The sequence below is a fragment of the Emydura macquarii genome, unplaced genomic scaffold (assembly GCF_026122565.2).
Source record: "Emydura macquarii macquarii isolate MOO-44397 ecotype Brisbane River unplaced genomic scaffold, CSIRO-AGI_Emac_v2 contig_587, whole genome shotgun sequence".
Taxonomy (NCBI): Eukaryota; Metazoa; Chordata; order Testudines; family Chelidae; genus Emydura; species Emydura macquarii.
Genome location: NW_027130724.1, coordinates 444,464 through 565,297, shown reverse-complemented (window position 1 = coordinate 565,297; position 120,834 = coordinate 444,464). Strand labels below are relative to the sequence as shown.

Here is a 120,834-nt window from a genome sequence, read left to right as displayed (position 1 = left end):
GTGGCTTGCAGAGAGCAGAATATTAAACATTCAAAGTACAAATTTTAACTACAGCTGTTGTTACTGTTTTGGTTTTTTTTGTTGGACCCCTAAACACCTTTATAAGTTTCATTCGTCTTTGTTCCAAGCATGATCACAGCCTGCAGCCAAAAGCATTTCATTCCTGGCCTTGTGTTCCCAAATGGAGCCAATGCTATGGGAAAGGGGTTTGCAACACACACATTTTAAGGCCAGCAGGGACCATGCTGAGCATTTTGTCTGACCGCCTGTATCACGCAGGCCAGGGAAGCTCATCCAGTGGTTTAACTCGGTGGTTGGACTACAACATAGCTCGTAAAAAGCCAGCCAGTAACGGTGCAGTCTGAGTGCTAGCCCAATAGCACACAGCAGTCTGTACCAGAGCCAGGTTAAAGCCCCCTTCTCCCGTCTCATGCCAGTGCCTTAATCATAAGACCATCCTTTCCCTGCTTTGATCATAGAGGGAATTACAACTGGGCCACCAGGCCATATTAATAAAAAGGCTTCTAACCCTTGCCTGAACGGAGTATATTACACCTGTGCCAAAGCCCACTGAAGTCAGCCAACAACGTTCAACCCCCACTAGCAATTTACCCTAAAGATTTGTGACTCACATTCCAGGGCAGGAGGAAGGAGTTTCGCACACGGCCAAGCCCAGAACCCAGTGCTAAGGAACAGGGGACGCCTCCCCTGTGCCCTTTGGAGGAACCTGCTGGAGCTGGGAAGTGGGTCAAGCTCATGTTCCTACTGCTGCAGTTGTTGGAGTTCCCCGCCATATGATTCAGGCATTCGCCAAGGGTGATTCCCACTGAAAACCAGCATGTTTCTCTAAAAAATGGGATGCTGCCTTTGCACCCAGTAATGGCTGAACTGACTGGCCAAGTCCGCCATGTTCCAGAAGGTTTGCAGTTAGGCACAGAAGAATTTGCCCAGATTGCACATATTTTGTTTTAGCTACGCAACCTCTGTGCCACACACCTAGCGTGGCTGTGTGACTATCTTCGCACCCACCAACCAGCTCCAGCAGGATTTAACTGGGGTAAATCTGGCGCTGTGCCAATGTTTGCAGTGGAATTACCCTAGATTTAAGGCAGCATGACAGAGCAGAGTTTGCTCCTCAAGACGTGAAGTCATGTAAATTAGTGTTACTATGAGGTGTACAGTAATGATGGGCCTAAACCACAACATCTGGATCCAGGGTCAGGTCTGGATTTTAATTGCCAGGTTTGGAGTGGCTTTGGGTTCGGTCAGGATCAGCCTGAGCCCACCCCCCAAAGCTCAGTGTGAGCATTCTGGTTTACCCCATTACACAGCTGGGTGTTAACATACCTTCAGGTTCAGACCCAGTGCATTTTTGGGGCGGGGGGGGGGTGTTTGGCACCATCTGTGTCAATTAACATTCTGAACAGGTGCAATTTTACATCCACAGTGCTACTGCTGGGGCAACGTGGCTTACATGCTTTTTCCAGTGCAGGTTCTCACGCAGCACCACAGCCTCACCCAGCGCAGAGGTAAATCATAAGGGTAGACTGACTACAGCTGTACAAACACCTTCTTCATGCAGTGACATAGCGCTGGTTCTCACTCATGATGGGTTGCTTGTAAAAAAAAAAAAAGGCCTCACAGCTAAAAGCGCTGCAGCTCTTACAATTCATGGCTTGTTTACAGTTTGTGGGTCTTCAGAAAATGGCCGGGCTGGTGGCAAAGCTGGCACGCATTACAAATTTTAGCATGAGTGATGATTTGCCTGGAAATTCAGACCCAAAAAGTGCATTATTCACTATCCATTATCCTTCTGTCCTCCAACCAGGGAGCAATGCCACTGCAATGTGACTGAGGATGGCCAGCCACACACCAGGAGTAGCAAATACAGTGAGGCATTCATGAGCCAGTCACAGCTGGAAAATGATTTGTGCAAACAACTTGGTCGCTAGATAGATCACCAGGGCCAGGGCAGCTCCCACAATTCCCTAATCCAAGGAAGCAATGTTCCTAAGGAATCTCACCATCCCTAAGTCTGATACCTGGCCCCGCTTTGCAGTCTGCTGGAAAGGACCCTCTGCTCCAAAGAGGAAGCCTGAGCATGTGCTCCATGCCCTGTTCCTTGCTACACCTTTGCTCTCAGGGGTTGTACTTTACTACTGCCCCTTGCCTGGCCAGTGCTCTGGGTGGAAGGAGACTGTGGAGCCAAGGTACCCCCCCCCCCCACTTGCCACCCTCCTAGCCCACCTGCTTGGGGAAGTGGCACTAGGCACGCAACATGTGCTCGCCCACTGCCTGGACGACAGGAAGCATGTGGCTTGCCTTCAAGCCGGTGGCTGCTGCTGCATTAGAACTAAGCAGCCCTGCTGAGCATGTTAGCTGAGTCCACAGCCTTGGCTGGATCCATACACTGCCTTGCTCCTACCCAAGTAAGATGAGGGGAAATGGGGGCTCCCCTCAGCGCACACAACTATTTGGGCCTCCCCTCCCCTGCCCTAAGCACTGAGCGTGCTCCAGGCCCGGCGGCTAATGGTGCATTCTGGAGCAAGGACAGCTCTGCTAATAGCTTCATCCCTGCCTTGGCAGCACCCAGCACAGCAGATCTGCAGCCTGAGAGCTACGCCTCCTGTCCTGGCTGAAGCCTCAGTGACTACAAGTCATCAAGGAAACTACGTACCATTCCGTTGATCACCTCTCCCTCAACTAGCTTGGGGACCCCCTCCTCAGGTGAGTACAGACCCCTTTCTCATGCTAGCAACCCGACCAACACTGCTTTAAAGAAACCATCCCTGGTCTGTGCCTGCTTCTGATGGTGCTGCCCAGATGCTGAAGCCAACCTGCCATGCCATTTGGTTGGACGGAGGTAGAATTAAACAGTGGACTGGTTTTACTTCCCCTCTCTTATGTCATCTCTTCTTTCATTTCATGGAAAGCCCATCAGAGCAGAGCACTGATTTCAGAACCCCCTCATCCTTTAGGCCTCAATGAAGCACCAAATTTTGGCTCCTGCTGGCTTCTCAAAGTTTAAAGCGGGCAGGAAATGCCTCCTGTACCGGGCTTGCATTCCGCCGCCACAGCTTTCAGGGGCAGCTGCTTCTTCTAGAAGGTCTCACACAGTTTCTACACTGCCCTGAAACAAACAAACACCTATTGTCCCCACTGGCACTGCTGCCAACCCCTAAATTCAAAACAGAGTTGGGCACCCTCTCCACAATCACAAGATTGGCTGAAAACTCATGATATTTTATACACATAATAAATTGGGGGTTCTTTATATTTGCCTTCTGGCGTTTGAGCCCTTAGTGTTCATGTTTCCTAGCTTTTCTCCATTACCACTAGGGCTAGAAACTTAAGTTTGTTTGTTTGTTTTTAAAGCAAGATTAGCAAGTAACAACATGACTGGGGCTTTACAGAAAACACCAAAATAAAGTTGTGACAGCTGGAAACCCTGTGAGAGCTTTACCTAAAGGTTTATCTTGACTAAGGCGAGTGGCTGATTTTAGTCTGGGATTAACTGGCAGGTGCTAAACTTGACCTCAATTCAATCTTCAGGTGGGACTAGTAAAAACTGAGGCCTACACTGTTGGGTGCCCAAGATGAGACCCTGCGGGCCTGGCTTCCAGAGTTGCTGAGTACCCACAATCCCAGCTGAAGCTCTGCAGGAGCTCTGGAAATTGGCACCACTGTCTCTCAAGTTGGGCACCAGAATTGGCCAAAAAACAGGACGGGGAAAAAAGAAATACATTATTTTGGTGTGTGGATGTTTTCCCAACTTCTATGGTTGGCATTTGAAATTCAAAACATTTCATGGAAAATGGTGGTTTCATTGAAATGGTAAAGTGCAGTATAAACACTTCCTAAAGGAACTCTCTTTTAGGTTCATATTTGAATTGGGAATTTTATTTTATTTTTTTTAAAAGAGGCTGCTCCTTTATTCAAAATGACAAAATTTTCATTCCTCTGCTCAGAATTTAGCTCTGAAGGTCCAGTAATCGGAAGGGGAAGACAAGCACTCACTATTTATGGAGATACTCACTCTGCCTGAACTCAAGACTTTTAATGGGGAGCAATGCAGGAGGAACAAAAGGACCCCTTTTGGAGTGGGCTGTAGTGCCAGGGAAGCAATGTATTAAAAACCTAAATTTCTCTTTGGACCCTGCACTGAAAATGCCCCATGGTTAAATTCTAGCCTGGCCACTATGTAGATGAAAATCCATATGGCTAAACTCCCCCTGGGCACCATATTGAAAATCCATAAGACTAAGCCCACCTTGGATGCGAGATCACAAATTTACCCCAACCCTCTTAAGTCAGTGGACAGATCATGCTCTTCTTTGTAACGTTCCCTGGAAAATAAAATCACAAATGATTTGGGATGCTGGGGCTCCCAAGCCGGTGTCACTGAAAAGGTGGTGCTAGTGTTTGTCCAAAAGCTACTTCTGCACATTGCTTCTTCTCTCAGGTTTTAGGCCACTGATGCTTTCTCAAGGACCTGATTCAATGATTTCTGCTGCTGCTGCTCCTTCTTATTAAACGGAACTTGTGAAGAACACTTGGGAAAATAGTTTATGTCCCAAGTGCCACTGTCCATTTGCCAAGAACATTTGCTTATGGGAAGAGTCTAGGCACCATGCAAGATACTCGCAGAGTGTAACTGTGCCTTTAGTTTCGTCGAACCGGGTGCCACATGGACACCGGCTTCCTTAAGGTGGCCAACATCTGGTTCCAGTGTGTGAAGCCCAGGCCGTTGGCCGATGGGCCAATGATGACATGGCCAATGTTTTCAGCTCTCCCATCTTCGCAACACTCTGCCACCGTCACCCGGAGAGACAGATCCTGGAAGGGCACAGGAAACATTACCAATGTACCATTGTATTGTTTATTTGTAATGAGGTAGCACCTGGGGAGCCCCAGTCATGGACCAGGACCTATTGTGCTAAGCACTGTGCAAACAGAGAACAAAAATAGAGTCCCTGCCCCTAAGAGCCTGCTATTATCTAAGTACAGCCACCCATATACAGGAAAAGACCAGTAAATACTGGAGAAAGGCCAACAAGTTTGAATAAAATTAGAACAGCCTCGAGCTTTCCCTCAGAACTTCAACAGTTTTAGGGTTTGGGTCATTTAAAAAAAAATCATTTTCATGTACAATTTGGTGCCAGACGGCACTGCAAGGCAAGGAACAAATATCATGAAAGAGGTGGAGCTTGAGGTATCCCTGAAATAACAGAGTATCCAAAATCTCCTGAGAGCAGGTTCTTATGAGATGTCCAACCCACATTTGGAAACTCAAGGGTCCAAACTCTGAGAAAAGTCTACTGGATTCTAGGGGAGTCTAGAGGAATCCAAGCTGGGGAAATTTGCACTAGCACAGAGTGTCTATGACATCAAATTAGATTCACACTCCCTTCCCACTTCAGCCCAGGCCTGAAGCAGAGCTCTGTGTAAGCTCGAAAGCTTGTTTCTCTCACCAACAGAATTTGGTCCAATAAAGGATATTACCTCTCCCCCCTTGTCTTTGGAATATAGTAAATAATCCTGCCAACACCACACAGGATAGAATAGTCTCCCAAGGGAGTGCTGGCTCTGTGTAAAAAGCAATAAAGCCTTATTTTTGTCACTCAAGTCAGCAGATGTGAGTCTGCACACACAGAGGGAGCTGATCTGCTGAGGGCCTGGGAACCATGTATACACAGACACTCTGCAGAGTAAAATCCCACTTTAACACTAACAGATAGGATAGCTTTGGTTACTGCCTAAAGGGTCAGCATCATGAATAATAGCACTGGAGAGCGTAACTCAGACCTCAGCCCAAGGAATATTTTCATTGTGTATTGAGTACATAGCAGCCCCGTTCTCGCATGAGCTGAACATTGCAACCGGCTCCATGTGAGCCTGCATACGAAGTGCAGATTACATTGGTTAGTTTAGCAACCTAGCCCTGCTTTTCATTATGTCCCATACTACTTCCAAAGCAATAACTAATTAAAAATGAATCACAGAGATGCGTCCACAGCATGTTATCTCACATCCCAGCCAGCTTCCGGGAACAGATAGGGGACCTGCTCACTGGACACCGGATGTCAACAGGAGTCTTCCCACAGACTCCAACGGGCTTCTGCTCAGGTCCTTGCTGAGAGGGGCTGGGAGAGCAATGACCCTCCCTTTAAACTCAAGATGGACACCGCAAGCCCAACATTTCTTCTTCCTATTTAGGGAGCTCCAGCATGAAGCCAGTGCAGTTCAGTTCATTAGGTGGCTGGGTGGAGGAGCGTAGCAGAATAATATCGGTCAGCACTATGAGAGCCAGTTCACTCCAGAGTGAGATTGATCTGACTGTCTATTAAATTCTCCTTTGTAACATGCCTCCTCTAGAACTACGACTGCTTTTCAACCAGGCCAAACCCTGAGAGCAGCCACTGCGGCTGATATGTCACAGGGTAGCAGGCACTCACAGCACCCTTCAGGATATGGCCTAGAGACTTTCACGCATAAGGAGCCTGATTCTGCTGGGAGGTGTCGAGCATCTTCAACTCTCGTTGACTTTAGGGCCCTTGAAATGAACTCAGCAGTTTCCCTCTTTGAAAGCCTTGTAATTAGAGATGTGGCTGAATGAAACAGCACAGATTTTGAGCTCTGGGGCAGTTTAGATATGGCACTAAGGTTTATGGCATGGGCCTGTCCCTACTTACCATGCAAAGTTATTCACTGTCCGTCAGCTCTATACAGAATGGGTCAGAAAATGACTGTGTGTATTACATGAAAAAATTCAAAAGAACAAACATCTTTCATTTTGCTTGAAACTTTCTTTTAATTGGTTTTTATTTCCCCCTGGTTTTGAAATTTTAAATAATACGTCATTTTGACAGGAAAAACACAACTTCCTTTTACTTTTTAAAAAATCTTTTACCCATTGGAAAAAAAGGGGAGGAAAAAGCAGGAGCCAAGTGGGTTCCTGCCCCACTGAAATGAAACTTTTTGGAAATTTCTGGGAAAAAATGTTGAGTCAATAACAAAAACTTTCGATCAAAATGGAAGTTTTTCATTAAAACTTCCACTTTGGTTGAAAAAAAGCATTTTCCACTGAGAAAAAGGTTTGGTGGGAAATCACCAACCACTTCTCAAACAACACATTTCTGATTCATTCCTTGGCATTTATCAAATTTCCTTACGTTGCACTAGCGCGTTTGCATTACTGAACCTCAGAGAGATGGCATTCCCTTTGTCTGCCAAGGCTTCTACTTGCTGCCTATACTCCAAGGCCATAGCCCACTGAAGACAATTACCGGATCTGGCCCCATCAGTCACTGAGCTGTAGACCCAGCTATTCCATTTGTTTAGCATGATCAAAAAGCTCCTCTCTCTCTCAAATGTTCATCCACAAAGTCCCTCGTTCTAGGCTGGAATAGTTTATACGGGATTGATGTCAGACAAAAAAGTGTTGCTTGCATTTTCCTCCCTACACAAAGCTCCAGTCCCATATTTGCTTCTTCTCTGTCATCAGGGACTGAATCTCTACCTGTCTATCTTAAGTACTTACATAGTCCCATCACTGCAATACCTCACAATCTTTAATATGCTTATCCTTACAGCATCACTGGGCAGTGGGGAAGTGCTATTATCACCATTTTACAGAGGGGGTACTGAGATGGCACAGAGAGACTAAGCAACATGCCCAAGATCACATAGAAAGTCAGTGGTGGAGGAAGGAATTGCATCTGGGTTTCCTGAGCCCCAGGCTAGCCCCCTAACCACTGAACACACTTCCTCTCCTCTGAATCCTTGGACTTATGGAAACTGATTTTTTGAGATTTCCTCTCCGGTTGCTTTGAAAAGTCTCAAGTATGTTTCATCGGCACCTGCAGATTTATATGCTACAGATCTAGCTTTCAGTCACTGCCTCGCTAGCCATTATCACTGACACATTCCTTTCCCTTCTCTTTGTCCAATTCTCCCTGATCTCAGCGCTAACCCCCTCAAGGTGGGAGGAACAGGAGCAGACCCCTGCTGATGTTGTTATGGCAACCACCCCTTAATAGGCTCTTTCTTGTTTCCATGCCATTGAAGAAAGCTTCCGCCTTATTATCTGTCCTTTGAAGGTGTCTCCTTCAGACATGTTTATTTCCCGCTAACACCAGAGTCTCTGACTTGCTAAATGAAATTTACTTTCTGCTTCCAGACTGCGCGGTGATCCTGGCAAGATCTCAGCCATGGGCCCTCCCGTTTCAGCTGCAGGATTTAATTTTAATGTCTCTGATTTGCACATGTAGGAAACTCACAGCCAGAATCTCTTCCCTGATATAAGAAGAACTCAAACGCAGGGAGATTCAGAAAAGCTGTAAATATCAGTGAGACTAAGGATGAGTGACAACTGACAGCTCAGTCTGCAGTTCTACAGTTCCACATCCAGGCTGTACTGTAAGTTCCTTAATGGAGGGGCCGGGGGTGCAGTCATTGAAAGTGAGTCTTGAATGCACCCTGCTGGGTAGACCCAAGAGCCGGGTTTGAGTGGATCTCATGAACTGTGTCAAGTTTTCTGGCTTAAAAATAAAAAAAATTAAGTGACAACTTTTCTGTCCTCCTTTGTCTGGGAAGTTCTCACCTGCAGGACAATTGCTGGCACTGAGAAAATCATGGCCTCATTAAACACCGGGTTTGTGTCATCTCTCTTCACAGCTGTCTTCTTCTTGCTGATCTTCCTTCCATCCTGTAGCAAGTACACTTTGACGAAAGGATCTGTGTGGACAATGGGAAGCAAAGGACCATCATTAGCCACCTGTCCTCCACCCATAAGCAGAACCATGGCTGAGTGAGACAGGAAACATGGGGTCTTAGAGAAAAGGGGTATATACACATTAGCTCTTTGGGGCAGAGACCATATTTTTGTTGTTTCGTTCTGTACAGCACCTAACACAATGGGGCCTTGGGCCACATGAGGGACTACCAGGCACTATCACAATAATAAATAATACCACTAGATAATGTAACCTATCAGCATGCCTGAGGATAACCTGAATACATTCCCCATTCACCAGTGGCAAAACAGGCCTGTCCCATTTAACGGTGGGACCCTCTGTGACTATAATGAGGTAACTGAAAAACTGTGCCTGTGAGTGACGCTGCCTCCTAGTGGCTGAGCAGCACAGAGATTAAGTGCCGTGCCTGGCACAATGGGGCCCTGTCTCTGTTTGGGACTACTGATGCTATCACTGCTGTTGCTAGCAGCCATATGTGATCCCCTTTGGCTCAAGCGTACAAGGCCTGGGGCTTTGGAGCTAAAGTACTGAGGCTCTAGTCTGAGCTGCATCTGATTTAACCGTGTGTGCAGTGCCTGGACTCATTACAGTGCTTCAAGCACTAACGCTGCTGAGATGCATCCTGGGCAGCTGTTCTGGGAGCGGCAGCTGCACCCAGCTGGCCTCTGACGGAAGTGGCTCTTCCACAGCAACGCACTTACCTGCTGTCATTTTGCTGTTGGTCCACACGAGGTTTTTGGCTTTAACCACAACCACCGTCAGCCTCTCCGCTGTGGGTAGGTAACTGAGAGACAGCAGGATCTCTCCCACAGAATCAACTGCCTGCAGGGCACATAACACACCATCCATCACCCAGCAGCAAACGTCACCACAAACGACTCACTCACTGACAAGAGGGGAAGGAGAAATAAGTATTTGGCGGGGAAAGCTTTTCCCTTAATGAAGATAGTAGCCCGGTAGGGCACCTAGAGCCTACAGAAGATGGCCTTTTGGTTAGGGGCCAGCACTGGGACTCAGGGAAACCTGGGTTCAATTCTCTGCTCTCCCACACACTTCCTGTGTGAGCTTGGGTGTTTCACAGAGGGTTTTGCCTGTACTATGGGCACTCCTATGTCACTATAGCCCCCTAGTGTAGCTGTGCATGACAGCAATGGGGGAAAAAGCTCCAGTAACTTCACCTCCCAGCGCTGGTAGCTAGACTGACAGAAGCAGTCTTCTCTCGACCTAGCCACGTCTATACTGGGGCTTAGGTTGGCAGAGCCACAGTGCTCACGGGGGTGGATTTTACACATCCCGGAGCACTTTAGCTATGTCAACCTTAGTTCTAAGTGGAAACTAGGCCTGCGTCTCCATGTCTCAATTTGTGCAGATGGGGATAATAGCACTTCTTTACTGCACCAGAGTGTCATAAGGATAACTACATGGAAGAGTATGAGGGGCTCAGATGCTATGCTGTGGAGACCACAGAAATACCTCAGCAAGATAGGTATAACCTTTGTGTGTGAACCCCACTGTCATCGATGGTGGCAGAAGCAGAGGGAAACCCTGATCACTTCCCCCTGATCTCCTTTCTACCCCGCCCCATACTGGGAGAAACAGGGGTCACTTGAAACCAAAAGGCTGGATTGTGACTAGTGTAAATGCTGAATCGCACCAGCAGAGGATCTGCTAGTGAATTTAGAGGATAGTATTTTACACCTCAGCCTGTGGAGGTCAATGAGACAAATACTGTCACTGCCTTTAAGAAGGCAAGGGTTCTTAATGAATTGAGCTGGGCCTGAGCCAACCCCAGAACCAAAGTCCCTGAATGCTTGGAAGATTTGGGTCTGGATCTGAACTTTAGTGTTCAGGCTCATCCCCGTGAATCACAATTTGAACTCTGCAAGCTGAGTCATGATCCCCATGCTTTGGGGTGTCAGCTGATGGACTGCAGAAAGAAGGAGGAAGGATCATTGTGCAATTGGTGAGGTGTATTATAAGGGCAGCAGGGTGGTTTCACCTCCCTCTACAGCCGGAAATGTTGGCCATGGCCATGGCCATGCCACTGCACAGGATGAGCAGATCTGGGTGGATGACAAATCCCGTGTTTCCTGCTGAGCTTCCACATCTTGTGCCTCTGGGTTCCAAACCCAGCAGTAAAGATGAAATTCTCTCACACTTCATGCACTGGATGGCTCCAGCTGGGGCGGTAACCTAATTCAGCACTGCCTGCGGCTGGCCCCGTCAGTACAGAGAACACATTGCTTATCTTTCATGTCCTACTACCTCTTATTTTCAGGGAGCCCAGCTGGCACCAGCCTGCAGACAACGAGCACTCACCTTGTTCATATCCTGCAGATATAGCCAAGCACTGAATGGGCGGCTGGCCAGATCTAAGTCCAACAGCTTCAGCTCTGCTACCCCCGTGCTGATGTTCCTCTCATCCTCATCAATGCCAAAGACGGAAAATCTCAAGCCATTTTCCTCTAGCGCAGACTGGTCCAAGGGGATTGAAAACTTCTCATCAAAGAAGACAGAAAAGGCACTCCTTTGAATCTGCCAATAGAAACAGATGGGAAAGAAAAGGTTCAAAGTTATGGCTACAGGAGATGGATGTAATACTATGGGGAGTTCTTGGGGGGAGGGCCACCTGGAAAGCTTTGAAAAACATTCCTTTCAAAGGCAATAAATTAGCAATTTAGTAGATCTAAGTGGCCGGAACCATGGGTTTGAATCCCACCAGAATTGACCCAGTCCTTTGTGCTTCCAGGGAAGAGGCAGACACAGCTTCATGCAATTTACTGGGTAGGAGGAGCTGCTCACAGAAGACCTTAAGAACCAAGGTTCTCCCAGCTGTTGGTAGAAAGTCAGGGAAAAGTTTTCAAACGGGCTGTCCACTGATGCTTGTTCTGCTGGTCTCACAGCTACCGCCCCACAACTTGTTAGTTATGTGCTTACATTGCCAGTGGTGCACCCAGATACCAGACATATACACATCCTACTTCACAGGGAGCTGTGAGGCTTAGATAGTTCTTGTGTGTAAAGTGTTGTGATGAAAGGGGCTATCAAAGGTATGAAAGTCCTTGGGTAAGGAGCAAAATTAAAGCAGGTTACTGCACCTACAGGAGAGCGCCTTGCTCTAGATGGAGAATGGGTGACGTCCTGGAGAAGGGCAAACATAATACCCGTCTTTAAAAAGTGGAACAAAGAAGATCCAGGGAATTGTAGACCAGCCAGTTGAACTTTGTTACATGGAAAGATGCTGGAACAAATTATTATAGAGTCAATCTGAAAGCACCTCAAGGATAATAGGGTGATAAGTAATAACCAACATGGATTTGTCAAGAATAAATCCTGCCAACCTAGTTTCCTTCTTTGATAGTTCACTGGCCTAGTGGATAGGGGGAAAGCAGTAGACACGATTTATCTGGAGAAATGTGGGCTAGATGAAATTACTATAAAGTGGGTGCACAACTGGTTGGAAAACCATACTCAGAGTGGTTATCAATGGTTTGCTGTCAGACTGGGAGGATGTATCTCGCTAGGTCATACAGGGGTATATTCTGGATCCAGTACTATTCAATATTTTCATTAATGAGTTGGATAATAGAGGGAAGTCTATGCTTATAAAATGTGCAGGTGACACCAAGCTGGCAGGGGGTATTAGCACTTTGGAGAACAGGATTAGAACTCAAAATAATCTTGATAAGTTGGAGAATTGGTCTGAACTCAACAAGATGAAATTCAATAAAGACAAGTGCAAAGTACTACACTTAGGAAGGAAAAATCAAATTCACAACTACAAAATGAGGAATAACTGGCTAGATGATAGTCCTACAGAAAAGGATCATGGGGTCACAGTGGCTCACAAATTGAATGAGAGTCAACAATGTGATGCAGTTGCAAAAAAGGCTAGCATCATTTTGGGGTGTATTAAGATGAGTGTCATATGTAAGACATGGGAGATAACTGTCCTGGTCTATTCAGGTTTTGGGCACTACACTTTGTTGACAAATTGGAAAGGGTCCAGAGGCGAGCAACAAAAATGATAAAAGATTTAGAAATTTTTATCTGTGAGGAAAGGTTAAAAAAACTGAGCAAGTTTAGTCCTGAGAAAAGACGACTGAGGGGGGGACCTAAATAACAGACTTCAAATACGTTAAGGCCTGTTTTAAAGACACTAGCGCTCAGTTGTTCCCCATGTCCTCTGCAGGTAGGACAAGAAGTAATGGGCTTAATGTGCAGCAAGGGAAAGTTAGGTTAGATATTAGGAAAAACTTTCTAACTATAAGGACACTTATGTACTGGAACAGATTTCCGAGGAGGTTGTGGAATCCCCATGAGTGGAAATTTTTAAGAACAGGTTAGACAAACACCTTTCAGGGACAATCTAGGTTTATTTGGTACCTCCTCAGCATGGGAGACAGACTACATGACCTCTCCAGATCCTTTCCAGCCATATACTTCTATGATTCAATGGGAAAATTGAACTGGATTCGTAAGGCAGCTAAATGAGTAAATCAAGGTACATTAGGGCAAAGAGGAGATGGCTGACATTCTTGGGAAACAGCTTTTTTCTCCTGCGGGGCTGCGTGGAGTTGGTTACCTTAATGAGCACTGTGTCATTTCTGAATTCCTCATGTTATCATGCTATGATTCCAGCAGGCGACAGCAAAATCACAAGCCTCTTCCACGGCAATAGCTATCTCCACATTAGTGCAGACATTTCAAAATAGGGCCGAAGAAAGCACTCCAGGGGACAGCTGCTGATGTGCGGGTTAGGGGTTGCTGAGCAATCACTATTAGACGTCTCCTGAAATGAGGTAGGGCAGGAGGGGGGGGAAGGGTGGAAATGCAGTGTGTGGAGAACAAACAAGCTCTGCACCAGCCTTCTCCCTCCATGCATGTGTGTGTTATGTAGAAGCTCTAGAGACACAGAGGCTCAAAGGACAGGCAGTGAGAGGTATTAACAAGTGACGCCCTCCCAAGTACCAGGGCGTATGGTGCATATGGGGAGGGACAGGAGCGTTCGATCCCTCATATCCTCCCATTGCTGGCTCCCTCTCCATGTGACACCTCACACCAGCCAAAAAACTCCATGAAGCCAGCCAGGGTGGAGGAGAGGGGTTTGCTGACTTACCAGGACATCATCTTGAGAGGGGCTGAACATTCTTCTGCTGACATCTGGCTGAGTTGTGAGTGCTCAGAACCCTGCAGGAACGGTGCGTGTGCAAGGGAATGTAGGGGCAGGAGGGAGGCCAAATGTAGGGAATGAGTGTGCAGGAGAAGGGGAGAGGAGAAATGAGCCCTTTCCCACTGAAGTGCCATAACAGGGGTTGATGCAGCAGTCCGGGATCCTTCTGGAAAAAATTTGCTATAGAAACAGATGATCTATGATGAATCTTGATGTATAAAGTTATTTCTCGCGAAAAGGTGAGTTGCACCCAGTGCTGTATTCTGTAGCTTTAGTATCTGCATGGCTAATGGATTTTAATATCCCGTTTAACTGAAAAGAAAAGTAATTAAAAGAGGAGAAAACCAGCAGCCAGTTCTTCAGCTGGTGCAAGCCAGCCTCTCTCTGTTAAAGTCAATGGGGTTATGCTGATTTGCAGCAGCTAAAGAGCTGGCCCCTGAAAACAGGTGTCTCTGTGGGCTTCTCCCGTGCCTTTCTCTGGAGATGCCTCAGGGTCTCCTGTCTCTCCTTGTGCTGTTTATTTTCTGACTGCCTGGCTATTGCTCCTCAGATCTGCATTGCCACGGGAGGGCTACCCAGCTGCAGCCTGCATGCCAGTGCACCAGGACACCTCTCTGATTCCCTGCCACGGGCTCCCTTGGCCTCTTGCCAGCAGCTGGGTTCATGCAGAGGCAGGGCAGATTTACAGGGAACTCCCAGCCATCACCCACCCTCTGGGTAAAATCCATACAACTGGCTACTCCCTTCTGAATAATGCGCTGGGCACAGTTAGCTAAACTGCAGTGCTCTCTGCACATTTACTCCCCCGGCCTCTGCGCTGACTCACTTACAACCTGGCTACTGAAGCAGTAACAGCCTTTCAATTGCTAATGGCCTGCAGGAGTTGATGGCCAGAGGTAAAGTAGTATTACCTTCAACAGAAGCCTGGCCCAGAGGTCATTACAACTCTCATACACTAAAGATGGGTCTGACCAAGTTCTTGGGGTCTAACCTCCCTGCCCCCAGCTTTGTGGACATTCACACCCAGATCAATACCCACTCAGAACTTTATGACTTCTCCCTTTCTGTGTAATGGGCCAATCTGCAGTGCTAAAGGCCTGATTCTGGTCTCACATTAGGTTTACACTCCACTGAGTTAAATGAAACCATCTCTGATTTTCCAATGCTGTATGTAAATAAGATCAGAATCAGGCCTTAGCCCTGACTACCTGCAGGCTGGGGAAGGTTCAGCTCAGATTCCCCTCCATCACAGCAATTAATGACCAGTCTGCTATCCAGCAGGAAAGCAGGGCTTCACTCCCACTAGGACAGGCTGCTTCTAACTGATCAGGAGAGAAGCACTGCAGGACAATTAGAGCTTTCTCTGAGCACATGAAGCCATAATGCAATCTCTTTCTCCTCCATCCCTGCCTGCTTTCCCTCGGTCCCAGTGCGCGTGGGAGGTGTGCAGCACAGAGGAGAAAGCCTGCAGTGCTAAGTCAGGGACTGATGCACTGTGCCTGAGAGGCAACCTTGTCCACTACAGGAAATCCCCTCCCCCACTCCTCTTCCCCTGCTGGGGATGAACTCAGCTGAGCGGGATTTCTCTTTCATTGGCTTCTACTCAACAGAGGCAAAAGACGCAGTTTCAGGTAAAAAAAAAAAATCAACTGAAAAGTATTTGTGTAACCAGCAGCAAGGTCGTCGGTGCGCCAGTGTCGTTTGTAAGCAGCAGAGTTCTCGCGTGCATGGGATTTTGCCGGATGTTCTGCATTTCGGCTGACTCTGGCGGCCTATTCCACGTGTCACAGACGAGAGAGAGTGCTCCGTTAACAGCCTGTCGGCTAGGGGAAAGCGCGCTAAGCAGGGAGCCTAGAAACAGAGGCCGTGTCTCTGCTACGGTGGCACAGCTGTGCTGCTGTAACGCAGCGGCCTAGATGCTTCCTACATCGACATAAGGCGTTCCACTGCTGTATTTAATCCATCTTTCTAAGAGGTGGCAGCGAGGTCGACGGAAGTATTTTTCTATTGATCCAGCCACATCTACGCTGGGGGTGATGGTACTCGGGGCACGAAATTTTACACAGCCCTGAGCAATGTAGCTACGTCGGATTCATTTTTAAGCACAGCCCAGGCCTGTGAGTTCCGGTCTCACCTCAACCTGCTGTTTACACTTCACTCATTATAAAGCAAGGCCTCATTACTTGCAGAAGGCCTCCCAGTAGCATCCTTGCATCTTACAAATCAGTTAAATGAGAGGCTGCATCAGATCACAACAGGCAAAGCTGGGAACAGAAGCTAGGTCTGCAATACGGCTGAGGCTTATAGCACCAAAGATCCCGGTGCCAGCCCCATCCCTGATGATCCATCCCAGGGAGTTGTGTCACACTCATTTCTGGAAATGGGGTCATTTTCCTCCTGAGGTTTCACTTAGACTTGTCAACAGTTAGCCGGTCTGTTTTTCCCAAACCTGGTAGCTTAGATGTATGTTGCTGTATTCATTATGAGGTAAGAACTGGAATGGAACAGCTGGTTCAAACACAGGAATCTTTGCCTGTTAGGATCCCTGTTCTGCAGAGAGTTGATACAGCACAAGGGGGGGGGGGGGGAGGCTTATTTGCAATCTCTCTCCCTGTCCCATATTCTCCCATTGAGCCCAATCCAAAGGAGGGAAAGGAAGTCCTGAGGGAAGTGGGGGATGAAAGGAGCTCTCTTAACAAACACTGACAAGTTTCAAGCCATCCAACCCCGGTTGCTGATGTGATGTGCATGTTTCTTGGACAGCTGCAGGGGCCAGAATGCTGGGTTCACACGCTCTGCGCAGACATGCAGCTAGGAAAGTTGGGGTGCTCCTACCAGCAGCTGCAGACTTTAACTTCCAGTAGCTCCTGTGGTCTCTGGTGTTGTAATGCAAAGAAACTACATTGAACAGACAGGTGAGCCTGAAGTGATCTGGCTAAGCTCCCGCAAGCTGAGCTGGGAAAACACCTTGGATCTGAAAAATGGATCTGGAAATCCAGAGAAAACAGACTCACTCAGTCACAGGCCTTTTGTATCCACTCAGGGCCAGAGGCTCGGCTGCTCTCACTTCCTACCCCAAAAGCACCAACAGGCACAAAACCCAGAGATTCATTTTTTTTTAAAAAGTGAACCAAGCTTTTTTGACCCCTCAGTAAGGTTCAATTCTGGGTTCAGCCAAAGCCCGAGAGGCCCTTTGTCCTGTCTGCCCCAGTCGCCATCAGTAATGGAAGGGGTTGGTGCCAATAACAGTGAACCTCTGTGCGAGATCCTGAGTCCCTTTCTATATTCAGCAGCAAAGCAAGGTCCTCCCCACGGGAGTGCTCTCTAGCGCCTCCTCTGGCAGACCCCAGACACAGCAATTCCACCGTGGCAAGCCCCAGAAACAATTTTATGTCATAAGTGCTGCATCTGCCAGTTCGTGAACATGACGGGCCGTCATGTCTTTCTACAGGACATTTGAGAGCTAGATCCTCCCTCTTCACTCTCCTATCACAGCCTGAGCATAGGGGCCTGCAAGAGTTGTTAACAATGTACGCAGCTGCAGCCGTACAGGGAAATGCTCCCTGCTCTGCCTTTGGCCTTTGTGATGTCCTCACCAATAGCGGCATTAACTTTCCCCAGCTGCCTCCTTATTTACTCAGCCCGTTAGAAAAGAAGTAGGAGCCAAGCCCACTGGGCTGTTCTTGTGTCAGCTTCAAGCACAGCCTGGTGTGCTCAGCACTAGATGAGAGAGCTGAACGAATGCCCCATCATGGTGTCAAAGCCTGCACGCTATAGGAATGCAATGTCCAGGTTGTTAAAGAAACCCTGGCCTTTTTCACAACCAGTGCATCAACCCAGGTGTCCTGGTCACAGGGTAACCACCCTGAGGTTAATCCCGTACGCATTCTGCCTGCAGAACTGCAGTTACTAGGCCTTGAATGGTCACCCAATTCTGAGTGACCCCCTGCTGTTAATTTACTGAAATGGGCTCATGGTACCAGGGTAAAAATAGCAGTGTAAACTTTTGGGCTCCCCTCACTGGGTTTCACACCCTGGACTCCAGCCTTGGTGGGAACATCTGCATTGCTATTTTTAGCTCTCTAGCATAGGTCCTGCGAGCCCAAAGTCAGTTGACCCGAGCTCTAGGACTTGCTGTCATGGGTTTTTTTATTGCAGCATAGACATGCTCTAAGTGATTTGTCCAGGGTCACACAGGGAATCTGTGGCAGGAACTGAATCAGCTTTTCTGAATCCCATTGCAAAGCCTTAGCCACAAAGACCTCCTTCCACTTGATTCAGGGAGAGTGTGCAGTGAACTGGGGAATGGGACAGCAAAGCCCAATAGCTTGTAAATGAACTGGTGCTTCAAAAGGAACCCTTTTCCTCCCCAAACTGCAAGGGACCAATGGGCCAGCTACTCCCCAAGATTTGCAATCTCCCGGCTCCCTGCCGTGCTCACGCTCAGCACTCTCGCTCTGATGCTCCCGAGACAGAGACGCCTCCTTCCTACTGCTTTCCTCCAAGGAGTGCCTCTCTAATGAGGGCTCTAGGGCTCAAGCTGTCATTCAAAATATTATCACATCTCTCCCTCTTCCAGCTCCTCTGATGATGTGACACAAACCCCCCTGGGCACTCCAAAAAGACAGAATTAGCCCCGAGAACATGGCAACAGTCTGAACTGAAGTGGGCATTAAAAATTCATCTCAGCAGCAGGCTGCGTTTGGAAGGACACAGAGAGCATTTGTGTAGTGCCAGCAGTGCCAAGGTGGTGGAGTAGGGGCAGTCGGTTCAGTGAGGAGCACAACGGATGCAAACCTTCACCTAGCCCTCAAGTTGATTTTGAACCTGTCTGGAGGGGCAGAAAGTATTTAAATTAACTTCCTCCCGTCTGCCTGCTGTTTTGTATCTCTTCATTCAGGACACACTGAGAGCACGAGAATTCCAAGATTGCTCTCATGGGATCAACAGCTCACCCAGAGAGAGGCCGGATGAGAGCAGGGGTATGAAAAGTGGGGCAAACCGGAGAACACACGAGTCCCACAGCTCAAAAGTCAGAGATCAATGGAGGGAACTTCCCTCTCAACCCCCGGATAGCCAATTCTACGCACCCAACGGTTTTCCAACATCAGTCAGAAGTGCGCAGAGAGGCTGAGTTATAGTACCACTGTCTAGGCTACATACAGAGTTAATGATTCTCTCCCTGATGGTCTTTATGGAGCTGCCGGGTCCCATCTGCACTGGGGCTGGCACTATGTCACATGGACGGGCTGACTATGTGTGAAATGATATGTTTACTTGACGTGCACTTCGAGTTCAGCCACTAAAAGTCTCTGTTTGCTTTCTAGAGTTCCAAACAAGGAATGGTCCCTGGGAAACAAGAGAGACAAAGCTGTAACACAGGCACAAAGTGCACAGGGCTGCCAGAGAGACAGGCTGCATCACAGTAGCTGACTTGGGAGATCAGTAAGGCTGTGGGAGCTGACAAAACAGCCCGGCACTGAAGTACTGGATGCCAATGAAGTGCCATGGCAGACACTGCCATTGAGATTTGGGGAGATCACCTCCCAGCCCAGTGATAAGCCCTCCACGTAGATTATGTCCTTGCCCAGAGACAAGTGGCCAAAGGCTTATCAATGACCCTGCTTCCCTTTGTCCTTTTGGGAGCGGGAAAGGTCAGTGACAAATGGCATTTTGCTGGCACACTGATTGCGTGGACAGAGGGGAATGGCACCAGAAGCATGGGTGACAAACCAGCCGATTGTCTGCGGCAGTCAGGTGAAGGGCAGAACCACAGAGGCTAAGCGTACCAAGTATCAGATGATAGGAGCGCCAGGATACAGCTGTACACTGTAAAAAAAAAAAAATCCCCCACTGCAGTGAGTCTCAGAGCTTTGGTCAACCGACTCGGACTCACAGGGCTGGCGCACCGGAGCTAAAAACAGCAGTGTAGACCTTCCTGCTCAGGCTGGAGCCCAGGCTCTGAAACCTGGCAAGGAGAGCGAGTCCTCAGGTATGTCCAGACTGTGATAAAAGATGCGCGGCATGATCGCAGCTAGCCCAGGTCAGCTGAGTCAGGCTCATGGGGCTATTAAGCTGCAGGGCAGACTTCCAGGCTGGAGCCCAGGCTATGAGCCCCCACGTGTTTTTTATCTCAGTGTAGATGTACCCTCAGAGCCCCAGGCTCCAGCCCAAGCAGGAATGTCTACACAGTTGCTTTTAGCCCCATAGCGTGCGCAAGCCAGAGTCAGTAGAGCTGGCCCCTGAGACTCACTGCCGCAGGGGGGGTTTTGCAGTGAAGATGCAGCCCCCTTAAGCCCTGAACGTTCCTAGAGTTCTGCCATTTGGAAGCTTTGTGTTTGGGTGGTGATAAGCTGCCTTTGTCTGTATTTCTTCTCTCTCGGCACCCTGCCACTTCCTATCGTCAGCCTGGGAAGTGGAGATCCTGCAGACCATGATTCCTATCCCCAGACATCTGGCTCTCCTAAAATGCTCCCTGTTGCTTCACTTAGCTGATGTACAGCATACTCCACTTATGGTCCTGTAGCATCACAGTGCGCTGCTGGGCTCTGAGCCCCTACGCCTGGGGAGAGTCGGGGGGTATGTCTACCCTGCAGTTAAAAGCCTGTAGTTGGCCCATGCCAGACCCGTGCCAGCTGACTTGGACTAAGGAGCTGTTTAATTGCGGGGTAGATGTTTGGGGTCAGGCTGCAGCCCAGGCTCTGGGATCTCCCACCTTGCAGGATCCTAGAACCTGGGCTTCAGCCCAAGCCTAAACATCTACACTGCAATTAAACAGCCCCTTAGCCCAAGCCCCATGAGCCTGAGTCAGCTGGCACGGGCCAGCAGAGGGTGTCAAATTGCAGTGTAGACACACCCTTGCACCCAAAGATCACATTAATTTCAATGGGGTTCTGTGCAGGTGTAGGGGTCTGTGGTGTTGCCAACCCAAAGCATTGAAAACTCCTGATATCATGAAACATAATTAATTTGAGATGAGGTGCTTTTTCTTTGTCTAGTTTCTGAGCCTTTAGGATGCTCTGGACTCACATTTTCCAGCTTTTCTCTGCAATCGCGAGGGCTAGAAACTTACTGTTTCTTTAAATGAAAGCTCAGATTCTCCTCTAACCGCATGAATCCAGGAACTGGAGCTTATAGAAAAACACCAGATATTGAGAGACTTATCATGAGTTGAGAACACTGGGTCTGCTTATGTAAAGCCAATTGCAGCATCTGGATCTTAGATAGCTGCTGCCTGCCTGCCACCAATGGCCCTGTGCTCCCCTGTGGGTTATGAGCAACTTCAATGGGAGATCTGGGTATCCTCTAGCGGAAGAATGGACTTTCAGAAGTGGCTGCCCTACATCAGTGTTGGGGTGATCTCTATAAATACCGATGGTTGCTGCAGCTCTTTGGGATCTATGAATGGAAAGATGCTATATAAATGTTAGTTATTATTATTACTATTATTTCAGTAGACTACAGCGCACTACAGGAAAGAGACTTACGTGTCTTCATAACTTGTCTCAGGCCAGTATGAGACTAGAAATAGTGTTAGTGGATTATAAATAGAGTCAATAAATAACAATTACGGAGCATAAATTCAGAGAGTCAGGTCTTTGTGCTGAAAATTATTCTTAAAAGGCCACTGTCAAAATATTTTAAAGATAATGTTTTATACTTGCTGAAGTATTTTATACAGATCTCTTTGGAAGCCAAAATTTGCTACCTACTAAGATGATTTTTTCCCTTCTTCTTTTGCACTTGTTCATTGAATTTCCAGATAAACAAATGGGTGAGGCCAGTCTTAGAGTTGTAAATATGCAGCAACGTTATATTTATACTACTGTAAGATGAAGAAAGTGAGTTCCAGAGAGGACACGTGTCTCTCCTGACGCTAGAGAATAAGTCGTCAGAGTGGGAATGGAACTCAGGAGTGCGGACACCCCACTCTGTTTCTTTAGCCAGTAGACAGCACCTCCCAGATCCTTTGCATACTGCTTACAGACCTGCTTCCCAAGAGCTGGAAGTGCACGTCTGCAGCTCATTAACTAGGGGAGGAATTTAAACAAAACTCTCTCAGAAGTCCTTTCCATCTCACAGAACAGACTTAATTGCTCCCATTACAGTTAGTAAATTGACAGATGGTATCACAAGCAGCTTCCAAGGAAGAAGCTTCCGAGTTATAACTGGGTCTGCCCGGAACTTCCCATGCGCCAGCCAGCGGAGGTTTCTTTTGGGATTAACCCATCACTCACAACAGATGCAGCTGGGGAGGAATGGAAAGACTACTGCTGTGCAGTGGTGGTGGAGATAGCCCACTGGATCCCAGCCAGCAGCTCACATCCCAGCTCACTGTGGTGTGTCGGGGGCCTTATCCATCTGCCTGTTTAAATCAATGGCAGTCTTTCCAGTGACTTCAGTGGGCCTTGGCTCAGGCCCTGAGTCAGCAACAAAGGACCGAGGAGTATCCCGTCCATTCACTCCCCTCAAATAATGCTGCTGACATTGTCTTTGAAGACACGGGGCCAAACCCTCTGCTGACAGAAGCAAGGGTGATGCTCCCGACTTGACTGGTATTTTGCCCGCTTAGGCCAGGGCTGAATATGGGCCCTGGATGTAGCTGGGCTGCATCGCCGCAGCCTGAACGCTCACCCCCACACTGCACGAGCGCCCCAAGCTGTGCGTGACCTGGCAGGAGCAAACATCCATGAAAATGCTCAGCGGGGGCACCCAGCAATAGCAGCTCTTCTTCCAGCCGCTGCTCAGCACTTCAGGATTGGAATCGAAATACGTAGCCACAGACACGCCTTCAGACGCACGCTGGGGATGGCAGGAGCTGGACTGATCAGTTCAGCACAGAAGCATCAGCAATACGTGATCCCATCTGCATACTAAGCGCCCTGGCCTTCGGCAGGCTTTTGAGTTATAACCCTCGAAAGGTTTCCTCCCTCTTCTGCCACTTCACAGCCATTTTACCGCGCTCAGCTGATAGATCATCACAGGTAACTCCCACCCCTCATTCCTGTTGGGGTTTCTTGGCCATCTCAGCCGACAGCACAGGGTTGCTCCCTAAAGATGACGACTATTGTTTGGGTTATGGTAACCTCTAGAGGTCCAGCTGGGACCACAGCCCCATTGTGCTGGGCATGGTGGACACACATGGTAAAAGATAGTCCCTGCCCTGCCAAGTTGATAGTCTAAACAGACAGGACAAGCAAAGAACGGACTATTAACCCCATGTTACAGACAAAGAACTAGGCACAGGGATTAAGCCACTTGCCAGGGTCATGCAAGAAGTCTGTGGCAGTACCAGGAACTGAACATAGATTTTCTTTGTCCCAGGTCAGCTCCTCAAGCCACAGGACCATCCTTCCTCTCTCAATAGCAATAACACACTTTTCTTACAAACACGGTTTCATGCCTCAGAATCATAAACAAGTGTGACGTGAATTATGAATGGTCTACAACAGCCCTGGAGTAAACAGACCGTACATCTGACCAGTTGGCTAGAAAAACACTAGTACAAGTGTCCTGGGACCTGATCAATGTATAATGCTTGCCTGTATCTAAATAGGAAGGAAGGAAGCCCATGTTAGAGGAATCAGGCGGAGTGTGCCCAGCGTTTGCTGTATTGAAGTTATTCCCCAGAACAAACAGCTTGTGTTGTCAGTTCCCAGAGAAGTGCAGTCTAATTTTGGGGCATTCACCCTACCCTAGAAGTGGCCAAGCTGTAGCAGAAATGAATGTTGATTTGTCACAAGTAAGCAGGAGACCTGGAAACCGTGGCTGTCAGTTTCAGCATCAGTGCCTGGATCTGCAAGGACCGTGGCATTTCTGTCTCTACTTGTTTGGAGAGATGGCTGGACAGCAGCAGAGACTGTGTAATTTATTATAGGAACAGGAGCATTGGGGGTTGTTCTCTTGAGTCAGGCACACCAAGTCCACATACCTTGGGCCCAAGTTCAGAGGTCTGAGTCCAATAAGGACTAGAGAGCTTCATTTCACTTAACCACGTGTCAGCTTTCTGCTAGAGATGGGTCGGACAAGTTACTTCAGGGGCACTGATTTGGATCCCTGCAAGACAGATGGGCCTTTGGCTGCCCCCTTGCAGAAGGCCACTCATTTAGCTCACCACACCCACACAGTGACAACCTCCACTACGTTTTCTGCATCTTCCTTGGAAGTGACATCCCCATGAAAATATTGGCTGCTAACCCTGGATGATGTTCCTGGAGCACTGACTTTCTGAAGTCATGGAGACATGACCTCCAGGCTTGTTCGTATCCAGCAGGACATGGAAACGTTCATGTGATGAGTTAGTTGTGCTCAGGGATACACTGAAAAACGTGGGGTGACCTTTGAAGAGCAGGTATTTGGAGTCTCCTGTAACATGCTACGAAGTGTAAATCCATTGCTGCACTAGCAGGGGAGACACGTATAATGTCACAGAATGTCCCACCTGGGGCAAACGTGTCCTTACTGGCAAGTTTTGAAATAAAGTGTCTTTCTACAGTGCTCGACCAATGAAGGTCAGCAATGCAGAACTGCAGAATTTGCCAGCTGGAGAAAGCTGCCCCTTGTCCAGCTCAAAATGTACATTTCTTCATATTCATTCAAACTAGATCCATTCAGGTTCCATTGTGGGCAGTTAGGACTGGGACAAGAGTGTAGTTCTGCATTTGCAAACTCCTTTGCCTGTAGGTTTTATGGAAGGAGTGACCATGCATTGAGAAACTACCCCAATTCATTCAAAAACTGAGATGACATTGCATTATGGCGTCATCACTGCCTGCCCCACCCCTCCCTTCTCCCCATCTATAGGGTTGCAGGAGTGCTCTGGCATGCCAACACCTTCTAGATAATCTGGTACCATGCGCTTGGAGGCAATGTTGTAACCATTCCAAGGACCAGGTCCTAAGTTGCAGTGGGTGGATATAATCACTCTGTCAATTTTTACCAGCTACCATACTCCTCCCAGAGCTCCCGGACACCCTGCCTATGTGATCCACTCTTCACAAATCATCCTCCATCCACCCTGAGCCTACTGACTCTTGCTGCCTGAAAACTCTCCTGTTAGGAAAGAAGAGCAGCAGGAGATGCACCCTCAGATTTGACCTCTGAATGCTCAGCCGATTCGTGACAAGGAGATTGAGCATCTAGCTCTTCAGAAGTCTGCATAGCGGGAACAATGACTTAGCCCTACACACACTTCACTTAACATGCACACCTCCAAACACACTGCAAGAGAAGGTGACTAACTTACCCTGGAAATGCCAATGATTTGTTCATCTGGGAGCAAGCTGATGCGCACAAAGCAAGATTCAAAGTGGATGTCCTCCTTCTCCATGAGGTCCTTCCCTTGCAGCAGAGTGACGTGCAGAGTGCTGGAGTACATGTCGTATTCCATGTTGACTTCCACCTGGCCCACAATGAAGTCCTGGCCAAAGCTATTCCCGATGGAGGAGATGGAGCTGAGGGAGTCAGTGGACATGGATTTCTTCAGTGGACCAAGATCAAGGTCTTTGCTCATCAGCTCTAAGGTACCCAGCTCATTGATGTTCTCAAAGGTGTCATCCATCTTCAGGCTGGGCTTGCGGGCAGGGGATGTCCTGCCTGGGTCCTTTTGGAAGTTTGAGGCTCCCCCTCTCTGCAGACAAAAGAAAGGATAGAAGAGGCACTCAAATTGGATTAACCCCTTCTCCTCTGAACTACTTCTTACTACGTGACACTTAACGTATGGGGCTCTTATGTGCTAAGGGGTCTAAATATGTAACTGCCATTGGATAAAAAGGTAATTCCTTAACAAGAAGATCTACAGCATGAGGCTTTGGGATAGTCTTCCAGGACAAGTGGTTGAAGCCACATTGCTTATACCGTTTCAGAGAGATTAGAAACAGCACTAGAACATATGCTGTATACAATACGATGCACGGAACTGGAAAAAGAGGGTCAGGTTTCAGAGGGAACCTAGACTGATGGGGGAGCAGAGGGCCAGAGCCAGACAACCTCAGACAAACTAGAGGGGATCATCATGTAACACTGACCTCTCAGCATATTTAATAAAATTCTGCATCCTTCTACTCCCCCTGCAAGCCACATCACTCATTCCTAGTGAAATACTGCAGGCACCACTCTACAACTAAACCGAGGCTGCGTGGACTAGAGCAGTATTTCTCAACAACTGGTCCATGGACTGGCACCGGTCCCTGAAATCTCCCTGACACAGTATAGGAAACTGGTCCCTGGTATCAAAAAGGTTGAGAAACACTGGACTAGAGGACCCAATGGATGTTTTTGCAGGTCTGGTTTCTATGATTAGTTGGATTTTTTAAGAGAAACTGTCAGACAGTTTGCTTAGCTTCTTGAAAATCCAAGAGGCAGTATGTAAAGTTGTTTTCAGAACTGAGGTATCAATGCTGCTTCAAACCAGCTGCGAGCTGTTCAAAGAGCATTCTGGGTTACGATGTGCTACGAATCACCTTGCTTAAGCATTCCTAGAGCCCCAGCACAGGATCTCAGTTAGGGGGAAAGGTGAAAAATGAAAGCCCCTTCCCATCCCTAATTTTTCCATTTCTTGTTTTGCTGCAGGGTAACTTTTCATTAGTCAACTAAGTGGTAACTTAGTTATTTTTCAATATAAATGTTAAAGACAAATCATTTTTGAAAATTTTCTATTTTAGAAGAAAAACAAAAATTTGATGAAAGGTTCAGAAAATGAAAAATCGTTAATTTAAAAAAATCAATCAACAATATGAAATTTTTCCACAAATCCCTCTCTCTGATTTTTGGCCACCTCTAATACATGACATGTACCACTGCCCCCTGCTGGATGAATGACACTTGCTCAAGTGTCTGATCATGTTACCCAGTAGCTTTTAGCCCATAAATAAGAGAGAGGGTAAAATTTCCTTAGGCTCCAAAGCTGCTTAGGCACTTAAGTTCGATTTTCAAAGTGATTGAAGTCCTTCGAAGCATAAATCCCATTGCCTTTCAATGAGACTTTGACTCCTAAGTCACTCAGGCGCTACTGAAAAAGTTGTCAGTAATATTAAGACCTATAGGTAACAAAGAGAGATTCTCATCTGAAACAGTGTGTACAATTCTGATCACCCATGTTCAAGAAAGACCAATTCACTCTGGAACAGGTGCAGAGAAAAGCTACTAGGATGATCAGGGGAATATGGAGCCTATCTTAACGAGAGAAGATTAAAAAGTTGGCTTGTTTAGTCTAGCAAAGTGAAGGTTGAGAAGGGATATGATTGCTCTCTATAAATGTATCCAGGGGGATAAGCAGCAGGGAGAGAGAAGAGCTATTTAAGCTAAAGGAAGATGTTGGCACAAGAACAAATGGGTATGAACTGGCTATGAATAAACAGAGGCTAGAAAGTAGAAGGTTTCTAACCATCAAAGAAGTGAAGTTCTGGGGCAATCTCCCAATAGGAGTAGTAGGGGCAAACAACCTAACTGGTTTTACCGTGAAGCTTGGTAAGTTCATTAACAGAATTACATGACAGGGTTGCCTGCAATATCAGGGGAATGGACTTCAGGACTGGAAAGGACCTACTGGGCCATATGTTCCTTTAGCTCAGGTCTGGGAAAAGTACCTCCCCAACACTGTATGTATGAAAGGCAAAGCAATCAGTTCCCTGTACCCCCTCATGGTCCAGCTGCGCCCCCACCCCAACCCCTCCAATTCTCTTCCAGGTTTCCTACTTCCAACAGATGTAAAGAATGTTGTGTGATTTATTGTTATAGCTTTATCTATTAACTCTTTGGATTTCTACATCATCTTCCTAATTTCCTTCCTGAATTTTTCTGCTGTGGTTTATGCTGCTTTCTAGTGACTTCACTGAGGTTGGATTTCCATTTTCTGAAGGAAGCCTGTTAAACTCAGAGGCCCAATCCAATTCCCATTGAAGTCAGTGGGTATCTTTCCATTTATTTCAGTGGAGCCGGATCAGCTCCATGCCTTCCTGCACCCTGCCATCGGATCATCCTGGCATTTTTCCTGCCTCCCACTCCCTTGTTTATTTAGGGCTATGCCTATCTTCTCCTTTAGTTTACAAACACCACACCTCTAGTGCCTTCTAGAGGAGCCAGGAAAACAATACCAAAGAATGGTGGTACCGAGGACGGGACAGTGAAAGTGTCAGTATGCTCCTCCAAAGGCAGACATTCTACTGCCTTGCAGCGAAGATCAATGTTCACCTGTGCATCCTGGCTGCCCGTAACAACAGAATGCTAGGCTTCAGACCCAATGGGCCAGATTCACTGCTGGGGTAAGTGAACGGAGCCATGCCAACTTATACTTATGTTGGGCTTGGTCCTGCTTTGAGCAGGGGGCTGGACTAGATGACCTCCTGAGGTCCCTTCCAACCCTAATATTCTAGGATTCTATACCAGCTGAGGATCTGACTGAATATCTTTAGCCAAGGTTTTGATCAAGGTTTTTTTGTTCCTCCACAAACATGTATTCCTAAAATTTAAATTGCCCCCATAGAACGCTTGATGCTTCCTCCTCTATTTGAGACTTGGCTGAGGAAATCAAAGGCTTGAGCTGATTATGTTCTCCACACTGAAATGTCTTTATAAAAGCTTGTTGGCAGGTGGGTTTGTTTAGTGACCTGGTCACAATGAACAGGAAGGACATTTACCTTGTATTTGATGTCCGAATATGTAGTCCCGTACTTTTGTTCCAGGTATCGGTAATCGTAGTTGGGAAATGGAGACGGTGCTGGATAATTCCCAGATTTCCATAGTTTCCATAGGTTTAGTGCAGCTATTCCCAGCAGAACAAGTGCGCCCGTCACATAGATGCCTATTTCCCACCCGCGTGGACTCCTTATGACTAGAAGAGAGGGGAATTATTGTCATGAGTGGGGCCCGGAAGCAGAGATATTAAACCTCATGTTTCAGAGCTTAATCCAATTTCTAGCTATTAGTGATGAGGATAAGAACTAGTGTGTGGCAGACTATCCCACATCTGCCTGCTGCAGGGGTTCTGACATGTTCCTCTGTAGCAGCTGGTGCTGGCTACGGTCCCAGACCGGATATTGGACCAGAAGGACCTTGGGTCTGATCCAGTCTGGCAATTCCTGGACAAGATGTCTAGTGATAGCATTTCACTTCAGAGCAATGGTGCCAAGCTTTTATTGGGGATCACAGCTCAGTAAGCTCATAGAGAAGATTAGGTACCATCGCTAAATGAATCAGACGGGTATCTGAAGTTACACTAGCCAAGGGCTCTCAATCCTCATGCTTCACAGCCTAAACTGATCACCAGCTGGGTCAGGAAGGAATGCCCACCCCCCCAAATTATGGGAAGAAAGGGAGACTGAGTTCAGCCTTCTTCTGAAGTATGTGGCATTGGCCCAGATGGATCATTCAACTGTTCCTGTAAAATGGAAGCTCCTATGTTCCTGTTACCCACCAAAAACCTGTGATGCAAATCGTAATCATAATTTCACTCACTTATGAACTAAGCTGTGTGTGGTCTCTTTCATATATTTCAGCCCCCATGCATATACACAAAGCGAGCCAGATTCTCAGCTGGTATAAAGTGTCATAGCTCCCTCAAAGTCAATGGAGCTATAACAATTTACCCCAGTTGATAATCTGCCCTAACTTTATTTATTTTATATAAAGTGTATAAAACATAGGACAATGTATTTCATACACCCAGAGACTTTCTACAAGGCCAATTCCCAATGGGTTGGTAATGCCAAATGAATTTGAGAGAAAGCTTCTTATGCCTATCTTGCTATACAGAGAAAAATCTGCGTTCTTCACGGTCAACCTGAGAGAACGCTGGAAATCCAGCATGGTACATTTCACATGTTGCTGCAGTGTGCCAGCATCCATCACATAAAATGATTAAATATACATCCATCATTTCAACATGCAACAAGAAATGAAATCCTTCTCGCAAACCACCACCATGAGATCCGTGCCTAAAGCAGTGAAAATAGAAGTCTGGCTTTTTAGCTAATAGGAGACTCTCTTCTTATGACAACATTCTGGTCCATTGGCATAATCTCTTGAACAGTCTTAAAAAATATACAACCTAAACTTCATCTTAGAGTGTGAATACCATATTTGAAAAGAACCATGGTCTGCTTCCATCCACGCTCCGTCTCTGACAATGGTCACTGAGGGGTGTGTTAGAGGAAGCCATAATATGTATATAATGGATCTAATTTTGGTAGAGTGGGGAGAGAAGGGGAGTTTTTCCTGATCATAGCTGGTGACCTGCATTGGCTGTGAAACATGAGTATTGAACATGAACAGTATTGTCTCATCATTACCTTGCACTCCCCTTTCTTTCCATTTGTCTCTTCATTTGTACTTCAACTGTAAGGTCTTTGGGACAGGGACCATCTTTTTGTTGTGTGTGTACAGTAATGAGACACTGATCCAAGTCTGGGGTGCCTAGATTGTACAGCAATACAAAGATAGATAGACGGACGGACGGACGAGGATTGAGCACCCTTTTGATTTTTATACTAGTGGATGTTTTATTATTATTTATTATTACTTGTGTAGCACCTGGGAACCCCAATCACAGACCAGTATGCCATTGTGATCGGTACTGTACAAACACAGAACAAAGACAGTCCATGCCCCAAATGCAATCTAAGAAGTATTGTAAGTTTTCTTCTGTATATGGCCCCCATCAAAATAGATTCAGAGCACCTCAAAGTATCAATGAATTATTCTCAACATCCCTCTGTTGTGAGGACATGACAGGAGTTAACCCTTAATTCTCCAATTCCTGGCTTGCTAAACATTGGAGGCTCTATTAAAACTCTAACAGTCCAAAGCACTGGTCTGTACTGACAGCCTTAACTTCACTTTAATGTGGAGAAATAATCCCAATTTATACAGGTTTCCAAGTTAGTATCCTCAGCAATGCCCTGCAAAAGTGAGTTCCACAGGTGAATACACTGTGTTAACAGTACTTCCACACAGACTGCTCAGAACTGGGTCACTGCATCAGTCCCATATGACACCCAGAGGGGCAGCTGTTCTCTGTTCTCCAGCTGCGAGAATTACAGCTCAAATCAATCCCAAACAATGTCCCATACTGCTTGTTTAGAGGTACTCACCACTGATGCGGTATTCAGCTATATTACTGTCCATGTCCAGCTAGATGACTCTCAGCCAAAGAGATTGCCTGAAACATACAAACAAAAGTAGTCAGGTGATGAAAGGGAGACTTGTTACTTTACTCAGCACACAGAGAGGAGAGAGATATTTGATCTTTCCCACAAGAGCATTTCCAACCAGTCAGTCACTGGGTTGAAATTCTGCCCCATGACACCTCCGTGTGATGATCACAGTGAAAAACCAGGACTTCTGCTGCAGGGCATGCACAAGGAAGGGCATTGCTGGGCACCACGGAGATGTGCTTGGAAGGGTTAGCAAAAATGGTTGTCCATTTCTCCCTCTCCTCAGCCATGCAGACCCGTCCCTGTCCTGCTGCCCTCTATGTGAGGGGCTGGTTCAAAGACTGAGTGAAGGAGCATGAGGGACTGAAAGTGGCTTGACAAATCCCTGGCTGGGATGATTTAGTTGGGGATTGGTCCTGCTTTGAGCAGGGGGTTGGACTAGATGACCTCCTGAGGTCCCTTCCAACCCTAATCATCTATGATTCTATGACCGGAAATCCGTCCTGAGAGGAAAGCAGAGTGCAATGACAGACCTGGAGGAGGAGGTATCTGCCACCACATGCATTCAGCCAGCCTACTGTTAGTTTCACAGCTCGGCTGGCTGGCACTTTCTTCAGATGTTCAGCACACAGGGGGCTTTACCAAAATTAGGACTGATCCCTGCAACACAGGGACTGGTCCTGACAACAAGGACACTACCTGATTTCAGGTGCACATGGCATCCTATATGTGACCAACATAGGGATGGGCTCAAACCAAACCCTGGAGTCAGACACCCCCCAAACTTTCCGGGAGGCTAGAATCGAAACCCAGACTTCGAACTGAACACTGGGTTAAATCAAACTCTGTATATGAAATCCAATCTTCAGGTGCTCCAGTCCCAGATCTGGATTTCTCTCTAATGCAGAAAGGGGGTGACAGAGAACTGCAGTCAGCTTGGTGCTGTTGCTCTTAACTCAGAGCCTGCTCAATCTCAGCTGTGGCTGCTGCTGGACTACCAGGCTAGGTTTGACTTTCTGTCATATTAGATAAATGCAGCCCCGAGAGGGACTGGATGCTGTTCTGGATGATCTGGAGAGAGCTGGTTTTCACTTAACATTTTAAGGGATGCACAGTAGATACATGGGAATATGCCTGTGACTATTTAAAGACCTGATCCACCACTTCTGCACTACCCCCCAAAAGCTTTTTTTCCCAATCAAAAATGTTACTTCAACCATAACGACACATGTCATTTTGGTCAACATGTTTTGCTTTTCAATTGAAACAGTTGTAAGCTTTTGTTCTGGCAGGGAGGGAAAAAAAAACAAAACACTTTGATTCCTCTCCCCCCCCATAGTTTCCCCCTTTTCTACACCGGAAAAAAAAAGAGTGTGGGGATGATGGGGAAAAAGTAATAAACAGAGAAGGTGGGTTTTTTCCCCACCAAAACAAAATAAAGATAATAATAAACATTTGATTGAAATAAAACAATTGTTTCTTTCAATTTTTCCTATGAAATATATTGCACCTTTTTTCAACCACCTCTGATTATCTATATAGAGCCAATACCATCCAGAGCCCCTCACGGCTCCTATTTTACCCCTTTTACTTCTACCTCATATGCACGCAACTCCAGGTCACCCCATACATCTCTGGGGCAACAGGCCTTCTCATTCGGACCAGCAGGCTCTATTCCCCTCCTCCTGCTGAGGGTCCACATGCAGGGCTGCACGGTGCTATTTGCTGCAGCTCATCATAAGGGCCAAGGGGTAGGCACTCACCCTAGGGGCATCCGGCCATAAAGAGAGAGACTTCCTTCTCAGGCTCCCCCGTTTCACTAGGGAGAGTCATTTGGGTCACCGCTTTTTGGGGAGCAGCATTAACCCTTCTCCCATGCCCAGCCAGCTCCACTGGTGAATGCATAGTGGGGGCAGAGTGTCTGCCTACGCTATATCTCTCCCCCGCCATCTGGCATGCACTCTGCACTGCTCCAAGCACCTGGAGCTGGTGGTGTGAGGACTAACACCTTAAGGATATGACATTTCTCGGGTACTACGGTAACAGGAGCCATATAAATAACCAAGATAGCTAGGATTGGGTTGGAAACTTCATGAGCACAGGGCATCCACCCCTTATCCTAGGTTTTAGTCTGGTGGGAAATTCCATGAAACTAGCTTCCCATGGGATATTTCAGACCATTCCCTTCCACAGTGCTATATAAAATGCAGGTGGTCTCCTGGGGAAAGTCTTGATCAAAACCTGCCTCGTGTCTGGGTCAAAGTCCAGCAATAGAGGTCATGATTGCTTCAGATCTTGCTCCACTGCTGCGCTATAAACTGCCAGCTCGACTCTGATTTGTCAGTCATTGCTGAGGTCTCCTTTCTGTGTGGAAGAAGAATTACAGCCACTTTCCAACTGATGGATGTTTCTGCAGGATTTGGCCCATTTCTCTAGGATTTGGCCTCCATCTGTCCCTTTGACAGGGCAATGGTTCTGCTGCCTTCCACAGGGGAATCTCCACTCTCCATCATCTTCACTGTTTTCCCCATCTCCCGGGATGATGGAAAGGTGATGTGTACATCCTGTCGGCTGGTGCTAGGAGCGCTTGTCACATTTCCCTGACCGTGGGGAGACCTAAAATTTAGATCAAATTTTGATCACTCTTCCACAGACAGACAAGGAGGAAGGACTTGTGCTTGAGTCACTGGCCTGGGATTCAGGAGCTCAGCCCTTTCGCAGACTCCCAGTGTGACCTCAGACGAGTGACAATCTCTTGTTTCAGTTCCTCAGCTGTAACGTGGGGATAATAATATTTCTGTTGTCTGTGTCTATTTAGATTGTAAGCTCTTCAGAGCAGGGGCTGTCTCTTACTAGCTATATGTACAGCACCTAGCACAGTGAAGCTTTCATCTTTGCTGTGGCCTGTAAGCACCACCATCATTCTACTAACAAATAGCCATTGGACTGTTTTCACCGTGTGAAGAAAGAGCAATCGTTTGTGCTTGTGGAACCCAACTGGTGAAGTGCCCCCTAGTCCTTTTAAATCTCTCTTTGGATAGACTCCACCAGGTCAGAGCCCACAGGGGGCTTATTTTCCCACACTTTTCACCTCCTCCCATCCCTTTTCCACTCTGTTTTTAAGCATACGTGGCTGTTGTACTGTCCAGCGTCCTCTCTCACTGTATCTCATCTTTCACCATTGTCTGGCGCGTTGCTATGTTTAGATGGCTCTGTTTTGGAGACTAGACAGTTTGCCAATTCAATTGGGGACCAGCCTTATTCCTAACTCATTCCAACATATAGATTATGCCGTACCCAGTCAATAGATTCTTGCAGCAAGGGGCTGTTTATTACCTCTCTGGCCTGGAGGAATTTTCCCACATGGCGCACAGCTAATTTACTAGACCCATTCTAAATTCAGAAACTCTGCTACATTTAGGCAGAACCTTTGCAGGGCCATATATTTGTAAGTGCTTTATCCATCACAGCTGTGCAAAAAGGCCCTTGCCAATACACTCCCAGTACAAGGTCTAGTGCAGATCATTAGAAGATGCCAATAGACAAAGCCCCAAACTTTTTAGTTGGTGCGCAGGGAGAACATTTCCTTAAAACCTCTGCTTAAGGCGGCCAACTCCATGACCTTCCTCAGGGCAGACTGTGGGCTCCCGAGGTAGCTAGCAGGGATGGATTTGGCCTCGAGTGTTCACTCTGCCATTGCACAATGCCATTCTACTTGACAGAGGTAAGTCTCTCTTGCAATGAAGTTGCTAGTTAATCATTATTTTCCATGGGTGCTTGGTTGCTTAGTCTTTCCATTGCCAGTGTTGAGCTACGGCACTCAGGAAAGGCTTGTGGCTTCCAGCAGTGGTGTTCTGTTGTATTATTAGTCTCACTGCATCAGAAAAGATTAAACTAGACAATGGGAAACTTTTGCAGAATGATTAACCTGTCCCAGGGTGGTCTGCGTAGTCATCCTCCTACCGCTGGGCCGGGGGCCTTTGCAGAGTCACATACGCACATTAAACTCTTTCAAACAGAGATGTCAGTGCTAGGAAGCAGCACTGGAATAGTCAAGTGGATGGAATTACGTCTCCTGTTAAACTGGGGTTTCAGTAAAATCTTGTCTGGCGTCCCCAGAGGATCATGTCTATAGGTGGTCTGTAAATTGCAAAGCTACTATGAAGAATAAGCAGCTCTGAAAGGAAAAGCATACATGAAGAGCTGGGAAAAAACTGCTGTCACTTGAGCTATGCTCATCCAGAGGAAATCAAATTTCCCTTCCATCAGTGCCAAATCACAACACGACACACCTTGGATCCAGGGGATGAACAGCAATCAAACTTTGCCCTCATGTAGCACTTTACACACAATACAATGTGCCCATGTAGTAATTAAAACAGACACCGACTCCTTCTGTGGACAGGGTCAAATTACTCTGCCTCAGTTTTCCCATCTGTAAAATGGGGATTTAGCTAAGTACCGTAACCCCTGGTTTTATGAAGGGTAAATTTGCAGCAGGGAGAGGGGTAACTGATTTGCCCAAAGCCAGGAAGAGTTTGTGTCAGAGCAGGGAGTAGAACTCAGGAGTTCACAGCTCCCAGTGCTGTGCTCAGACCAAGAGAGATCATTCTCTCTCAAAAATCAATGCTTTGGGGTGTGGCCTATCCTCACCTATCCCCTGATTGGGGATGATCAGAGGCAACACAGCATCCCAGCCACACGATACTATCTCTACGTCCCCTAGGGCTGAGGATGAAAGGAGGAGAGCCCAAAAGCTGAGGCTATGTTCAGACTGACAGTGGCAAAATTGCCGCCACCAGATCGATCTTTCTTGATCAATTAAGTGGTCAGTGAGACCCGCTCAATCGATCAGGAAGTCGACTGAGTAAGTCCATCCCCTCAAGCAGCGTAGCGCTGAGCCGACGGGAACAGCTCAGCGCAGTGTGAACAGCATGCAGAAGGGAAGCAGAGCAGTCGACGTCAGTTACGCAAACTATTCTCCGTAGTTTGTGTAACTCCCGTCGACTGCCACCGAATCGCGCGGTCAGTGTGAACCAGCCCTGAGTCACGCAGCTTACTCCTAAAACTAGTGACAACGGGGAGAGACCCAGGAGGATTCATGCTCCGAGGGCCTGATCCAAAGCCTATTGAAGTCAATGGAAGGACTACCAGTGACATTTTCGTCTTTCCAATTCACATTGCAGTTTTTGGCAATCAGCTTCCAACGCACCGACTGGCACCAAAGCACCTACAATGGCAAACTGCCATGGGAAAAGATTCCCTTTGGTAAAACTCCAGATGAGGCAGGATCTTTTCCACCCTGGTCCTATAACTGTGGCAGGTCGTTAAATTGGAACAGAATCACAAGTGCTAAATAGAGACAGGAGTGAGGCAAGTCCGGCTGTCACACACCTGAAAGTGAGAGGGGTAGCACTGTTCCAACACCCCGCCCTAGAGCTCGTCCAGTAGAACTTGGCCAGCTGCTGTCCCGGGCAAAGCAGGCAGATGTGTGTGCAATGGACAGACACGCACTGGAGACTTAGGTGAGATGTGCCAAACTCATTTCACCTGTGAGCTGAGCCAGATTTGAAACTCAGTCTACAGTGAATGGAGCGTAGCATCAGGCTAGGATGCTTAGTAGAGCCATTCACTATAATTCAGAGGGAACATTTTAATGCTACAAGCAACACAGATGAAACATTTTCCATTACACATTGTTTTTTTGCTGAAAAATGGCCTTTTCCCATAAACTAGATTTTTGTGTTCTTCAACATTTTCCAGGTTTTTAAAGAAAAATTACGGAGTGCTCAGTGAAAAAATTCATTGAAAAACTTGGACATTCCTGCAACATTTTTTGAAAAACTCCAAAAGTGTTTCCTCTCTTTCAACCATGTTGACTGAAATTCTCACCCAACCAGATGTCAGCCTAAGGCTAGAAGTTTAGCAGGTTTCAAATGCATCTCCAGAGAGAAAGATGGATTCATTTTGGCGTTTCGTGTAGGAACTGAATTATTTTGGATGGTCCTTGCTACATAAATGGGCATGAGCAAAAGATGCTGGAGGGGGGAGGGGGAAGGAATTTGTGGGAACTCGAGCATTTAGTATTAATCAAGCCCCTTTTCTCTAAGCACTTTACTGAGCCACTTCATGGCTGTCCAGCTCTCCTCTTCAAGTCCCATCCTTGGAGTCCGAGGGATTATTGAGAAGAGGAGCCTACAGTCCAGGTACTTCTCCATGCCCTGCAGTGTAAACAGGATTGTCCTTACTGAACAGATGGCCTGGAGATTTAAGGGCCAAACCCCCCAGCTAGTGTAAATAGCTCCATCCACTCTGGCTACATTGATTTACTGCAGCTACAGACCCAGCCCCCAGGATTTGACTAGCTCAGACTCTCCCTTGGGCATTTCAATTAAGTGCACATTTGGGGGTCCTCAAACCTGTGTGAGAATCTCTGCTTTACTTTGGGGCAGCAGGTTGTGGTGGCAGACCTCCTTCGTGGCTTTGCTGCGGGGGGAAGGCGTTATTGTCATATCTTTCCATCCCTCTCAACGAGCCCCATTATTTCATCCTGACAGTAAGTGTCACCAGCAATTTCAATAAAGTGCCAGCAGAGCCTGATGACAATCTAATGAAGACAAGGTGGTTGGAGCCAGATCCTTGTTCATTTTCTTTATGAGCAGCTGTAGACTGGGAGAGCGGAGCCAGGGAAATCACATTCCACTTGCAACGAAAAAATAAACAGCTTATGATTTGTAGGAGGAGGAAAACAGCCCCATGGGAGACATCTTGGCACTAAGGGGCAGATAAATGTCCCTTCGAATGGACAGCACTGCCCCCATCAATGTGCTTTAGCCAGACCAGCTTCCTGTGAAGGGTTTTAACCTCAGCACTGTCCCCCCCTGTTAGATGGGGTTTAAACTTAACATAATCATAACACAATATCCCTCTAGAGTATTTGTATTGAATTGTGGTAGCACCAAGAAGCCAGTCACAGACCAGACCCCACTGTGCTAGGTGCTGTATAAACACAAAACAGAAAGACAGCCCCTGCCCCACATGCCAAGATTCTGTGTAGTGGGCCCTCACCAAATATTCATTCCATTCCCTACCCCATATATCAACCCCATCAATACACCGAGCATCTGAGGTGCTACCTTGCCAACAGGCCACCAAAACAGTCCTCTGGATCTACCTCCCCTTTGTGAGATCCCTTTGTAACTCTTCACAGTCTGCTTTGGACTTAAACTTAACTATCTTGAATAGTTTTGTATCATCTGCAAATTTTGCCATCTCACTGTTTCCCCCTTTTTTTAGATCATTTCTGAATACGTTGAACAGTACTGGTCCCAGTACAGGCCCTTGGGGGACACCACTGTTTACCTCTCTCCGTTCTGAAACTGATAATTTATTCCTACCCTTTGTTTCCTATCTTTTAACCAGTTACTGATCCATGAGAGGACCTACCCTCCTATTCCACGATATCTTACTTTGCTAAAAAGCCTTTGGTGAGGGACCTTGCCAAAGGCTTTCTGAAAATTTAAGTACACTATATCCACTGGATCACCCTTGTCCACATGCTTGTTGACCCCCTCAAAGAATTGTAGTAGATTGGTGAGGCATGATTTCCCTTTACAAAAAACATGTTGATTCTTTCCCAGCAAATCATGTTCTTCTATGTGTCTGATAATTCTGTTCTTTGCTATAGTTTCAACCAATTTGCCTGGTACTGAAGTTAGGCATACCAGCCAGTAATTGCCAAGAGTCCCTCTGGAGCCTTTTTAAAAAATTGGCATCATATTAGCTATCCTCCAGTCATCTGGTACAGAAGCTGATGTAAATGATAGGTTACATACCACAGTTAGAAGTTCTGCAATTTCACACCTGAGTTACTTCAGAACTTTTGTATGAATACCATTTGGTTCTGGTGATTTATTCTGTTTCTCAATTCATTCCAAAAGCTCCTCTAATGACACCTCAATCTGGGTCAGTTCCTCGGATCTGTCATCTAAAAAGAATGGATCAGGTTTGGGGACTTCCCTCACATCCTCAGCTGTGAAGATTGATGAAAAGAATTCACTTAGTTTCTCCGCAATGGCCTTATTTTCCTTGAGTGCTCCTTTAGCATCTCAATTATCTACTGGCTCCACTGGTTTTTTAGCAGGCTTCCTGCTTCTGATGTACTTAAAAAAAAAATTTGCTGTTATTTTTTGAGTCTCTGGCTAGTTGTTCTTCAAATTCTTTATTGGCCTTTCTAATTATATTTTTACACTTCACTTGCCAGAGTTTATGCTCCTTTCTATTTTCATCAATAGATTTAACTTCCACTTTTTAAAAGGATGCCTTTTTATCTCTAAGTGCATCTTTTACCTTGTTGTTTATCCACAGTGGCACTTTTTTGGTCCTCTTACTATGTTTTTTAATTTAGGGTACACATTTAAATTGAGCCTCTATTATGGTGTCTTTAAAAAGTTTCCATGCAGCTTGCAGGAATTTCACTTTTGGCACTGTATCTTTTAATTTCTATTTAACTAACTCTCTCATTTTTGTGTGGTCCCCCTTTCTGAAATTAAATGCTACCATGATGGGTTGCTTTGGTGCCCCCCCCCCCCACCCCCAACAATGCAGGGATATTAAATTTGATTATGTTATGGTTGCTATTACCAAGTGGTTCAGCTATATTCACCTCTTGGACCAGATCCTGTGCTCCACTTAGGACTAATCAAGAATTGCCTCTCCTCTTGTGGGGTCCAGGACTAGCTGCTCCAAGAAGCAGTCATTTAAGGTGCCAAGAAACTCTCTGCATCACATCCTGAGGTGACATGTACCCAGTCAACACGAGGATAGTTGAAATCCCCCAATATTACTGAGGTTTTTATTTTTATAGCCTCTCTAATCTCCCTGACCATTTCACAGTCACTATCACCATCCTGGTCAGGTGGTCTGTAGTATATCCATGATGCTATATTCTTATTAGTCAAGCATGGAATTACTATCCATAGAGATTCTGTGGCACAGTTTGGTTCATTTAAGATTTTTACTTCATTTGACTCTACACTTTCTTTCACTTATAGTGCCTCTCCCCCACCAGTATGACCTATTTTGTCCTGCCGATATATTTTGTAAGCTGATATTACTGTGTCCCATTGATTATCCTCATTCCACCAAGTTTCTGTGATGCCTATTATATAAATATTCTCATTAAATATGAGACAGACACTCAAGTTTGCCCATCTTAGTATTTAGACTTCTAGCATTTGTAAATAAGTACTTTAAAAAACTGTCACTTTTTAGCTTTCTGCCATTACGTGATGTAATTGAATGGGACTCTTTTTCATTTGACTGTTTCTCATCAGATCTTACCTGTATTTTATTATCTTCCATCTTCTCCTCCTTACTAGGATATAGAGAATCTCCATTAATAGATCCTCCCCTAAAGGATGTCTCTGTCTGAATCACATGCTCCTCCGCCTGTGGGCTTTCCCCCAGCCTTTGGTTTAAAAACTGCTCTAAATTTTTAATTTCACATGCCAGCAACCCAATTCCATTTTGGTTTAGGTGGAGCCCATCCTTCCTGTGTAGGCTTCCCCTTTCCCAAACGGTTCCCCAGTTCCTAATAAATCTAAACCTCTCCTCCCTACACCTTCATCTCATCCACACATTGAGACCCTGCAGTTCTGCCTGTCTAACAGGCTGTGTGTGTGGAACTGGAAGCATTTCAGGGAATACTCCCATGGAGGTTCTGGACTTCAATCTCTTACCTAGCACCCTAAATTTGACCTCCAGGACCTCTCTCCTATCCTTCCCTATGTCACTGGTACCTACATATACCATGACCACCAGCTCCTCCCCAGCACTACACATAAGTCTGTCTAGATGTCTCGAGAGATCCGCAACCTTCGTACCCAGCAGGCAAGTCACCATGAGGTTCTCCCGGTTATCACAAAACCAGCTATCAAATTCCCCATTACTATTACCTGTGTCTTCCTAATAACTGGAGTTCTCCCCACCAGAGAGGTATCCTCAGTGTGAGAGGATACCATGACCTCATCTGGAAGGAAGGTCATAACTATAGGATTATTTCCCTCTGCTCCAGTTTGATGTTCTACTTTCCTGAGACTTTCATCCCCTTCAACAGCACAGATGTTGTCAGTCTGGAGGTGGGACTGTTCTACTGTGTCCCGGAAAAGCTCATCTACGTACCTCTCTGCCTTCCTTAACTCCTCCATCTTTGCCATAGGTTCTCTCTGCAGACTTAGGTGAGTCACTTTACTGCTCTTCCTCAGTTTCCCCATCTGTAAAATGGGGATAATGGCACGGCCCTACCTCACAGGCACGTTGTGAGGATAAATATATTAAACATTGTGAGGTGCTCAGATACTATGGTGATGGGCACCAGATAAATACCATAGACAGAGACAAAATGCAGGAAATTGCCAGACTGGACTAAAATAACGGTCACCCTAGTCCACTGACCTGTCTCCAGCAATGGCCAAGGTCACCAGGTGTGTACAAACCCCATCATTGTGCCTGGCTATAGGGGAGATATCGGCCCCGGCTTCTGTGGGGAGTCCCAGCTTTTAGTTAACTTGTGCCTTAATGGAAAAGCTCTCTCCTTCCCAATTCACCTCCTCCTCCGCTGCTGCCTGATTCATTCAGTCACGCATTCATCTAGTGTTTGTGACCTCGGGAAGCTTCAGCGGCAGTGAGCTGCAGGCATGAAATCCATGGCACTGAGTGAGTCATAGCAGAATAGGAAAGCATCTGGAGAGAAGAGAGCTTCTGTTGACACCAGGTAGCTGAGTACACAGCAGCGAGGTGAAAGCTAGTGGCAAGGCACTGGAAACCAGGGCTGTGTGTGCTACTTGTTGAAGTCTACTGGAGGGATTCTTTAAATACAAGGGGCCAGATTCTACCTTCACTTGTAGGGATGTAAATCCAGGGTAATTCCACTGATTTCCCCAGCAGGTATTGACTCCCAGTATTTGCATTCGCTAAAGCCACGAATGTGGGTGGATACCCCTTACTGACTGAACGATTCCCTGGCCCACCCTGCTCCATTATGCTCAGGCCAGAAAGAAGCTGGCAGCAATCACTGAGCTGATTCCCACCTGTGTTTACGCCTTTAAGAAGTAACTGAACCCCCAAGCATCTTGTCCATGAGTACTCTGGGATTTCCTGCTACTCCACATACCCAATGAATGATGTAAATAAATAATAGGCTCGATAAAATTCTCATCCAAAAAGGAATCAACAATCAATGCCTATTGACTGTTCAGTAGGGAGAGGCCTGTTTCTGACTCTCAAAAACCATGGCTATTATTCAAGTGTGGTACAAACTCCTAATAAAGGCTCTGAGAACATCAGCACTGGAAAGAGAGGATCAGATTCTCAACTGGTGTAAATCAAGGCAATGGAGCTGTGATATTTTCGACAGGAGAAGAGCTGGCCCACCCTAATAGCTGTGGTTGTATTTGAACCGTGTGCGTATATAAACATTTGATTAAGGAAAGAAATCCACAGAGCTCCACATAGCACAGCAGGGCAGCTTAGCACTGCCGGCTAGCTTCCTGAGAAGAAGTGTACTTGTTTGTTATAGGATGGTGCATTTGTCCCCTGAATGATCATTCTGGCAGGCCACACCCACAGTGACATCCAAGATAACAAAGAAGGAAAGAAGCAGGCGTTTCAGCCTGTGGATGAGTGGCTAGGCAAAGGACAATTCAGTGCTAGGCAATGCACTGGCCTGTTAGTTCTCAGTTGATTGAAGCTTCCTACTGATTTCAGATTTCGTGGGGATGGCTCCTGGACTAAAATGGCATGAGAGAGCAAGGGATCAGATAAAGCCAGGTGGAGATGCAACGTAACAGCTGAACTGCAGGAAATGTAGAGCTGGAGAAGAAACTATGAAGGTAGTTCCCTCCCGCCGACATAGCTACCACCACTTGTGGGGGGGTGGAGTAATGAAGCTGACAAGAGAGCTCTCTCCCATCATCTTAGAGTGGACTCAGTAGTGATCTTGCAGCTGCACGGCTGTCGTCTCTCTAGGGTAGCCATAGCCTTGATCAGCCTTAATATTTCTGTTCCTAATGGGATTCTCCTTCAGCTGAGGTGGTGGGGGCCTGTGCTTTTGGAGCGGGAGGGTCTAGATTCTAGCCCAGCAGATGACAGTGACTTCTCTGAGGACCTGGGGTTGTTACAAAGCCTTGGGATGGAACAGGAGGGAGAGTCACAGGCCAGAAGTGAGGGTCAATGAGGGCTGGGTGTGGGACCTTGGGCTGGACTAGCAGAGGGACTGTAAATCAGGACAGTAGTGCATTGGCAGAATGGGGTGGTGCGCATTACCCCATGCCCAGCACTACTTACCCATTACTTTCATGTACACTACATCCACACCCAAATTATCAGAGAAACAGTACTACTTGCAGGCAACTTTGCCTGGAACAGCACATACCCCAAATCCCTGCATTTCAGAGCAATGGAGTAGTGCACACACTGTCCCCCGTGTATGGATTTCAGCTCATACAGATGCAGATTCTTGGTGTATCACCCCAACTCTCTGTGTCAGAGCTAGTCCCAGAGATTAACCAGTGAGAGCGGCATCGTTCCAGCGCACTCTACGGGAACAGCCAAACACCCACTGGATAATGACACTGAGTGGTAATAACTCACAGTGAAAGATATCGTTTTAGGGTTGCTCTGGAAAGTGTTCTACAGTCTATTACATTACTGCCTCACTAGCATAGGGCAGCCAGAAAGGCAGCTGAGATATTAACAAACACTCTAAAGAAAATGGAAATTAAAAGTATGCCCCCGTTGTGCTAGGTGCTGTACAAAAACACACAGAGAGAGAAAGTCCCTGTGCCAAAGGACTCACAGTAATATAGCTCTGATGTTACTAAACCACCAGAAATACCTGGCACCCTCACTGCCTGGCACCTATGGAGTCCAGAGGACAGGTGGCACTGAGCTAAGGGTTGGCTGGTCCAAGGGCATTCAGCCCCTATCTGAACCTTCAGCCACCAGAGGAATGGAACCTTCCTGAGTGGCATTCCAGTTTTAGAAACACTGGTTCAGTCCCACACACCAGGGAGCTCCTGGCCTCCAGGCAGGGACTGAAGGGCTGAGTTACCACAGCCAAGGCTTCCCCGGGGGCTCTGGCCCAGCTGGAAGCACTGGAGGGAATCTCACAAGACAGTCCCTGCTCAGGAGCTTTCCAGCCTGGATTTGAGGACCCATGGGACTTGAATATGCAGCTGCTAAAAGCAGAGGGGAGCTCCCACCTCATTCTACTCCTGGGTCTTGCAGTGCTCCCCCACTGCTACTCCCTCCTCTCCCTGTGAAGCAACTAGACGCATCTGTATGCCCCAGTAAAGGGGGTTGAGCCTGCCTCAGGGGGAGGGGACCACTTGTCTCTCCACTCTCCTTAAAGGGTCCTGCAGTGGGTTGCAGATACAGATCAGCAATAACCTCATCTCATCCCTTCCCGCTGTCTCCCCCCATCAACGCTGCATGCTCCCCTCATGGCCCACCCCTACCCTCCTATTCTGGGCCGGCCATTCAGCTCCCAAACACCACCCCCCCACACACACACACACACACCCGCCCTGGCCTTGCACTCATAGTTCCAGCAGCTGCCCAGCTGCCCACCTCCCTCAGCCAGTGTCACTGATTGGGACCCGCACTCCAGATCTTAGCATAATGTTCTACATACAGGTGCTTTCCCTGTGGCACAGCCCTGTTTCCCCCCCCCTATTTCATCACACACCTCAATTGCTGTTAAAGGATAAGAGAGCAGATAAAAGCATCAGAACCGGTAAGGAAGGATTTCAAACTGGCAAGCATTTCGTGACTGTTACCCTACATTTGTGTACCACTTTCCTCAAAGCACTTCCCACATGATTCCTTGAGGCGGCCTTCCTGCAACCTGGCTCCTCAGTATTCCCATTTTACTGAGGGGGAAACTGAGGCACAGAGCAGTCACATGACCTGTCCAAGGTCACTGCCTTGTGGATCAGTGTCAGAGCCAAGTATCCTAATGGCCTAGTCTTCTGATATAACCACTAGGCAACCATCCCCTTATACAACAGGGATTTTCTCTGGCCAGCTGCAGAGGTCACTGTTTCCCGTCTTCCTCTGATATTAGTTCAGCCCTTCTGGTGTTCTCCCTTCCCAGCTCAGCTCAGCTCCCCTCCCTGCACATTCAGAGGGCCAAATCTCAGCCCTGATACAGCCCCTTCATGCTGCTTTAGCAACTTAAAGGGGGCATAAAGCTTGTTTGCCTGTCCTCCTGGGGATTTCCCCAGCACAGGGGACAGACATCTTGGGCAGCGGAGATCTGACTTATCACCACCCCCTTTGTGGTGGTGACCCAGCCTCTCGAAAGCCACTGTCGCCAGAGACAATTTACTGCAGCCTCAAGGCTACTCTAAATTGTGACAGGGACTGAGCCTTGCCCCCTGCCAGCCCCAGAGGATGGGGATAAACGTGGCTAAACCTTTGTTCCCAACTCCCCCGAGCTGAGGAACAAACTAGGATTTTCATTATGTTTCTGAGCAGCGCATTGGGTCCTCTCTCCTAGCAGCAGCCTTTCTACAGCCCTCACCACCAAGGACCCTGGCCTGGGGTCCCTCCCACGAGAGATGTGGTCATTCATTAGCCAAGCACAGCAGTGCACACATCCCATCCCAAGCTCACACCTCGGTCCCCGGCGGCTGGGGCACCGGGGTTTCTCACCATGAAACCGGAGCACTCCAGCTCTCCTCGGGGAAAGCAGCAGCAGCTGTGTGGTATCGTTTCAGCCCTAATCAAAACTAAGCGTCGGTCGGTGTCCAAAGCCCTGATGCCGGCCGTTGCTGGAGCACGCCCCACACGAGAGAGCCAGACCAGTGTCTCCCAGCAAACCCCTTCCACCTACACCCTGCCCAGGCGGCTCCGTCCCCGAGCCCCGGAACACAGAACCGGCTGACCGCGATCGCTGCCGCTTTGAGCTGAAACTTCCCAGCAGGCTGGACCCCAGGGAGAAGCGGCGGCTCCGGCTACTCACGCCCGGCACTCAGGGCAGGGAGCCCTGGGGACTGCGCTGCAGGGAAAGCCCCCCCCCGCGGGGCAAGCAGCGGCTGCTGGGCCAGGGGCTGTACCTGCCCCGGGGCGGTGCTCACAGGGCGCCGGAGCCGAAGACGCCTGCACCGGCTGTGCGGCCCGGGGACACCTCGCTCTCTCCAACAGCCCCGGAGCTTCTTTCCCCCGCCGCCGCCGCGAATCGCCCTCCGCCCCGGCCGGGCAGCAGCTCCCTGCAGGCGGCGTCCCGGCCGGGGCACCTGCCCGGGGCCCTGCTTGGTCCGGGGGAGGATAAGCCAAGCAAGCGGCGGGGAAGTTCGGCCACACGGGCTAACCCCCCCCCCAACCCGCCAACCGGAGCAGGAAACCCCACCGGGAGCTCCCGGCCGGCCGGGGGGAGAAGCCAACGCGCAGCGCCGCACACCGCGGGCGAGCAGCAGCCCGGCAGGAGACGCTGCCTACCGTGCGCGCCCCTTACCTCGCTCGCCCGGACTTTGGTGCAGCGCCGCTGGGCTGCAAACTCTGCAGCGGGGCCCCCTCCGGCGCCTCACAGAGCCAGGGCAGCCGCCCCCCCGCGGGCCCCGGGCAGCCGCCAGCCCCGCCTCCAAAGCGGCATCCTCAGCTCAGCCGCCCCCTGCCCGAGGCAGCTGGGTTCGTCCGAGAGCTCGGCTCGGGGCTGGACGAGCGGCGAGCCCCGGCTCCATCCACACACGCGCCGAGCCGCCGCTCCGTGTGGCCCTGGCCCAGCCCGGCCGGCGATGTGGGCAGCCGGCACTGCGCTCGCTCCCCCCACCCGCGACTGCAGGAGTCCCCACCCCCGCAACGCCGCCCCGGGCGGGATCCCGGCTCCCCCTCCAGGGCGCACAGCGCAGCAAGCGCCTTCCCGTTGCTTGCCGCGAGTCACCCCCCGACTCCAGACTCGGCAGAGGCAGCCAGAGAGACTCAGCTGCGAGCGGGGGCCGGGGCGGGCTGCACCACACACGTGCTGCCCACACTCACTGCAGCGAGAGCCGGGGGCTTGTCATTACAGCGACGAGGCCAGCCCCTGCTCTGGGTCTGACAGGGGGATACCCCTCGCTAAGGTGAACAGGGCCGCCTGGGATGGTTCCCTCCACCCCTGTAAGTCCGCCTGGGAACCCAGAGCAGGACTGGCAGCCCTGACTCACAGAGCAGGCTTAACCCCCGGCAGGCTGCCTACCCCAGCCCAGCTCACCCTTGCCCTGGGGCTGACAAGATACTTCAGCTGCCATGACTTGGCCTTTCTGAGATGCCAACTGAGGCACCAAATGATGTTGCTGGGTCCTTGCAGTACAGGGACACTGTGACTAGGAATGGGCCTGAGACCCCCAACACCACAGTGCAGCTCAGTGGTGCAGGCAGGCCAGCAAACACGACTTTCACTCACTACTGATCTGTGCCCACTTTGAGCCCCTGGCCTAACCCTGGGAGGCTCCGTAACCCAGACCCCATCACTCTCCAGCCTCGCTGAATAGCAGGACACTTTACTCAGGCAGAACCCTCTAGCCCATGCCACCATCTGTGGACTATAAGGTCAAAATACATAATGGCTATACTGGGTCAGACCAAGGGTCCATCTAGCCTCGTATCCCGTCTTCCAACAGAGGCCAGTGCCAGATGCTCCAGAGGGAAGGAGCAGAACAGGGCAATTATCAAGTGATCCATCCCCTGTTGTCCAGGGCCAACTTTGTCTGTCAGAGATTTAGGGACACTCAAAGCATGGGGTTGTCCTCCTGACCATCATGGCTAATAAACACTGACAGACCTATCCTCTATGCACGTATCTAATTCTTTTTTTGAATCCCATTATAGTTTCAGCCTTCGCAACATCCCTTGGCAACTAGTTCCCCAGACTGACTATGCACTGTGTGGAGTGGGATTTCCTTGGGTTAGCTTTAAACCTGCTGCCTATTAATTTCATTGGGTGATCCCTGGTTCTTGTGTTATGTGAAGAGGTAAATAACATTTCCTTATTCATTTCAACTCACCAGTCTTGATTTTATAGATCTCTATCATATCCCCCTTCATCATCTCTTTTCCAGGCTGAATAGTCCCAGTCATTGGTCTCTCTCTCTCTCTCTCTCTCTCTCTAACTGAAAGGGGGGGGGGGGGGAATTCACCGATAAGTGTTGGTAACATTTTAGAGTTCTGTAACAACATGCAGCTATAGCACCTGACATTTTCCCTCCTAGGCCCTCAAAGAACTTTATTATTAGCATCCCTACTTAGTAGAAGGAAAAACTGAGGTACAGAAAACTTAACCAACTCACTGAAGGCCACAGAGAAAGTCAGGAAAATAGCCTTCAGCAAGGAGAAGAGTCTGTGTGTTGTAGCCAATGTTGATATGGTTCCCCATGGGCCACGAGGAGCTGAAAAATCATAGCTCATGCATGGTGCGTAACTTGGGAAAAGGGTCGATCTTGAGCCAAACCCTACTAGAATCAATAGGAGTTTCAACATCGCTCGTAGCCTCAGCAGCTCTTTCGGTACTCACAGCCCACCCTGTGTGGCACAGAGCATTCAAGGGGGCTCTAGGCCAATATTTCAGGATTATGGAATTTGTGTTTCCTATTTTTTCAAAAACCTAGGAAGTTCCATCCAAAAGCTACTTGACAGGAAGATTAGAGGTTGCCCTGCTAATGTCCCAAAAGCCAGGAAATGACAATGTTCAGGTTGCTTACCCGAGTAAAAGTTGCTTTTGGCTACTATTGGTCCCTATAATCATAGTATGGCCATGAGACCCAGGCACGTGCAAAGTGCAAGTATCTTGCTAAATGCAGAGACCAAAGAAGGGCTTAGATGGTTGTGCTGCTTATAGCAGGACTCTGCATAGTGAAGAGTATTACTGCTACTGGTATTCATACAATACAGACCTGCAGTGACATTGAGATAGCAAATCTGTGTCACTGTGTATAATCCCCTTCCATGCCCAGCTTCCTCCTGCTCTTGGAATTTGGCTTCTGTTTTCCTGACTAATCAAACAGCCCAGGATGAGAAGCTCTCTCTCTCTCCTACCAATTCTTTGTAAAGCAGCCCAAGAAAACCCAACCAACTGATCATCTAATTGCAGAGGCAGCACTCCATGCACAAAGCCTGTGCTAGTGCTTCCAGCATTGGCTTTAATTTTGGGCCTCACTCAGCCCAGAAGAAATCATTACATTTCAGGGCAATGTTCCTCCGGGCATGAGAGCTCTATGGAAATAGCATGCAGGCTCTCACTTTGACAGCATTTTCAAATCCTCTCCAGAGCAGAACAGAACTGGAATGGCAAATTGAAGAGCATGAGTCATTGGATGCCTCACCCATGGGCAAACTCTAATCCCAGTGCAGCATTCAGGTTCTTCCAGTCAGAAGGCACCCTCTCCGAGTTCCTCCCGCTCCCGGTCAGCTTGGAGATAACTCTCACTGCTCCCCCATAGACTCCTCTGGCCCATCCAGCTCCCGCCTGCCTCTTGGCTCTAGTAGCTTCTTCCGATTCCCTCAGCTCTGCTGTTCTGTAACCAACCTTTATCCCACTGCTTTTCCCTTTGGCTCGCTCTCTCTCCTTCCCCTGTCAGCTGACGGGCACAGTGTGGCCTAGTGGACAGAGCACTGGACTGTGATTTAGGAAACCTGGCTTCTATTGTCTGCTCTGCTGCTGGGGGAAATCTTGGATAAGTCACCGCTCTGTGCCTGTTTCCCCATCTGGAAAATGTGAAGCGCTATGAGATCCTCTGATGAATAGTGCTATGTAAGAATTAGGTATTGTTATTTTTCCTCCATCCACACTGCTCATCTTCCCTCCTGCTGGGTGGATATGAGTAACAATCCCCATTGTCCCCTCACTCAGCTGTCACTGACAGCACAATAGCTTTGCTTTGTTGATCATTTAATACAAGGCTGGTCCATACACAGATGCGCCCATTTCACTAAAGATGTGATTTAAAATGGCTTTAGTTAAACAAGTGCAAAAGGCTGTGTGGATCCTCTTAAACTGCTGCAAACCTGGTTACTATCAACTTAGCTTAATTTGATTCAACTGCTGGAAGCTGGGTCTGGACGACAGGGGGTGGATCACTTTAAGTTGCCCTATTCTGTTCATTCCCTCTGAAACCTCTGGCACTGGCCACTGTCAGAAGACAGGATGCTGGGCTAGATGGACCATTGGTCTGACACAGTATGGCTGTTCTTATGATTAGACACAGGTTGAAGTGAAGCTGCAATAAGCCACTCTCACTCTGTTCTCAGTTTCACTGGGGGTTGATTAAAGTATGGGAATTGTTTCCCACAAAAATCTCCAAGTGACACAAAACATTTGAATTTCATGTGAATTTTTTCTTGCAGCATTTTCCTATTTTTCAACAAAATCAATCAAAAAAATAATTCCAAACACATTAAAACAGAAACCATTTCATTTCACTCAAATCAAAAGGAACAGAATTGATCATTGTTCTTGTTTCCCCCAGAAAGGCGAGTCACCTCAAAGGAGTGCTGGAGAAGCTTTAATGCTGCCCCGCTATGAGCTCACTATGCGACACACATACAATGCTGTAGGGAGTTCAAAACACTTAATGGCATGACCTGGTCAATCAATTTTTGGCCTCCTGAAGAACCACCCAGCTTGCTGAGATCTACGATTCCCAGCAAAGCCTTCTGCCAGCTTCCCCTGCCAGGCATGTTTCTGTGTTCAGTTAACCAGAGCAGGGGAGAGAGAGTCCAGAACCGCTGTGCCTGTCTGCAAAGGGAGTTAAGGAAATGGGGGATAGATGATTCCTCCTGAACAGCAGCAGGCGGTGGATTCTGCTATAGGCACCAACCAGGGCTGCCTCCTACAGTCACTAATAAAGGAGGATCACTGGAGTAACAGCCAGGTATTTGGGGGGGAGGGTAGGGGGAAGAGGAGAGACACTGATTCCCCAGGGGACCCAAGTTATTATTCCCACCAGGCGCTCAGGTCATATGAGCCACCCCATATGACAAGCCCCCTATGGAACAGGAGCAGTAAACATCACCCTGCTGATTGACTGTGCAGGATAGCTAGAGGTGGGGACCTCCTGCAAGCACAGGTTTAGAAGCACTGGTGGTTTATTGGTCTTATTTTTCCCATACCCTTCTGCCTGTTCAGCCAGCTTGCCTCTGTACCACACACCCAGCTGTACTGTCCTAGCAAGGAAGGCAACTCCCTCCTAAGCACTCAGAACTGTGGGTGCAGGAACTGTCTCTCAGCCCATCTGGTCTGGGCATTTCAAACTGTTGTGTGTTCGACTGTCAAACTCCCCAGGTCGGGGTGGGCTCAGACTCATCTGCAGCACAAAGCACCCTGGAACAGAATGTCTCTATGTCTCTGGTAGACGCTTGCCTCTGTCCTTCATAAATCACCCAGCCTCACCTCCCATCTCAGCTGCAATTGCATAACATCCCTGCAGCAGACACCGCAGCTGGCAGTGCAGCACCCAGACTGACCCGTGGGCTGGTGTTAGGATTTTTGGCCAGGTTTGCAAGATATTCTACCCCTCAATTTCTTCCACCCACCCACCACCACTGCCCACACAATGCCAAAACCCTACCAGGCACTCAGCAGGTACCACAGCAGACTCTAGAGATCAGAGGGCACAACTGCAGCCTGTCCTGAGCCAGATGGGCAAGGGTGCAACTGAAATGCAAGCAGGTGCGACAGGGCTGTGAAGTGTATGATCCTTGGCAGCCATATTTTTGGGGTGGGGTGAAGGGATATATGCCAACTCCATTCCTGAAGACTGTGTGTGTGGCAGAAGAAGTGTGGAGGGTGCCTGCTCCATTAGGTACTCTAGCAGCTGGAGTGTAAGTAGTGGGGGCAGGGGGCTGCTGTTCTCTTTGGTAGGGGGTGGGGAGAGAAGAGACTCTGCTGCTGCCCACCTCCACCTCTCTGGGATAGGAGGAGGCCCCCTGTCACCACCACTCCAAGTGAGGGAGCAGGGACAGACTGCAGAGGCAGGGCTACAGGAACCTTTGTATCTTGGTGTGCCCAGGCCTTAATCAAGTTTTGGGCATGATGGCTACAGAGAAAGGGCCTGTGTGACCAGAAAGAGAAGTTTAAGGATTTCAAGGATTCCCTAACACTATTTCTCTGCTCCTTTCCCCCATCTCTCCTCATTCCCTGAGAGATTCAGAGGTAGGCCCAGAGAGAATTCTTCAATCCATCCTCCCCATGGTAGGTGTTACAGGGGTACAGAAAGGATACTATGTGATCAATCACAACCAAACCGCCCCACGCCCCGATCAAATTTAGCTTCACATAGTCACAGCAAACAGTTTGCAACCAATCCATGTTGCCTCCCCCCACCCTGAAGTGTATCTAATAAACTGAAGGGAATCACACAATGCTCAGGGACATTGCACAGGCAATAGAAGTGGCTAAATTCACCTAATAAATTATTTGTAGCAATGTATCCTCTCTTCTCCTAATGGAGCCTGGCTTCAGGGCAGATTTTAGGCACTGGACTGCAGCAGAACCCAAGCTGTCCCCTAAATGAGCTACTTAGGAACTACAAGCTAACTCATGAGCCAGACTGTGCAGCATCTAGACCTGGTCTCATTATGTATAACTGATTCTAAACCTAATTTGTGTAATGGGCAGATCTTACACTAGTGCTTTTTAATTTACACTTAATTACTTAAAAGGGTCCTTTACTGTGGTACCCAGGGCCTCCTAAATCTGTTATGCTAGCACCCTCTTGTGGTTAAGACAAGCACTTGTCTACAGAAACAGCTGGACAGATTTTCATGTTTGAAGTTGAACTGCTTTAAGATGGTTTTAGAGCTTCTATGCAAAGTAGTTTAGTAGCCTCTAAGAAAACAGTTATTCTTAAAATCATCATTTCTAGCTACCACTCCTCTTCTGATACCGTCATGTATTTGTATCATCGTAATGCCAAGGAGCCTTAGATGTTTATTTGGATTATTGTATTGCCTAGAAGCCCTCATCATAGACCAGGATCCCACCGTGCTAGGTGCTGTACAGACAGAATTCTGCAGATTGTTTCTAAAGAGAAAATGACCAAAGTTGCCTAAATATGGGGAAGAGGTGTTCCTTAGTTAGGCTTGGACTCCACACAAAGTCGCACTGGTTTAACTAAAGAGGTTACTTTAAATGGATTTGGTTAAATTGGAGCACTGTACAGACATTGCTAGAGGGTTTGAATGTGGCTTCTGGCAGTTTATCTTGTGCTAGTACATTCACAGATACAAGCTACACTAATAGAAACAGATTTAAACTGAAAGTTTGCTTTAGTTTAACTAAATCCGTTAAGGGAGGCAGTGTTTCCTAATGGATAGAGCATTGGACTGGACTTCAGGAGAGCAAAATTCTATTCTTGGCTTGGCCGCTTCCCTGGTGGGTGACCTTGGGCAAATACTTCCCTCCCTTTACCTCAGTTTCCCCATCTGTAAGATGGGGATAATGATGCTGACTTCCTTTGAAAATCACTGATATCTATTGATGAAGAGGACTATGAAATCTAAGGATTCTAACAGACTGTTTAGGCAAGGCCTGAGATAACCATGACGATGAAGATTCTGGTTGATACAAGAACTAAGCAAAATATTTAGTGGAAAAATTAACATGAGCACAGGAGATCTGACACCATCTGAAAAGAGGTTCAGCTGCTGCCAAAGAAGGCCCGATTACTAATGCTACCACTGAGCTCTGACACAGCGCTTCTCACCCATAGCTCCCAAAGCACTGACAAAGGGGAGCAGGCAGCATGCCTTATTTGAATGGATACTTGCTGCCATCCCATTCCCACAGCATTTTAGAAAGAAATCTAAACCCTCAGTAGCATGTACAACACTAAAAAAACTTCAACCCAGACAGAACTTCAGACAGCCCATCCAAACATCAGCTAATGTTTGATTTTTGTGGTTTTAATTACACGTGGGCAGCACGGCACCAGAGTTGACTTTTAGGTCACTTATTGTCTCACAGAAGGCCCTGCTTGAAGGAAATATCAACAATGATATTCAGCCTGGAACATAATTACAAGTGAGAGGATTTCTGGGCAGATTGGCAATCCATCCAGAGGATGTCACTAGTTAATTAAACTAAATCAGCCGCTAATGGCATCCTGCTAGATCTCACGCTACAGAGGCCACATGGAGAGAATTAGCTAGGTGGTCACTGTAGCATGACACAGAAACACAGGGCTGGGGCCCAATGAGAGGGAAAAGTTTGCATGGATGGTTCCTGTGGTGCAACCATGCTTTCGCTACTTAGGCAACTTCCATCTCCTATGCTGTCAGGTCAGCACCTTACCCTGACACTCTGATCACAGGGGAAACAAACAAGAAAGGAAACCAGATCATGAATCGGGGTGTGTTCGTTTAAAGGGCAGGAGGTGGAGCTTGTAGGAGCCTAGAGCCCGTTCTCAATATACAATGAGAACTGCTGAATGCTGAGTAGTTTTGAAGATCTGGACCAATTAGAGGTGTACAGCACTTTAAAAAATTGGCTCAAAGCCTGACCTAATCAGAGGCAGACGATGTAGAATTTAGCCACCACACATGCGCACCAAAATATAGGCCTTCGTCCTGCTACTTCAGAGGAATGCTTTGGCTCGCACAGGGAAAAGTAAGCCTGTTATTCAATGACAGATCACAGGATGCTGCTGTTGCAGTGTGAATGACAAGTCTTATACAAGGCAGATAGGACTCTATCTTAGGATACAAGGGAGGGATTTGTGTGTTTGGGGCTAGGGAACCACAGCAATGCCTGGGGACAGGAAGGGGAAGAATCACAGCTGGACTGGATGTAGGTAGCATAGTTGCACTCTGGGCCTGATGACTTAGAGCCCTCTATGATCCTGCATGTTCCAGCTGCCATATGACAGCCAGCAGCCTCCTTGCACTCATCTTTGCTCTTTAAATGGACCAAAGGGATAACCGTTGAGTGACTGAATGCATTCCTTCCTGCCCCCCTTATCATCATCCTATTCTCACCAATCAAGCAGGCAGGGGTGGGAGACGGAGTGGAAATAGAGCACAGCTCTCCCCCAGGCAACCCTCTCTCTGTTAGGAGGGGGAAGAGGAAATTTCTTACCAGAATTAATCCTCGTATACTCACCTCCTCTATGGTCCTGGAGGCAAGAATGTATGGCAGAGGTAGAACACTTCCAAGATCTTCATTTGGCATCCACCCTGTCCCTCCAGAAGCTTATTCCTAGCCCCATTGTTTCTCCTTGACCTATTAAGTAAAGATCAGATTTGAAAGCTCAAACAGGATCTGAGTCAGACTGGATTGCCCCTTGGAAGAGGTGCATGGAGGCTAAACTGAAATGGGTAGGGTGAGTATAAGGCCTTCTGTAAAGTGCACTCTTGTAGGAGTTGCCTTCCCTCTTCCTGGATGTCCTCAGCATCTTACAAGATACAATGTTCTAGGACCACCTTAATGGCTGAGAGCAAAAATAAGCCTTAGACACTAATGTCTAAATGGCAACCCTTCAGCATTCTGCCGTTAGTAGTTAGAGCTAAGATGGCATCTGTTCCCAGTGGCAACTCACTTCATCTATCTATCCCTTACTTAACTTCACCATTAAGGGCATGGGGGAGTGAATTACTTACCAAGACTCTGTGAGGAAGGAAAGATGAGATCTTTGAATAAAACATACTGCAAGTGCAAGCTATTTCCTTCAGTCCCTCCCAACTGCATAGAAGTGGGATTGCTGATGCCTTCTCACATGACATTTTCCAGATATGTGGTGACAGGCAGTTTTTTTTTCTTTTTTATATCTTCCCTCAATACATAGCTAGGCTGATCACTCATCTGGATGCAGCGTGACACACTGTAGATAGGCTTAGGGAATAAACCAAGAGCTTCAGACGCAAGCAGTCCTCCAGGGCTGAAATTTACCAGAACGGAAGTGCCACTACAGCAGATAGGTTTAAATTAAAAGAACAATGACTCAAAGATAAGGGAAAGCCTTAGTTCATTTTATACATGCGTAAGTAGCCCTGGGGTCATAATGTGCAAATGAGACAGATGAGGCACACTATGAAACCTCTTACCAGGTAAATTCATTAATGGCCCAGGAATCTTGGTGTCATTTCAATCCTCCTGCCCCATTATCTCCACGTCTATCTAGATTGCAAGCTCTATAGGGCACAGACCTGTTTTCCTGCATGCCCGTTGCTGGGCACTAAGATACAAATACAGCTTTCAGCATGGAGCACAAACTACAATTCATTTTTCAGTGAGTCTTTTAATGAGAGCAACACTAGAGCAGGAATTCAGGGTCAAACAGCTTCCATTTGTTGTTACTACATATTACCTTGTAGTAACATCAGCGTCCTGGGATAGTTAGGAATCTCGAAAAGATTAAAGTAGCAGCATGCCCATGGAAACTCAAGGATGGGCTGGGGGAGTAGGAGACAGAGTGGCACTATATTTAGCAATACGTTCATTAGTCAAGTTTAATAATAAATCTTAAATCAGAGAAGGGAACTGGAGAAAAAGTTACAAAAAAGATTCCATTATAGGTTTCTGGTGATCAGGCCTTAACTACACATTGACAGAGAGGTGATGCACACCAACAGATCTCTCAACTGATGCCCAATAAGCAGAGAGTTACAAGGACACAATTTATAAAGTGTCTAGATTAAAGCTGGAGCCTGCTTAGAATTTAATAGTTACTTAAGAGTGAAAAATGGCATCCCAGCAAGGAAGATTACCACCCAGGGAATTACCTTGCTGGCATCAGTTCCAAGGCAAGAGGGACGGACAGACAGTGAAAGATAAACTGTTTCTTGGTGGTAATGATGTGGCAGACATAGATTAAGTACGTCCTCCTTTGGCCACCAGCAAAAGAAATGGGGCGCTGCAGCTTGCTGAGAATAAGGAGCAGGTTCAAATAGTAGATTGTAAGGCCAGAAGGGACCATTTAGATCTAGTCTGACCTCCTCTATAACACAGGCCACAGAACTTCCCCTAGTTACTCTGGTATTGCTTGAGTAATTTGTTTGACTAAAGCATATCTTCCAGAAAGGCATCCAAGTCTTGATTTGAAGGCTTTGAGAAACGGAGGATCCACCACTGTTCCATGGTTAAGCACGTTCCCTGTTAAAAAGTGTCATATCTAATGTGATGGTGTCTCCCAGCTTTCTGACACAGGCTGCTGCCAAGCTTGAATTCAGTGGCTGAAACATTGGGAAAGAGGGAGATATTGGGCATTGGAGCACTGAGGGGAAATCACAGTAACAATGAGGCCTCAAAGATCTTTAAGAGCTGTGGAGCTCCAACAGCACCACGTTGAGGAGCCAATAGCCAGCAGAGAGAACTCTGGCAGATGGTACTTCTAGAGGAAGCTGTCTGGCTATTTGTGCCACATGTCACAATCGTGCAGAGTCCTACAGGTACTCTCATTAGCCCACATAGATGTGGTCTGGGGGGAGGGGAAGAAGCCCCCAAACCTCTAATTTTCTAGTTGTGACTGGGAAAGTCTTGGCGGTACTGCTAGGTAGTCACCACCTCCCAGCTTGCACATCACTCAATAACTCTAACATGGGCTAAAAATGTTCTTCACATCCACCGAACCTTGCTGTTATTCATCCTGTATTCTTTCCCTTCTGGGAACAGCAGCTTATCTTATCGACTCTAGTGACAACATCACAGATCCTAAATCACATCAGCCACACCATCAGGAGCTCATTCACCTGCATATCTACTAATGTAATATATGCCATCATGTGCCAGCAATGCCCCTCTGCCATGCACATTGGCCAAATCGGACTGTCACTATGCAAAAGAATAAATGGACACAAATTAGACATAAAAAATGATAACATCCATAAACCAGTCGGAGAACACTTCAATCTCTCAGAACACTCTGTAGCTGACTTGAAAGTTGCCATTCTTCAACAAAAAAACTTCAGAAACAGACTTCAGCGAGAAACTGCAGAGCTGGAACTCATATGCAAACTGAACACAATCAGACTGGGTCTGAATAGGGACTTGGAATGGTTCTCTCATTACAAGAAATAATTGCCACTGTTCACACATTCTCACCTTCTAATTAATGGTTGTGAATAGGCCTCATCTACCCTAACTGAACTGACTTTGTTAGCACTTGCCCTCCCCATTGTTATGTTTCTTACCCTTCGCACAAATGCACGCATAATTCCCCCCTCCCCTTCCCCATCTGTGATTTCCACTTCATGCATCTGATGAAGTGGGTTGCAGCCCATGAAAGCTTATGCCCTCAGAATTTTGTTAGTCTTTAAGGTGCTACAGGACTCTCGTTGTTTCAGCTTATCCTAGATACCTAATTTCCTGGGCAAATCTCAGTGCATTATTAGACAAGGAAAAACACATACCTAGGTTCTCAGAAGTTTAACAGAATTGTACAAGGGGCTATCAGATTAAGGTGAAGAGATATGGGATAAGACAGGGATGTGCAAGGCAGAGGAGGTAGATACTTTCCCTTCATATCTCCATAGGGGCAAGCAGCCTTCCTTATTTCATGCCCCACTTACCTTTAGTGGACTTCTCAGTAGGGCCTAGCAGCTCTCCTCTCCACATACAAGCTCCTTTGAAATCTTGCATGCTTCTAGGGCATAGCCCTTAGACAGTGGTGCCCAGAGGCACACTTTATACGGGGATTCCTAAAAACAAGATAGACTTCAATGGCCAGAGCAATGCCAGATATCCCCACCAGGGAAGCAATGAGAACATGAAATAATTGTCGTAAGTTTAAAATAACCCAAGTTGTTTGTGATTAAGATCTTTTAATTCAGAGCCATTTCATTTGAAGTTAGTTGCCGTTCAGGGAAGATAAGTGGACTGCCACATGGCCATGAAAATCTGGACACATTTGTTATGCTAAGGTCATCTGTCCAAAATCCCCTTGTATGCAATGGCAATCTAAGGGTGTTTTCTGCTCATAGGAATGCACAAGATGTCCTATTAGCCATGCAACTCCACACCTAGTGTGAAAGTAAACCATGCAGACAGGTTGTACCCAAGAATACACCAGCAAACATTTTATTTGTTCAGTTATCCAGACTGTAACTTTAAAAGCTCCATGTTCAAGTGACCGTAGATAGACACAAATTAGAGTTTTGTCTAGTACATCAGCTTCAGCATTAGGAAGTGGGCATTTTCCATAATTCCTTCAAAAATTTACACAACAGAGTCCTCAAGGAAAAGAGTAAAATGCCAAATTCTCCCCATTGCACCTGCCCGAATCACGAAGCAGAAATGGGAATGTTCACCCACCCAAAGACAAGTCAGAGAAGAGACAACGGTGTGAACTAGCACACACTGTGAACGGAAAGATACGCATCCGAGCCTGGCTCAGCTGGGACCACACTAGCACATGTACACTAGTACTGACAGTCAGTCAACAGTTCAAAAGACTGGTATGAATAAATTTAAAAATATTACTTGGGGTGGATAAAGGCTCAAAAATAAAATGATTCATTCAACTCAGCATCTGCCCATTTAAGGGTTTGTTAACATCTAGTTACACAGCCATAGCATTCATCACCACATTACAGCAGATAAATCCTAAAGCTTAACAGCAGCCGTTCAATGACTCACAATAGTACATTATGCACAATCAAGGAAGAAACCTCATATAATCCCTCATACTGATCAACCTCCCCTCAATTTACTGATTCCTATCATGAAGGGCAGCTGCCATACTCCATTGATCCTGCCTCCTTTGCCCTGAAATTCTGCTTCGTTTGTTGAGCTTTTTAGGTGCATACATATGGTAGAATTTTTTAATTGAATTCTACTCTGTGGCACATTCTTTAAAAGTATTTGTGTCACTATCAGCATAGGAGAGAGACAGATTTTGCTTACCCTTCAAGTATGAGCCTTAAATGGGTCAAAGATTTGTGCTTTGCTGCAGCCAGCAGCTTTGGCTTGTGAGTTTCCTGATTCTATTGAAAGTTTGGGGTAAAGCTGTTTAAATCCTTAGCTTTTACTCTGTTTTTGTATTTCTATTATTTTCTTCTGGTTAAATCAGCCTCTCTCAAAAGTAGTGTCTAACATGATTAATAGCCAGATAAGTGTTGTATTTTTAGAACAAAAAGTTAAGTTGGTTAAAGTTCTCAGTTTATTACATTACAGAGGCCTGCATCTATGACAATATGGAACAAGTTGATGTTCTACTGCAGCCATTACGTTTTAGGAACAGTGACATTAGAATTTTGTTTGTTTGTTCATTGGCAAGAATGCTAGCTAGCTTGGACAGCAGGTTCTCTCTCATGCTGCACCATCACTCACAGAAGGGCCACAAGTGATTAAGTCAGCTCTATTATTTCATCAGCTACAACAGCGAAGTCTTAAGCATCTGTTTATTGTGCAAGTGGCCTGAAGAAAGCATATCTTCCAGTTTGCTTATGGTTGCTAAAACTCAGAGCTAGCACTGGGAGGAATAGGACAATTCTGAAGGATGGCAGAACCCGACATCTGTCTTCACAGGGGAAGCCAATAATGCAGCTACCTTGGCAAGCAAAATAATGCTGTAAGAATAAGGCAAAAAACTTAAGATCCTGCTGGCAATAACTATCAATTTTCTGTTTGTAAATACATTTACTCCCTTAGGCAATGAAGAGAGGTTAACTTTCTGATCTAAACTTCCATTACATGCGAGATGACCAGGGTAACAATTGAGCCAAAAGGAGAGCTGTGATGCAGTATGAAACCAGTCATAGGTTGCACCATGATATTGCAAGTCGGCTTTGAGAAAGGCAGCAAACCCCAGCATTGAGGGGGACGTAACAATTGTGTATTGTATTATATCCTGTGCAAGTTACGCAGCTTGTTCACACGCTCCAGTCACTTCACTAAGTTCATCTTGCTGCAGTTCTGTCCCTGAACTGCTGCTAATAGGTGGATGAAACCAACATTACATACACTACTCCACAGCTCAAGGTAGTTTCAGCAGAAATATAGTGTTCAGTGCCATGTATATTTATTCCGTAAAATGAGTGTCCCTAATGCCCCATCAAATAGTGTCAAAACTGAAATATCTTGGCTCATTGGAAATAGGATCACTGGATTCCCTTTGCATTTAGTTTAAAAGCCTCCTAAATCCTTGACTTTGCAAAGAAGAGACATACATTTATAAAACAGGTGTGAAGATCTCTTCTTTTTCAATAGTGCAGGTTCTGACTTCTGTCTATTGTAGTCTCTCCCCAACTTTGACTAGAAGGACAAGAGGAAAAAGGGGGTCAAGGTTGCATGTCAAGTCAAACAAGCTGACTTCTACAGGTTGCTCTCTTAGCCCTTAGTCTGTTGCTTCAGTTCAAAGTTTTGTTTCCCTCAGTTTGTTCCCATTCTGTTCATCTAGTACTGGAGATTGTCCATCACCATTGCTTAAACATTTGTCCTTTTCGTATCTATGCTCTTGCTGTTGTCGTCTTATCTCCTTATAGCGCAAGGTGATGTCACTAAGAACAAAAAAAAGATGGTTAGTGTTGATTAAAATAAGCATTTTAGATTTACAATAAAAACAATGGGGCAAATTTATCCTGGTGTAATTATGACAGATAATTTGGCCCATTTTGATTAACACTACAGCACCAAGTTTCTATGGACTTCTTTTATTCTGTAAGCAAGGATATGGATTCAGTTGATGAAAAGTTTATTTACATTTAGTGCTAGTCCTTTCAAATTATTACCACCATGCCCAGAAGTACAATGAACATAAGCTGCATTCTGAAAAAGTGAAGAGTGAAAGCTGCCCGTAGGACTTGATCCACAGGCTGGTCTCATTCCTTTGATCACACCTATTGACTTCTATTTCTTGACATAGAGGTGCTGTCACACTAGAGTAATGACCTAATTGAGTATGCACATTTAGATTACATGTCAGGAAATCTGGTCCTCTCACTCTTGGTTTGTATTGCACTCTTTGACCTTTGTTACCATCTTCATTTCCCCTGACAGGGCACTACACCAGGAGGGCAGCTGGAGTCACGCTCCTTCAGCAGTTTATTTCTCAAGTGACAATACTCAAGTGAGTTCCATAGACCATAGATGCCATGCGTTTGTCCACAGATGACCCGCAAGAAAACTGTTTGCCAGGCACACACACAGTCTGTCTGTCTATTTAGCTGCCGGAAGAGTTCATGAATCGAGTCTGTCTCTCTTCTGCAATAAGATATTTTAGCAGGAACATATGGGAGAAGAGAATTCCTGCCATTCCGGGGGGTGGTCAGGAAATTGCACATCATGCTCACAAGCAGTTCAGCTTGGGTTACCTTCTGCACCCTAGTGAGAATGATATAACCTTTTGAAAGTGGCCTTGCCATCTAGGCACATGGCCAAGAGCATATCAATAAATAGATTATGTGTATGCACCTGCTGATACATTCATCAGCCTGAAAATGTTAGGTCTCCCATCCACCATCTATGCAAAATATATTATATATAGCATATGTTGTTACGTATATATACACACACAGTCTGGGTAAATGTCTTGGATATTAACTACTGGAGATTTTCGTTCAGGTTGAGAATGTACTTTTAAATTAACCCCTTAATTCAGGAGCTTACTCAACAATTTTCTCAAATTATTTTTGGGTTGAAATTTCCAACAGTTGATCACCATACAGAATTATTGTTTTTAAGTTGCATAAAAATCATTTGAGCCATTTTTGTATTTTGACTGCGAGGGTCTTATCACTTAAGAGACTTCAGACAATATTTGCACTCTGATCATTCAAATAAAGCTTTGAAAATAATTCCATCTTGGCATGTATGTAGCCTTAAAAGACATTAGTGTCAGACGTAGATTTTGAAATAGAGCTAGATGGTCTAAAAATAAAATGCCAGTATTTTCAGAAATCACCAGTGAATTTGGGTGCCCAACTTGAGAAGTCTTAAAGAGGCCTGATTTTCAGAGCAAGGTGCTCAGCACTGTCTGAAAATTGGGCCTCTTTAAAGGTGTCTCAAATGGGAACTCAAAATCCCTAATGACTTGTGAAAGTTGTGGCCATAGCACACTGAGCATCTGATGGATACAGTTGGCCTTTACTTCAGAAGAATACACCAATGTGTGATGGTCACATAGACTAGCGTTCATGATTCTGGTTAAATTCTTTAAAACAAATAGCTGTAAAGTTAATGGTCAAGATTTTGGTTACATTTATAATTAAATTATACTAGAGTCAAGCATTGTGGATATTATGCATCAAAGACTACCTAATCAAGTCTCACAAACAGACTTTATACTGTACATATTCAATAAGTTGTTGGTGAGATGTGTTCCCCCTGAAAACCCAAAATTATATAGTTTTAAAAGATACACTTTGAAAGTCTTTTTTGTTCTACAGTAAGCTGCTATTCATGTGGTCTGGCTAAGTCTGGAGCTGGCACATTGGTGCTCATTGGGACTGAGCTCTATCACCTTTGCTTACCGAATGAAAAAGCGCCATATTGTCCAGGTGAGTACAAGTACGATTCCAAGGATCCAGCACTGGGTAATGTAGAAAGGAAGTGACAGCATTAAGGTGTAGGGGTCATACTTCACAACAATCAGAAACTCTGTGACTGTGATAGCAGCAACTAGCCATGCCTGTTGACCCAACTTCTTATGGAACTTCCTGAAAGAGAGAGATTAAGTGATTAGTATTTTACTAGCAAATATGCAATGGAATATACCTTTATAAAAATAAAAGGGAGAATAGGAATATATATTTCACCTTTACCCAACTTGTGTGACTGTCTACTTTTAACCATTGCTATGGATGTATAACATACGACGTATGGCCATACTACAGACTGGCATGCCAAAGTATTTTCCCCTCTACCATTGAACATTTTGTTTCCCCCTACATCCCATTTCAGAGGTTCTGAGAACATTTTACATGAGTTAATCCTCAATATCTCCATAAGGTAGAGAAGTATCCCCATTTCAACAGATCTGTGAACAGACACAAAGCAATTATGTGACCAGCTCAAGATCATAGACAGTTGATGGTGAAAGTGGGGTTAGAACATAGCAACTCTGACCCCTATTTTATCTGCTATGAACACTATGCCACACTCCACACTGTTACATACAATACTTCATGCCTGTAAGGAACGATGTGATTAAACTATATTCTGAGCCTTGTTCTCTTCCAAACACAAGCTACCCAATTCATCCTAGCTGACCATCTCTTAAGGGATATAAAAGCAAAATGCTTGACAACAGAAAAGAAGATATCGGATGAGGCAAGGAAGCTAGAATGCTTTTGGTGGCATACCTATTTTCAAGCATAAACATTCTCAGTATGTAATTTCCCCTGGAGTTAGTTACCAGGAAAGCAAGAAAGGAATTGTAATACTGTGTAAGTTTGAATTGCTAGTAAACCCTGAATTGATCACTGACACTCAAACTAAACCCTACCAAACCTCAAGCATGTAAGCAGAGCCTCTGAATACTTACAAGGAAAAGCTAAGGCAGTCAGTCTGCTAGGGTATGTCTACACTGCAATTAAAAACCTGCGGTTGGCCTGTGCCAGCTGATTCAGGCTCCAGGAGCTCGTGTTAAGGGGCTGTAACTATTTTGTAGACATTTGGGTTCCAGCTGCAGCCTGAGTTCTGGGACCCTCCCACCCCCTAGGGTGCTAGGGCCTGGGCTCCAGGCCAAGCCTGAACATCTACACCGCAATTAAACATCCTTTGGGCGCATGCTAAGTTAGCTGGTGTCTAATTGCTGTGTAGACATACCCCTCTTGGTCTTTCTTCTCCTTCAGGGATGAGAGCTTCTTTAGAGTGTTTTTGTTTGTTTGTTTGTTTTTTAATTTTACAAGAAGCCTTTCAGGAAACAGCTCACTGGTGCTGCAGCTGTGCAGCTTATTCTACCATTAAAAAGAACCTTCTTCTAAATAATCTGGGAATCTTCATTTTTGTCCCAATCTCCTCATCTCCTTTTCTTGTGGACCTGACACTGTCTTTAAGGGCATTAACCCCATACATTAGACAATTCCTGCCCTAGTCGGTAGCTTTCCCTAACATTAAGTTTTATCAAACCAGTTCTGCAATATCCTTTGCACCTCTTGCATTGAATGTGGAACTCTGGTCACCTTTCTCACTGCACCAATTTCACGTGTACAAGAAGTATTTAACAGCATGGAGTGAAATCAATTATTGCATGCTGTGGGTGGGGACATTTTGCACAAGAAGACTGGCTGTTTTAGTCTACAATCTAAATACCCTGAAGCAAGAATGTGACTTTATGCCCATTTGTGGAGAGGGTTGAGAGAGATACTAGAAGTTACATGCCTGTGAGGAACACATTTCAGGAAATGTTTAAAAATTAGATGTCCAACACTAAGAAGGCATTTGACTCAAACTAAACTATGCCAAGTACCATGCTTTGGAAGGGAGATGCTCACACTTCAGCTAGTTCAGCCACCAATTCTCTGTATTTATTTTCTACTGCACACATCCTTTCAATACAACTGTGGTATTACTGTCTGTATTACCACAGAGTCTAGGAAGCCCTAGTCAAGGACCCTCCCCCCCGTCCCATTGTGCTAGGCACTGGACAAACGGAACAAAAAGATTGTAGCTGTCATATAAGACAGGAGCAGACACTGGCATTACACTTTTCTAGGCACCCTCCTCTTACAGTTAGTGGTAGAAAGCTTGAGAGCTATCTCCTACCTCTAAATTAAAGTTTGTGTCCCATAACACAAAATCAGAACAAAAATTTCACTGAGCCCTAATACAGATGACTGAATTTTACCTTTGATATCTTCTCACTCTAGCTCTTTGGTAAAAAGCAGAGGCAAACCATAGAAAGAATCTAGCATTTTTCTTCAGTAATCATAAACATAGCTGTTTCCTCTGATTGCCTCTCCCACTTTTGAATTCTCCCTCATTCTATGTTGCACTCCCTAACAGAATGTTGGGAATCATCAGGAAAGGGATAGATAATAAAATGTAAAATTGCCTATATAAATCCATGGTACACCCACATCTTGAATACTGCATGCAGATCTGGTCACCCCATCTCAAAAAAGATCTATTGGAATTGGAAAAGATACAGACAATGGCAACTAAAATGACTAGGGGTATGGAACAGCTTCCACATGAGGAGAGATGAATCAGACTGGGACTTTTCAGCTTAGAAAAGAGACGACTAATGGGGGGATATGACAGAGGTCTATAAAATCATGACTTGTGTGGAGAAAGTAAGGAAGTGTTATTTACTCCTTCTCATAACACAAGAACTAGGGGTCACCAAATGAAATTAGCTGTCAGTAGGTTTAAAATGAACAAAAGGAAGTATTTCTTCACAAAATGCACAGTCAATCTGTGGAACTCTTTGCCAGAGGATGTTGTGAAGGCCTAAAGAGACTATAACAGGATTAAAAAAATAGATATGTTCATGGAGGACATGTCTATCACTGGCTATTAGCCAGGATAGGCAGAGATGCAAAACCATGCTCTGAAGTGTCCCTAGCCACTTGTTTGCCAGAAGCTGGGACCGGGAGATGGGATGGATCACTTGATAATTGCCTGTTCTGTTCATTCCCTCTGAAGCACTTGGCACTGGCCATTGTCAGAAGACAGGACACTGGGCTAGATGGACCATTGGTCTGACCCAGTATGGCTGTTCTCATTTTCCCCTAAATACTCCCTTCCTTTGCCCAGCTCTCCCACGTTCTTGCATTCCGAGTGCATCACAAGCTGCTGAGTGAAACCCTAGGGAGCACAGCACAGAGAGTGGTAGAGCTATTGGGGCAAAGTGAAGGGGGGGGCAGCATGGTAGAGAACAGGAACTAGAAAGCTACATGAGGTTGGGGGAATGAACAGGTCAGGATGAATATGATGCACAGATGTACCTGCCTTGGGATACCTCCCCAGTAAGAATTTCTAGCTTGCTCATGACATCTGTGCCAGTCTCTAACTCACTGTGGCTCAGCCAAAGCACCGAACATGTGTCAAAAAGGTCGAAGTTCAGAAGCCACACATGATACTTTGAGACAATCTCTGCCTTGTTCTGCCAGGCAATGTAAAAGGAGCGGAAGTCACCCATAAATCCCTGACGGGGGCCTCTTCCAGCTCAGCAGGTGTAGGGCTGATATAGTGGGCTCCTTTGTCTTCCTCCTGCAGCTCCTGGAACAGGTGGTGTGTGATGGGTGGAGAGTGGTTGGAGCACACAGTACTCTTGCTATCTGCTGCTGGTGTAGGGTCCCCAGCTACTGCAAGTCAGAATACCTCTAGGCTGTTTTAACCTGTGCTGGAGCAGAGAATTAGGGAGCCATCATTGGACGTTTCTTCTCAGCTTGCCTTTTCCCCCTCTCTTGGGTTGCAGTTAGTGGCTGTATAGGGGAGGGGAAATCCATCCTTTAACTGATTATCTCCTTGGTTCAGGTAAATATACTCAAAACTATTGTGTTGCCTTGGTTCCCATTGCTTGGCAGGGAAGCAAGCAATGAAACAACCAGAGCTACTCACTTCGCTCCCTGACGATGCAACAGATGACCAACCAGGAAGCTGCTGAACAGCTGAAGCAGGGAATTGACAGAAGACCCCCAATGTTACCAGCCCACAACAGAGCTGCTTCTGGGGCTGCTGCAGAAGCAGGGGGGAGACTGTGCCTGCTACTGGCTCCCTGTAACACAACTGCATGACACAGCCCAGGAGTCCATTCATAACAAATGCACATTTTTCTTAATCACATGGACCCTTCTGTCTAACCTGAGATAGGGCTAAGTATACTGGGGAAAACAAAATAGGGTAAATGAAGCATAAATTACTGTCTGACACAGTTAGGGTCAGAGAAACGTACTCCAATTTAATAAAGCCTCCTGGCTCTAAAATAACCTCAGACCAAGGGAACTTTGGAGCCACAGTACAAGGTTATTGTCTGGTGTGACTAGGATTAAATAGGCAAAGAGGAAAATAGCCGGACAAATGGAGAGATAAAAACCATAAGTATTTCAAAAACCTTGTTGTGACCTAAACCTATTCAGGAGAGTAGACCAGCAAAACAGAAAGCTGGCTTTTCCATGTGCCTTGACTATAAAGCCATTCTTTAGGAACTGTGCTTACGACAGAACAAAGGAGGAGAACTAAACCCCAGGTGATCACTGATGAAAGGGCCATACACAAACTGAGAACGTTGAAGGAACAGAAGCTGGTTATGGATTCTTCATTTGAGGAAGAATTTTAAAAGGGAAGTCAGTCTTCTGCTTGAGGACCAAGTCAAAAATCCATGGCCTTATTCCAGGCTTTCTGAAAATGGCCTCACACCTATACCAAAAAGATAAAGAGAGCGTAACTCCAGATGCCATGCACCTAGCAATTGAGTCCAATGCTTCAGAGGATTCTTTTAGGAAGCAACCACCTGGATTCCTGCTGTTAACTGTGGCAACACACCAATTTCGATGGAAGACGTGGGATATCAGAATGACAAAAGCCTCACAGCACCAGAACGGTAAGTCTCATGGCCCATTAATGTAAACTTTAGATGCTCTAACAAGAGGATCAGAAAGTTCTATCCACTTTGTCTCTAAAATTGTTGAAAAGCCCACAAATGACCCTGAATCAGGAGAGAAGATGAACGTCTTAGTTTAGAGCTTCAGTGTTTCCTATGCTGAATATTTTAGGGTTATAGAAGTTGGTTAGATCTTTGGTTGGCTCTGCAACAGTTTTGTCACCCATGAGTAAGGCATCCTAACCCTGATTCTGGCACCAGGGGGCCAATGGACTATCCTATGCTTTATCCCTTTCTAAAGAGTTGAGAGGCCACAGCCATTTTCAAAGAGAACTGTGTTTAGAGTGTATCCTAGGAAATAAGTATCCAGAACAGCTGCTCTTCCCAACAGCAGCTCCTTACAATTCAAAACTGGAAGAGTCCATTTATAGGTCCTTGACTCGAGGTGATTTGGAATGGTACAAACACCAAGACAGGCAGTGAAAAAAAGGAGTAGAATGTCATCTCTGGTGTAATGGCATGGGAAGCACGAAGGAATCACAGTCAAACTGCGCAGACAGAGGATACTGACGCGATACTAGTTGCATTAGATTCATTCCTCAGACCATCCATAAAGAACCTATGGAGATTAGGTCTGCTGATGAATCAGAACAACTCAAGCTGAAAGGTGCTGATGGCAATCACCTTACCTACCAAGAGAAACAAAAAGGTAGGTAGTGACGGCAGTGATGATATGGTACTCAGAATCAGTTGGTCTGCTCACTAGATGAATTCTTCCTCAGTTTATGAGACACAATTCACTGAAAGAATGGCATCATGCTGAATCAGCAATGAGACACTGATGATTCTCCTAAATCTCAATGTTACGCCATGTGGTTGAACAGAGGGAAAGGGATTTGTTTTTTCAACCCAAGCACAGGGACCAGAAGATGCTGCTAAGGAGAGGGGCTCACCAATAAGAGGTAGAGACCTAGTCTTACCTTTGAGTTGGAAGCATGTCCCAAACCAGTGAGTCCAGCATTAGGGGCAGAGGACCACTTGCCAAAGACGAATGTCCTTAAATCCAACTAAATAATCTGGTTGACCGTTCTTTCCAGTTTTACAAATCAAAACATTGCAAGTGAAACTGATCTTCGGAGTGTTGAAACCCTAAATTCTGAACACAGACACTTTTTGTGTTGGTCGGTGACAGACAATGAAGCCAGAACTAGCGGTGTGGTCAGCCAATTTGTGACATTACCAATGTACGTTAACAGAAAAACTAAATTTGAGAACTAAGCATTCTCAGATCTTACAGTCTGCAGAAACAATAAAAGCAGCAAGGACAAATATGATGCTTAAATAGGAACAATCTGACAGGTGCCTAACTACATGCATTGTTGTGGGGAAAGGCATTCTTTGCCCTAAAATGCATCACTAGAGGGTCCTCTGATCTGCAAGATGGTGCCACAGAAGCTCCAGAGGACCAGAGAAGTGTTGGAAGACAGCTCAAGAAAGAAGCACCTTTAAGAAAAAGAGTATGAGGGCTGGACTATGCAGTCCTTAGAAGGTAAGTCTAAGGACTGTAGCACCAGGCTTGTAAATGTGAAAGTGGAGTTCAGTGCTGCTTTGCATAAAAAACCAATACTGTTCCAGGTAATTTAAATGTTTATAGGACATTCTCAGAGAACATGGTAACTTTTTGTTCAAGAAAAACTGAAATTTAATACTGCATACATAAAATGGTCTATACGGACATCTGTTATCTACTACAAGAGGGGATATGTTTTACATTAGAGGTAAACAACTGAAAACAAGGCGTTTAGGGCTGCTGGCTTCTTTGCCTCCATAGGCTGATCCACTTCTACTGTACTTGCACCAACAAGCTGCTACAAGTCTAAATACAAAGCAATTGAAGCTTGACACTGCATATGCAGAAGGACTGGCTTACGGGTCATCCATGAAGTCGTAGATCTCCCTCATGCCCACACCTCCCACATTGACAAAGAAGACAAGTCGTAACAGGACCAAGTAGTGTTCAGGTGGCATCCACAGGACAAACTTCAAGTAAAACGTGTTCAGCTCTGCTAATAAAAACTGAGAAAAAAAGGACATTTTAATAATTCAAAAGGTTCAGTAAGTAAAGCCTGGACTTCCCCCACATTTATTCCTAACACAGTTATTCCTAACACGGAAAAGTGTACTTAGACTCGTACAAAGAGGGCTCACAAGGTAACAATGCGAAAGTATGCTTAATCTGCTTTGCATTATGCAAAGCTACTTTCCGGTCACATCTTGAAGTACTATTGACAATGCCAAGCAATGACAATTATACTTAATCTCCAGATTAGGGGAGTGATGCTCTGTTGAGGTCTATGGCAAAACTACCATTGACTTCAACAGAACCAGGACTTCACTCTAGGATTCAGAAGCCTATTAAATCTAATGGGGGTTGTTGGCCCAGATGAGCATCCCAAGATTAATTAAAAAAAGGAGCAGGGGAACAAGTCTTCTCTTCCTGGAGTTCCTACACATGGCTCATGTGGGGAACAGGGGAGGAGGGTTTGCCAGAAGCAGAGGGATCAAGACATTCATTCAAGAGGAAGAATTAGCACTTCCTGCCCTCTTCACTCAACTAACTTCCTGTGGTTCATCATAAGGAAGTGTAGTGATTTCTCTATCACTTTCTTCTGCACAGTTGAACTGTGTCCTTTTTTCAATGAGCGCAACATGGAACTTGAGAGCAAAAGGAAGCTGAGGAAGTGTCTCCCCCCCTCTTCCTGTTAGCTCTGATGCTCCTGGCAGGCCTCTATAGTCTCAATCCCCATGACTGAAGTAACGCCCTACCTGAACCCCTCCAATCTCAGCAGCCCTGACCCAGTTACCAGGTTTCTAGAGAGGGACTATAGAAAGCCACCAGGAGCAGAGGAGTTAAAAGGAAAGTGGGGGGACACACTTCCTCAGCTTCCTTCGCTCTCCAGTTCCATGTTGCGTCCACTGAAAAAAATGGAGATTTGGACAAAAGATTTGGTTAAAGCTTGGGCTAAAGCAGTGGTTCTTAACCTTTCCAAACTACTGTACCCCTGAAGCCTGAGTCCCACCCCCACGGGGCTGAGGCATGTAACTTAGTTTCATGGCGCCCCTGTGGCTCCAGGCAATTACCTTTCTTGCCACCCCCAATACCAGCTCTGCACTTGCGACCCCTCTAAAACTCCAGGTTAAGAAACACTGGGCTAAAGTTATTGCCAGATTTCACTGGTTCCACAGCATTCTTCTGTGTTCAAGCTCTCATGCTCCATCAAGATAGGAACACCTGTCATGTGCCCTAAGATCATTAAAGGGGGGTTTTATGGGGGGCAGTGTGGAAGCAATTAGAATATTTTTTTAAATTAACGTTCTTGTAAGGCATATGGTGAGGTGCCAATGAAGTGTGGCAGCAACTTTAACTCTAGTTTTAACCAAGTTTATCTGGTGACATAAATCATTTCAGAACTACCACTATTGAATCCCAAAAGCATAAATGTTGTCCTTTCAATGGTCACTGAAGAGGCCAGTTACAGATACACACAAAATACCAGGAAATGTAAGCAACAGATCCAGTTTTGGGCACTACACAAGTGTCACTGACAAGACCTCACTGAGCAGCAGTAATTAAGTATTTATTTAAGAGTGAGAGTTTGTAGATGAACTGAAGTTTAAAGTGACAGAAAGACCTCTACAGAGGGAGCTACTTCAGTTATGATGATTATTGTAGGTAACTGGGTTGAAGGATGTTTCTTGTTCCAAAGATTATATATAATGAAAAATATTGGCAAGTAAGGATTAAATCTGAGGTAAAATGCTATATGAAGCTAGTTTAACAATCACAAATCAGCTGCAAGATGTTTTTGCCAAGAGAATCACTGCAACTGTAGTTTACACCCCAGGCTAACGTGAATTTGACAGCTCCTTCAAATATGGCAATAGGCACTGCCAACTAATGGTTTGTTCTTCTTATGGTGCATGAAAGTTACTTTTATACTGGGTGCAAGGACCTATTTAAAGACTTGCAGAATGCTTTATTAATATTGCTGTTTACTGCACCGCCCATAAAAATTGCATCAATCTCAGCAAATCCATTGTGGCATATGAATCTAACATACAAGACAAATTTTATATTACAGAAAGTTTGGTGGTCTGAATTTTTAATGAAGTTGACTGTCATCTATGTGTTTGCAAAGTGGCTAACATGTTGTGGGTGCTCCCACAAATTGTTAATCACATATAATACATTATTTGCTCCAAAAGTACAGTTTCATGAACCTGCAATTTGTCTTCTACCATAATAATGAATTTAGAATACATGCTAATCTAAGATACCCCACAAAGCAAACTGGATTAGAAAAATTTGCTAAGCAACCATTAAAATAAAATGTCATCAGATTTTCATAGCAATCATTCATCCTCTGCTAATTTAGAGAGTGATTAAACAGCTGTTAGAACAGTATGTTTATCAAGTATACAGATTATATATAGTAACATGTAAATAATACAGTCCAATATCTCCAGAAAGTATCAAAAGCATTTCTCTCTGCTTCGTTTTTGCATTTCTCCACTTACTCTGGACATATGGCTGTTCTGGGATAGCTATGTAAATACATTTAAGTTACCCTGGAGAACAGAGCCAAGCAAAACTGGGTGTCCAATACAAATATCAAATTGTTTGGCTACATTATCTCTTCTTTGATATTTTAGTTAGATAGGTCTGAGCCAAAACATTGTGCTCTAGACCCATACTGCCCAGAGCTTGAAGTGCTGAGCTCTAAGATTCTGGTTTAGAGCTATATCCAATTTTAATTATATAATACTTCCATGGAAGTGGGGAACAAAAAGAATATTTTCATATAAAGTCTGCATTTTGGATAACAGAATTTATTAATTTAATTAAGCTTAGCATGCATGTTAAACTACTCAGAATTGAGGCATAGCACTCAGAAATCAAGATTAAAAATATTTTTGAAAATTAATTTAGAGATGAAGACAGAGTGTTCCAATACTAGGGTACCACATATACTATGGCTAGCATTGGTAGAAATCAGAATGAAAATGACCATTAACACGTTCATGAGTGTTGCAAACAAGAGAGATTGACAAATAGTCATTTTATCAGTTAAGTTTAAAGAGAGAAGTTTCCTTACTACAAAGATGATGCCACAAACTGCTAGCCATCTGCGCAGGCTGGATGCTGGTTTCCACTCAAATTTGACCCAGCTGTAGGGTGTGAACTGGAAGGCAATTCTCTTTATTTTACCTCTGGAAAAAAAGCCACCACATATCACTCTCACACCAGTTTTAAGGAATGGAAAATATCCAATATTTACAAACACGTTTTAAAGATTTTTAAATCAGGCATCAGTTCAAGCCACCAAAAACTTTTCTGAACTGAGCTAGGGTGCCTCTATTCACCTTGTATTAAACCCACCTTTAAATGAAAGCTGCAGTGAATCAATCTTCTCTTATGAAAAAGCCTATTAAATAGCATCTCAATTTAATTTTTACAAATCTAAATTTACGGAGACATTGCACTAAATAGATGACACCTAGGATAGGAGCTATCAAGTAAGGGCAGTCTCCACAAACCCAATTCAGTACCAGCAGCTCAAGACACTAGTGCATAACTATCATCAAAGGACATTTTTAAAACTTAGGAGTTGAAGAAATAACGGTATAACTTTACTGAAGCTTTGAATGTTCTTGAGCTGGTCGCTCATAAGTGGGTTAGAGTACACCCTTGCTGCACAAAAGATTTGCTATCCTGACCTGAGTTCCTCACCTATAGTTCCTACCTGTATTTACTTCATGTTAATCTATAAATCTGTCTGGTTTCCACACAACTCTGCCATTTCTAGATTTCTCAATCAATGTGGAAGATGCCATTATAGGAGATATTTTCAGAAATTAAATCACTACATGAAACAAAGTTCACATTAATATTTAACTCCGCATCAGTTGTCACAAAACAATCCACTAGTTATTGCATATGCTTCAGTCCTCACCAAATACACTTGTTTTGGTTACACAACCACAATATCCTTTAACTGTCTAAATTACGCAATCATGTGCACAGATTTTAATGAAATACGAATCTCAAAACAAGCAGCATTATCTTCCACCCTTATTTCAAGTCTGGAACTCTTGGTATTGTAGGCATTTAAACTTGCTTCTACAGCAGATGGTTAGATAGCCAAAAAGGCCAGTTTTATTACAAAGTTCTGACTGCTGATGGAAAAAAGGTACTGGATACATATGGTCAGAAAAACTGGAAACAAAAAGGATGTCAATATGGTTTCTATTATTTTTTTGCATTTAATAAGTCAGACTTCCTAGATTATCTGGTCCCCACCTCGTGTCTTTTCTGTACACCATAAACTACAGCTGTTCATTTACAGATATGATAATGAGAATAACTTCATTGAAGACACAAGGGCAATGATGAAATGTCTGAATGACATACAGCTCTCTTTTATCTGTTACTATAGGCTGAAGCTCTGAGTTGTCACAGCTTTGTGAAGCACACCTGTGGGATGTGCAATTCAACTTGCCCTAAACATGGCTTAAAAAGTACTAAACGTCAACCTAATTCAGACAACTGAAAACAATCAAGAGCAGAGCAGAGCAGCTCCCACCAGCAAGTTTCAACAATGATGGCATCAGAGCCCAAGTTAGAGGCAGACAGAGGCTTACGATAAAAAGTTGCCATATAGCTTTTATTGCTGTCTCATGATGAAGCTGGTTCTTAATATGAGACAGAATCGGATAATATTTTAACCCGCTGCCTACTCAGGAAAGTCAAATTAAGGAACTGTTGCTCCATTATAAAACCCAAAAGAACAAGCAGGCTCTTTCATGATATAGGTCTGTTTCATTACCCTGACCCCTTACACATTTCCACATAAACTTCCATAATGCTAATAAGGCAAACAAAACAAAAGCCACCTCCCCCTTGTGAGCAAGTGTCCTTAAGATGTCCCTCCCTTAAAACCCAGAGTAAGTTAGTTGGATAAAGTCATACAAAATTCCCCATATAAGTTTTATTTGCAAAATTAGTTTACAGATTCTTGTTTTAAACATATAAATTAAATCCTTATATCAAACAAAGCTCCACATGATTCAGTATTTTGGTATATTTTAAGTAAAATCCCAAAACTCAGTTGAGTTCTGCTACTTTTGGTTATGGAAAATTTTTCTAAAGTAGCATACTTATATGTAGGAATGTTCCAAAGTCCTTGCCATTTATATGTTTTCAAAGAAAGCCATCCCAAAGTCTTCATTCCACAATAAATCCCAAATCCATTGCATATGATTACATCCATTATCCACTGAAAGGAAAAAAAGTATATAAGCAGCAGAACCACATCACTGAAGCGTAATGATCTAGTGAAGGCAGTAAAATGGAAATGCTATACACTTATGTGCAGGTACATGTTTTCATTCAAAAGGAAGGAGTTTTTCCAGAATAGCTAGTTCACGCAATATTAAGATTCTTAGGACATATGCCTCATACCTCGCCAAAGTCTAGCTGCCTAGATATGCATTTGATGGGCACCAGATTTTTCAGGAATGGGAAGAATAAACCTCTCTTCTTGATGTGTCAATTCTATTGTGGTAAACTGACCTCCCACTGCTTGATACGGGTGTGGCTCTACACCCCTCTATCCTCTGGTGGGAATGTCTTAAAGCACACCAAATAAAGAGTATTACTATGTTGTGTTGCCCTGGATTTTGCTGTGCCTGATATTTAAGGTTTTTCTTGATCTTAAACCTGTCATTTCCTATATGCAGCTGGATTATTTGTCTCCAGGTCCAGGATGTGAAGTTTTTGGGAGAGCGAATTTCTCCCATGCTCTATATTTACTATTGAGCATTAATTCCTGAGAGGGGACTCAGAGCTGGGAATACTGGCTGCTTTTTAAATTCAAAACTTGACTGCATCTCTCAAAATTGTTTACTTTGTTAGTCTTCTGATACGGCTATTGATCTATTAATCAAACAGATTTTTTTCTGTTTTCTTTAGGATAGTGTTTAAAAAGATAAAACAAACATTAAAAATGTTAAAGCTTTAACAATAAAAGTACTTTTTTCTAAAGGGTTTATGCTACAGAAAAAATGAATTTATGCACAAAAACTGTAGATGAAATAGTATCCCAGTTAGGGAAGTATGTTATGAACTTGGAACACTCAAGTAGCTGGTGGCATATATATCTCATGCAGAAGATGAGGTCACACTTGTTGTGAAGATGATTAGACTAGATTATAGTAGTGCCATCTGATCTTAAAATCTAAGTGTTAAGTATCCTAAGGAATCTATGGCTACAATATGTAGACAAAACCAAAATGTTGGGTTTAGTGTAATTGAGATATTACATGTTCTCATCTATACTGCAAGACCAACCTATTTAAATAGCATTGGGGATGACTTTCTAATTTGAGCCCCCAATACAACAGAAGGGACCTGGATAATGTAGACTGTATTGTAGCAAAGTCTTTAAAAAAGCACCTATGTTTGTTGTAGATGAACTGAGAAAAATAGGTTTTTGAAAAAGATTAAAAATACATTGAAAAAGAGACAAGTTAAACACAAACTGTACTGAGCCCACATTTGTAATTGATAGAAAAAAAAATACACACAAGCCTATCATTTTCTCTCTGGTTTCCTCAACCTTTAAATATTGTGGTTTATGCTACCATCAGAAAGACATAGCCAAACAGTCTACAATGAACATAGATTAATGTGGAAAGTACAATGTATGCTGGAACAGAGAAATATGGACGGACTTCTAATTGTGTACAATAAGGCTATCATTCCACTGAAGAGTTAAGCTGACAGTTGTTTGTCAGTAAAAGGTATTATACATCCACTGATACTGGGGCAATCCTAAAACAAGGGAAGAGAAAGGAAAAGGGATTTGGTACTAAAATACACCTTTTAAATCTGTTCAGAAATGGGGAAGTAGGCATGGAGTTAAAACTAAAAAAGCCACCTCCATGTGCGTCTATAACTGAATAAAATTACATTTGATAGATAGCACATGAATGCTCTCTGGCTACGTCAGTCCTGTGCCTTAGCACAGTACCACTACAGCTACATGTCTATTTGGGCCAGAGGTAGATCAGATAATCAAGTTGTTTTCAGCATTTAAGATATACAGAATGCAGTACATACATGGTCCCACCAACATTCACTGAAGTTTGGAAGCTGATGTTCCAGACTATACTCCAGGAATTCAAACATTACACTGATGATCATACACATCCACCAGTCCCGAATCATTAGCGTCTGAAGAAAGAAAGGGAAGGATATTTATCTTGAAGAATACTTTGCAAAGAATAAAAGCAGACAAGCAGGACACAGTAACAGAAGAAAACACAAATCAAATGAAGGAGTCTTACTGTGTGCATCTGCTACCTGGTGAAGGTGGCAGCAGCCAGGAGTGTTTTGGGGCTGCTCAGGAAAGCTCTCCCAGCTTGCTTAATGCAATTCTCACAGCAGCCAACTGTTCTCAAATCAGCAATAGGGCTTACTCTCCCTTACTCGCCTCACACCTCCAAGCGACCTGGCTTAGGAGGCATTAAGAGGAAATTTCCTACAAGATCCGGGTACATGTTTTAGGCTAAGCCTCTCAGTGACACACTTAACTCACAGGATACTGCTCTGATTTTGCTCCACATATCGGAATAGCATTCCCACTCCTCACCTATCAGGAGGGGCTGGAAGAGGCAACTGCAGTTTTAGATTTTTCATTTGCAAAAGACAAACTGTTCCAATCACGAATTTACTCAAAAGGAGCCAACACTACTGAATGTAGCTGGGAGGGGGCAGACACTTGAATGATCTCTGCCCAAAGAGTTCCTTTCAGGACTGAAGATGACCGACACTTTCTTACAAGGTGTAGTGATAAAAATGCATCAAGTTTGAAAACACCCATCTTTAGAGCATTAGAAATGGCAAGGTTAGGAGCATGAACATGGACAGATGAACTGTGCTGTTATAGTTCTTGGAGAGGAATATTCATATGGATGGGTGGACATATATGTATCATTATTTAGATACAGGGAGGAGTGTAGCGCAAGGCCCACCCTCCCAGCAGTAAGAAGGTGAGGGTATAGATGCCCCCCTCCCCAGCCTACATGCAGCAGCCAGGAAAGGAGAAATAAATGCCCCCCCTTTACTCCCAGTAGCTAGAGGGGGGCTGATTGAGCTTCTCACATGGCTGGGGTACCCACAGTCTTCTTCCTACTTTTGACTAGTACAGCACCTGCCCAGCAACAGACTAGTGTCAGATATGGGACACACAGTTTTACTATAGGGGAACAAAGGAGTATATGCAACTGCACAGTCCTGAGGTAGAAGAGTAGGGGCAATTACAGCCAGCCACATTTCTCCCCCACTCCCTCTATTTAAAAAATTGCTTTCCCCAAACCTGCTACATATGGAAGATTATGAACTATATCCCCTAAATAGACACATACCTTGTTAGCTAACAGCATGCAAAGCTACACTGACATATCGTCTCATGCAGATATGTTGTGCTGTAATTCTATACTTCATGTGCTCAGCTACACTGACTGAACCCTGTCAGAGCCAATAAGAAGCAGACACCTTTTAAAGATGTTTATGGTAATGTGCAACCGACATGTGTCCTGGGATCACACAGATGATAAAATAGAAGATCCACATAAAGTACTGACAAGACCCTTAATTTTTCTGTTTTTCATTGGGAATTAGGGTGCAGAACTAGTTGAGTTTGTTGTAATTATTCAAGTCATAAGCAAAAAGAAAATAGAAAGTGCTCACTTTTGCATTCAAGTAGTACAAAAACAGATGCAACAAATTAACAAAGTGGCATAGGAAACGTTTTATTGACCAGGGAGGAATTTAAGAGGCATATTCATTTTGCTATACAGTATAGCAATCACTGCATTGTGGAGCACATAAATGATCAAAACAGATGAGCAAGACTCAAGAGATGGGACTACAAACAGTTGGACAGGAAGCACATTATCAAATAAACATCTCTGTAGAGGACCTTCTCCCACATGATTCTGACACAGACTATATTCTTCTTGGCCTGGAGTAAGTCTAACTGCTTGATTAAAGATCAGAGTTCTGTATCCTACCCTCAATTCCCTTTAGTTCCTACAAAAGCCTTGTCTAGGCAATCACATTCTGCTTAAATTTTGGTCATATTTGTTTTTATAGAGAAAATATTACATGAATGCAACTGGATTCTCATTTTGAGAATTTATTTTCTATATCCAAGAGTATCAGACTAACAAGTATTCCTCTGATACCCACATAAACATTCAAAAAAGTGCAGTTCTGTTTCTGTGCTTCAAAACAAAGTCTCATATAGGTTAGCAAGCTCTTTTCTATTCATGGCAAATTAATACAGCTGTGTCAACCCTTGCATTTTTGAAAATGGAAGAGAAGTAAAATGAAAACAGTGATTTATCTTATAATTAAAGTTCAACCTTCTCTGAATATTGTTGTTCAGGAGGGGACATGGAATAAGATCAACAAGGGCTGCAGGGTAAAGTAAAACTTGTTAGTCAATTCACTTGAACAGAGGAGAGTCACATTTAGACCTAAATGTTCAGTATTCAATGTGCTGCCCGTGCTCTGCTAGAGACAAATTCAGCTGGCATTTCTTCCATGTTTGGTACATGCATGCTGACAGTTGCAATGACTAAGACGTTTCCCCTTCATAGTATTTTTAAATTATGAACTAGAAGCTATTTGGAAAGTGTGAAGTGCTTAACATGTGGAATAATATTGGTATATCATGTATCTGGGTGAATGGTAACTTCACCACAGCCTACACTGCACATAAAACTTTTCCATAGTCTATGTTAAGATTACTCAAGCATTTAGGCTGTTGGGAAAATAAAGGACTTTGCTTTTGCATATTCTTTGTTTTACCCATCTGACCTTAATATGAATCATCTCTGTGGAAGCAGAAGCTTATTAATGGAATGTTATTTAGGAAAGAAATTAAATGACCTAGTATGATCAGAAAAAAAATAAGTCTTGTATTATTATGCAAAACACTTATTTAAACTAGTTCATGGATGATTGCCTAATATAATTGATTCTGAACACTGGTAACATTGAAACAGAAGCAGTCAAGCTTTAAAAGCAGAACAGCCCTACTGAAAATATCTAAATATAGAAGGGACTGATTCTTACTTTTAGGTACCAGCCAAGGAAGTGAGCAGGAACAAATCCATCCAGTTTGTCCTATAAACCAAGCAGAGAAGTTAGGTTATTTTGTTACACAGAAGATGAATATTTATCTTCAGGTAATATATGAGTGGAACTTAAAACTTTTCAATTGCCTTAGCTGTTACTTGAAGTATATGCAAATTCCATAGGCTTCTCTGTACCCAGGAAGTACTGCAAACACTCAGGTAATGTGATCTAAAGCAAAGTTGGAAAGTTCAAGCAGGGCCAGAAGGGGGGAAACGTGACAGACAGATTGGAGGGATTGAGGCAGAAGGGTGTGGGGAAACCACCATGAGAGCATGCACGCTCCCCTCTGGAGCCTGAAACAAAAACCCAAGTTTCCCAAGCTCACCATTTCTCTGCTGTCTGCAAACAGATATGAAATCCACTGGGAAAAAGTGTCTCATTCTCTTCTATTGTTGGTGCACTAAAGTATAACTTACTATTGCTATCAGTTACTCCATGAGCTCAAATGGCAGAGGAACAGGCAGTGGATCTAAAGGTTCCAACCTTGTTGCAGAGCCACTGCAACAGCTTGGAGACCAGTGTACATAACTGACACTAATTCCTATGCTTCTAGATGTTGTGCCTCTGGCTTGTGGACCTGGGACCAAAATTCTTCTTGAATCTCAGGTGAAGGACAAAAGTGTGCAATTTATGGATCACTGAGTAGCATGTAACCAGCATTTAAACTTTTAGCCAAAAGGAGCTAAAGATGCTACCGTTAAGCACAAACTGTAGGTACAGAGGAATGGATATAGATTTACATCAATACTTTGAACAAACACCAGCTAAATAATTTACCGCTTTTCCAAAAATAGATAATTTGGTTACAAAGAGATGCATATCTTGACCTGATCAATACTAAATGTCAAGAGAGAAAAAGAAAAAGGTGGGTAAGAGTCTAACACTAAAGAAAAGGCATAAATGGATTATGGATTCAGCAATAAAATATACATGGAAGACTGCACATCAGAGTGATCAAATAAGGCAACATGTCACAAAAAATATAAGAATAATTAGCCAAGAGCTTTCTCATTTCAATTTCTTACCCAGACATTGTGAAATGGATCAGTCTCATTGCCTGGATCATAAATAAGGCAGTTCCCACCATAATCTCTTTCTGGCAAGGCAACTCCTAAATTTGGATCGATGTATTTCATGAACTGTCTGCCATCATGTACAGTCTGCGGAATTAACACATCTGTCTGTTAGCACTTGATAGTTAATAGGCAGGAAAAACTGAAGAAGGGAGGTTTACTAGTGATTCCCTATCTTCAATCATTTTTACATTTACATTGCAGAATCCCTCAGACATGTATTCAAGCCTCTTTAAATGAAGGTTGAATGTTATTTATACTCCTGGCTCTCATGACCTCCCATGCCAGGTGCTGAACCAGATTCAAATGACTAGTCAAGACTGTATTAAGGTACAATCCTATAGTCTGGACTAGGAAAACCAGAGACAGATTTGACTGAATTTACCAAAGAGCTTCAATGCCCCAGTTTGAAAAAAGCCTAGAAGGCTCATAACTGAAGAGTTGAGGCATAACCCACCTTCTTTCCTTTCCCAATCACCTCAGTGGGGCAACCAACAGCCACCAAAACATGTGCCAGCTCATTCTTCAGGGGCTACAATGTCTACTGTCCTCCTATCAACTGTAAACTTTGTTTTTGGTTTCCTAGGACAGGAAACATCCAGCAGCATTTCAATCTAACTACTGCCCATATGTCTGCCAACTAAATACATGTTAAAAAAATCAGAAAATTTAAAGTACAGATTAAACATGAAAAGAACAGTTGTCATGCACAAACGCTTTACTTCAGTTATAGAAAGAGCAGAATCAAACTAAATTCTATGGTGACAGAATTTACTTTAAGTCCTCAACAAAAAATACAGTTTTGTTTTCAAATTAAGCTCAGACTAGTATCATGAAATATAGGACTTCAAGGAAACTGAAGGAAAGTCATTAGCAGAAAGATTAATTCATGTACCTTCCAACAAACCCCATCACATGTAACTAATTTGCTAAAGGACAAATATTTCCTAATGGAATCACAAACAATGTCATAGCCAATGCTTTACACTAACAGCAACATGATAAATGGAGTAGTGTTTGTTATGACAGTGAACGATTGGACAAGTAGGAATCAAACCAGCAAAAAGTAATGGGGTGAAAGAAAATCAAATCTGTGTAACCAAAGTCAGTAACGTAGCAAAACAAAGTTCTCAGGTTGGACTAATTTCTCATTAACCACAACAGAAATGTTTGTTACACAAATGAGCTTGTATTGACTTTTAGGAGAGTCAATAATATTGATCTATCAAGAATAGACTAAGTCCAAGAAAAATGTATGCTGGTTTATAATTGAAGAATTGGTCAATAGCTAGTAAACATGTCCTTTGCAATTAGTGGCTGAGCAGACCTAGAAGGTTACAGGACACACAACCAGAGGAAAGAAAAGCAATTAGAAACAAACAAAACCAAAAAAGAAATACTACAGCAGTATAGCTCAGCATATAAAATCAAACAAAGAAGCAACTGATTTTTACAGCAAATATTGACAGCAAGTTGCAACACTGCTATCTGGGAAAATGTAAGATAATGAATCATGGAGGGGACATGAGAATGAATGGGGACTCAACACTGAAGAATACAAACTACTTAAAACGGAACAAAAGGAGAAAGGTAAATCTGTCTATCATGTAAAAGGCTCAAGACACCAAGGCAAAGGGGCAGACAACTTGTAAGAGACCAGAAAGAATGAATTTACTTAAGATCTAATATTCAAGGGTCATGTCATCACAGGGAGAAACATTAAGCCTGACCCAGTGGACTGGTTCAGTGGGTAACTAGTACAAATCAGTTTGGACAAGCCAGTAGAGGTAAGAATTACTGACAGCTCTCTTGCTCTTAAGGCTTCTGCCACTGACTTTTAGTAAGGTAATGGGAAATACAGTCAGGTTTTTGAATAGAGGGAGTGCTATTTTTGAAGCAGTATGGACCCACAGCAAACTTCAGATTAACTGCAAACGTTTTGCTAAACATTTAGAACTTGTTTGCAAAGCAGGGATCATGGTTTAATGGAAAGAAAAAATGGGAGCCAAAAACTCCTGAATTCTAATCCCAGTTTTGTCAATAATTCACTATGTCACCATGAGCAAATCCTTTTAACTTTGCCTGATTTTCCCATCTGTCTCAGAAGCTTGTGAAATAGAGTTGTTTATTTACCTCAGAGTGGCATTAATAATTAAAGTTTTTATATTTTCAGAGAGCTGTACTTGAGATAAACATTCCTAGATTTCATTCAGGGTGAGAAAAGTCTCTGGTTATTTGAAATGCAATTAATTCTGCATTTAATACTCTAATCATAACCTGCAAAATAAGAGCTGTAGACTATCAGAATATAATCACAACTAACAGAAATACTGACAAGCGTTATCTATTCTGATCACTCTAACATTCCACTCTGGGCTGAACTATCACATGCATTCCAGACAAAAAGTGTATTGTGTTTTGTTTGTTTGTTTGTTTGGGATGGAGGGGGAGGAACGGGAGGAGAGTGGAAGGGAATGCAAATTGAGCAAGACCGAAAATATATATCCATGATTCAACAGCAAATTAGTTATATGCGATGGAGATTGTTAGATGGCACATGAATTCATCTCGCTGCTAATGACTTTCCTTTAGTCTCCTTCAGACTTAAGTACTCAGATCTAGTTTTGCAGTTGTTTCATACAACTGTGGAGTACACATTAGGGTTTTTATTTTTAATGGAACAAACACTTCCGGAACAACTTTCAACCAAGGTTCACAATGTACTTCACAAATATTAAGCTTTGTGAGGCAATTCATTTTACAGAGGAGTGGACTGAGATGTAAAGAGACTTGCTCAAACAGGTCTGTAATAGAGCAAAAAACAGAAAGCAAGATTATGTCTACACTGTATACTAAGCCCAGGCTCCAACTCAGGTTTTAGCCCAATCCCCACTTGCTTCCATACGCAAATGAGTCTGACTCAGGTGAGCAAGCATTAAAGACCCAGGGTCCTAGAACTCTGTTAGGATGTGATGTCAGAGCCCAAGACCAAATGGGAATCAGCTCCAAGACCTGTCATACTGCAGTGTGGATGGAGCTCAAGTTTCAGACCTGAGTCAGAAGGTCTGTGCAGTGCAGCACGGCTGCATTAGCACAGCTGAGAGACCTGGGTCCACAAATTGTAAACACATTTACAATGCAGCATGCACAAGCAAGGGCTTGGAAACACTGAGTCCGAAGGCCCAGGTCCCACAGACCCAGACTTAGCATGCAGTGTAGACATACCCCAAGAGTACGTACTCCCAATCATCTGATGCAGCCACCAAAGAACACTGTCTCCCCACCATCTCTGGCTTAAGGAAGCAGCATCTTGATGAGGCTTTCAACCAGCCTAGGCTTTGAACTACATGGCATGGAGAAATGGGAAAGTAGTATATTTAAGTAGTTTTACCACCTTTCCTCCATACCAACCAAGTTGTGCAACAAAGAACTTTTATATCCAGAGCAAGACCTGGTTGTTATTAAGAGCCAATTCTTAAATTACTTACCTGAAAGAGTATAAAGATGAGGAAGAGTTCATACACAACGCTGACACAGAGCCAAAACCTCCAGTAAGCTACAGAAACAAACAGGATATTAGCATGGCTTCCGGCAAACTATCAATTAGTAGTTAATTTATCAGTAGCATGATTATAAAACACTTTAGCACAGACCGTCTGCCCCCACTAAGAAATACTAATGCACAACAGTGAAGTAAGGAGCTTCAGCAATAAGCTTCCCAAAGGCTGCAAGTGGGAAGTCTACTGAGGCAATGTTCAAAAAGCCGATTAAATTAATCCACTTGCAGAACTTGTGCGATTCCTACTGATCTCCTAGAGCCATTGATATGCAAGATAATGCTCTTCTACATCTTTTCATAGGGGTCCACAGGAATGCATCAGGCCTCAGCAAACTTTTAACATGCATGTTTAAGAGATAAGCCAAAAAAGCTGAATTACATGTCTCTTGCATGACTTTCCCTATGAAAGATTGCTCAAGTTCCCCACTACATTTTACAAGGACTTCTTAAAGCAAATACGTTGCTTACTGAACTAATCCCATCTCCTCCTCCACCGCCTTATGTTACCCGACTCTTCAATTTTACTTTTTACCTTATGTCTAGTATACCTTGGAAGACCTCTTTTTGGACACCACTGAAATTGGCATCCCATTGTGGTCCCAATTCTTTAAGATCACTAAGCAGGCTTCTAAAAATGAAAGTGGCAATCCTATCTTCCTCTATGTGGAATATTACATTCTTTTAAAGGTGGGCAGATGATATTTTTCAAAGTTCACTATTAAAAAGGTATTACAAGGAAATTAAGAAAAAGAAAAAAAGCAAAAGGTTTAATAGTAACTACATGATATAATCTATGGAGACTATGCAAACTACTAGACTAGCTAAGAATTCAACTAGCTGTTTGAGAATTACCTTCAGACATGTTTTTATAAAATACTGTTCCTTTGTGTTCCACCCCCTTGTGTCCCCTCCACCAACAGTCACCTTCCCACAACCAGTATGAGGCTGGAGTCCCATCCAACCAAGAAAGAACAGTTGTTAGAGTATCTTTGGTACTTCTTGCTCCCTGCTCTGCCAATCCCACCTCCTCCTTTGAGTCCCCAACACTCCAACAATAGGTCCTTCTGTCTCCTGGGGATTCAAACCTCTCCAGACCTCGATCCTACCCTAATTTATCCCTCTTTTCCCAACATCTATGCAAGTGAAATTTAGGAGACAGAGAGGTGGCCAGGGCCCCCAGCCTGTTTTTATTACATGTTTGTACAGTACTTAGCACAATGGGGTCCATGACTAGGGCTCCTAGGTGCCGCTGCAATACAAATAAATAATAAAATCAAAACCCTGAATCTGAACATCAATTCCCACCAATGAGCTGAGCCAAACACCTTGAACCTAAACACTTGGGAGTTTGCAATCTGTATGTGAACTCTCTCTTATGTCAAGAGATTTGGTTTTGGGACATTAGAAAGTTCCAAGCTGTGAAATGTGATCCGAAGTTTTGGCTCAGCCCACCTCCATGGCGAGGAATCCATTAGAGGATATAAACACCTCAGGGTTTGCTCCAAGTAGTATGTGGGCAATTCATCCTAGCAATGTCTGGCTAACCATATCCACTGGTTTACATAATGGAGAAGAATCCAAAGAACTTTTGATTTGGGATCAGATAACAACCAGGTCTTTCAACCAGTAATCATTCCTGGGAGACTTTCTTGATGATAGTTCTGTTTACATAATGTGCTAGCTCTCTCAGGAAGCCTTCCTTTACAGGGCTACACCTGGATATTTGGTGTCACTGGTTCTGGGTAAACAGGACTCTCTACAAGAGAATCAGCATTCAAATGGTCAAGTGGAGAGAATTAGCTGTTCCATGTCTGGGACATCATTTTCTCAACTTAATGAAAAAACAAGTAGTTTAGTCCTTATCTCTAGTGAGGGACAGGTAAACAATTCTAATATTACAAATTAGATATTAAAAACCCTACGTAAAAAGGAAACCAGGAGGAATTCTAACACGAGTACACACTTGTTTTGTATCAGAGTTGCTCATTAGTGCTTCTACAGTGGACAATGACTGGATTTTTAGTAGAACACTCACTAATTACATTAAACAGGATTAGAATGCACTTTGCAAACAAATAAGGAAAAAAATCAAATATTAGTCCTACCAACCTTGACAATGTTCCCTTAAGGAATAAATGCCTACTTTTTTTGTGCGCGCGCTGTTTTTCAAAACTGAATTGAGCAAAGAAAACTTAATACAGGGCTAAAAAAGTTTCCTTTCTAGCAGACTGCTCCTGACACCACCTTAAAAATAGCTTCAGACGTGAAAGGTTGTGATCATTTTCAGCAAAACTGCCACATAAATCTTATTAGGATGACCTACTTTGCATGTTAGGGACAAATTGCAGCTGACTTGGCAACTGGATGTTCAGAGCTTCTACTTTGTAACTTCCAAACAATTCAGACTGAAGTTTAACTTCAATGATTTTATTTTCAAGTTTACTTATTGAGAAAAAATGTGTTCTAACCAGGTAAGAGGAAATCATGTCACAAAGTAGTGCACACAGATCACCAAACTAGTATTTTCCAAAATTATTCATGTTACCCTTTTTCTCAGCCACTCAGCATTACGGGAACAACCTTAACAGAGCATCTTCCCTCCAGGGAAAAACACTAACATGCAATGTAGTTGTGCAGTGCAAGTTGCTTTGTTCTTGCTTACTATTGCTAGCTCCCCTTCAACAACTGTTGGGGCCTCCTCATTAGTCTGACATTACCAAGCCTGATAGCCCTTTGAAAAGAAATAGAGTACCAGATATTTATCACATTTCAGTTTCTGTGCATTAGTAAGCAAGATGAGTTCCAGGCCAGTTATTGTGAGGGTTATATCAAGAGTTGGTGCCCTTCAATGAATGATTTCAAATGCTTCTAAATTAGAAGATCTCAGATTGAAAGATACCAATTGCAAGTTTTATTCAAAGCATGAAGGCTTCTTGCCTTAAGCATCTAGACTATAAATACCACCCAACCCAATATGGAGTCAATGCTTTGTCAAAAGCATGATTTGGATTTTCCTAAATTGGGAGTCTAGGGGAGGGAGAAGTCTGTCAGACTGCTGTTTTTAAGCTATTTGATAGATGTGTGAAGTAGAGATGTAAAAGGTTAACTGTTTAAATGGTAATCAGCTGTTTAAACATTTAAACTGGGGAGTGGACGGGAGGGGCAGCTGGACTGGCTGAGCTGGGCTGGGCTCAGCTCCCAGCAAGTGGGGGGGAGGCGCAGAGTCCAGCAGAGGTGGGGGGAGGGGGGAGCGGCAACTGTGACTACCTCATGCGCTGGATTCCACGCTCCCCCCAACAAGAACTGCCCAGCTGTGGCTACCTGCTCCCCCCCCCCCCCCGCGTTAACCGTTTAATATTTAGAACGTTTAAATGGGTTTTTGATTAAACTAATTTTTACATCCCTAGTGTAAAGTACTAAAAAGGAAGCCTCCTACCTTTTTTTCCCCCTTCAATTAATCTACACACTTAGTGAAGATCAGCACAATCCCCTCATACCCAAGTCAGAAAGAGGGAAATGTCTTGACTGATGAGTAAGTATGGTTTTCCTTAAGGAATGTCTGCTTCAAGTCCTCACCACACCAATTACAGCTTGACAGCTCTTTATAAGGTAGGTGCACGACTAACAGAAAGACCATACTCAGTAGGTATCAACAGTTCACCCTCAAACTGGGAGGATATATTTAGTGAGATTCTGCAGAGGTCTAATCTGGGTCCAGTACTATTCAATATTTTCATTAATGGCTTGGATAATGGAGGAAAGAGTATGCTTATAACATTTGCTCAAGACACCAAGCAGGGAGAACTACCACTTTGGAAGACACGATTAGAATTAAAAATGACCTTGACAAATTGGAGAATGGGTCTGAAATCAAATACACAGCTACCAAATGGGGAATAACTGGGTAGGTGGTAGTACTGCTGAAAAAGATTTGGGGGTTATCGCGGATCACAAATTGAATATGAGTGAACAATGTGATGCAGTTGCAAGAAAAGCAATATTTTGGGGTGTTTAACAGGAGTGTCATATGTAAGACATGAAAGGCAACCTCTTGCTCTACTCAGCATGGTGAGGCCTCAGCTGGAGTACTGTGTCCAATTCTGGGCACTTTAAGAAAGATATGGATAAAAGTACAGAGAGTCCAGAGGAGAACACCAAAAAAATGATAAAAGGTTTAGAAAACCAAACCTGTGAGGAAAGATTAACAAAAACTGGGCATGTTTAGTCTTGAGAAAAGACAACGGGTCGGGAGGAGAGCGGAGAGGAGGTGTTTTTGAGCTACACAGAGTTCTTTTTCAGGTCTGGGAAAGAACGTCACAGCTATTTACCTTTCCCAGACTTGAAGGAGAGCTCTGTGTAGCTCAAAAGCTTGTCTCTCTCACCAACAGAAGTTGCTTTAATAAAATATATTACTTCACACACCTTGTCGCTAATATCCTGGGACCGACATGGCTACAACACCACTGCATACAGAATACTGAACATCTTCATCAATGAGACACTGAGCTGCAAGATAGATCACTTTCCCCAAATTTGATTAGCAGCAAGATTTAAAACAAAACCTTTAAAGGAAGTGATACATACCAGCAGGCCATGCTGTACGTCATCTGTGGGACACTTCTCCAGGGATAATAGAATCATGAGGTGGGGTCACTGAAGACTCATTTTTCTTAGTAGCGCCTCACCAATAAGCTTGCTCTTCCACCTCTCCCAGTATATATTCTCCAGTTACAAAGAGCTCACATGGGAGACTGCAACATCATGCATCTCCCTGCCTGCAAGAGCCTCCCCATCCATGAGAAGGCATACAGGAAACACCCAGTTGTCCCCTAGCAGGCCCTGGAGTACACACTATGCTGGGGAACGAACCTAAACCAAGAGCACCACTCATAGTTCATTTATTCATTCATAAAATGGTCCTTTTTCATCCTCTAAGCACATCAGAAAGCAGCCTACTTTTGAATTCTAGATATGAGTGTAAATACTTAATGCTACTAAGATGTTAACACATTCAGGGTACAATATCATAAAACGTTTTTAGATGGATTACTTTGAGAAGAAACAGGCATAGAGAAAAGAATGGTCAATAGCGCTAGTAAAATAGCTCTAGATGAGAGTGTAAGAGTTCCTTTGTGATACACAGAGCATAATCTCTGTAAAATTAGTTTATTCAGACCTGATCTTGACTTTGAACGTGTGCTCCCTGAGCTGCTGAACAATTAGTCTGGATATTAATCTGACCATTGTATAAATGATGAAATTCCCATAGAAGTTTCCTTAAACACCCTGTTTCATGGATGTCTTTCACCAGAATCAAAAGTACAGGCTTCAGTATAACTTTGCTGCTTCCAAGAATCTGTAGTTTATAAAAGGTAGAAGACATTTCTTGATGCTATAGAGCTGAAAGATATATGGAGCATATGCCCAAGAACATCAATGCAGTCCTTTAAAGCAACAAGATCTTTCACAAGCAGAATAAAAATAAATAAATTGCCATGTTCTAGGGTGCACAGAAAGTGGGGGTTTTAACTTAGAACAGTTCAAGTTTGCTGCTGTGCTTCTTCAGTTCTCTCCTTGCAGAAGAGGATCTTCAACTTTATCCCCCCAAGAATCCCTGCCTACCATTCCACAGAAGAAACAGGATTCTCAGTATGAAAGGGTAGGATGAAATAATGAGAAATGCTTAGGTTACAGTTTTCTGTAAGTGTAAACATAACTTTGGGCCTATGCTCTCAAGTTTAACAAGCAAGACTATATAAATTGTCCCCATTCTTATAAACCATCATTACCAAAATGTAAAAATAGCAGGACACAGGAAAAAGAATCAGCAGCACAGAAGTTTGATTACTTCAACAGTTCACCAGACTCAACACACAGTAGAAGTTTTATGTTGCTGTTTTATAAAGACTCCTTGAAGTCTTACAGCATGAACTTCATCAGTGGGACAGAAATCTTGCACACAAGTAGAATAAAGGCCCTCTTGTAATTTGTCAGATTATTTGGAACAGTGCTCCCATAATCAAGTGAGTTGTTTAGATCTGTGGCAATGAAGGAGCAGAAGGAGAATTACAGCCCAGTTACATATTAAAATGGAATTTTATGGGTAAGGTGGAGCTACGGTTTAAGGGATGATTTGATCACCTTTTCCAAACTGGGGACCATGTGAGGCTTTTTGCTAGCAATGTGAAATTCAGACCAGGGACAGCTGGGTAAATCCCATGCAATTCCCTGATATAAAAGAGCACCTACTACATATTATGCATGCAGTTTAGAGTCATTGTGATTCCCCTTTTTTAGGGGGTTGTTTTCAGACAACAGAAAGAAGGTATGTTTAGGTCTGCCATCTGACAAGGATCTCAAATTCCTTTTAAGTGTCCAAATGATAAATAGGTGAAGTGGTCTTGGAAATACCTGTTGACTATAAATAAAGGAAAGCTCTTACAGTATGAGGAAGAAGCTGTGGGGTTAAGATTACTGGGTAATTGCATGATAACGTTAATTAACTTACATTGCATACAAAGGAAGTATGCCATAAAACAAAGTTATGAACACTAACATTTACATCCAGTCATATAAACCTAGAAACTATTTAAGATAAGGTAAAATTACTTTGAGAGTTAGCAATTTATTAGAAACTTGGAAAAAGTCAAATGACTTAAATTACCTGGATGAGGTCTTGAAAATGGTCCATCTTTAGCTTGAGTGACTCCAAAACATAAGAAAACCAAAATACTTGCAACAATACCTCTGAAAATAAAGAACAAACTACTCAATGTATATTTGCTTCACCACCCTGCTCCAATAAAGAAAATCATGACAGAGAATCTCAGCTTAAATTCTTAGATGTCTAAAACATCTTGTCTCTTTATGATAGTGTAATTTCCAAATATCAGTTATATTTCCAGTGAGATGCAGGATTTATTTTTTGCAGTTTATTATAGGGGAAACTGGTACTAACCCCTATATTTAGGTTTCTTAACACTGCATAATACTTTCCATTATAAAAGATTCAAGAGCTTCTCAGAAAAGGTCATAACACCTCCATAGTTCACAGAAGGTCTTTGAAATTCAGCAGGGAGAAAGTCCTTGGGCTAGAGAAGTACCTTTTCCTTGCCGATTAAATTCCATTCAGGTTTTGCTGAGATATAAACAGTTGAAAATAATCGTAAGCACCACAAGTGAGAAGTGAAATGAATACTTTAGTGAAAATAATCAAACATGAACTTTCTAAGGTCATGCTGCTACCAAATCGGCAACAGACACTGCACTGGAACACCAGGAAACTGTCAGAGCAGCCACAGTGGGGGTTGGGGTAGAAAGGCAGGCCAGGCTTCTCCTGACTACCCCACAGATCTCACATCTGGCCCCAGTACCCCAATCCTACCCTACCATCCAGATAACAGCCTTCTTCAGTTTCCAGCTAGTGCTAGTTTTGTAGCTCAAGAGGTAGAGGTCTGTGCTTCAGTGTGAAAGGTTCAGTGTTCAAACTCTGATGATTATGCGTGATGGGAGATCGTTACAGCTGTGAAGAACAGAATTTGTTTTTACTTTTTTCCTTTTTTAAAACTATGGAACTAGTTTAATACTAGAAAGTATTAAAATGGACACTCTTTAGGTTGCAAATGCTTCAAAAGTTAGGAGATGCCAGATTTAAGGTTGCCTGTGCTTTGAAAAAAAGATATGAAGATTCACTAACTGGCCAAATTGAGACTATAGTATAATCTAAACCCAAAGACTTTTGTGACGCTTGTATTCTTGCCAATGCAGACTTCCTAATATATTTCCTCTACAATGTAAATTAAATAAAAGCCTGCTTTTTTAATGAAAAAACAGCATGAATGACTACTATAACAGACTCCCCCGTCTCATCTACCATCCTTGTAAAAGATGCTGCACCCTGCTGATCGAATACTCAGTTCTCTGAATATCAAGTGACTCGTGGGCATAGACAAGGGGTCTGAGGCAAGGCTGTTTGTGAAACTTTCACTGAATTTATTTGAAGATCTGCAAATCTGTTACAACTTCAAGATATTGGAATCAACAGAACTTTAACTTATTTCCAAACTTTCAAGTCTTGTACATTTAATACTTTGAGTGCAACTTGTGAGTTTCACCTTACATAGCAGCTGTGATGCTGTCTGGATTAGGGGGACCATTTATGATAGTATCTAACATCAATATTTCAAAATTAAAATAATTTGTACGGGATAGGCCATGTCAGGTACCATTAGAAAGGTTATAATTGCTAATTGTGTGTGTGTTTGTGTATCATATTTGTATTGAAAGTTATGGATATGTTTGATGTATCTGTATTTCAAGTTGTGTTTCTGGGCAACATCCCAGACAGGATGGCAGCAGCAATAAGCTACTTAATGGCCCGTTAAGGGAACACAAAGGTACTATAAGCTCAGGGAAAAAGCCAAGGGGTTTCACATTTATGAGTCACCAGGACTTGCCCAGGTGACCCCGGACTCCATCATGTTTCTGTAAATGTCCACAAACAGCATGGAAAAGGGACATAAAAGGCAGCTGCACCACATTCATACTGTCTTCAGTCCTGCTTCCTACCGGTGGATCAACTCATCTGTAACTGAGCTGTGAAATTCTACTGAAAACTTGATATACATGGACTTTCAAATAATTTGTGTGTATTTGATTGCTTTGAACATTTCTCTCATTTGTTTCTTTCCTTTGATAATAAACCTTTAGTTTTAGTTACTGAAGGATTGGTTGGCGGCATAATATTTTGGGTAAGACCCAAACTCATATTGATCTGGTACTGTGGCTGACCCTTTGGGGTCAGGAGAACTTTTTGGTAAAGAGCACAGAATTGTAGTAACTTCTCTCTTTACTGGATCTAGTTGTTAACAGAGTCAGAGACTGAAATGCAGTAAAGGGGGCTGTGTATTTTTTGTTTTAGCTTCTTGATGACCAGGTGTGGGGAAATGAGAAGCACTGTATTGTGGCTGGTTGGGAAGTCTAACTTCAGCGTTACCCACCAGTGCCAGGAGAATCTGTTCTCCTTCGGCAGCCTGCCCTGACCTTGGCATTTTCAGGTGGTCTACCCTAGACACAAATGGGTCACAGCAGCCTTAACCTAAAATGCAGTTCTCCTTGAAACTTTGGAAAAATGGCACCTTCCCCCTCTTCACTTATCGCCCTAAATGGTTTTTAAAACCCCAAAAAAACAGAGGTAGGGTTCTGTCAGTTTTGTACTCGAGTGCGATACCCTCAAGAATTACCATCATGCCTAGATGGTACATTTATCTGAAGTTAGAGAACTTTTTTTTTTTTATTCTGAGAAAAAAATTAGATGAAATTATCTATTTTCTTGCCATCTTAGGTCTATCTACCTAGGAATATATCCCAGTGCTGATAAGTGACATCAGCAATAAATACCCCATGAACTAGCATTGAAAACTTTTTAACTGCTTTAAAGTAGATGGGAGGAAACTGTTTAATGCCGTTACAGAAAGCATGATCGAGACCTGGTGAAAGCACTTTACTCTGAGCACATGACTTGTTGCTGAGTTCAGACAGTTTTAAAAACTGAAATAGCTGTGTATAGGCTGAGGCTTACTAGTCAATTGGTATCACATGAACTAACAATGGAATATTTGCATAGGCAGTTCCAATTGAGGCTGAGGCAGCACTGGTAAGAGCACTACAATTGTAACCTCTAGTAAAAATGGAAAAGGAAAACATTTTAGAAATGGACTTCGAATTGTGCATTTGGACTTTTAGCACAATTTTGATACATTATAACTAATGTAACTGCCAGTTTGTGACTTTAAAGAACTACTGAAAGTAATAAATACCTTAAAACATCTCTTCAGCAAGTGTAATTCATAAAGGTACTCAAAGTTGTGACTCTGGTTTTTCCCAACATAAAGCCTACAAACAGACTGGTTCTGTCTGTGGGAGATGAGGAATTATAAAAGATTGCCCCTACCATATTCAGGCAGTTGGTTACCTGCAAGCCCGCTGTCCACATGTGATGGAACGCTGTATGGAAACTACATAAATATTGTACGAATATGGTTTAAAAGGTTAGTATGCATGAGGTAGCCATATTTGACTATTTTTCAGTATTAAAATATTTTTCAAACATAGCTTCTTCAAAAGTGTAGTTGGGGCCCACGAATTAGGGTTGACTACTAGAAAGTCTTGTCTTAAATGTTGTTTTTTTTTTTTAAAGGGAATGTGTTTAAATGGCTATGTAAGGATGTTTTATAATAAAAAACCAATATGACAACTACATTTTAGCAGAATTGATATTGTCTGCAACGTGTTAATAAATGCTTTGACACAACAAGTGTACATTAGGATTGCACACTAAAATTAGCTACTAAATGAAACTGTTGACACAGCAGGTAGGGTCCACCAAGCTCTCCAAAGATGGATAAAAACAATTACAATCTGTAGCTATTCTAAAAGAATCTAATTACATTCTTTGTGTATTTGATTCACCCCCCTCTTGCATTTGAGATTATGTAGCTGGCATATATGTTCTACATTTATATCTAAAATGACCGGCAACACTTTTTGTATTATGTACCAATATAAAATTCTTACATTTATCATCATTTTGCTTAGCCCTGAGCTAAGAACTCCATGGCACTGCCTTAAGTTTCCATCATGTCATATTATCCTGGATCCATATTATCAGCTGGAAATTAATTATATTAATTTGAAGTAAATTGAATTTTTTATAATTCCCTTCTATTTTAATAGCTGAGAGGAAGTTACACATCAGCATTTTCCCAACAAACACTCATGTAGCAGAAACACCACCATTCATCCCAATAATCAGATTTATTTTCCAGTTATCACCATATGGTGTCCTAATAAGGCAGCCTGAAACTTTAATGGATATCACAAGTTTTCATCCCTCTGTATGCTGTCCTGGCTTATCCTGGAATGAACAAAGGGCTTGGCTGAACTTTGAGGGTCTGTTACAAACTAAGCCCTGTAGTTAGCTTAGAGGGGCATGGCTAATGTATCTATTTTCTTGGATAGCATGTAAAGGAAATGCACTGGGAAATACACCCTTAGATAAAGTACAATCAGCTAAATAATTTTAGCACTTTACACTATTTAGAAGAAAAATCAAAGGAAACAAAATGGAATATAGTAAATGCATTACCAAAACTAAGACATTGTTAGTGTTATTTAAAAGCATTGGTGCAAAGATAAGGTAATGAAACTAGTTGCTGTATGCCATCTTTGTTCTTAGGGTTCAACTCCACAGGCCCCCATTCTCTGTCCCTTCTCTGGCTGTATCTATATTAGCATTTTTCTTCCAAGTTTCCCCACAATTACATTACCATTGGTGCAATTTTACCAGTGGTAGTAACAGCTGGAGAATTAGTAAAGACAGGCTTCTGGAGTTTTAGACACCATGGTGTCTAAACCTACTTAGAACAAGACTAGATGACAGCAATTTAAATACCATCAGCTTGGGTATGCTACTACTTCCACCTTTGCTATCTATCACTAGTCGAGCTGCAATGGTGGGAAATTACAAGAAAAATGCTAGTGTTGAAAGGCAGCTGAGGAATTGGTATTACAGTTTGAAAATTGACTTACTATCCCAATACATTAAACTAACAATTCCTCACATTCAAGTTTATAAGGGTGCACAGAACTATTCTCACCACATACTTGAAAAATAGAAGTAAACCTCTATTGCCAGGGAGCATACAGAGAGTATTCGCTTGGATGATGCCCACAGAAAGGGTCAGTCATTCAGGGAGTTGCGGCCCTTTTGTAACTTGCAAAAGAACTATGCATTCCATGTCAGTAAGACCTTGTCTCCATTACACACTTTTCAGGAAATGTCTCCTCCTGTTGGCAACAGGTCCAGTGGTAGCAATCATGACATGACAAGACAAGACACTGGCATTTTAAGCCTCCACTGTGAGTAGAGTTAGAAGAGGGAGTAGTTAAAATGTCATGGGGCATCTGCAACCTTGCTTGTCCTAGCACACCCACTTTGCTACTATCGGAGGATCTGCACTAGTGTTCATAACATCTGGAATGTTTTCTAGGGAGGGGAGCAGGGAAGAGGCTAATATAAAGCCAGAAAGGGCCAACAGGAACTCTGCTCCCTCATGTTGAGAAACTTCTGTGGTAATTTGTAAGAGAGTCTCCTTTTCAGCTTCCAGTCTAATTAAATTTGTTTATATAAAAGCAAAAGTGGACATGGATAGTACTCTAAGGTTCTGATCTATAAGTTATGCAACTTCCACTATGCCAAAACTCTGTTTTAGAACTGCAAGCTTTCAAACTAAGATGTGTCACATGCCAAATCTCAAAACATTTTTCTCTAAAAAAATACTCGTCCTGTCTTGACTCCCTCATTAGGCACTCAATGTGCAACACTTGTCAAGTGAAATTAATCTGCTGCAGGACTTGCATGAATAAAGTGTCACTCATCACTGATAAGAAATTTCAACACAGTCCTTTGGTTAGCAAGATAATACTTGAAAATTTTCAACATTTGAGATGTAATATTGGATATAGGATATGATCAGATTATAGCTCCATAGCTCTGTGCAAGAAGTCTAATGAACAGTGATAGTTATAAAGCTGTATTTACCATGAAATGTTTAATAGCCTAAAGGTCTTTTTTCTTTACTGATCCTTAAGTATTGAACACCAACTTCTGCTGTGGAATTGCTAGCAGACAAAGCACACCTACAGGATGACCATGTGCTCCGATTGTTGTGTTATGATTGATCTACACCCTCAGTTGTTGTGGATGGCAAAATGTCTTACTAGCTGGTGGAAAACCATGCTGACTTCCTATGCTCATTCATTTACTGGTTGTATTCTGATCACAATTTCAACAAACACAATACCAATTGCTAAAAATGCAAGTAATTTATAGCCTAACTTCTATTTCCAGTCTCAGCTCCTCCCACAGGACAGCAGGGTTGCTAAACAGCACAAAATGGTTGTGAAGAGAATGCACAAGATAAAATTTCAGCCACATGCAGCAAAGAGCTCTTTCAGCTGCTTGTCCTGTTTTTTTGTCCCCCTCCCTCTCCTTTTTTTTTTTTTTTTTTTTTTAAACACAAAACTGTTATACTGATCACAATAGCACACTCACTAAACAGAGCACTAGAAATCAGGGTTTTAGCTGCGTTGGGCTTATGCCTGCTAACAGTCATCCTCTTCAATACTTTTTTCCACAGATTCCTTCAAAAACATTTTCCCTGTATGGATGACAAAGTTCCATTATGCTGATGGCTGCACATGTATGAAAGAAGGATACAGCAATATAAACTGAAGGCTGAGTCTAACTCCATCTCCTCTAATAGCATCCAGCTTCTGGAAGTCACTGATGCAGATACTGCAAAGTTTCTCATGTATTTAAAAAATAAAGGACTGTTTTCTTAGCACACACCCTCCCCCCCCGCCCGCCCTCCCAATATTATTAATTTTCATTATCTTTATTAGTATTAAATAACTATAAGCATTACTCAACTACATTTGCCAGGGTATTTCTCGCTGCTTTTGGTAGCTCTCAGCAACTACTGACCTTGTTGTGCAGAGATGAAAAAATAAGGGATGGCCCTTGTAATAAGGGTCTGTTGCCAACCCTTCCTAGGGCACATCTTCTGCATACTCAAGCATAAAAAAAAGATATCTCCAGCTCTAGGATTCAGTTTTATTTACTTGAGATTTTGAATGAGCTTTTGTAGTGCAACTTATTCATTCCATCAGCTATTTCTTCCACAGCAGCAGAGAGTGGTCTGAGTTACTAGTCTTACCCAGAATGCAACTGCCTGAAGGTTCCTAGCATCTACTGATATAGTTAGACAGCAATATATCTTACTTGGGCAATAAAGCATACAGTACTTGGAGTTATAGCTTCACACTAATGAGTCTCTTAAGGACCACAACAAATCTGGCTGTAAGCAAGCTGAGCCAAAGCTTCATGGCTCTGCCTCTGAAACTCTTAAACAGCTTCAGCTCCCATTATATCTGTCTGAAGCATAAAGACAGTACACCATTCAGCTCTCAACTCAGAACTTACTAAAGTATCTGCAGATTCACTCCTCCACTAAACTTTAGAAAAATCAGGAGTACTAGCAAGACATTTGAGAACCTTCCTACTTAATATTTATACATCTTTAAATCAAAGGCATGAGATAATTTACCACAGGTATTAGACAGTTTAGCAGACTCCATTTTCTGAAAACTGTTTTAAAATATAGATGAGGACTTAGATAACACTTGTGAAGTAAGTTTGGAGTATTCATCCTAGATTTCATTTGTGCATTAAGATAAGAAACTTATTAGCACATGCCAAGGTATGATATAGTCTGCTGAATGGGCTTAGAACCAAACTAGTAGGTGATTTGCAGGTCAGGATAGAGGTACATTGGCAAAGCTTAAAACAGCACCTGTCCAAAAGCAGGACTCAAAAGCACTTCTGACAGCATAAGATTCTCCCCTTCCGTCTCTTAATATGGGGGGGAGGGGGAAAGGGAAGGAAGGAATCAATGCTGTTGCGAGGTGTCAGACTGAGAGCCCTGAATATTCAAGTCTGCTTTTGGGTCAAAAGACTAGTACAAGCTCTCTGCAACAGCTTATCACACTGACTCAAAGCTGACTGTTTTGGAGTGCTAAAGGTAGTTCAGCATCAACATTCATTCAGGCTTTTTCAGAATCTACCTAATGGAGTGCCAGTTGTGATGGTGTTTGTGATGCTAGCTCTCTAAACAGAGATCAGAAAATAACTAATCTTGGCCACTACTATTTTGGTTTAAGTTTGAACCAGTGATGTTAAGGTAAATAGTCCTATATCCAGTTATCAATGGCTAGCCATTCAGTCTTCATTCAGTGCTAAATAATTAGGAAGTGCAAGAAAAACTCCACACTATGTACCAGAAAAAGCCTTGCTGGAGGTCTTAAAAGGTGAGACAGAATGTCATTCATTGCTTTTAAATGGCTTGTCAACTTAATCTTACTTCACATCCTAAATCCCTTCTCTAGCTGTACTCCTTTGACAAGACTGAGCATTTGGATATGGCTCTTGCCTAGGCTAGATATATTCATGATGTAAGTGAAGGAGAAATATTAAGGTTGCTGATTTATTTTACTTTTTGCCTGTTTTTACAATCTTACACTCCCTTCAAAACTGCATAAAACTTGTGGCGGGGGAATAGGGTGGGTACACGCCTTGCACTAGCCGCCCTCCCTCTTGGAGCATTAGTATACCAATTCCATTTCCCAATATCCATCAGGCAACCCTTAAGGAGGGTAAGCCTAGGATGGAAATACTAGTATTGATGGCAAAAAGCTTCTCCCAGATGCAAAGTCATCCTTGCTATTTGACTGTTGAGATGACAAATGGGTTTTGTGAACAGTTTTACTAATGAAAACACCATTTCTATCCCAGAGAGAAAGATCCAGAAGAGCTACTGAAACTAGTGTCACCCAACAGACACTCTGTATATCAAAATGACTAGTTATACCAGTGTGATAGGCTTCCTAACAATTATTGATATAGTCGAGATGGGGTGCAAGAATCTGAAGTAATTCAGGCTGGTGGAAATAATTACAAACAGTAGATTTACATACAATCTTCTCTAACAGCAGCTGATTTTAGCACACACTTGAGAGATTGATTCCTAGATCAGTGGAACAAAAGGCTTAAGACATTCATTCTGAAGAAATACACACAGAACTTGCTCTGTCAGTGCTGCATTCAATACAGAACAATACAGTCTCAAATGCTGGAAGTTTGAATGGGTAACTCTTAAGATATAAATGGATGGAGCAGTACTGAGGTTCCCACCAGCACCACACATCCCCTTAAATCATGTTTTGGAATAGTTACTGCCTTACTCTTAGCTGTTGATGGCCTGTGACGTACAGGCAATCAGACAATGAACTGGCGTCCCTTCTGGTTTTCAACTCTGTGACTATCCTTTTTGATCCACTATTTTTGCTGCTGTCTGTGCTTACACACCTGTACAGGCGAGCTAATGCAGTAGGCAGCTGCATAAGGAGCCTTTAGGGGAATAGGGAGGGAAAGTTGGTTTTCAAGGAACTAGCCCTTTGCTTTACTCAGTCTTGGGAGCATATTTGCAATGGGCAGTGGTGCATTCTGGTTTTGTGTCCTTTGCTCCAAACTATTCTTCCATTCTGCCCTACCCATCCCTCTTGTCTCAGACTAGTTTATCATCCCTTCCCCCAAGTTAATGACACATAACAAAAAGTATGAAAACTAAAGTCTACATTTGTTGGCCCCACATACAGACAGAAACAGAGCTTTATGGTAATAGACATTTTCATTTCCATGTATTGAATAATTACAGGTACAGACACTGTTCAATACAGATTGCATGATTATGCCATTGATATTAATGAATCAGGTTAAGTGTTACTGTACTATCTTTTCACACAGTGACAGCCTTAAGCAGACAGATTTTAGAGGTTAAAGAATGGAAGGTAAAGCTACAGAAAGAACAGAACTAGTCTAAAATAAGGTAGAACTGTGACAAGGCAAAACAATGCATTGTAAGTCATTGAGGTCTAAAACTATGAACTCTATATTTTGGGAGGTCCTGGGGGCTAAATGTCCATTTTATTTTCTACAAGGAACACTAGAATGTGTTTGAAATTTATTGGCTACAATTACTCTGTATATATCAAATACAGAGTGAGTTACATAACTGCCACAAAACCCTAAAGTCAAAGCAGAGGGGCTGATAAAAGTAAACCCAATCAAATCCAGCAAAATAACTCAAAGAGAAGCTTGTCTTTATGAAGTTTTTTTTCAGCACATCAGAACTATTTAAGAGAGAGAACATCAAATGTTCTTGAGGCTTCCCTTCAGCAGAGCCAAAAACACTTATCTTTTTACGAAGGTTTTATACTTTGAAACAGCAGATCTCATTCTTCTAGGTGTTATTACACAGACTCTTTTTCCGTGCTGTTTCTTTACACTGCAACTAGTGTTTGATAAAGATAAAGCATTAGTAAGAACAGGAACACAGAGAAAAGGTGTAAAGTCTCATACCAAGGAGACTGAAAACCCATCTATTAAGCTACAAGAGGTAATAGCTAATAAGCTGCAGCATGGGAAAGGAGTCTGAAGAACAGCTGGTTTCTGGTAGCCCTCTGCAATCCCTGAATAAATTACAAGGGACTTTCAGGACGTTGCTGCAGTAGAGGAGTGAAAAAATCTGCTGAAACTTGGCTGCACAATCACTTTGAGACTCTCACAAGTCACTATACAAGCAACTCTAATTTCCAAGTCAAGAAGGCATAATAATAAAATAATAAAGATGTTGCACTGAATAACTGCCTTCAGATTCTTGAGTTATCCTGCCTGACTGGGTATTTTTTTTCTCCCTGTAAGGGAACTTCTGGGAGAGGTGCAACTATAAAAAGTACTTTGCATATACTTATATGACTTTACAAACAAGCAGTGAATCCTCAACATACCTCTTTTCACCTCTTCCCTACCTGGAAATTGTAGTGATGGATTCTACTAGGTCACACATCAAGCTAATGGCAGAGCTGCAATTAGAAATCAATTCTAGCTCACTGGTGCCCTGATTTCTAGCAACTGAACACTACTATCTAATCCACTCTCACCACACATCACTGCCGGATTCCACCTATTTATTTGAATACAAAGGAAGGAGTGTTCTGAGGTTGCTATCCCAGGCGGTGAGCACACACTATAACTTTCCTCAACATATTGGTATGACTTATGAAAGGATAGGAGGTGTGCAACCATACATTTGGTGATCGTGAAAAGGGCTGAAGTTGTACAATTATTAGAAAGCAAAGAGGTTGCTCACCAATAACTTTTTCCAGAGTTCATGTATTCACACTTGGGGGGATATGGTGCTCATGACATTGAGCTGTAGAACTGCCTTAAAAACTTGCCACATATGGTTGACATAATCACCTTGTATACAAGGGAGTGCATCCCCCCTCCAATGATCTTTGTTCCTTCTCCCCATCTCCCGAGGCCTGATGTTGTTATACAGAACTCCAAGGTAGATGAGAAGGTGGACGGGTAGTGTGAATACACAGAGGCAACTCTCAGAGAACAGTTACTGGTAAATAACCTCTTCTTTGAAGGCCTATGTGCACTTTCCTTGTGGGAGACTGGCCAGCAGTACTCTCTCAGGTGGATGGTGGACTGTATACACAGCTCTCCCAAACTAGGTGCTGGAGTGCAATGCTGAATATAAATAGTGTCTGGTGGAGGTATGCACCAAACTCCAAGACGCTGCTTTGCAGATCTGCACCAGGGGAACCTGCCTGTGGCACACTACTGATTCTACAGTGGCTCTTGTAAACCAGGGGGCACTGATTTCCTAGCTAAGGTATAGCTATGTTCTATACATCTACTAATCTAGTTAGAAAGTCTCTGCTTGGCACCGCTCCGCACATGACACAAACAAGATATTTGATTTTCTCAAGGGCCTGGTCTTTTCCAGGTAAAAACAGAGCATCCTTATACAGTATCTACGATATGCAGACAAGTTACCCTCAGTGGGAATGGAGTCTGGGAAAAACATGGAGAGGGAAATAGATTGAGAACACCTTAGATATGAAGCTGGAATGGACTTGTGGTGACTTTTTCCCTTATGGACCACAGTATAAGGTACAGTGAAAGCACTTAGCTCACTCAACCTCTCTGCAGATAATTAGTATCGGAAGGCCTTTTTGATTGATATATGTTCAAAAGAGACTTGTAAAGAAGGCCCCATCATCAATTTTGTTAGAACAAGATTTAAGTCTTGAAGACAGGGACTTTCTAATGATGGGGATTGAACGCATTTACCATACCCAAGAGCTTTTGTTTGTGCACTCCTGTGCAATACACACACATAAGATGCACGCCCTTATACAAAGTAGGGAGACGTAGTAATATTCATGCGAGATCTCTCATGCATTCCCAATAGACACTTCCATAGCAGTTACATAATCCAATGCCAGGGGCACGATATCCCACACACAGGAATGGAGAAGCCCTTCAACGTTTATTTCCCATCACTTGATGTAACTATTTTCTAATGTCTCTGCACTAACGACAGTTTCATAAATTAACTATAATAAAATATTTTAGATGGAAATATTATTTAACAGAAAAAAATATTCTTATTAACTTTCTTCCATGTCTGTGTGTATTACCATGATAATGGCACCAATCTCAGTAACAACATGTTCCACTGAGTCATTTTATGATGTTCGTGTCTCACAGCCTCTAATCCCAAACACCTTTGATGTGTCATAACTTCCCCTTCCTGGTGTTTTCCTTCTTCTATTTTAGGAGACATTGTTCTGTTACCTAAATTTCTTCATTGGTTATATCCAGCACTGAAATGCCATTCAATCACTGGTTTTGAAAGGCTGCACTTCCATTTCCCAGCTCCCCACTGGGTGGGGTGCTCTGATCTGCCATAATTCTCTGCTCATCATTTAGTTCATACCCATGAAAACAAACAGTATCACCAGCTTTGCACAGATGTGTATGTGTGAAGTTCACTAAGTGTGTGCATCATGTAATTGATGGAATAATGAACAAAAAGAACATTGTTAGAGGCACAGGGAAGACATTTGCCATGACAATGGATGCTAGGTACTTGCATTCATTTGAAGGACTGTAAAGCTCCCCTTTAATTTATTTTTTGAATCTGATGACAGGAAAAAATTTTACATCAGTGTCATATTTAAGAAATCTGACACATGGGAAAAGGGGAATTTGATGTTCTTTGGGCAATCTAATTCTATTCTTATAATTTATGGCAGGGGCACTTAGAGCTTTGGATAGGCACTCATTTTTTGTGCAAACTAATTCACTTTACTTTTCAAGTTTTTATTAAAGAGTGCATTAAAATCATAGTTTTGCATGGTTGGGTAAATCATACTTTTTTCCTGCTCTACTTATATAGAGGAAACATTCGATTAAGTCTGATCAGTCTGAATATAACATCATTATAGTGATGGAAAACATACAGTTTAGAATTATTTTTTTTAACATTTTTTTCTGAAAGTTACCTTTTGGTGTACAAGTTCTCTTGTTTGCTCACAGCCCAAATGTGCATTTCCATTAAAACCTCAACCAAAGCCTTGCATAAAACATACAAGAAATTCATTTACAGTTCACACAGCAAACTTAGCTTGTTTAAATATTGTAAAAGACAGGCCTCACTCAACACATCAGCAAAGAGGCAAAATGAATTGCCATGGGAAACAAAACACAATGTATTGAGATTTTGTAATTAGTTACATTTACACATAGGCCTAGGAACTCATTACTCACTACAGTAAGCAACTGATTAGAGACTAAATTCCAAGACATGTACCAGATGAGCTTATCAGTTGTAGTTTAGTTTTGCTGGTTTCATACTGACAGCACAAATGCTATATTGCAAAACTTCTGCAAAGGATAGTTACCTCTTTGTATTGTAGGCTGTATCTTGTGGAGTTTCTTCAAGCAAGGTTACATATCCCAGTGCACATGTGAGGATAAACAGGACTGTTAAGGTGTGGGCTCTCCTGCAGGTTAGAAAAAAGTCAATTAACACTAGAAGATCAGAATGGGGTGGGGAGGAGGGAGAGAGCTTTTACAAAAATTCAGTGTATTGGGATATTTTGTTGGCCAGACAAAGCTTGACAGAGGCCAGTAAAACTTAACATGCTTTACATTTTCAATGCATGTTAGCTTGCATTTCTGAGCACTACACAGCACAGAACATTGTCATCATTAAATAACTTACATCTGTGTCTCATGGGCTTATAATTTTAAAACTTATCAAATCTACTTTTTATGTTTTCCCTTAGAATGCTTCTACACTGGAGGATTTGTAGAAACACTTGCATAGTGATGGGAATCAACTTGAAAAAATCAACCTGACTGACAATTTTATACCAACTATTGTTACAAACACTTAAGATTACAGAAACTGAAATTGTTCCCTGATTATTCAGTACGTTTATTTTGTGCATTTGAAAGCACTTTGTGTATTGTCATTTTCACTAATTCCCGGTACTCAGTTTGTTAGCAAGAAAAAAAACTAACCAAAGGGACTTATAAACAAATCAACAGAAGAGCATAAAACCATGTAGATTCCTTTGACGCCATCACCACTTACTATTTAGAGGTTGTTTTTATGAGAAAATAGAATTAATTAGGGCTCATACATTGCTGCTCAGTAAAAATGATCAATCAATGTTGAGGTTTTCCCTACCACTGAATAAAACTGTATAAAACTGTGTCCACAAACAATTTCAACCTGGACATAAAATAGCTAGAGGGAATTCTACATTTCTGCAACGTAAAATCTGAACAATAAGTTCATATTTCGCACTTATAAGAGGTCTTCACTTCTTGGCACTTAGAGCCCATTTGCTTAGCATGAAATCCATTGATGTATTGATAGCTACAAGAACGTATACAGATATTTTAAAATATTTAAAATGCCATATCCCATACTTTTGCAATTGATGTAATTGATATGGCAGAGGAAGAGTGACCGAAAGGAAGTCAACATTTATATCACATCTAGTTTTCTCTAGTTTGAGAAAATGTTCACATGGGAATGGCTGTAAATGTCATAAGAGTTAAAACAATAGAGTCAGAAGTTGAGGCACAACAATGTGCTTGCATTATTATTGCTGCACACCTATCTACTGATCTTAAATCACAGAAATATGAGTTACACAATAAACTGCAGTATAATGAGACGTTTTCTACTTTAAATTATGAAATCCATATTTTCATTTACTGTCATTACTTGAACTTCTCACTCTGGCCTCAGCCATAAAGTGAATTTTTTTGAAAGTTTAATAAAAGTCCAATCATCTGAGATCAAACCATAACATGAAAGTAACTGTTCAGAAGTTGTTATAGCACTATTTTGCTACTAGATCTTTAAAATAACTTAGGTATAAAATTGCAAAACCAGTACTGAATGATCTTTTGACAAGTTTAATGTTGGCTAAAGTTGAGTTGTTCTTACATTTCCATACTGTGCATTCGTTTCCTTAAAATGCAATTAGTGCCACATTCAGTGAGCCACAACCGATCCTATTAAAATTCCCTCACCATCTTGAAAAACCAAAGCAACAAATTACATAATACTTCAGTGTTTTAGAAGGTAAGTTGTACTCAGAACCACAATTTTCCAATAATAAGTCAAGGTTCAAAACATAATTAGCACTCAGACAATTCTATTAATCCCAATGGAAAACACGCAATACATCACAGGCAGGTGCAATCCTCTTCTACCACTATTAAGAAGCGTTTAATATTTAAAACTGTCCTTCTACATAATCCAAACAAAGGACACTGATGAACTCCAGAAACACACAGTAGTTGCTTGTTTAAGAACTAAATTCTTTACTGATTTTTGAATATATCAAATTTAATTCAAAGGCTTAACTTCCTACTAAACAGATGTATCTACATTTTGACCAGAGCCTCTTCCCAGAAGGCAGAATAAACCCAGATGATTCAGATATCACATACTTAACATTCATTGGGCAGTCATGTGACTCAACTCCTATTTTACATAACACTACGCTAGTTTAAAAACCAGTTACAATCTATTCCGAATGGATATTATGCAATAGGACACTGTGTGAACTGATCTAATTTAGTTATCCTGAAAAATGGTCCCTTAATTACAGCTAGTCACTGTAAACAAGAAACATTGCATCACTGAAAAAGCTCCATTCTTTCCCTGAAGTTTTCAAAGCTGCATATTAGTTTTCATTGATAAATATTTTATTCCTTGTTTTATTTTTTAAATGTTCCTTTTATAGGATAATCCAAGAGGAAGTTAGAATGCAGTCATGACTGCTTGTCCTCATCAACTCCTCCATCTACTTTAAGACACATATCTCACAAAAACAATTTCTTCCCCCACATATTTTTAGTTTCCTCAGAGCTTATTAAATAAGATGCATCAGTAAGAAGCATGCCCTCATTTGGATAAACAAATGTAGAAAATCATCTACAAGAACACACTGATGCTCTAATTTCACGGATTCCTTTAGGGAACGAGCACCAAGGTAAAAGTTTGATGTTCCTGAATGTTTCATATGCTCTGTGAATTGTCCCCATGGCTCTGTTAATCTAGGTATCACAGCAATACCTTGAAATTTAAGATACCAGGTTTTCTTGTTTAACATGCACAAGAACCTTTATGTTCTCATCACTTCCCTCTTAGCATTTTATATAAATTTTCATTTACAAATTGAGATTATAGGCTAATGTCTTTAGTACCAACTTTTCAAATAAAATCAGATCCATGTAAATACTTCAGTGTGACAGAAGTTCAAAAACTGGAAACACACAGCTACTGGTTTGGGGTTTTCTAGAAAAAGTGGGGGGAGGGAGGGATTCACAAATCTGTCCACTGTGGGCGTTCATGTTGACAAACTGCCAGCAGATGCTGGTGTTAAGCATTTAGGAGGTGTGATACAGAGCGTAGCAATAAGTACCTAACTTTTAGGTGGCTAGAAAAAGAAAATCACAGGCTTTGTAAATCAAAGTGTTTGTTCCTGAGTTACATACCAACATTCCCTATGCAATGGATGGACAGAGATAGATCTCCTAGAGTAGACTGCAATTCATAAAAGCCAGCACACTAGGCAGGGAGCCAGAGAATTAATTTGTAGTCTGGTGGTTAGGGCATCCACCTAGGAGGTGGGGAGACCCAGGGACCCGACCCCTGTGGTGCTGACAGACCAAGTGCCAGCTCTTGCCAAGGCTTTAGGTCCTGGCTGAGCACTGACAAATTCATTGCTGAAAACCAGTCTTTTACCTGTGTGTAAGGCTAGTCTACACTTAAAATTTACAGCAGCACAGCTGTATTGATACAGCTGTACCACTGTAAGAGCACTTGTGCAGCTGCATTATGTCGATGGGGAAAACCACTGAAATTAGCAGCGATAGTTATGTCGGCAGAAGAGCCTCTCTCGCCAACATAGCACTGTCCACACTAGTGATTATGCCGGCAAAACTTATGTCGCTCAGGGGTGTGGTTTTTTCATAGACAAGGCCTTAGTATAGTTAAGATGGGTACTGGACTTATAACAATGTATTCAGTCTTTGTTAAATGCTTGTAAATTGATGCATGCATTAGTTTCACTTAACATTTCTCTATCACCTGCTATAAGGTAATACTTAAATTTTTACTTTGTAACTTGTAAAAAATGTTTGCTCTGAGACTGTGAACCCAGTGAGGAGGGATCAAGAAGGCCATCAAAACTAAATAGGCCACTGTGGGAAATCACAATACAAAGACTTTGTTAACTGCCCCCTTTACACCTATGAAGTGACTATGTGCAAATGGGCTCATCTCATCAGCCTGAAATCTGGAAGAAGGAAATAAAAATAGCTGACATTTTTTTCATCTTTCTTTTTGCTATTTGGACTCTCACTCTACGAAACAGAAGCAGAGATTCCCAGCGTCAATCTGGGCTAGCCCTAAAAGACATTCAGAGCAGACAGATTTACTACAATTGTCACCTTTTGGAACTGCAGACTAATTCATTTGTGCATACATGCTTGCCTGCTTTAACCTTGTAATAACTCATTTTCTTAGTTAATAAATCCTTAGATAGCAAATCCTATAGTAAACTACAAGCTCTGTCTTTGATCTGAGACCTAAGGTGCAAATTGACCTGGGGTAAGTGACTGGTCCTTTGGGACTGGGAGTAAGCTGAATATTGTGATTTTTTGGTTTAAAGTGTCCATCTATCATCAAGTCCAGTTTGCCTGGTGATAAGATAGTTCCCTTGGGCATTCCAGTCTATCTGTGACTCCATGATAAGACTATTACAGTGTTTTAGGAGTGCACACTTGCTACTAGTTTGGTGAAATCTAATTATAAAACACAAAACCCGTTTGGGGTCTCTCCCCTGCTTGACAATCTGCCCAGAGGTTGGCACTCATGGTCATGAGCCACTTGAGATTGACACCACCTTATTCACAGTGGAACAGCTTTCACAAGAAAGTTTGGGATAATCTGATGTGAAGCTCCCTCAGAGAGCTCAGAGATTAAAAACACACTCCTGACAGGTGGGAGATGTCTTGTTCAAATCTTTTTTCCTATCGCTACTTGTGGGCAGAACTGAACCTGGGCCTCCTACATCCCAAGGGAGCCACTGGGCTGTTAGAAGGGGCACAGGAACACAGCACGGCACCATCTTCTCCCTCAGCCTAATTTTGAATGGGACCTGATCCAACAGGCAGCCTCTGAGCATGGCCACCAGATCAGGCGCCACATGCAAGACAAGCAGGCAAACAACCACCTTCCCTAGTGCATGAATCACTCACTCTTGGGCTTAGGCAGGAAATAGGTGCCTAGACGCCTAGAGTAAGGAAGCAGAGTACATACCCAGAGGCAAAAATTTAGGCGCTGAAGGAACTTTTACCCAGAAAATCTAGGCTTGGCATGAAGTTTAGGTTTCTACAGAGCTCAGTGGGATTTTTGTATATCACGGGAGGTGCTCACATCTTTGTAATTCTAACCCAAAACACTGAGTGTATAAACAAACCATCCTTCAAGAGTAAAGTGTCTAGGGACATCACATATGGAAAAGAGCTGTAATGATTATATGTTAAAAGACAAACCTGATGGCGTTTGGGGACTTATAGGAGATGGAAATCTAAACATCATGGGATAAGATTCTGCTTAGATATGTATTTTGAAATATTGAACAAAGTCAAAATAAGTTATTATAGAGCTGTACACAGATTAGAGAGGTCATGTCTTTTATTTTGTACTCAGTGCTGTCCATTTTAGATTACAAAGACAAACAGCATAGCGAAGGGCAGCCACTCTAATGCAAATACTAGAGGAAGTATGTAGAAAGGCCTATATTTTCCTATCTTATACTCTTTGGAAACTGAAATGAGCTAATTGAAGTACACATGATTAGAAAGGAAAGCTAAATACATGCTACAAGAATTTGATTTATACATCAGAATAATGAAATATGAACTGAAATTGAGTCCTAAAAAAATGTTACTATAAGAATGTACACCCAACTATACATGAGGCAGTGATTCATAATCTGGTGACCAGCCAGAAGATAAGAGGATTCACCAAACCCCATAAGGGATAATGTAGCTGTAACATCTTAGATCAGGAGTTCTCAAACTTTTTTTTGCTGGGACCCCACCCTCCTTTGAAAATATTTCAGGCTGTGACAAGCTTCCCCTCTCCTCCAAAAAAACTGATACCCCCCCACCCCGCCACGTCATCCTTACTGACATGTGTCAGGACTGATAGCGGACAACCCCTCCCCCCTAATAAATCACAACTCCTGTAAACTGACATCTTTCTAACAGTGTTTTTCCATCTCTCTACCCTTTTTGTACTTCATGTTCTTCACCCCTCCTATTCAACACATCTGAGTGAAAACACAAGACAATTTTTATAAAATACTTGCCACATTAGCCTAGTTAGATGCTGAATAGATTATAAGGAGTTTAATCACCTCTTCTCCAATCTAAATTAACAGAGCTGTGTGGACAACTCCCAGAGAAATATAATGAAGTGTAGAAAATATATACATTCCAAAATAAGATTTAGTTTAAAAAAATAGGTAAGGTTTTTAAATGACAATGTACTTTCCTATCACACCTACAACTCTAGGCATTTAAGAAAATGAATGGTGATCACCATGTACATTGTCATTGCCCACAAAGCATTTTTTTTAAATCAAGCACTAAGAAATTCATACTACATAACCAAAATTCATAAGGCAGTTAAGATTGTCTCTCTGATTTCAGTATTTAATTATATTCTTTTATGGGATACTATTAAATGAAAAAATATCAGTATCTCTATCAACTGGCAGTAAGCTTTTTGATAAGATCCTATATGTAACAGCAATGAAATTTATTTTACTGGTTTAATTTTACTGATTTAGAATAAAGTTGTGTGCGCTTTTGGACCTGATCAATGTGCCATTGATGTGTACATATGAAACTCAGGCCATTTTACAGAAGGGTTTTTGTGTGTGTGTGTTTATATTTTATGATTAGCGATGGAGAGTATTTTAGATTACAAATGCATAATAAGATTTACCATGTAGCTAACTGCCCATTTTTTGGTTTTTAAGTGCTTGAGTTTTGTAAGTGATATGATAGTTGCACTGTCCCTCCATAGCAAACATACGCTTTTTTAAAATGATTATGCAACTTTCAAGTTTGTTTTAAAAAATTTTGTGTATAGTTTTCTAATAGATGAAATGGAGTTCATAAGATTATTAGCTTGACCAGAGCCATTTGCTCCTTTAATTTTAACAATTCCACAAGCAGCTTTGCTGTTGAAAGAAACTGTCAGAAAAAAAAAACACATTGTTTGTCTGCATTGCATCACTCAGGTATATTTGTAAGGGTCATGGAAATCACTTGTTGACAAGACTGCACTATGCAGAAGTAATACAATCATTTCAGGGCAGGTCATTTAAGTGGGTCTAACTTATGTCACTCAGGTGTATGAAAAAGACACCCCCCTGAATGACGCAAGTTACGGTGACCTAAGCGCTGTCCACACTAGCGCTATGTCGGAGGGAGAAAATATAATTATTCCACCTCCACAAGAGGTGGAAGCTAACAGGAGAACACTCGCCCATTGGCATACAGCATCTTCACCAGATGTGCTACAGCATGATGCAGCTACACTAATCTAGCTCTTCCAGTGCAGACCTGCTCCATGTCTCTCTCTGCCTTTGCTTAATGAAAAAGTTAGTTGATGACAGAGGCTCTTGTAGAATATATTCCCCATTAGCTCTTCCTTACGACTATTTCAGTGACAGAATCACATCTTGCTTTCAAATAATGGTAATTCTTTTAAATTTTTAATATTCCTGCCCCTGAAAACTTCCTGATGAGCCAATGAAAAATGTACCTAACCTATCTGTATTTACAGATCACTTACCGCTGTGGTATGTAAGTGCTGTTTACAAATTTTTTAAAAGTGAGATTGCCTGGAAGTACTCAATACAATCTATTACTTTTGTGATGTAATTAGATTTCATTCGGCTGATTTGGGGGTCAGGAACATCAAACAGTAAATGCTTCAAAAATTTAAAAAGTCATTGCTAAATCTTATTTCTATAAAGGTAGTTGTTGCTTCATTTATTCAAAGTTAGAACAAGTTCTACTTAACCAAAAACCATGTTTTCAAGTTCTTAGGGTTGTCTTACTGTTGGGCATTTTGGGGAGTTTCAAATCTCTATTCCTGAAGCATTAGGACCAGAACTTTTGTTTTGCATATCCAAGAGCCACAAGCTTGTACTACTGGAAGTAAAGAAAACTCTCTCAGGCACCAAGCCTTCAATCACATATGCTTAACATTAAGCACACGAGTGGTCCCACTGAAGTCAAAGAACCTACTCATATGCTTAAAAGTTAAGCATGTGCATAAGAGTTAGGCTCCAATTCTACAGTGTTAGCTTACAGCGATTCAAGGACATATGTCCTTTTATATACTTTAACCAACTATAGAGGGCACCGTGCTCAAAGAAACAGTGTCTAATCCTCTTCTTATAGAGTCAGCAGCAAGACTTCTAATCAAATTAAAGGAAGCAGGATTGGGACCTTAAAAGAATGCAAATATCAGGAACTTTGCTTAGTTACAAGCCATTTTCTTTAAGTACAGCCGGCACACAAGCTTCCAAGGAGATTTTACTATATAGAAAGTTTTAAGTAAAAGCAAACTTTTGAGCTAGAGGGGAAGACAGTCAAGCTTTTAATTCCCCAGTAATTTAAAGCAATGGCTCACTCAAAGAGTTGCCAGATTTGAATCACGTTTTACATAAACATTCTTTGTCTTCAAAGTAAGGCTGGTGGTAGTTTAAGCTAACCCAGTTTTCCAATCCATAGTTACTGAGGGACAAAACACAGGATTTGAGAATGAAGGCTGATTGTTGACTTAACTAAGAAAAAGCTATTGCCTTTCCATTATAAAGCTGATTTCAGTAAAACTACATATTTCATGCTTTTATGGGGTTTTTTTTTCTGCTGCTGTTTCTATTCTTTTCAGAACATACAACACAGAATTGTATCCCCTCCTGATTTATATTCCACCCTCTGCTTCTCTCCTATATCTGATGTCCATTTATTACTTTCTTTCTCATCTACCTGAACCCCAGAAGAATAACTGTGGACAACCACATTGGGACAGTACTTATATATATATATATATATATATATATATATATATATAATAAAAAATAATTTTTTTTTTTTTGGTGGCAGTGCCTGACAGCCCTAAGTAGATTCAGGAGCCTGCTGTGCTTTCCAGACAGCGGCAGATACAGTAGCTGCCCCAAAAAGCTTAAAAATCTAGGTTAGAGCCTCCTAACTTGGAGCTTTAAACCTACGAAAACAGCACTATCAAGTACCACTTGTTCTTGGGCAAGTAACAAACCTTGAGTACATTTGTGAAGGTACATAACGTGCTCATTAAATTTCTGTACATACTTCTGACACTTGATAAGGATACAAACACCAATTTTTCTAGCCATAACTTTCCCCCATCTCACACATCAGTGACTCCCATAAAATGATCATTCAGTACAATCATCTGTCCAGTGCCATTACCATGACAGCCCCAATAATAGCAGTTTGAAAACTAACTAGAATTGCAAAATTAATTTTTCTGCTGGTGGGAAAGAAACACAGATTCAGACCTTGTCTGAGTTCCAGTGATTTACTTGAATTAGTTTTAAAACTCATCTAGCTAAAATCAGTCAAAATCCTAATGCAGACCCACTTTCCTTTCAGCTCTCTTGTTGCTCAAAAAAGGAGGTTTTTAGCTACAGTTCACCCTGTTTTCATGTACTTCCAAGCAAATACACTCATAGTTATCCCAGGCTGCAGCAGAAAGAAAACCCCATTTATTAATTTTACTTTCTCCCACAGGGAACTGGAAAACAGCAATGAAGACTGACAAAACTGAAAACGGATCACTCTTCCACAACTTGTAGAAACTGAGCTGCAGTTGTGGCACTGGAACTGTCTGCCTGCAAACTTACAAAGATGCCCTGCATTAGTTATTATTTGTATAGCAATAGCACCATCAGACTCAGCCCCATTGTGCTAGGCATTATACAAACATAATCAAATAAAACAGTCTCTGCCCCCAAATAATTCCTTTATTTTCATTTAGAAGGCTTTCTTCACAACCATGAGAGCAACAAACTTTCAATGAAAGCTTTTCATCCATCATGTTCCACAGATTATCTTGCTCCGGGTGAGCAGGAAGGTTTCCTGACTCAGTGGATATTTCCAACCCTGCTCTAAAAGCAACAAGATGGCTGAAATCGACATAAGAAATAAATGTTTAATATATTTTCAGGGCAAGTGCAAAAGCTGAAGAGAAGGCTATACTGTGTTAACCTATCTCAACTGTAAGACTGCCCATAAAGTTTCTTTTCCTCCATCCTTCTTCCCCTTGTATTTGATATATTTCTGCCTTGACAAAAATATGCATGACCCCATGATACAAATTTAACGTTTTGCAGTGTTGTCTTAGTAACCCGTTTCATTATCTCATGCGAAACAAAAGCTAATCTGCAAAGTTTAAGTACATTTGTATCGGGGTCTGTTTTAAAGCTCAGCAAAAGGTGTTACAGCCAAAGCTAAACGCTAAAGTTTCAAAAGAACCACATTTATGACAGTGAGCTACTTACGCAAATTAATCTGTATTACTTCTAGGAAGGGTTCCTTTATTGTGTCTACAAATCTATTAAATACTTTCCATTTCTCATTGGACAGGCCACACCAGTAACTTAGTTCCAACGTTGGTGGATTTCAAAAGCAGCAGCTCTGGGTCCTATGTAATTCACACAGCCACAAATACAAAAGACCGTAATTTAAATAGTCAATGAGGCAAAGCCAACATCCAACTGGGTGAGAAACTGGATTGCCATATCCCTCAATACTCATTGAAACCTCTATGGATACCTTGGGAATTTTGTCTGTCAGCATTTAAATATCACAATGATAGGCACTACAGAAAAAAAAACCCCACAAAGATATTATTTCTTATTACACTAATTCTACAACACTGAAAAGTTACACTGAAGTTGTACAGTTTGCCCTGACTGCTCTTCTAGTGAAGACCAAGCGATGCATTTGAAGTACATTAAAGAAGCTTTCTCCTAATACAGCCATAAAGATAATGGCATATTTGGGTGGCAAGTAACTCTGCTAAGAGTGGCAGTTACAAAAATAACACCATTATTTATTATGGCATTTTTGCTTAATCTAGCGTTAGAGCAGGTATCTGAATATATAACACTTAAAACAGACTTTTAATGACAAATTTACTTAAAGCCTTCATATAGAAGAAAGTCCTACGAAAATGGCAGAACACAAGGCTATTTCCACAAAATATACGAATAACTATAATTAGAATTTTTAAGCTTTAAACAATTTTGCAAAATGACATTTAAAAAACACAATAAGTAAGCAAGTAACAGTTTTACCCATTTTCCATTTACAAGTTAGCACTATCTGCAGACTTCAGCGAGATCCACTAATAGAGGCTGGATGTGGCAAGTTCCCAAAGTGTTCTCTCCCAGATAGTTCCTGCACCCTGAAGATAATGTTGCTTTCTAGCCAGTTATACTTTTGGTACAGCATGCTCCAAATAGCTTCCTAGTGACTATCCTGGGATCTAGCAGCATCTGGATACATCCTTGCTAACTGAGCTTTATACTGGCAGAAATATATCATTGGAGCCATTAAGATCAACACATCCCCTCTTCCACTGCTGCCAAAAAAACAGCAAGGCCAGAGCCTCTTACCAATGCAAAGCTCAAGCCAAATCAGATCTTCTTTCACTCAGGTTTTTCCCCTCCTACCGAGCCTCTCCTTTCCAGTGTTACCTAGAAAGCTGACAGAGCATATTTTCTGTTCTGTCTGTAGATCAAGTAAATTAATGCATTTCTTTTTAAAACAAAATTCTAAAGATACCTAGCAATTTGGTTTCCTTTTCCAAAAAAAGATGGCATGCAGCTCAAAAAAGTTCCAGAAAAATGCAACGGGAACTTACAAACACACAGCCAGGTTTCTCAAGTAATTCTAGAATGGGAAAAGATTTTGAAATACTTCCCTTTTAGGTTTTCCAGGTATGTATGAATCTGTCTCTGAGGTGACAAATTTAACAAAAATTGAAATGAAGCTCAATTTAATCATTAGCACTAAGATGGACTATTGACACATTTCAGATGAAAAAATCGTGTTCACCACATCTTGTGGAAATGACATGCAGTAAATCCAAGTGAAGCAAATTCCACCAGTCAAATGGACTGCGTGAAACTAATTTTGCCTTTCTGAACCAATAAAGAAGAATTACGTAAAACAAACTGTGTGAGAGGGACCCCTTACCTCCAAAACACGTACACCCCTTCTGATAACTGTACATGATCAAGAGAAAACAACACCTGGAGATGGAGTATGAAATTCCATTTCCCAAAAAGTGGTGTGTCAGGGAATTCATTTCATTAACTTGGGGAACGAATAGGAGAGTTGTCTTGGTGAAGAGTGAGGATGCCACTCACTAGATGCTTTTAAAGGAACCATTGGACAAATGCTCTTACATGGTCAGCTCTACTACAGGGGAACAAGGAGTGGTTTAATGCGAAAAATGTTGAGTGATTTAATTTTGTTAGTAATGGGATTTTGGCAGGGACAGAATGCCTAGAGTAGCAAAAGCCCAACAGCCAGCACTAGAGTACTGTGGGTATCTATCTGTGGGAAGAGGATTATCACTCCCTAGAAGAAAATTAAAGTGAACAGACAGGAATCATATAAATTAGAAATGTTAAAGAACTAGAAAGTCATCTTGTTTGTCTTTGCCCTGCAAATACTGTACAGAATGTATTCACTCCTGCTCCATCCCAAGGCCTAGTCTAAACACAAGTCTGAACCAATTTAAAGAAATCAATTAAACCAATTTACAGTAGTTGAATTGGTACAAGTCTGTATGTGGACATTCTTATTTTGAAATAAAAATGGCCAGTTTATTTAGCTAGATCAACATTAGCCATTTTTATTCCAAAGTAAGAATGTCTACAGACTTGGACTGTAATAACTAAATTTGTTAATTCACACTGAAATAAAGTCTGAGTGTAGCTCATCCCTAGAGTGACCCAAGCAACATGGCTTGAACACCCAATTCTTGGAGGACTTTAACAGCCAGATATTTCTCAATGCCAGAAAATGTGTCTCGATCCTCTGCCTAAAGTTCTCTTTGTTCCATTTTATGCAATTATTCTCAGTTATACCCCTTTGGCGCAATTCTCTCATTCCTTAGGGCTGGTCTACACTACAGAGTTTTGTTGACAAAACTCAGCTTTTGTCCACAAAACAGTGGAGGCGTACACACAAATGCTTCTCCCACCAATGAAATTCCCTGCTATGCCGACATCATAAAACCACCTCAACAAGAGATGTGGGGCTTATGCTGGTGTAGTTAGGGAGACAGTATCAGTATAGACACTGCATTCCTACATGTGCTGTTAGTTGCCACTCTTGTCAATTTCATGGATATTGACAAGAAAGCTGGGCAGCTAGCTCCCCAGTTCCTGCTCCTGGTGGGGAGAAGAGAAGCTCTCAGCTCCCCATACTGCCCCTCTTAAGTCAATGGAAGTGCTTCTGGTGAGGATGCACACCACCAACCCAAGGAGGGTTGTAGTATATATGTGTATATATTTGTAGTATAGACAAAGCCTTAGCATTACAATCTATCAAATGGGGAAACTAGCAAACCAAAGTACAGCAAAGAGATTCTGGTTGTGGAGACCACACCCCACACTATTGTCAGTAATTCTGGGCTTTTACTGTAAGGCAGTGGTTTTCAACCTGTGGTCCACACAGACCCCCCAAGGATCCACAGACTATGGCTAAGATTTCCAAAGGGGTCCACACCTCAATTCAAAATTGTTTAGATTTCCAAAGGGGTCCACTAATGAAAAAAGGTTGAAAACCACTGCTATAAGTACTCACCGATCTGATGAACTGTTTGTTTGACAACAATTGTGTGAAGAGCTGTGCAGGAGCTATACAGATTATATTTAAAGCTAGGTGTGGTCAGGAGGTTAAAGGATTGACATTCTTCAGGTGTGTGTAGAAGATCACTAGATCTACAGATTTGGGAGCTGGGTGTATCATTCACCAGAAAATGGAGAAGATAAGGCTGGTAGGTGGAGAGGGTATTGCCAGAACAGCAGAGGGTAAATTGGTATCACTCACTAGAAAACACTAGTGCGTCTTTGGGGTTGTGTTGGATACCCCCCTTCTCCACCTACCCAAACCATATATCTATCCCACAGGCCTTCTGGAAGTAGGTGATGGAGGCAGAAAAGGAGGTTTAACGGGTATTGAGTGTAACCAACCAAACTGGGGGGAGGGGGGAGCGGCGTGAATGAAAACGGGGTGCTAGTGGAAGCATATAGGGTGCTAAGCAGTGTCAGAGAAAGAGGGCTGGGGTCCTGGCCAGTCGCTGTGGGAAGAGCGGGAGGTGACACCCAGGGCAGCACGAGAAGAGAAAAGCTCCCTGAGTTTCCTGCAGGGAGGGAGGGAGAGGAGTCGGAGTTGGGGCTGGGCCCGCCTGGGGCTGGCTTGGGTCCGGGCGCAGAAGGGATCCGTGGGTCCCTGGGGCAGGTCTCTAGCAGCCGCCAGGGCGGGCCGCGGGGAGGGAGTCCAGGGCCGGGTCAGTGGGTCCCCGCTGGGGGCGGGGCAGGTCCCCGGGGCGGTCTCTCACCAGAAGAAGGTGTTGGTGCCGTCGTCGTACACCTCGGACTCGGTGCTGCGGCGGAGCCCGGCGGCGGCGCTGCCTGGGGCCGCGGGCGGCGAGTCTCCGCGGGAGCCCCGGGGCGCCTCCATCACAGCCGGGACCCCGCCGCCGTCGGGCTGCTCCTCCAAGGCGGCCTTGCCCGGGGCCCCGCCGTGGCTTCTCCTCTCGCCGCGTCGCATGGCGTCGCCCCGGCCGGCGGGGCTCAGGCGGCTCCGCGCTCGCCCCCCGGAGGCTCCGCTGGCCCCATCCGCCGCCCGCAGCACCTCACAAGGGGCGCCCCCTGCTGACCCCACTCACGTAGGTCGCGCGCGGCTTGCGTCAGGCCCCCCTCACCCCCGCGAGGCTGCTCTCACCGAGCATGCGCGACCCGGGAGGGCTGGGGTTCGGGTCGACAGTTAGAGACCGTGCGCCTCCGTTCTCTGTCCTGATTGGCCTGCGCGCGGGGCTCCGACTGGGTCCTCTCCTGATTGGGTGTTTGGTTGGGGGCGGGTTGAGTGCAGTTCCCCTGGGGGCGTGGCTCTGGCTGCCATGGCAACCCCACTGTATACCAGGGCCTGTGGCGTTCTGCTCCATGGCTGGCTGCCATA

General features: G+C 43.5%; 2 protein-coding genes across 4 annotated transcripts; both read right to left on the bottom strand.

Annotated features, from left to right (window-relative positions):
- Window positions 1–3,405: 3,405 nt before the first annotated feature.
- Window positions 3,406–47,135, bottom strand: SYT12 (synaptotagmin 12). Of its 2 annotated transcripts, none has more exons than XM_067540449.1 (8): window positions 46,597–47,135; window positions 31,017–31,084; window positions 28,566–28,759; window positions 25,175–25,558; window positions 11,076–11,291; window positions 9,458–9,578; window positions 8,603–8,736; window positions 3,406–4,836 (listed from the first exon to the last, which is right to left on the bottom strand). In XM_067540449.1, the coding sequence occupies exons 2-8, from the start codon at window positions 31,048–31,050 to the stop codon at window positions 4,663–4,665; spliced, it is 1,257 nt and encodes a 418-aa protein (XP_067396550.1). In that variant the 5' UTR covers window positions 31,051–31,084; window positions 46,597–47,135; the 3' UTR covers window positions 3,406–4,662. The 2 variants fall into 2 exon arrangements, with proteins under 2 accessions (XP_067396550.1, XP_067396551.1); XM_067540450.1 differs by lacking the exon at window positions 46,597–47,135 and adding an exon at window positions 46,199–46,302.
- An 11,960-nt stretch (window positions 47,136–59,095) lies between these two features.
- Window positions 59,096–120,566, bottom strand: PTDSS2 (phosphatidylserine synthase 2). 2 transcript variants are annotated; one of them, XM_067540447.1, is made up of 12 exons: window positions 120,215–120,566; window positions 105,873–105,974; window positions 92,098–92,180; window positions 85,363–85,430; window positions 81,827–81,961; window positions 80,739–80,789; window positions 77,715–77,828; window positions 75,752–75,870; window positions 73,690–73,804; window positions 70,464–70,609; window positions 63,516–63,701; window positions 59,096–61,544 (listed from the first exon to the last, which is right to left on the bottom strand). In XM_067540447.1, exons 1-12 carry the CDS (start codon window positions 120,424–120,426, stop codon window positions 61,400–61,402), a joined length of 1,476 nt encoding a protein of 491 aa, XP_067396548.1. In that variant the 5' UTR covers window positions 120,427–120,566; the 3' UTR covers window positions 59,096–61,399. The 2 variants fall into 2 exon arrangements, with proteins under 2 accessions (XP_067396548.1, XP_067396549.1); XM_067540448.1 differs by lacking the exons at window positions 92,098–92,180; window positions 105,873–105,974; window positions 120,215–120,566 and adding an exon at window positions 85,982–88,637.
- Between the last annotated feature and the right edge of the window lie 268 nt (window positions 120,567–120,834).

What these genes read in the sequence shown, in the direction of transcription:
- SYT12 (XM_067540449.1), bottom strand. Translation starts at nt 31,050, where the DNA reads ATGGACAGTAATATAGCTGAATACCGCATCAGTG. An exon ending in ATTCGGACATCAAATACAAG is followed by an intron (nt 25,559 to 28,565) that starts GTAAATGTCCTT and finishes TTTTGTCTGCAG; the next exon opens with AGAGGGGGAGCCTCAAACTT. An exon ending in CAACAGCAAAATGACAGCAG is followed by an intron (nt 8,737 to 9,457) that starts GTAAGTGCGTTG and finishes TTGTCCACACAG; the next exon opens with ATCCTTTCGTCAAAGTGTAC.
- PTDSS2 (XM_067540447.1), bottom strand. Translation starts at nt 120,426, where the DNA reads ATGCGACGCGGCGAGAGGAGAAGCCACGGCGGGGCCCCGGGCAAGGCC. An exon ending in ATTTTCAAGACCTCATCCAG is followed by an intron (nt 85,431 to 92,097) that starts GTAATTTAAGTC and finishes TTGTTTCTGTAG; the next exon opens with CTTACTGGAGGTTTTGGCTC. An exon ending in GTGAATGTTGGTGGGACCAT is followed by an intron (nt 75,871 to 77,714) that starts GTATGTACTGCA and finishes TTTTCCTTTCAG; the next exon opens with TGGATAATGGATGTAATCAT.